Raw genomic sequence first — 135,557 nt, 5'->3', positions numbered from 1 at the left:
TTCTGCTGAAATTTGTTTCAGATGAAACAATATCCCAGATGCGTTAGGTTTATTGAAGATTTTTTTTTTTAAAGATTTATTTATTTTAGAGAGAGTGTGAGTGAGGGGAGGGACAGAGGGAGAGGGAAAGAGAGAATCCTCAAGCAGACTCCTTGCTAAGCACAGAGCCCAATGCAGGGTTTAATCCCAGGACCCTGAGAACATGACCTGAGCCAAAATCAGGAGCTGGCCGTTTAACCAACTGAGCCACCCAGGCGCCCCTGGTCTTATTGCGTATCTTGATGAATGGCTTCACATAATCCACTGGACTAAAAGTCTCCAGAAACCGATACCAAGGAAATGGAAATCTATTAATTAGATGACAAAGAATTGAAATTCTCTTAAGGAAGCACAGAGATCTACGAGAGAGCACAGACAACTAAATGAAATCAGGACAACCGTGAATAAGCAAAATGAGAGACTATCAATGAAGAGAAAGAAAACCATATAGAATTCTGAAAATTTTACTAGAAGCGTCCAACAGCAGATTCGATCGAGCAGAAGAAAGAACCAGCAATTCCGATCATTGAAATTAGCAAGTCAAAGGAATAAAAAGAAAAAATAATGAAGATGGCGCAAGCCTAAGGGACCTATAAAATGGCATAAAGTTGACCAATGTATGCATTATGAGAGTCCCAGAAGGAGAAAAGAGTGAGAAAGAGACAAAAACTTTTTTGAAGAAGTAATGGCTGAAAATTTCCCTAATCTGAGGAGGGAAATGGACATCCAAATTTTGAGAAGCTCAAAGGACTCCAAATAAAATGAACCCAAACAGGCCCACACCCAAGACGATAGTTAAAAAAACAAAAAAACCTCAAAACTGGAAGACAAAGAATCTTGAAAAGTCATCAGGAGAAAAACGACTCATCACATTCAAGTGAACCCCCACAAGATAATGAACGAGTGGATGCCTCAGCAGAAACCTTAGAGCCCAGAAGGGAGTGGGATATTATATTCAAAATGCTGAAACAAAAAACTGGCCAATCAAGAATACTATCCAGCAAAAGTATTCTTCACAAATGAAGAAGAGATAGACTTCCAGATGAACTAAAGCTGAGGGAGTTCATCACCACTGGATGTGCCTTATAAGAAACATTAGAGGGAGTCCCACCCGTTGAAAAAAGATGTTAGCAACATGAAAGCCTACAAAAATCGAAAACTCTGTGGTGAAAGTAAACAGGCAAATGCAGAGTCCTTTATCACTGTAATGGCGGTGTGTAAAGTACTTTTAGTTCTGGTATAGACAATAGAAGACAAAAGCATTAAAAATTACTATGAAACTATTTTAATATAAATGTTTATTTTATATTTTAATAATATAAAGACATAACTTGTGAATCAAAAAGTGGGGAGGGGGACAGGTGGAGAGATGTAAAAGAATAGGGTTTTTGTGGGGCACCTGGGTTGCTCAGTCAGTTAAGTGCCCGACCCTTGATTTTGGTTCAAGTCATGATGTCACGGTCATGAGATCAAGCCCAAGTCAGGCTCCATGCTTAACACAGAGTCTGCTTGAGATTCTTGCCCCTCCTTCCCCTTTGCCTCTCCCCCCATTCATGCTCTCTCTCAAATACATAAAATCTTTCAAAAAAATAGTTTTTGTATATGATTGAGATGAGGTTGTTATCAGCATTAAAATAGATTGTTACAACAATAAGATGTCTTATGTAACTCCTGCGGTAACCACAAAGAAAATGTTATTGAACCCAAGTTCAGCTATCTGTTGCCTGAAAGATCATAACTCATGAGACAAGTTTTGGGGGGAAAGGAATTTGAGCTTTATTCAGGAGGCCAGCAACATGGGAAAAAGGTGGTCTCTTGTCCAAAAGCCAACTCTGAGATTTCTGCCTGGCCTGGGGGTTTTAAAGGGTGTAGAGTAGTTGATCAGTAAAGAGAGTGCAGCAGCCTGCAACATTTCTTAATGATGTGCAGACTTGATGTTGCCAGCTATAAACATCTCAGTGTGGGGGTTGTGCGAGGGGGTGCTGTTCTTTGTTTTGTGTAGAATGCTCTGTTCTTTCTGCAAAGGAGGGCAAGGTCTACAGATACATAAAGGGAGGTCAGTAAAATCATTTGTGTAACCTAAAAGAAAAAATCATTTTGCTAAAAAAAACTTGCTGGGCTAATCAGAAAGCTGAAGTGGCTTCAAACAGACTTACTGGCCTCTGTGGCCTGGGAAAGTTCTGGTTCTTCACTCCTCAAGGCCGGTGATCTGCAAATCTCAAAGTAAATTACTTCTGTTACAGCAAGGGCCTTAGGTCAGCAAGTAAGGAGTTTGTTAACTTGAAGCAAGTTAACCCTTAAGACTGATTGGAGTGCTGTTACAAAAACAGCCATAGAATTTACACAAAAGAAAATGGTGGGGCCGGGGGGGGGGGGGGCTTAAAGCATGTCAACACAAAAACATCAATGAAATACAAAGTCAACAAAAGGAAAAGAGGGACAAGAAAAAACAAAATGGCAATAGTAAGTGCTATGGATGTTCTGAATGTTTATGTCCCCCAAAATTTGTATCTTGAAATTCTAACCCCCAAAGCCCTTAGCTAGACAAAAAGAGAAGACTCAACTAAAATCAGAGATGAAAGAGAAATTAAGACTGATGCCATAGAAATACAGTAGATTTTAAAAGACTAGTAAGAAAAATTATATGCCATCAAATTGGATAACCTAAAAGAAATGGATAAGTTCCTAGAAACACACAATCTAGTAAGACTCAATCATGAAGAAATAGAAAATCCAAACAGACCTATAACTAGTAAGGAGGTTGAATTAGTGATCAATTACTAATCAGTAATCAATTACCAATTAAAAAACTTCCCAACAAAGAAAAACCCAGTACCAGGTGGCTTCATTGGAGTATTTTACCAAATATTTTAAGAATTAACACCAATCCTTCTCAAATTCTTCCCAAGAATTGGGGTGCCTGGGTGGCTCATTTGGTCAGGTGGCTGACTCTTGACTTCAGTGATCTCAGGGTCATGGGATCAGGCCTGAATTGGGCTCCACACTTGGTGTGGATTCTGCTTGTCCCTCTCTCTGCTCCTCCTCTCTCTCAAATAAATAAAATCTTAAAAAAAACCCACCTCTCTTCCCAAAAATTGAAGAGGAGGGAATACATCCTAACATATTTTATGAGTCCCCATTACTCTGATACCAAAATGCAAAATGCAGATCAATATACCTGATTAATGGCAATGCAAAACTCTTCAACAAAATACTAGTAAGCCAAATCAACAGCACTTTAAAAGGACTATACACCACGAACAAGTAAGATTGATCCCTGGAATTCAAGAACGATTCAATAAAAGAAAATAACTGTAGCATTAACAGAAAAGACAAAAATCACAAGATAATTGATGAAGAAAAAGCACTTGACAAAATTTAACATTCTTTCATGATAAAAACATTCAAGAAACTAGAAACTAACATCATACTCAATGGTGGAAAACTGAAAGCTTTTCCTCTAAGATCAGGAACAAGCCAAGGATACCCACTCTTGACACTTCTGTTCAACATAGTCCTGGAAGTCTTAGCCAGAGCAATTGGGAGAGGAAGGAAGGAAGAGAGGGAGGGAGGAAAAGACATCCAAATTGAAAAGAGGAAAGTAAAGGTATTTGTTAGCAGATGACATGATCTTACATGTAGGAAACCCAAAAGATTCCACACAAAAACTGTTAGAACTGTTAAATACATTCAGCAAAGCTGCAGGTTACAAAGCCAACACTCAAAAATCAGCTGCATTTCTATACACTAACAATGAACAATTCAAAAGGAAATTAAGAAAACAATCCCATTTACAATAATAACAAAAAGAATAAAATACTAATAAATGTAACCAAAGAGGCAAAAGACTGAAGTGAAAACTATAAAACATTGCTGACAGAAATTTAAAAAGACATATATAAATGGAAAGGCATCCTATGTTCATGGGTTGAAAGATTTAATATTATCAAAATGTCCATATTACCCAAACCAATCTTCAGATTCAAAGCAATCCCTATCAAAATCCCAATGGATTTTTGGGGGCAAAAATCCCAAAATTCATACTGAACCTCAGAGGACCTCAAATAGCCAAGACAATCCTGAGAAAGAACAAAGTGGCAATCTCACACTTCATGACTTCAAAGCATATTACAAAGCTACAATAATCAAAAAAGAATGGTACTGTCATAAAGGCAGACATATAGAGCAATAGAACATAACAGAGAGCCCAGAAATAAGCACATACATTTATGACCCAGCGATCTTCAGTGACGGTGCAAGGACTACACAGGGGGGGAAGAACAGTCTTCAACACATGGTATTGGGAAACTGGATATCCACATGTGAAAGAATAAGGATGGACCCTTACCTAGTACCATATACAAGAATTAACTCAAAATGGATTAAAGAACTAAACCTAAGACCTGAAACTAAAATTCTTAGAAAAATAATGTTGGGGAAAACGTTATGACATTGTAATGGGAAAGAATTTCTTGGATATGACACAAAAGTCACAGGCAACAAAAGCAAAAATAGACAAATGTGACTATGTGAAGCATTAAACTACCGTGCAACAAAAGGAATAAAAAGGCAATCTATAGGACAGGAGGAAAATATTTGCAAACTCTATCAAATAAGAGGTTAATATCCAGAATGTATAAAGAACTACAAATCAATATTAAAAAACCCAAATAATTCAAAAATGAGCAAAGAACTTGAATAGACATGTCTCCAAAGAAGATATACAAATACCTTGCAAGCTTATGAAAAGATACTCAATATCTCTAAAAATCAGGACAATACATATCAGAACTACAATGAGATATCATCTCACATTATTAGAACGGCCACATTAAACACACACACACACACATCAGAAAATAACAAGTTTGGTGAGGATGTAAAGAAATCGGAATCCTTTTGCATTGTCGGAATTCTAAAATGGTGCAGCCACTATGGAAAACAATATGGAAGTTTCTAAAAATATAAAAAATAGAACCACCATATGATTCAGCAATTTCACTTCTGGGTACATATCTAAAAAAATTGAAAACAGAATCTCGAAGTGTTATTTCACACCCAAGTTCACAGCAGCATTATTCACAACAGCCAAGATGTGGAAGCAACCTAAATGTCCATGGATAGAGGAATGGATAAAGAAAATGTGGACTAAATATACAATGGAATATTATTCAAACCTAAAAAAGAAGGGACTCCTATCATATGCGACAACATGGATGAACCTTGAGCACATTATGCTAAGTGAAATAGGCCAGTCACAAAAAGACAAATACTGCACAATTCCTCTTATATGAAGGTATCTAAAGTAATTAAACTCATACAAACAGAAAGTAGAATGGTGATTGCCAGCGGTTGGGGAAAGGGACAATCAAGGAGTTGTTGTTCATTAGGGATAGAGTTTCAGTCCCACCAGATGAAAAAGTTCTAGAAATCTGTTGTGTAACCATATGCATATAGTTAACAAGACTGTACTATCTTCTTAGATATTAACAAGGTAAAGTTGTATTATGTGTCTTTTGCCACAATAAAATAAGTTTATAGGAGGAATAAAGTTTTTAGGGAAAATTAAAAGTAATGATTACAAAAAAAGTATAGAGTATAACATGTATATACACACCCAACTTTTTAAAATAAAATATTAAGAATACCAAAAAAAAAAAAAAAAAAGAAGGTGGAAAACCACAGAAGTTTTGCAACTGATTAAAATGTTTCATTTGGGGGCTCCCGGTGTTAGGTGGTTCAGTTAGTTAAGCATCTGCCTTTGGCTCAGGTCATAATCCTGGGGTCCTGGGATTGAGCCCCTCCTCGGGCTCCCTGCTTGGCGGGGAGTCTGCTTCTCCCTCTCCTTCTGCCCCTCCCCCCACTTGTGCGCTCTCTCTCTCTCTCTCTCTCTCGATCATGTGCTCTCTCTCTCTCAAATAAAATCTTTTTTAAAAAAAATGCTTATTTTGGGGATGCGTGGGTAGCTCAGTCGGTTAAGCTCCTGACTCTTGCTATTGGCTCAGATCATGATCTCAAGGTCATGAGATTGAGCCCCAAGTCAGGCTCTGCACTGGGCGTGGAGCCTGCTTAAGATTCTCTCTCTCCTGTCCCTCTGCCCCTCCCCCCCATACTCACCCACTCTCTTTCTTTCTCTCTCCCAAAAAAAACCCTGCTTTTTTACCTAAGGATTTCCCTTTGTAGTGTATTGATTTTCTTATCTGTCTTCTGACCTGTGTCAGAGAGATATTTAGATGACATTTCTGGTGATGAGTTTTGATGAGATCCCCTAAAGAGGTCGAGAGGCATAGGAAAGTTCAGAAGATGTGCTATCGGGCTTCACGAGGACTGCAAGCTGACATCTGCATGTTCTCCTCAGTCCCAGTGACAACCTGAAGCTCCCTCTGCTGTTCACCACATGTAAACTTTAGCCTGCCGGCCGGAGCTCACCCTACTTGCTTCTGCTCCTGCAGCTGCCTGCCTGCCTTGCTGTGGGCTCTGTTTCTGCTTCACCTTCCTCTCCACTTCTGGTGACCCACATGCCGACTCCCCAAAAGAAGCAGCTCTGGCCAGGTCCCTTCTGTCTAGTCTGGCACAGGCCTGGAAGCCTCTCCCAGGCCTTTGGCCCCCGTACCACCCCACAGGCCATCAGCTGTGCAATGATGACTATACAAATAGTGACCGGGGAAGGCAGGTTAACTGGCAGGCTGTGGGGCCTTCATAGCCTGTCCAGGTCACATCAAAAGGGCAACGCTCTGTGCTTATCCCAAAATTCATCTGTATTCCTTTTTAGAAGTTAAATTAGAAAAATCAAATCCTTGAAGCTCAAAGCTATACCAAATATAATGTCTACTCTGAGCCCTCCCCCCCCCCCCGCACCGCCCGCCCCCTTTTTGGGAGTTATTTTCAGTTCCCTGTGGCAGATGTAAAGATAAAAATATGCATGTATTATAGGAACAGGGAGGAGATGACCCGAAAACGGTCTGGTTGGGCTAGTCTCAGGAAGTGATGTCCGCTCGAGTTGAGTGGAAATTAATCACACAGCTAGAGGGAAGGGGAGGGGCCCGCCGGGCAGCCAGAAGAGCGTGCACAAAGGCGGTGAGCCAGGAAACAGACATGGGGTGGTGTCAGTGGCCTGAGTCTCTCACCACCAACTCTCCACCCTGCACTTTATCTTTGCATGCCAACACCTGACACCTAGTGTCTGCTCAGTAAATGTTTGTGGAGTGAATAAACAATTATATATGCAGATTTTTTTTTTTTTATCTGGGAGAGCCCAGTGAAAATTCACAATGAGTAGAATATACTGGGTGTACTGGGGACTCATTATCATCACATGTGTGTGCTCTTTTAATACTGTGGTGATAGGATTAGAAATCAAAGCAGCTAAATTGCTCTGTGTGTTAGAGGAGAAACAAGAAGCTGGTGGCTAAGGAGGAGGGGAGGGAACTGGGAGCGACAGATGGGAAGCTTTGTGGCTGGTACTGCAGGGGAGAACAGGCTGAGACAGAGGGTAGGACAGAAATATCTAAATTAGACCTTTTTTTCCCCAGGCTTGTACCTTGTAAACATGTACCTCCGTTAATTCCTTTCTCCCCTGGCTGCCTGTGGGGCTCTGCTAACGAACCTTGGTAGTCTTTTGTCTTCCAGTTCCAAACTGTAGCTGCACGTGACACATGCAGACCTTTCACTCTCAAAAATCCCAATATTTCTGAAAAGTCTAGATTTGGTACTGATTTACCAAATTTCCCAGACCTGGGTAAATTTTCATAGGATTTTGGAAGTAAAGAATGAATGTGCGGAGATGATGCTATTAGAAATGAATTGGGGCCCCAGCAGGGCTCCCCACCCCACTAATACTCTGGGGGCACAGCTGGTCATGTAGCGACAGCCACAGGGCAGGCACCCAGCTGCTGGAGCAATTTGCCCCGCTTGCCTGGAAATCACAGCAGGTGATGCTTTCTGGCCCTGATGGACTGCACCTGTGCCAGGGCCCCTCGGGCGTGCGGCGCAGCTCCGCGCAGGCGCACACACGGGATACACAGTGGGGGAAACATGCATTCGGAGCCTCTCCACCTCGGAGGGAAGTCATGTGCACACACCAAAACAGACCGGACAGAAGTAACGTAAGGAGAACTAAGTCTAAGCCATCCTCCGTGGTCCAGGCTTGTTAAAAATACATTCATTTCCATTGCCCTGCGTGTATATCTTACAGAAGAAAACTCCTGGCTGTCCAATGGGTAGACTTGAGGAGGAGCTTAAAGAGGACACGAGCTGTTTCTTAGAGGTCACTGTCACATAAAAACCTCAGTTTTCTAAACCTCTTGGATTCGAATAACCAGAATAGAGTATCTACGCTTCACGTTTAGGAGAAAGACAAAACAAACAGCTACCGGAGATTTAGCTAACCAAAAACCCCCAGGATCTGTCCCAGAGTTTGTCCAGGAATGGCTCAGGGACTAGACCTTCCCACATTTGCCTCGTTTCCCGTGAAGAGAACCGAAGACTGGACAGATGGCCCTCTCGTGGGAGAGCACTGCATTTTAAAAACAGAATCTCATTACATTCGGTATGTTCTACTCGACTACACAGGAATGCTTTTTCAAAAATTCTTAAAAACCAGAGCAATCTCAGGAATAAGCCTTAGGAATACAAACAGTAACCAAAATAGCTTATCATCGAATAGATCATCTGCTTGGCTTTTTATTATAAGGTACCCAACACCATTAATTTCCTCCTACTCCCCCCAAAAGAGAAAAGGGGTGATCAGGGGTTTTCAACTATCCAGTCCATCTGTCTCTTTAATTTTGTAACTTATGTGTCATAAAATTTGCCATTTAAAATATGTAGTTCAGTTGTCCAGTATATTCATAACGTTGTGTAGCCATCAATTTCACAACCTTTTTTATCCCCGAAAGAAGCCCCTTACTCATGCTTAACTCAAGCAGTTAAAAAACATCTCTCCCCATCCCCAACCCCTGGCAACAACTAATCTACTTTCTGTTTCTATGGATTTGCCTATTCTTTTTTTTTTTTTAAAGATTTTATTTATTTATTTGTCATGGAGACAGCCAGTGACAGAGGGAACGCAAGCAGGGGGAGTGGGAGAGGAAGAAGCAGGCTCCCAGTGGAGGAGCCCGATGCGGGGCTCGATCCCAGAACGCTGGGATCACGCCCTGAGCCGAAGGCAGACGCTTAACGACTGCACCACCCAGGCGACCCATGGGTTTGCCTATTCTGAACACTTTATATAATTGGATTCATAGAATATGTGCCCTTTCATGTCTGGTTTCTTTCACTTCGTGTAATGTTTTCAAGGTTCATCTATGTTTTACCAGGTATTAGTACTTCATTCTTTTTTATTGACAAATAATATTCCATTTATGGATTATACCATGATTTCTTTATTCTTTGGCTATTATGAATAATGCTGTTATGAACATCTGTGTACCAAATCTTATATGAACATACACTTTTATGTGTTTTACATACTGTATTATTAGTCTGAGTTCTCTAGAAAAACAGAATTTATAGGAGATATATATTACACGCACACATATATCTTTATAGTAAATCAATTAGATATATAGATATATATATATCTGTATATAGAGAGAGATTGGAATTGGCTCATATAATTATGGAGGCTCTGAGAAGCCCAAAATCTGCAGTCTGCAGCTGGAGTTTCAGGACAGCCAAGGGTGTAAGTTCCAGTTCAAGTTGGGTCTGAAGGCAGGAGAAGACTGATGTCCCAGTTCAAAGACAGGCAGAGACAGCGAATTCTCCCTTACTGAGTCTTTCTGTTCCGTTCAGGCCTTCAACTGATTGGATGAGGCCCATGCCCATCGGGGAGGGCAATTTGTTTTACTCAGACTATCAATTCGTATGTTAATCTCATCCAGATATACCTTCACAGACACACCCAGAATGAAATTAAACCTAATATCTGGGCATCTCAGGGCCCAGTCAAATTGACACATGAAATTAATCATTGCAGACATACACCTAGGCGTTGGACCTTTGCATCATATGGTAACTCTTTTAACTTTTTTAAAAAACTGCCAAATTGTTTTCCACAGGGGCTGCACCATGTTCGGAGATCTCCAGTGAGGGGTGAGGGTTCCAGTTTGTCCATATCCTTGCTGTAGCCATCCTAGTGGGCGGAAATTGGTACCTCACTGTGGTCTTGATTTGCATTTCCCTAGTGATTGATAATGTTGAGTATTTTTGCATATGCTGATTAGCCAATTGTATATCTTTGGAGAAATGTCTATTCAGATCCTGTGCCCATTTTTAATTTGGTTGTTTATCTTTTTATTAGTAAATTTTAAAATTCTGTGTAATAGACCCTTATCAGATGCTTGATTTGCAAGTATTTTCTCCCATTCTATGGGTTATCTCTTACTTTCTCAATAGAGTCCTTTGATGCACTTAAGTTTTTCATCTAAAATGAATCTTTAGGGATGCCTAGTTGGCTCAGTTGGCTAAGCGTTTGCCTTCGGCTGAGGTCCTGTTCTCAGGGTCCTGGGATCAAGCCCATCGTTGGGGTCCCTGCTCAGCCAGGAGTCTGCTTCTCCCATTCCCTCTGCCTCTCCCGTGCTCGTGCTCTCTCTCTCAAATAAATAAATTAATTAAAGCTTTAAAAAGAAATAAAATTAATCTTTAAATTGAGTGATATAAGCTCCCCCCTCTCCCCTACAGAATATTTTTTGAAGACTTTATTTATTTTAGAGAGAAAGAGAACAAGCATATGAATGGGTGGAGGGTAGAGGGAGAGGGAGAGAGAATCCTCAAGCAGACTCCCTGCTTAGAGTGGAGCTTGACCTGGGGCTCGATCCCAGGACCCTGAGATCATGACCTGAGCAGAAATCAAGAGTACGCCACTTAACCAACTGAGCCATTCAGGTGCCTCCCCACCAACAGAATCTTGAGTCATACCACATTGCAATAATATGAGTATGTTGTTTTGATCTTTACACCATAAGAAAATAAGTCCCTGTGAATTCACAGAAATCCAGAGGCTTGTGTTTCCCCACACCTCAGTACTGGGGTTTGAGGAACTTTAAATCAGCTTACAGGCCAAGGGTCCCAGCCCTCATTTGGGTTATAGCACTATTACGGAATCTTATTTATTATTCTTCGTTGCAAGGGTTGTTTACTACTTGTATTATAATTAACACACTAGGTTAGCAATACTTGGAGTAAAATAGACTTGTGTGGCCCAGCTGGAGAAGTACATTCAGAGCACCATTCCTATGGCGAGGTGTTTTGAGTTCTAAACAAGCACGTGGTAGAATCACGCCATCCACAAACAAGTTGGAAACTACCTGTGTATGATTCCATGACTTATTTCAGTCATACAACGTGGTAGATTTTGAGCATTAAATTTCCATATCTTGTGGGGCGCCTGCGTGGCTCAGTCGGTTGAGTGTCTGCCTTCGGCTCAGATCGTAATCTGAGGGTCCCAGGGTCGAGCCCCACGTCGGGCTCCCTACTCCATGGGGAGCCTGCTTCTCCCTCTCCCACTGCCTACTCTCCCCTGCTTGTGCGCTCGCTCTCTGTCTCTGACAAATAAATAAATAAAATCTTTAAAAACTTTTTTCCATATCTTGCAATGTGTATTTATTCTTAAGGGATAAACTCTTACCTAAATAACGGACAAAAGCAGAGATTGAATAAATTGACAATAAGAGTTAAAACAAGATCTTTTTCATTCAAAGAAAACATTTTTATGTACCTATAATTTAGTAGGCTTTTAAAACTTGTTATTGATAAGTAGACTATTTTCCTAATTATAAAATTAATGCCTGCTTATTATAAAACCTTTAGAAAATACAAAAGAGCATAAAGAAGAAAATAGGTATTATCCATAATCCTTACAGTCAAAATTAAAAACCACTGACCTTCTGGTGTAATTCTACCCAAATATATACATACATATATATACATATATGCATATATATATATACATATATATACATATACATATATACATATACATATATGCATATATATGTATATATATACAGATTTTATATATATACAGATTTTAAAAACAAAATTGACCTTATATTGTATATAGAATTTTGTCTATATATTTTTAAAAATTCTCTAATTATATAAGTGATGAATACACTTTCACCAGAACAACTTTAAAGGATACTGAGGTAAAATGCTTCCTCAGCTCGTCCTCCCCCCCACTCCTCCTTCTCCCCAGAGACCACCATGCAAGTTTTTCTTCTATCCTCTCACTTTCCTGTGCGTTCCCATTATGCAGGAATTCACTGTCTAGCTTTCTATTAAAACATCCAGCAGAGGGAACTGTTAGACTGTTTTCTCCTTTGATATGTAAATCACACCTCTTTTTGATTTACAAAAATCTAAGCGTCCTGGATATCATTTACACAATGCAGAATGATACATCAGTTTATAAATATATTATTCCTACTGACTAATTTCTAACCTAAATAAAAATCTTAAATCTTATTTTCTCCCTTCAACTTTCTTGTTGGTTGGTTTTTGTTTCCGTTGACCTTGAAATTATGTGATTTTAAAGGATACTGCTACTGGGTATATTTATGGGGGAAAAATCCTTTCTGTTGGCAGAAATATGTGTTTTTTTTCCTTTGAGAAGATAAATCAGATACAATAAAAAAGAGGTGTAGATGCAACTGTTATTTAATGTGGCAGTAATTCCATTTAAAATCCTAAATAGATTAGAATAATTGAATAGAAACTATTTACATTTAGGTACTCTGACAATGTTTTTTTTCCAAGATGATAAATTCTGTGTATGTATTCTAGTAATACTTTATGTAAATAATATTTGTATTTTTAATTTCACAGCAGTTCTCAAGAGAACCCAACAGAACTTGCAAGCATATTCCGTCTCTTGTGCTGATGCTGTGGGGTTTGTTTTCCCAGCTGTTGTTGATTTGCATATTAACTAAAATACCCTGAAAATGGTGGTTAGGCGATGAGGTGTCCTAGTTATGAGAAATTTCCAAATCACTGACTCTCCTTCAAATGCCACCACTTTTCGTTTTTAAGCATAGGAAGGGAACATTTCCAACGAGTATTTTATGGTTCACTCAGCTTTCTAAATAAAGGATTTTGAACCTAAGTTTTTTTATGGTTGACTACATTGTATTTTTAAACCCTATGTAGTCATCTCTGTGAACCTTTTTTTTTTTTTTAAGATTTTATTTATTTACTTGACAGAGAGAGAGACAGCCAGTGAGAGAGCAAACACAAGCAGGGGGAATGGGAGAGGAAGAAGCAGGCTCCCAATGGAGCAGGGAGCCCGATACGGGGCTCGACCCCACGACCCTGGGATCACACCCTGAGCAGAAGGCAGACGCTTAACGACTGAGCCACCCAGTCACCCCATCTCTGTGAGCCTTGATTCGTTTTTCTCTGCTAGCCAGCTAGGCGTATCTTCAGACTGCTAGTACATATCATATGCTTCATTAATATTTGATGAAAAAAAAAGAATGATCTGAGTGTCCTTCTCCTGTCATCTTGCATGTAACTAACAACCCCTGTCTCAGGTCTCAGCCGTTCATCCTGTGTCCTCCCCACCCCTCGCCCCCGCCACCACTCCCATGATTCTCTCACCCCTACCTGCCCCTTCAGCTTGCACCTCTAATCTGCTTGTATAAAAACAAAATAGGCAAGTCTAATTCTTAAAATTGTGGTAAGTAACAGAGAATTAACAGCCAGTGGAGCTCAGAATGAAAGCCTAAGGAACTTGACTTTGGAGCTTTCTGTCAGCCACTGCCCTCTTTATTTATTTATTTTTTTAAAGATTTTGTTTATTTATTCGACAGAGATAGAGACAGCCAGCGAGAGAGGGAACACAAGCAGGGGGAGTGGGAGAGGAAGAAGCAGGCTCATAGCTGAGGAGCCTGATGTGGGGCTCGATCCCACAACGCCGGGATCACGCCCTGAGCCGAAGGCAGATGCTTAACCGCTGTGCCACCCAGGCACCCCGAGCCACTGCCCTCTTTAAAACACAGATTCATCCTTCTGAAGTAATCGGCCTAAGACTGGAGCATTTTGTGAAATCCATGTGTAACTTAGCCTACAAAAGTACAAGACTTATTTATAACAATGAAAACTTGAAAACAAATGAAATTGGAGATTGGTTAAAGGTAAAGTTGGGGACATCTATAAGATAAATATCAGCTACCACTTAAAAATGGTCTTAGACAGTAGTTCACAGTGATCTGATATGAAGAACAAAGGCAAAAGAAATTTAGAAAAAAAATTAAATCTCCTTAAAACTTACAGCCCATCGACAAGTCCTTGAGAAGGGCAGAGTGACTTTCCCCCTAGGAACTCAACTGCCTCGATGTTAATACTTTAGCAACATTAGCCCGACCTCCAGGATCCTGTGAGTCTCCTTTAACATTTAGAAATTCCTTTGGAGGGGCGCCTGGGTGGCATAGTCGTTAAGTGTCTGCCTTCATACTCATGATCCTGGGTGGCGTAGTCGTTAAGTGTCTGCCTTCATACTCGTGATCCCGGCGTTCTGGGATCGAGCCCCGCATCAGGCTCCTCTGCTAGGAGCCTGCTTCTTCCTCTCCCGCTCCCCCTGCCTGTGTTCCCTCTCTTGCTGGCTGTCTCTCTCTCTCTCTGTGTCAAATAAATAAATAAATAAATAAATAAATAAATAAAATCTTATAGTTAAAAAAAAAAAGAAAAGAAAAAAAAGAAATTCCTTTGGAAACTTCCCTTATCTCTACCCCACCAAGATATATGTGCGATCATCCACCAAGCATGTGGCCCACTGATATAAAACTGAAGGGACTCGTGACTAAGGTTTTACTAAAACAGTAGTAAATGACCTTTTCCTAACAACAGCTAGCCCCTCAAGGTCCTGGACACCTTGCTTCCAAATTCCTTACAGACTTTCACTATCCCTAACCCACTTCCAACTTAAAAGTCACAAGCCCAGTGCAACTTTGTCTACCTACAGGTCCCGTCCCTGTGCTTTAATAAAACCACCCTGTTTGCATCAGAGACACCGCAAGAATTCTTTCCCCACCATTCGCTCCAAACCCCAACATTGTCACATCTATCTACATGGAGAAACCCATGGGAATCTGTTGGAAATGATGTATCTATGAAATGAGTGTTTATTTTTATCATTTATCTCGAATTTTGATGAACCTCTATAAATTTCTTTAACCACAAAAAAAAGTAATGGAAAAATATTTAATGATTTGAAACCATGTTCACTTAACCATATGGTTAAATAAATGCAATGGGTTACAAAACACTCTTTATCCTATAATCTCAGTTTAGGGGGAGGAAAGACGTGTCCATGCATAGCAAAAAGATGGGACTGCTCTTTACCAAAATGCTAGCAGCAGTTACTTATGGGTGATTTTTAAATTTTCTTCTGTTTGTTTACCCACAAAGCCTAAATGTTCTGGGGTTAACATATTGTTCTTTTGAAATAACGGGGAGAAATATTATCTCAGACTACTTTGAGTCAGAGCACTTTAGTGCCTGAGCCAATAGGGGGCGTCCTCAACATCAGGCCCACGAGTTCAGCCACCACTCACAAAGGAACCAGGTTCCTATAGGTAGCTGGTTGCTGAAATCAACTTGATGTTGTCATTGTTTCAATATTGTTCACTAAATAGCAGCAGGTACGTGTCCTTTCCATATTTCTTTTTTGAGTCGGGCTATGGTATCCTCTTCATAATCAAAAGAAGGCAAAATTTTCCAAATTTATTCTAGGAGAATTGGCATTTCAAGGGAATAAAGCAGGACAATTTCAATGAAAGGGATAATAATTTAGGGGAAAAATTTGAAGTGAGTGAGATTGCCCAGGAAGCAGGTTGTAATGTAATCATACATTTACTCAACCTGTGGTAAAATGTCTCCAAGACGAGAGGATGAGGCCAGAAGTACAGCAAATAGAACATGCTTTGTGTGTTTCGACTTATGAATAAATCATTTCAGATCATTTGCATTGCAAATAGGGTTTAGAACAGTTGATGTTTATCAATATATATTTGAAATGATAGAGATTTTTAAAAATTCAATATTTAGTATCTTCAGTCTCAAGGCTTAAAATTCTATCTACATGCTGCTGGTACTCAAATTTATATTTCCAGCTCAGTTTCTCCCCAGAACTCTAAATGTAAACATCTAAGTGCCTACTCAGTGTGCCAAACTCATGGCGTGTAGGAGATCCCTTGGCTTCACTGCATCTAAAACCAAATTGCCACCATCCTGGTCAAACCTGTACCTTACCATTCTTCTCTACCTCCACTAACATCACTGGCTTCCTCCAGTTGCTTAGGCAAAACACCTGGGCACCTTTCCTGTCTCTTGCCTTTCACAAATGCACGTCCTATCAGTAATCCCTGTAGGCTTCCCTTTCACCATATCTAGGACTGACCACGGCTCACCATCTTCACCATCCCCTGCTGTAAGTCACCATCATCTTTTATCAGAAGAATTGTCTCTTTGTCCCAACTTACCCATCTGTCCTCTGTTCTCCTGCCAGGGATCCCCAAAGGCTAAACTCCAGTCTGAGTGGCCCCCTGGGAGCAAGACAGGGCAGAGAATGGTGGACAGTGGGCCTGCAGGCACTAATAGACACGGTGGGGCTGGTCGCTTCATACATAAAGAGGGTAACTTAGCCCACTGAGTGATTTTCAACTTAAAAAGTATTGTAGGAGAGGAGAACCCATTTTCCCTCTACCCTTCTAGGTTCCTGGCTGAGGAACACTCCTCCCAATAATAAAAGATTAACAAGACAAAAATAAACAATTTAAATTACATATGAACATATGTGCATACAAGAGCACCACCTCATATACCTTTTAAACAAAGAAACAATAGATCAGTGAAGAATGGACCAGACAAAGGGGTTTGGGCAAGGGTTATTAATATGGTGAAGATGTCACAAGTTTTGTTTGTACAGTCTTCTTCTCCCTAAACTCCCTGTCTCTGGTGATAAGGATGCCTTCTACCCTCTTGGTACAGGAAGATTATCTTTCACGTGAAAGATTTATCTTCTGCTTTCAATGAGACAAGGAAGGATCAGAGTGTCTTTTTTGCACCACCTGTTTCTCAAGCATGTTTAATTCAAAATAATCCATATGCCAAAGTGACATATGCCATATGCCAAAATTTCTAAATGACATATTCTGGACTCCAACAGTATCGTTGTTGGTCAGACTCTTATTACTTTAGTTATTTATAAAACTTGAATAGTGCTATTCATTTGAGGGATACGACATCATTTCCCACTTAAAATGATGCTGGGTATATAGTAACATTACCGGACACACTTGAGGTATTTAAATGTACTGTGGCACCAGGGAAAGGGGAGAAGTTGGTGGAGAGAAGTGGGCTCGGTACCCAGTGATGACAAGGCAATTAGTGGAGTCAGCTCTCTTACAAGTTCATACTGGGGTGGCAAAAGGACCTGCCAAGAAAGGAATCATGGCTGGCATTCATGACATCCATTGCCCAGGGCTAGGAAAACAACCGCATGTCCCATGGGTGGCAATGAGCAGGCAGCATCTATATGTGGGCAGACTGTTCTTATTTAAAAGGAGTGAGGGGTGCCTGGGTGGCTCAATCATGATTTCAGGGTCCTGGGACCGAGCTGCACATCAGGATCTCTGCTCAGCAGGGGACCTGCTTCTCCCTCTGCTTCTGCCGCCTGCTCCCCCTACCTGTGCTCTCTCTCTCTCTAATAAATAAATTTTAAAAAAAGAAGGGATGTGTGCTTTCATGTGAGCATGTGTGTGTACACACTTTCTTAGAGTTCAAATGTAAGATGATACACTTAACTATTTGTATTTAGGCATTTTTTTTCTCTTTTTAAATTAAGTTTTTAATTTTAACTCCAGTTAGTTAAAATACAGTGTTGTATTAGTTTCAGATGTACAATTTAGTGATTAAACACTTCCATACAACACCCTATTGTTGGGTGTTTGGTGTTGGACAAGTGTACTCTTTAGTTCCCATCACCTATTTTCACCCATCCCCCCCCACCCAACTCCCCTCTAGTAACCATCCATTTGTTCTCTACATTTAAGAGTATGTTTCTTTGTTTGCCTCTCTCTTTTTCTTTCCCTTTGCTCATTTGCTTTCTTAAATTCTACATATGAGTGAAATCATCTGATATTTGTCTTTCTCTGACTTATTTTGCTTAGCATTATACTTTCTAGCTCTATCCATATCATTGCAAATAACAAGATTTCATTCTTTGCTATGGCTGAGTAACATTCCATAGTGTATCTATACCACATCTTCTTTATCCATTCATCTACTGATGGACTGGACACTTGGGCTCAATTTATTTTTTATTAATTTATTTTATTGAATTAATTTTTCTGTATGGTGAAAAAAAATGGTCCAGTTTCATTCTTTTGTATATAGCTGACCAATTTTCCCACTCCATTTGTTGAAGAGACTGTCCTTTTCCATTGTATATTCTTTCCTCCTTTGTCAAATATTAGTTGACCATATAACCGTGGCTTTATTTCCAGGTTTTCTATTCTGTTCCATTGATTTCTGTGTCTATTTTTATGCCAGTACCATACTATTTTGATTACTACAGCTTTCTAGTATAACTTGAAGTCTGAAATTGTGATACTTGCAGTTTTGTTTTTCTTTCTCAAGATTACCTTGGCTTTTTTTTGTGGTTCCATACAAATTTTAGGGCTTTTGTTCCAGTTCTGTGAAAAATGCTGCTGGTATTTTGATAGGGCTGCATTAAATCTGTAGATTGCTTTGGGTGGTATAGACGTTTTAACAATATTTGTTCTTCCAGCCCATGAGCATGGAATATTTTTCCATTTCTTTGTGTCTTCAATTTCTTTCATTAGTGTTTTACCCTTTCCAGAATACAGGTCTTTTACTACTTTGGTTAGGTTTATTTTTAGGTATTTTATTATTTTTGGTGTATTTGAAAATGAAGTTGTTTTCTTAATTTCTTTCTGATGCTTCATTATTAATGTATAGAAACGCAACAGATTTCTGTATTTTGATTTTGTATCCTGCCACCTCACTGAATTCTTTTATCAGTTCTAGCAGGTTTTTTTTGTGGAATCCCTAGGGTTTTCTCTATATAGTATCTTGTCGTTTGCAAATAGTGGAAGTTTTACTTCTTTAGCAGTTTGGATGCCTTTTGTTTCTTTTTGTTGTCTCATTGCTGTGGCTAGGACTCCTAGTACTATGTTGAATAAAAGTGGTGAGAGTGGACATCCTTGTCTTGTTCCTGACCTTAGGGGAAAAGCTCTCTGTTTTTCCCCATTGAGTGTGATGTTTGCTGTGGATTTTTCATATAAGGCCTTTATTATGTTAAGGTATGTTCCCCTCTAAACTTACTTTTTTGAGGATTTTTATCATGACCGGGTGTTGTACTTTGTCAAATGCTTTTTCTGCATCTATTAAAATGATCATATGGTTTTTATCCTTTTTCTTGTTGTTGTGATACATCATGTTGATTGATTTGTGAATATAGAACAACACTTGCATTCCAGGAATAAATCCCACTTAATAGTGGTGAATGATTTTTTAATGTATTGTTGGATTCAGTTTGCTAGTATTTTGTTGAGGATTTTTGCATCTATCTTCTTCAGAGATGTTGGCCTGTAGTTCTCTTTTTTGGTGGTGTCTTCATCTGGTTTTGTTATTAGAGTAAGGCTAGCCTCATAGAATGAATTTGGAAGTTTTCCTTCCTCTTCTGTATTTTGGAATAGTTTGAGAAGAACAGGTATTAACGGGTCTTTAAATGTTTGATAGAATTTTCCTGTGAAGGCTTCTCGTCCTGGACTTTTGTTTCCTGGGAGCTTTTTGATTACTGATTCACTTTTATTGCTGGCGATCAGTCTGCTCAAATTTTCTATTTCTCCCTGCTTCTGTTTTGGTAGGTTACATGCTTCTAGGAATTTAACATTTAGGCATTTTTTTAAAAGATTTTATTTATTTATTAGACAGAGAGAGACAGCCAGCAAGCGAGGGAACACAAGCAGGGGGAGTGGGAGAGGAAGAAGCAGGCTCCCAGAGGAGGAGCCTGATGTGGGGCTCGATCCCATAACACCGGGATCACGCCCTGAGCCAAAGGCAGGTGCTTAACCACTGTGCCACCCAGGCGCCCCCATTTAGGCATGTTTTAAGGCTATTTTATATAGTGCTGAATGACCAGTGTTCCCAACTAAATTCAATATGCTGAGTGACAATTCTTCATTGAATATTTATTTGGGGGAAGATAATTAGTGGCCCTTACATTGAAGCCAACACAGTGATCTCTTCCAACTCCTACTCCCTTCCACCCACAGCATGGTTTCCCACTTCCCTTCCAGTGTAAAATGATTCCTCCCAACATTGCTGTGACCAGCATTTTCCCAACCAAACCACTGTTTTCTCTGTCATGGCTTTTTAAAAAAAAGTCAGGCAGATGAGTTTCATAGAGAGAAATTCCCTCTTACTTTTCAATATCTCACTTTTCAGTATTTGACATTTTGAACATTTTTGTTCTTGAGACAAATTTGAAAATAGTAATTACTCAGTAAATATTTATGGAGGACCTACTATGTGCCAGGCACTGTTCTAGACACAGCAGACCCTTGCCCTCTTGGGAAACTAACATTCTAGATCAGCAATAAGTAAGAAGCATAGTAAAAATGTACTCTGCACAACATGTTGAAAGGTAATAAGTACTATGAAAAAAGTAAATTAGTCTGTCACCAATGCCAGATCATTTTTTTATGTCACTGTCTTGCTCAGAAATATCTAATGCTGCCCTCGGTGTGTTACCCAAGCCTTTCTGTCTGCTCCCAGCCCACCTTCCCACCTCATTTGGTACTGGGCCATCTACAAAAACTCAGGCTTGGGCCCTCACTGTCTCCCACCACCCTCCCAGCTCCAAGTCATTGTTCGGATTGTCTCCTGACTCTTGGAATGTGTGTGGATGTGGCCTATGAAAAATGGTGGTCCGCTCCCCAAAGTCTTTGGGACCTCTGCAGCACACACCCTGAACACATTGACCTCTGAACTTCCTGGTGTTTGTTCTCTGTCCCTGACATTCAGACCCTTAATCAAATGCTTCCTTGAATTGCTACTTAATGATTACTGAACCATGCGTAGGGATTATCTCCTTGTGGAGATTATTGACTCCTGGGGTGGGGGGTGGGGGCAGGCATCATCCTCAGGATTTAACTCAACTGCTTTCTATGTACATGATAGGTACTCAGAAAAATTCCTATTGTTGAATAAATGATGGATAAACTACTAAATAGAGACATTTGTATACAACTTCTGAGTTGATGGACCAGACCTCTTTCCCTGCTCTTGAAGGACAAGAAAAGATGAGTGCTGATTTTGCCATTCTATCTCCCAAACACCAGTTTTCAATCTTTACACAGTTGTTTATAAAACTGATTTGACATAAAACGTAGTATTTTCAAGCCACTTATATTTTCTGATTACTCTCTGGAAGCATTCTGTAAAGGATTTTTTGGTTGCTTGCTTCTAAAGTTCTAACTAACGTATGACCTGCTTGGTTGTTAAGCAATTAGAATCTCATTCAGTTAAGTCCCTGTCGTGGCTGTCCAACAAGTCTCACTGAATTCAGTTTACCTTGCACAGCCATACCCAGGGCTGTAACAAGAAACTCTGAATGCCGTTACAATTCAGATCTGGAGAAGCTCTTTTTCAAGAGGCAGTAAACGTCAACATCTTTGAGGACATTTCTTCCAGGAATTGCTTTTCAGTGACCGTGCACACAAAAGATGGAGAGGAGAAACCACAAAAGACAGCAGACGTCTTGGCAAAGTCAGCAGGCTGCTCTGGGGGACTTAGGGGTTTGCACGAAGAAAACCTAGCCACAGCCATAGGTTTTATTGACAGCACCCTCTTGAAACTGCTCTGATCTTGAACACACAAGCCAAAAATAATTAAAGCACCAATTGACGAGCTTTTTAAAAAAGGTTAAAAACGCTCATTTGAAAGCCCCTGGGACAAAGAGTATACTACAGAGAAGTACAGTGGTCAGCTCAATACTCTAAGTACAGGCAAACTCGGGGCTGTCGCAAATGATGTATGGAACCTTTGAGACTTTGGAAAACCTACAAACAAGGCCATGCACATAAAGAGACAGAGCTGTCCTCGGTGGCTTCAGTTTCCATGTCTGATTTATCAGCCTCTTTTTTTTCTTGAAAACTCCTATCTTCTTCTCCTTCTAGATTTCAGGAAAATCCAGGATATCAGCCATGCTTTTACATAGAGTTGTTGCTTATTGCAGGAGAATTTGGAGACTGGACTTTGGGGCAAAACGTGAAGCCTTAAACATGGAGTTCAGGGAAAGTCCTCATGTTAATGGCATGAGTGCTTCCCTGGTCAGCCTTTGGGTCTTTCTTCCCCTTTGCTCTGGGAGCACTGGATTTGGACCTCCAGCCATAAGAGATGCTGCTCACTTCCTGAACTCTTCCAAATGCTTCCTCCCCGTGGGGAGTTCCCAGTTACAATGGAGTCTAATGGAATAGAGAATCTGAATCCATACTCATGTATAGGTGTTTGGGAGAACAAAAGAATCTAATGGAATCGATCATCAATTGGCAATTAAGACAAACATTCAAAAATGGTTAGCCAACCATGTAACAGCTTACACTTTAAAAAAGTGAAGCCCCATAATTCTGCCCTTACACTCACTAAAAAAATGTGTTGGGCCCACTGCTAGGGACATGTGGTATTCCCAGGCTAAAACAAGCCCAAGATGGAACTCTGTAAGAGGAACTGCTTGCCCAGTTTTGCCCACCCACCTTGCGCTCCAGAACCACAGGAAAATAGAGACCACGCGCCAAACCCACATGGAGGGATTCTTTAACTTGGGAATGAATACATACAACAAGGAGATTTGTTAAGAACGACTGACTCCAAATTCAAGAATGACGTTGTGTGTAGTTTCCTGTATTTTAACTTTGGAATGTGTGTGTGTGTGTGTGTGTGTGTGTGTGTGTGTAGTATAACAGAGTATAGTATAGGGTAGTAGAAATATGACTCTTTGGTTGTGACAGAACCTCAAAATGGCTTAAACAGAAAAAAAGCAACATTTTTTGGACTCAATAATAGTGGAGAGAAGCAGTTTGCTTCAGGCACACTGATGCTGTCACCTGGGCTTGGTCCCTGTCCATTTCTTAGCCCTGTTTTCTGCTATGTTGGACTTGCTCTTGGTCAGGTCCTCTCTGGGGGGCATCCTAGCAACGTCAGGCTTATACCCCCCAGGACTCACGTCCAGTGAACATACTTCCCTTCTCCAAGGGTCCTACTCAACCTGGGAACACAGGCCAGGACCTGCACCAATGACCATAGCTGGCATTGGCCAGGTAGTGCACTTGAGTGATGGGAAGTGGTGGCAGTCAACCCACCAAAATGCAAATACTGAGCATGCAGGAGGAAGATAAAGAGCGATATCAGGGGAACCTGACTGGCTCAGTAGGTAGAGTATGCAACTCTTGATCTTGGGGTTGTGAGTTTGAGCCCCATGTTGGGTATAGAGATTACTTAAAAATTATAAAATCTTTTAAAAAAAAAAAAGTCATACCAGTCAGAAAGAAGTGGTAAGCTGCTGAACTGGCAGAGATAGTGGGATCACCATCTAGTATAGCTCTAAGTGCCACTAAGATGGGTTCAAGATCTCTTCCTGGGATTTTGCCCTCTCTGGATGAGGACACATGCAGCACTGGCCACCTGATAACCTCAGAGGGTGTTGGCCTCAGGATGAGTCAAGGCTGTGGACAGGATCACAGAACCAATCTAGAGCCCCATGTATTAAGACAGAGTTATAATTAACTTGGATCCTGCCCTACTTCTGGACCATTCTATAAGATAATATAGTTCTCTTATTATTTAAGGAAGTTTGTGTTGAGTGTGTTGCTCACAGTCAAGAATGTCCTAACTCATGGATCTATAATCAAAAAGGTAAAAGACGAAAGCACATTAATTTTTTAACAGTGATATTTTTGTTATATCACGAGTTTTCTGAACCTGAATATTGGGCTGTGTCTCCTACATGGCAGTCAATTTGGGGACACATTGAAAATTCTCCTACTTTACCTCAGCTCATCAATGGAAAACATTTAGAGCAATCTTGGACTCTGAAAACAACTTATGGATATCTGAAATAATTCAATCAAAAGTTAAAATCCATGTAAGTATTTTTGCAATGGGGAGATCAGCTCACACCACCTTGAAGGAGTGATTTAGCCTCAACTGCGGAGAAACCAGGTATGGTATGCAGTAACTGGAATGCAATAGGAAGCATACAGCATCACTCATGAGGACTTGTCAAAAGTATTTAGCCTGAATTTAACCCTTTAGATCTAAATTCTGATATGTGGGAAACATAGGAGCTAGAGAAGTAAGTTAAACACCACCATGCGGAAACAGTTGAATCTAAAAGGCAGACAATTTATAGGACGGTAGTTGTATTAGTTAGCTCAGGTGCCATAACAAGATACTACAGACCGGAGGGCTTAAACAATGACATTTATTTTCTCCCAGCTTTGGAGGCTGGAAGTCCAAGGTCAAAGTGCCAGCAAGGTAAGTTTCGGGTGAGGCCTCTCCTCCTAATTCAAAGACAGTCACCTTCTTGCTGCGTCCTCACATGGCCTTTCCTCTGTGTGTGTGAGGGGAGAGAGAGGGAGGCTTCATGTCTCTTCCTCTTCTTATAAGAACACCAGTCCTACCAAATCAGGGCCCCAACCTCATGAGCTCATTTAACCTTGATCACCCCCCTAAAGGCTCTGCCTCCAGATATAAGTAGGTGTTAGGGCATCAACATATGAGTTTTAGGGAGACACAATTCATTGTTCAGTCTCTCCAACAATCAACAACATTAACAAAAAAGGTGAGGAGACCAATGAAAAGACACCTAGAGACATGACAGCCAAATACAATGTGTGGTCCTTGATTGGATCCTAGTTTAAACAAACCAGTTATAAAAGATGTTTTGGGGACAAAATTGAAGAAATTTGAATATAGATGGGATTAAGGAATTTTTAATCTTGTTAGATATTATAATGGTGTTGTGACTATGTGGGACATTTTCTGCATTTTTCCAGAGTTGTATCATGAAGCATTTAGGAGTACATGTATGATATATGTAATTTATTTTACAATGCTTTACAAACAACAGACATAGCAAATATGGGAAAAATGATTCTCTTTCCATCTTTTTTTTTTTTTTTTAGTACTTTCTTCACCCAACATGGGGCTTGAACTCATGACTCCGAAATCAAGTCATATGCTCTTCTGACTGAGCCAGCCAGGTGGCCCAGAGGAAAAGTAATTCTTAAATCTAGCTGATGGGTACTTTTCTCTATACTTGACATTTCTATAACTTAAAAAAATACACACAATTCTTTCAAAAATAATTTTCTTATAAAATGCTACCATATCATTTCCGTATGAAGTTCTGCTAAAATTATAAGGTATCTTATATAGATTTATTAATACTTTTACAATTAAAAAACAGACATTATACATTTGTTTTCTAGAGTGCTGAATCAAATTGCCACAACTGATTGGCTTAAAACAACACAAATGTGTCCCCTTACAGCTCTAGGGGTGAAAGTCCAAAAAGTGTGAGTGGGGTCACGTCTCTCTGAAGGCTCTAGAGGACGACATTCCCCTGCTCTTCCAGCCTGTGGCGGTGGCTTTCAGTCCTTGGTGTTCCTCAGTGTATAGCGTCATCACATGGCCCTCACCCTGCGTGTCTGGGTATCTGTGTCTTTTCTTTTTATAAGGACACCAGTCATACTGGATTAAGGGCCCACCAACCGGTATGACTTCACCTTCACTTAACCAATAACATCGGCAGTGACCTTACTTCTAATTAAGATTCTGGCAAGAATGTGATTTTTTTTTTTTTAAGAACATGATTTTTGGTGGACACTATTCAACCCAGTACATATTACCTCAGGGATTCTTGCACATCTTCCTGGACCTATTTGGCCAGGTTGTCCCACCAGGTCATTCCCGGTTATATTTAAAATTCCTGAAGGGCAAATTTGTCCCCAGAAGTATTGAAATAAGATGTAAATGGATGGCTTAATACAGGACCAGAGATGCGGATTCCGGGTTTGTGTCAGGGGTACCATGAGGATAATCTCTGAATACACTTCTTTACCTCTTCATATCATACTGTGCTTTATTTTTATTTATTTATTTATTTTCCAATTTAAAAGTCAGAATCTATTTTGCTGAAAACATGTGTACGCGTGTGCCAGGCCAGCACAGCTATAACTCATCCATCATGGCGAGCAGATCGTCCCCCTTGCTGGTGCTCTGCCTCGACTGGTCCGTGACCTCAAACTCCCCCATGATGCGAGCCAGCTCCTCGTTCTTTTGCTGGTCCTGAGTAGCTTGCATGTTGATAACCTCATAGGATAACTCTTCTGGCCTGGTTAGCGCTGCTTTTTCCTTCTCTTCATTGGTGGTGAAGAGATTCAACCAGAATCCTGGCTCAGGGCCACTGGGTTTCTTAATCTCCATTCCTCCCATTTGCCTGGCCAAGAAATTCAGCTCTTCTTTAGCAAGCGGGTTTGGAGCAATGCTTTCCTGTGTCCGGGAAGCTAAGCTTTTGGATGCTCCAGACATGTGGGTTTCCACGGGCCGGTTCATACTGTACCTATTGGTTCCCAGTTTCAGGACTCGGTCTCCATAAAGTTCAAAAGAACCTTTTTTTGGTGCAGTGACATAGTGCCCACCGCGCTTGAATTCTACCTTCTTCACTTCTTTGCCTTTGTTGTTGAACATTCTGATGAGTCCAGGAACTTCAGTTCCCCAGGGAACGGGCCGGACACCGGCAACACAAAGCGACCATTAGAATTCTGGACTTTGTCCTTTAGAAATATGGACTTTGTCCTTTAGAAATATGGATGTGCGGGTCCTGGAAGAAGATGAGGAGGGTCTGGCAAATCAGCTGGAACTCCCCCGCAGGGAGTCCTCCATATACCTCAGTCAGCTGCCGGAAAGTCTCCTCCACCTGATGCTGGATGGCTGGGGAGTCTTGGATGAAACCCTTGATGGTGTCTAAATGATTGGAAGTGACCAACAACACATCCTTGGGGCGGGGACACAGCAGTACTTGGTATTTGAAAGCCATAGTCATCAGGTCATAGAGCTTATCCATGCTGGCCTGGTTCAGCCTCATAATGGAGGCATGAGCCAGGCGGTCATAGACAGTCCTCAGGGCCTTCTTGGAGTAGAGCTCTTGGGGTTTGAACAATTCCTCCATAAACTTTCAATTGAACATGGTTGAAAGGATGTCATTCAGAACTTTGTGGGCCTTGTCTCTCAGGATGTTTTGGGCCCGCAGCCACTGGTCCAGGATGTAAAGCATCTCCCCACCCAAGTTCAAGAAGAGCAGCGGTAGTGTCCACACTAACATGGTGTCAGATGCTGGCGGGGCAGGCGAAGGGCCACGGGGCTGGGTAGCCCCATACTGTGCTTTAAAACAAGAAAGTTTAGAGATTTCTGGGTTTTTTTTAAGATTTTATTTATTTATTTATTTATTTATTTGACAGAGAGACAGCCAGCAAGAGAGGGAACGCAAGCAGGGGGAGTGGGAGAGGAAGAAGCAGGCTCCCAGTGGAGGAGCCTGATGTGGGGCTTGATCCCAGAACGCTGGGATCACGCCTTGAGCTGAAGCAGATGCTTAGTTTAGAGATTTCTATAACTTTTAAATATGAAGCATTTTGGTTTTAGAATTTATTTGCTTAGGGGCGCCTGGGTGGCACAGCGGTTAAGCGCCTGCCTTCGGCTCAGGGCATGATCCCGGCGTTATGGGATCGAGCCCCACATCAGGCTCCTCCACTGGGAGCCTGCTTCTTCCTCTCCCACTCCCCCTGCTTGTGTTCCCTCTCTCGCTGGCTGTCTCTATCTCTGTCAAATAAATAAATAAAATCTTTAAAAAAAAATTTTATTTGCTTAGCTGCTTGGAAAGGAATTAACATCATGTTATCCCTGGAACCAGGTAAGAGAGAGCAGATTACACATTACACAAATATTTGGTTTTAGGATCAGGAAAAATGTGTCCAATTGTGAAACTGAATATGAAATGATTTGTACTCAAATACACAAATGTCCTCTGTGAAATAAGACTGTATGAGGCTATGCTTAGGCCATGATAATTAGAAAATTCTTTCCCTGGATTTGGTATTTGTCACTGACTTTTTCAGTTACGTATTTTATACCAGATTTATAAGGTCCTGGAATTTTACTTAATGCAAAGGATTATCTCTGGTTTCATTTAAGTCAAACAAAGCTGAATGATAACACGAATACACTATCAGAAATGTACATAGCAATTAGCAAAAGTTCCCACCTCTTCTCACCTCACCCTCCCCAATGAGTTCCTCTCAATAGAGGAAACCACTGCTAACATTTTGAGTTCTCTCCTTTAAGACCTTTAACAGGAATATAAAAAATTACTTATACGTTTCCGTGTATGAATGAATGTGTGTAGTTTATTTATTTACATAAAAGTTGAATTATATCATATATATTTTGGAACAACTTGTTAATCTTCTTAACCAAGCAATATGTCACAAACACTGTTTCATGTCAGTATGTAGTATTCCATCGTGCATATAACAGTTTATTTAATCCAAGCCTCTCTTGATGAATGTTTAAGTAGTCTCCAATTTTGGAAAGCCTCATTTTAGCAGAGAATTCTCAGCTGACAATACCTTCTCATTAGTAGTAGCTTTAATTCAAGCTTCTTAAAGGAATCTGGAAAAATAAGATTGGAATGTAGCAATCAAGGACTTAGCTAAAGGAACATTTAAAACTTTTAGTAGTTTTTCATTCTTCAGTTCTATTATTGACACTAAAAAAAATATTAAGGAGGAAAAAGCGAAGGGGACTTATGATCTCAGGTCCAGCATGTAAGGAGCTTGAAGGTTGTCACTGTGTCCCAACAAATAGAAAGCTGAACAAACTGAAAAATCAACTCTTTCTACATCCATCAGAGAATTGGGGGTCATGGGGCAAACTGCTGCCCTCAAAATTAGGAGATAATAAGAATCACAAGTTACCAGAGCAGAATCCCATGTATAGAAATCCTTGGGGAAACCTATTGCCAGGATAGGAAAACATGAATTATAACTGAAAAACTGCTGGAGGCTCATTGTGGGCAAGTCTGAGAGTTAAACACTTCAGGAGACTCCACACATGGGGAGCGGTAGACACACTTTTGTGAGTTTTACCTCCAAGAGTTCTACCAGTTGTTCACAGTGAATACTGGAGAGAAATATTCTCCTGTTTCTGACAGAGGAAGGGGAAAAGTAATCATTTTAAAATTCCCCAGAGCATTCCATTCTTTTTAACAAGGTCTGTTCTCAGAAGAAACTATTTGCCAGAGCCAAATCTGCTAGGATTTTATCAGAACCTAAACCACCCGGGAGAAGGGAAATATCCAATTCCAGCCCATTCTAGCCATCCTGTTCTAGGAAAGGTGGTGGAGGTGGGGGTGGGGAATGAGAAGCACTTGGAAAGTTCACTGAAAGACTGAGGTACAATTGTTAGGTCTATAGAATGCTTTCCCTCCCCCCACACCTTACCATCACGTTATTAAAGAACTACTGGTAGCAGTTCCTTTTACTCAGTATACCATATACGGTTATAAAGAAAAAACTAGAAGACATTCTAAAGGCAAAAAACACAATTGAAGAGACAAAGCAAACATTAGAAGTAGACATGGCAGGTATGTTTGAGTTATGAGATGAGAAATTTAAAACAACTATAATTAATATAATAATGTCTCTAAGGAAAAAGTAGACTGCATCAAAGAACAGATGGGTGATGTAAGTAGAGAGTTGAAAATTCTAAGAAAGGAACAAAAAGAAACTCTAAAGATCAACAACACTGTAAGGGAAATGAAGAATGCTTTTGCCGGGCTCATTGGTAGACTAGAAACAGCAAAGGAAGAATCTCTGAAGTTGAGGATATGTCAATAGAAACTTCCCAAACTGAAAAGCAAAGAGAAAAAAAATGACTGAAACCGCCCCCCCAAAACAGAACAGAGTATCCAATAACTGTGGGACAACCAGAAAAGGTACAACATAGGCATAATGGGAATACCAGAAAGGAAAAAAAAAAGTACAGAAAGGAACAGAAAAAAGATTTAAGCAATAATAAATGAGAATTTCCTCCCAAATTAATGTTAGATACCAAACTATAGATCCAGGAATCTCAGAAAACACCAAGTATGGTAAATGCCAAAACAAACAAACAAAATAAACCCCCCTACTACACCTAGGCATATCATTTTCAAACCACAGAAAATCAAAGATAAAGAGAAAATCCTTAAAGAACTCAGAGGAGGAAACACCTTCTTTATAAAGAAGCAAATACAAAATTTACATGTGATGTCTCCTTAGGAAGCACACAAGGAAGAAGAGGGTGGAATGAAATATGTAAAGTACTGAGAGAAAAAAAAAATAACTACTGATTAGAATTCTGTAACCTGTTGAATTATCCTTCAAAAGTGAAGGGGAAAAGGATTCTGGGAAGATGGTGGAGTAGGAAGCACCAGGAATCTGTCTCACTATGTAGACAGCAATTACACTGGTAAAATCTGTCTGATGTAATGATTTTGGAACTCTAGACTGTATTTTTTTCTTAAGATTTTATTTATTGATTTGAGAGAGAGAGACCACAAGCAGGGCGAGGGGCAGAGGGGAAAGCAGACTCCCACCTGAGCAGAGAACCTGATGCAGGGCTTAATCCCAGGACCCTGGGATCATGACCTGACCTGAAGGCAGACATTTAACTGACTGAGCCACCCAGGTGCCCCTGGAACTCTAGACTGTACTGAAGGCTTGAAACTTCCACTGGATGACTTGAATGGTAAGTTGTGTTTAATTTCTGCTCTTAGCACAACAGCTAACCCAGGGGTGCCTGGGTGGCTCAGTCAGTTAAATGTCTCCCTTTGGTTTAGGTCATGATCCCAGGGGCCTGGGATAGTCCCACATCTGTCACCCTGCTCAGTGGGGTGTCTGCTTCTCCCTCTCCCTCTGTCCCTCTTCTCTGCTTGTGCACTCTCTCTCTCTCAAATAAATAAATAAAATCTTAAAAACAACAATGACAACAACAATAATAGCTACTCATGCCCCAGCATGTAGCAGACAGCTATGCACTTGTTTCTAGGAGCAGCTTGCACATGGTCTGTGGGAGCCAGGGTAGTAAAAAAACACAACAAAACAAAAAACAAAAAATATCTCCTCCAATTATCAGTGATCTGTGCTCTGATTTATGATTGCTTTTTCTGATCACAGAGGTACACTCAAAGAAGTGGGTAAAATTTTGTTGCAAATGAAACTCAGGGGATTTAATAGGCCATTGGATTTCTCCCCTTTTAATTTTATTCTTTCCTCCCTTTTGGGAGCCAGACATTAAAGACTAGAACAATCAGGAGCAACTGCATATATGGGAAATCACTGTGAATGCCAAGAGAAAGGTGCAGGCTCAGAAAAGACCTGAAAATACTCATTTACACTTCAGGCTCCTCCTTGGTACAGGAACAACTGACAATAATAGAAAAGGAAGAAGAAGGAGATGGAGATGGAGGAGGAGGAGAGAGGAGAAGGAGGGAGCAAAGGAAGGAGAAAGAGAGAGAGAGAAAGAGGAGGAAGAGCAGGAAGAGGGAGAATTGGAGGAGGAAGAGAAAAGGGAATAAAGGGAAAAAAAAGAAAATGAAAATCCTGGAGAAAGGGGAAGAATCTAATATCCAGAATTATTATTATTAGATTCAGATGTCTAGTGTTCAACAACAACAAAAAAAGACATATAGAAAAACATAAATTATGGCCCATTCAAATAAACAAGGAAACCAATAGAAACTGTCCTTAAGAAAGACATGATGGCAGATCTACTACATAAAGACTTTAAAACAATTATCTTAAGAAGCCAAGGAACTAAAGGAAGTTGTGGATAGAGTCAAGAAAATGACATATGGACAAAATGGAAATAATCAATGAAGAAATAGAAAGCCTAAAATAGAAACAAATAAAGAAAATAAATTCTGGAGTTGAAAAGTACGATAACCAAAATAAGAATGCACCAGATGATTCAAAGGGATAATTGAAAAGACAGAAGAAAGAGTCAGTGAACTTGAAGATAGGACAATTAAAATTATTGGGTCTGAATAACAGAAAGAAAAAAAGATTGAAGAAAAGTGAATAGAGCTTAAAGGACTTGTGGGATGCCATCAAGTGGACCAACATACACGTTATGGGAGTCTCAGAAGAAGAAGAGAAAAAAAGGCAGAGACTATTTGAAGAAATAATTGTCAAAATTTCCCCAAATTTGATGAAAGACATGAATATAAACATCCATGAAGCTCAACAAACTCTGAGATGAACTTAAAGAGACACACAAGATATATTATAATTAAATTGTTGAGAAACAAAAAATAAATTTAAGTGTGACAAGAGAAGAGAATTGTCACATACAAGGGGTCCTTAACAAGATTTTCGCATATTTTTTTTTAAAGATTATTTATTTATTTATTTGACAGAGAGCCAGCAAGAGAGGGAACACAAGCAGGGGGAGTGGGAGAGGAAAAAGCAGGCTCCCAGTAGAGGAGCCTGATGTGGGGCTCGATCCCAGAATGCTGGGATCGCGCCCTGAGCCGAAGGCAGACGCTTAACGACAGAGCCACTCAGGCGCCCCAGATTTTTTTTTTTAATCAGAAACTTTGGTGGCCAGGAGGCAGTGGACTGTAATATATAAGGTACTAAAGGAAGGGCAGTAGCTGAGAGCAAAGAATCCTGTACCTGGCAAAACTATCCTTCAAAAGTGAGGGAGAAATGAGGACATTCCCAGATAAGCCAAAGCTGAAGAAGTTCATTACTAGTAGATCTTCCTTGCAAGAAATGCTAACCACAAAGAAAAAGGTTACAGAATAAAGACACCCACGAGAGAGAGAGAAGGAAATTAAAACATTCTACTACCAAAAATCAATAAACACGAAAATAGACAGTAATGCAGAAAATTAAGGACAAAAACCTATATGGCATATAGAAAACAAATGACACAATGACAGAAGTAAGTACCTTCTTAATAAAAATTATTTTAAATATAAATGGGTTAAATATTCAATCAAAAGACACAGATTGGCAGAAAGGATAAACAAACATGATCCAAGCATATGCTATCTACAAGAGGCACTTTAGATCCAAAAATACAGGGGCGCCTGGGTGGCTCAGTCGTTAGGCCTCTGCCTTCAGCTCAGGGTGTGATCCTAGGGTCCTGGGATTGTGCCCCGCATTGGGTTCCTCTGCTATGAGCCTGCTTCTTCCTTTCCCACTCCCCCTGCTTGTGTTCCCTCTCTCGCTGGCTGTCTCTATCTCTGTCAAATACATAAATAAATAAAATCTTAAAAAAAAATACACATAGGTTGAAAGTGAAAGAATGGAAAAGGATATTCCAAACAAATAATAATCAAAAGACAGTGGGGGTGACTGTACTAATATCAAACAACATAGGCTTTAAATTTTAGAAGCTTATAAGAAACAAAGAAGAACATCATATATTGATAAAAGTTTCAATGCAGCAAGAAGATAGAACAGTTATAGATAATTACACACCTAATGACAGACCATCAAAATATGTGAAACAAAATTAACATTTGAAGGGAAAAACACACAATTCTAAAATAATTGTTGTAAACTCCAATATTCCGTTCTCAGTGGATAGAACAACCAGACATGAAATAAGTAAGTAAGAAAATAGAGAACTTAACAAAATAAACCAACTAGGTCTAACAGACATATGCAGAACACCCCACCCAACAAGAACACATTCTTCTCAAGGGCACATGGGACATTTTCCAGGATACACCATTTGTTCTGTCACAAACTAAGTCACAATGCATTTAAAAAGACACATAATAGCTTGTCTGATCACAGTGGGAGAAAGTTAGTAATCAATTACAGAAAGAAACTGGAAATTTCACAATTGTGGAAATTAAATAACATATTTTCAACAACTAATAGATCAAAGAATAAATCACAAGAGAATTTAGAAAATAAACAAAAATAAATGAAAGTAAAAGATAATATACCACAACCAATGTGACACAGTGAAAGAAGTGCTAAGGTGGAAATTTACAGCTCCGAATGCTTATATTAAAAAACAAGAAAGATCTCAAATGAGCAAATGTATCCAGGTAACAGAAAAAGAAGAACAAAACCCAAAGCTACCAGGAGAAAGAGGAAATAATAAGATTAGAGCAGAGATAAACAAAGTTGAGAATAACAAAACAACAGAGAAAATCAATGAAATTCGAAGTTGGTTCTTTCAAAAAGATGAAGAAAATCGACAAACGTTTAGTGGACTAAGAAAAGAAGACTCAAATCACTAAAATTAGAAATGAAAGTGGGGACATTAATACCAATTCTAAAGAAATAAAAGATTATATGAGAGTCCTATGAATGATTGTATGCCATCAAATTGTATAACCCTAGAAATTCCTAGAAACACAAAACCTATCAGACTAAATCTGAAGAGATAGAAAATCTGAATAAAATAACCTGTAACTAGTAAGGAGACAGAATCAGTAATCAAGACTCTCTCAATGAAGAAAAATCCCTGGACACAATGGCTTCACTAGTGAATTCTACCAAACATTAAAGAAGAACTAACTTCAGTTTTTCTCTAGCTTTTCCAGAAAATTAATGAAGGAGGGAACAACTTCCTAATTCATTCTATGAAGGCAGCCTTATTCTGTACCAAAGCCAGAAAACACTACAAAAAAGCTGCAGACCAATATCCCTTATGAACACTGATGCAAAAATCCTCAACAAAGTACAAATGAGCAAATAGATATCAGCAGCATATTTAAAGGATCATACACCATGATCAAATGGGATTTTTTTTTTCTGGAATGCAAGAATGGTTCACCATAAGAAAATCAATCAATGTAATATACCACATTACAGAACAAAGAACAATAGCCACACGATCATCTCAATTGATGCAGTAAAAGCATTTGACAAAATTCAACACCCTTTAATGATAAAAATATTCAACAAACTAGGAATAGGAGGAAACTACCTCAATATAATAAAAGCCATATATGAAAAACCCACAGCAAACATCATACTCAGTAGTTAAAGACTGAAAGCTTTTTCTCTAAGATCAGGAACAAGGCAAGAACACCAGCTTTCACGACTTCTATTCAACACATTAATGGAAGTTCTAGCCAGAGTGATTAGGCAAGAAAAAGAAATGAAAGGCACCCAAATTAAAAAGGAAGAAATGGAATTATCTCTGTCTGCAGATGATATGATCGTCTATGTACAAAACCCTAAAGACTGCACAAAAATTGTTAGAACTAATAAAAAAAAACTCAGCAAAGTAGCAGGGTTCAAAGTCAACACACAAAAATCAAATGTATTTCTATGCACCAATAAAGAACAATTCTAAAAGGAAATTAAGAAGACAATTCCGTTACGTTAGGATCAAATAGAATAAAGTACTTAGGTATAAACTGAATCAAGGAAGTGAAAGACTTGCACACTGAAAACTATAAAACATTGCTGAAAAATTAAAGAAGAGATAAATAAATGGAAAGACATCCATGTTCATGGATTGGAAGACTTAATATTATTTAAAATGTCAATACTATCCAAAGCAATCTACAGAGTCAGTTCAATCCCTACCAAAATCCCAAGGATGATTTTTGCAAAAATACAAAAACTCATCTTAAAATTCATGTGGAATCACAAGGGACCTTAAATAGCCCCCCCCCCCCCAAATCCTGAAAAAGAACAAAGCTGGAGGTCTTACACTTCCTGGTTTCCAAACTTACTACAAAGCTACAGTAATTAAAACAGTGTGACACTGGCATAGGAGAGACGTGTAAACCAATGGAATAGAACAGAGATCACTGAAGTAAAAGTTTGCATGCATGGACAAATGACTTTTGCCAAGGAGGCCAAGACCAAGCAATGGGGAAAGGACAGTCCTTTCAACAAAAAGTGAAGACTGACTATCCACATGTGAAGAAATGAACTTGAACTCTTACCTAACACCATAAATAAAAAGTAATTCAAAGTGGATCAAAGACCTAAACTTAGACCTAAAACTATAAAGCTCTTACACAAAAACATCAGACAAATCTTCATGACATTGGATTTGGCATGATTTCTTGGATATGACACCAAAGTCAGAGGCGACGAAATTAAAAATAGACAAATTGGACCTCATGAATATTAAAAAGAATTATGCATCGAAAGACAGCATCAGCAGAGTAAAAAGATAACACATGGAATGAGAAAAAATATTTACGAGTCATATCTCTGATAACAGAGTAACATTCAGAATATAGAGAGAACCCCTAAAACTCAGCAACAAAAAAACCAAACAACCCAATTTAAAATGTGGGCAAAGAACTTGAATAGACATTTTCCAAAGAAGATATACAAACGGCCAATAAGCACATGAAAAGACGCTCCATATCATTAATCATTAGGGAAATGCAAATAAAAAGTACACTCATTAGGATGGCTACCTTAAAAAAAATTAAGCAGAACATAACAAGTGTTGGCAAGGTTGTTGAAATTGGAGCCCTTGAGCACTGTTGATGGGAATATAAAATGGTACAGTTCATCTGGAAAACAGTATGGTGGCTCCTCAAAAAATGAAAAATAGTATTACCACATGATCCAACCATTCTACTTCTGGGTATAGATGCAAAAGAATTGAAAACCGTGTCTTGAGATATTGGTACACCCGTGTTTACAGGAGCATTCTTCACAACTGCTAACATGTGGATGCAACCCAAGTGTCCACGGATGGACAGCTGGATGAGCAAAATGTGTATGTATATACAATGGAATATTACTCAGGGTTAAACCGGAAGGATATTCTGACATATGTTACAACATAGATGAAACTTGAGGACATTCTGCCAAGTGAAATAAGCCAGTCATGAAAAGACAAATACTGCATGATTCTACTCATATGAAGTACTAAAAGCAGTCCCAATTACGCAGGCAGAAAGTGAGATGTTGATTGCAGGGGCTAGCACAGGGGGGCTGGGGGATTATTGTTTAATGGGGACAGAGTTTCAGTTTTGTAAGATGAAGGTGGAATTGGTGATGGTTGCACAGCAGTGTGAATGCACTTGGTACCACCGAAATGTACACTGAGAAATGGTTAACACTGGGAAATTTTATGTATTGTGTATTTTACCGCAATAAAAATTTTGGAAAAAATGGAGATATAAAGACTTTTTCAGACAGACATAAATTGAGGGGACTTGTTGCCAGGAGACCTGCCTTGCAAGAAATGTCAAGAGAAGCTCCTCAGAGAGAAGGAAAACGATGTATGTCAGAAGCTCAGACCTACCTACAGAAAGGAAAAACCTTAGAGAAGGAATAAGCGAAAGCAAACCAAAAAAAACCTCAAACAGAATAACGTTCTCTTTCTTTCCCTCTCCCCCTTTCCTACAAATACAGCTAAAGAGGAGTCGTAATTGTTTCTGATGATTTGAATGCATTCTTATAAAAATGAAATTACTTTATATACATTATAGGCATATATATTCCTAGAGTATTGTTTAAACGATAATTTTTATTTAATTCTGGTGAAATAAAGAGGTTAATTTTAATCTAGAAAACGAAAATTATTTTTGCTCCTTTTCCACATAGTCTTTATTGTTAGAAATAATTATATGCTCTTAATTCAACAACGATATTTGAAGTCGGGAGAACCTTCATAGAAGGTTTTGGATTGTCCTCTTTGCATCAAGAAAAACCTTTTCTTTGTGTTTGAAGTTCTGCAAAACCGTCTCTCAACTTCATCTAAGCTGAAAGATAGTTTAATACTCTCCTTTCTTTTTTGGTATGCCGATTTCCTCCTCAAATATAAATGGGGCTAGAGATGCTAGTACTGGCCTTTTTAACAAGCTACAGAAATTGTATTACATTACAAAAGAGCAGAATACACCAGGTCAGCTGCTCATTCTTCTCTCTGCTAGCACCGCACTCAGGAATGTGTGCTGGTAAAACGGATCGCGCACATGTCCTTTTGTCTCCCAGTGCCATCCCTGCGCAGACAGCTGGTTAGAGCACGTGGCTGTCTCTGAAGATGGGAAGAAATGTCACCTTGGTTGCAGCCTGTAAACCTCTAGCCCAATGTCACATCACCAAAACAATAAAAGATGACAGAAAACTATTAGTGCGGTATAAGATGTGGCCTCCAAATGCACAATGGATTGATAGCAATGAGAAAGAATAATGAAAGAATATAACACCATGAAATGTTAAGAAATAGCCTCAGTGTCAATAATTCTGAGCCAAGGCATCAAAATAGATAATATTTTTTCTTTTAAAAATCTGCTTTATAAAAAAAATAAAAATCCACTTTATATCTTATAAAGATTTCAATAGTTTTCCTTTAAAATGTGTGTGTCCCCACAGCCTAAATCTGGTATAAAAAAATTTCTCTGGGGGCGCCTGGGTGGCACAGTGGTTAAGCGTCTGCCTTCGGCTCAGGGCGTGATCCCGGCGTTATGGGATCAAGCCCCACATCAGGCTCCTCCGCTATGAGCCTGCTTCTTCCTCTCCCACTCCCCCTGCTTGTGTTCCCTCTCTCACTGGCTGTCTCTATCTCTGTCGAATAAATAAATAAAATCTTTAAAAAATAAAATAAAAAATAAAAAAATAAAAAAATAAAACTGAGTAATAACATACAAAGAGTGAGGCACACAAATCTTAAGTTTAGAGCTTGATTAATTTTAAAATTAACTCCCATGTAACCCCCTCCATAGTTAAGATGAGAAACATCCCCAGCCTCCCAGAAAGGAGTTGGGCTTTTGAGGAAGAAATAGAGGTTTTGAGTACCAAAAAGGCTAAGAACCCGAAGAGATTAAAGCATAGAGTTGATACACTAAAATGTCCTCAAAAATGAAATCAGGGAGATGAACCATAAGAGACTCTTAATCGTAGGAAACGAACCAAGGGTTGCTGGAGGGGGGTGGGGTGGGGGATGGGGTAACTGGGTGATGGACGTTAAGGCAGGCACGTGATGTAATGAGCACTGGGTGTTATGTAAGACTGATGAATGACCGAATTGTACCTCTGAAACTAATAATACTGTATATGTTAATTAACTGAACTTAAATTTTTTTTTTTAAAGGAGAAAAATGTCTTCAAAAAGAGATGACATGTTCTAGGAGAAAAATATGTGTCTCTCAGAAGACAACCTGCACTCTGCTTCCCATTAAAGCCAAGAATGGGGTGTTATGGATTGAATTATGTCCCCCCCAAATTTACATGTCAAAGCCCTAACCTCCAATGTGACTGTTTTTGGAGACGGCCTTGAAGGAGGTAACTGAGTTTAGATGAGGTCATTAGAATGGGGCCCTAATCCAACAGGGCTGGTGCCTTTACAAGAAGAGGGAGAGACTCCAGAAGGTTTGCTGTGTCTGCAGTCCCCCAGGAAAGGCCGCGTGAGGACACAGGGAGAAGGCGGAAGCCTGCAGGCCAGGCAGAGAGCTCCGGCCAGAAAGTGAATTCGCAGGCACCTTCATCATGGTGCCTCCAGAATTGCGAGAAAATGCTGTCTAAGCCACCGTCTGGTGTTTTGTAATACTGTGGGCAAGGAATAACAGAAACCCCAGAGAGATGCTGTGGAGTTTGAGAGCAAAAGAGGCCGGGGCCCTCGTTTCAGGGTGCAGCCTGTGGAGACTGCCAGCCTCCCAGATGTTCGGTACCATCGGCCACCGCAGCAGCGCAGACGTACCAGGAGATGGTACGAGACAGCCCTCTGAGCCTCCCAGCCCCTGCTCAAGCTTCCTGAGAGGAAGGGCTGCAGGGGCCTCTGGGCTGGGGCTCCAGCCAATGCACCCCAGTCTGCACAAACCGGAGGCTGTGCAGGACCACTGAGTCCCGCAGAAGATGCACCTGGACCGCGATCCCACCCTTCTCCACCCTCTGGGGGAGATGCAAGTGAGGACTCAGATGCCGCTGTAGACGGAAGGGGGGGCAGCACCTCGGTCTCACATCTTCACCTGCCTCGACTGACCACGTTTACCTGGAAAAGATTACCTTGATTTTCTCATTAAGCAGACTGATTACTCAAGGCAAAAATTACGTGCGATTACAGGAAAATATGAACAGCTTTCTATACCCAAGCTGTGATCTGTGAAATGTGTACTAACAACAAAGCCATTTATGTGGATGTGGTTTATACACGTACGTGCTCCCGTGTGTGTGTGTGTGTGCGTGTGTGTGTGTGTGTACACCTATATATATATCCCCACCTACCTATCTTCAGTTTTCCTAGTTTACAAGTCATTTAGATTGAGTTCTGGGAAACCCAGGACAGGGGGTTAGTTAACCGATCGGTGTTGGTTAGTAGACCATTAAAAGTCAAAGCACTTCTTTCCCTGCAGACTGGAGGACCGTCAGGGCAAGGACTATTTAACAGGAGAGGCACCAAGACAAACTGCACTGCACACCAGAATCCTATTCCTTCCCCCTGGAATAAGATTCGTTTTAATTGAAGGTGGCATGACTTGCAGATTCATACCACCAGGGTTAGCAGTTTGGGGAAGAGCTTGACCAGTTACAGACAGAAATTGCTTACAGTAAATACCATTGCAAGGAAGGATTCAGAATAAGTTATTTCCAGTCTCTCTAGAGAGTGGTCTCTTTCAGCAGTTCCGTTGATCTGGCTCTGGAAATCCTTTGTGATATCTATCCTAGTATACAAATATTAGCCATGTGGTGCCTTTGGAACATGTCCAATTCTGCTAGGCTGAACTACATTTCCCAGAACTCACCTCCTTGTACATTTCCCGTTAAGGCGGCCGTAAGAGACCTACCTACGGGAGATTTGGAGGGTTGGCACGAAGCAGTAGGCGTTATATGACTTGTACACACGGTGGATGTAGAAAAACAGTGGGCTGCGCTGTTCCACCTTCCCTGAGCCGAGCCCTGGGTCACATATGGATGTCAGCTTTGTGACGGGTGGTGCCAGCTTCTCCTGCAGGACACCTGTACCTTTCGAGGCTGTCAGAGCTGTCATAGCTTTCAGTCCACCCTCATGGGTCCAGCTCATGCTCGTGGGTCCCAACTTGTCCTTGCTTTCCCATTTTACAGCCCTTTATAACCACTGCCCGCCCCACTCATTTTGGGTTCTAGCTGCAGATGCTAAGACAACAGCCTTAAAGAGTCCCCTTAACTGGCTCCGACAGTTGCATGAGACCAAATCAATTCCTTCACAAATAGTTTCACTGATACCTACATATACCCTTACCTCTGACTGATCCCTGACAGCAGAATTTGGTACTGGATGTGGAGCGGTTCCAGGGAATGGAATCTTAAAGCCGAATTCTTTCAATTGATTCTGGGCTTTCTGAAATTGGTTGTCTGTTCTGATTAAAGATATTAATGACTCTATTTCCAGTATTCACAGGAACACGGACAGTTGGTGGCATGCTCCGGCAAAACAGGTTACTCAGATTATCATCTGTAGATACGTGTAATCAGATACCTAGAGAAGGCAAGGCTCTAGCTGACCAAGTACTTGTGGCCACAGATGCCTTGAGTAAAAATAAAGACTAAAATGGAGGTAGTGCCTTGTTTCTAAGTGTGCTGGAGAACTTGGAAAAAAGAGAATGATAACCTCAAGGCTTTAAATTCCCAGCTCAAAGTCCACATAAGGAATTTGAACATTCTATGGCTTCCCAAAACAAAACCCCGATCTCCTGTATACACAGGGAGGGCTAAGATTTCTGAAAAGCACACCCCAAGTCTCACTTGAGTGTGGCTGAATTGCAGTGCAGATTGAATTGCCTCCCAGGGTCTCTTGTGGGCACTGACGAGAGAGGAATGGGATGCAGACGACTGGGATGGTACCATATGGGCTGGTTCTAAGGAAGCACGTCAAGAACGACACTTCCTAGAATCTTCCTCCCAGCGTAGCTCCAGTTTGGAGACGGCCAACGAGAGCCATATCCACAGTTTTGCGTGTGGATGTGACTATCCCAAACAAGCAAATTAAGAATTATTTGGATACTTTAGTGACTTAAAAAAAATTCAGTGGGAATAACTCCTTTGGATTCATATAACTTACAAACCATGAAGTCTGCATCCTACAAGAATCAATTCGTGAGCGATCCCGGCACATCTTGATAAGGATACGCATCAGTTGCGTTATCGCGTTTCCCATACGTCTGTTTACTACCCTCCACCAAAATCCCGCCTAGAGAATGATATTAAGTTTTTATTAGAGAAAGTACAGGTCCTAGAAAACTCAATGCCGAAATATGAATTCTTACGTGAGGAAATGGGGCTACGTTCATTCTTCCAATTTTCCAGTCTGTATTGCTTGAGCGCCACAGACATGACCTATAAAGACACTTTCCATGTGGACCCAGAAACGTACCGAGTGATGTTCCCCAAAACCAAACACCTTTACCAGGCATTCAGCTTCCTGCTTGGAGGTCAGCCCCTTTCTAGGGCAACGGATTTATTTAGGAAAGATTTATCTATTTATCTCAGAAAGAGTGTGCACAGGCTGGAGAGGCAGGGAGAGGGAGAGAGAATCTCAAGCTGAGTGACGAGCCAGGCGCCGGGCTCCATCTCACCACCCTGAGATCACAACCCGAGCTGAAAGAAACCGAGACGCGGACGCTTGGCTGTTGGGCCAGCGAGGCGCTCCAGCGATGGATTTATTTGTAATGCCTACGCTAGGTTGTGCGTGGGTGGCTGAACTCTATTTACACAGAGCAGCAATACGCCCAGATGAAATACTTAGACGCCCTGCAACTAAGTGCATGCATGTGGCCAAATTCTGGCAACTGAGATGAGAGTGGACACGGCCTACCAGCTTCAGGGAAACCCGCTTAATGCGAGCTGACTGAGCCAGCAGGGCTACTGCTCTTCTGGAATGCGAATGTGATAACTGGAACTCAAGCAGCTATCTTAGACCTTCAGATAGTATTGAGAATAAGACCCATATATGGTAGAGTAGAAAAATAGCACATGAATCCCTAAGTTGCTCACCAGTCCCGAACTACGTGTATCTGCTTTTTGTTTTTTTTTTTAAAGATTTCATTTATTTATTTGACAGAGACAGCCAGCGAGAGAGGGAACACAAGCAGGGGGAGTGGGAGAGGAAGAAGCAGGCTCCCAGTGGAGGAGCCTGATGTGGGGCTCGATCCCAGATCGCCGGGATCACACCCTGAGCCGAAGGCAGACACCCAACGACTGCGCTACCCAGGCGCCCCTGTATCTGAATTTCTATCCTGTGTAGGCCGTTCTTCTTTCCAATCTGTTAGTAGCCACAACATCTCTTAACTGATATACTGTGACCCGGAGGTATTTCCATATTCCAGGTGAACTAACTGCATTGGACCTGTTATATTTAATGGGACAGTCCAAACCCATTCTACTGTCACCTTCGCAAATGGCCACTGATTTCCTGGGGTGAGAAGGTTATGAGAACTTGGTCTCCTCTCAGGGAGTAACTGCCACCTCCATCTGGAGGCTCATTATTCTGAGCAACAGCACATCTAAACCTGATTCCCTTTCTCTTCACTTGGCAGTGGGGGAGTGCGGTTCCCCCCACATCTTAGTTTACTTCCTGCCGTCATGACTCTTTCAGCCCACTGAGTCGTGCCTAGGCAGGCACTGTAAGCTGCTTCCAAGGACAAAAAGGGCAGCATGGCTTGGCCGGGAGCTCCAGGATGACGGTCTTCCAAGGCTCAGGGAGCCTCCCGGGTCACGAGGCCGCTCCGTACACCTGCTCCTTTCTCCTGAGCTCTAAGAGGTGGTGTGGCCCCTCTATTTCCACTTCTCCCAGTGCTTTGGTTTGGTCTCTTCAAAAGGTACTCATTTTTCCTGATTACACTAACTTTACACATTCTTACTAATGAACACCTGTAATTTTTTCTTCTCCAGGACAATTGATTTCCTTTGTTTGACAATGTCCATAACATTCTTCCACATCTGTAATAGTTCTAGTGTGTATGTCCACACTTAATGTATCTTTTAAAATTTCTATCTCCCTGTAGAAGGAAGTCCATCTCTGCACTTTAAAGCTAGGTGACAGCTTAACTGTAGAATTCACTTAATTTGAATAGATCAATATCGATTTTTGGTAGAAAGAAGAACTTCCTGACCACATTACAACAATCTTTTCTTAAGAGTGGGGTAGCCTCTCTTCCTCGATTAAAAGCCCTGGACCCCAGCAAAGTTGCCATAAAAATGCAATATATGCATCTCCCCTCCCAACCCCCAACACTTCTAGTGTGTTACCATCCTTCTGTATCTCAGTTGTCTATGTTATGGATAAGCAATCCCAAAATATCAGTGGCTTGACACTACCGTTCATTTCTCACTCTCATTACATGTCCCCTGAAGGCTAGCAAGACACTCCATTTGGCCTTACCACTTGTAGGGACTTAGGCCAGCAGACTCCACCATCTTTTAACTAAACCATCGGAACCCCTGGCCTCAGTTGCCTGGGCAGGGGAAGTGCCAGGAGAATTGTGCGTGAGCTCTCCCCACCTCACTGCTTTTCACATTTCACTGTCAGAACTAGTCACATGCCCCATGCAGCTGCTGGGGTGGGGCCGGGAAATGGGAAACACAGATGAGTAAACAGAATATTTGGTAAGGAGTAAAGGTTCCTGCCATAAATTCTACACAGAACTGGACTGAAATCAGATTTAACACTTAAATTGAATCATCTTACAGTCATCTGAATTTTTAGTTTTCTACTTAAACACTATTATTTTCCAAGCATATTAGTTTTCATTCCTTGCTTTAATGTCAATTTCTTCTATTGTTTTTTGCCTCACTCATTTACTGTGCACAATTTACAGAGCTCTAGCACAGATTTTTCCAGTCTCACCCATAAGAACACAACAGGCCAACGTAATTACTACTTAGAGGAATTCTGATTTCTTTCCCCCTTCTTGCAATTTGCTTCTGTAACCCATGGCACATTTTACCCTCAAAGACATGTAAAGTTACAGCATTTCTCAGTTCCATTCTCCCCTCCACACCTAAAATGGTAGTTTGTTGCTGTTTTTGTTAAGATCATTTGACAGAGTGAGCGAGTGCATGAGTGAGCACAAGCAGGGGAGAGGGGGACAGGGAGAAGCAGGCTCCCGGGTGAGCAGCGAGCCCAATTCAGGACTTGATCCCAGGACTCTGGGATCATGACCTGAGCTGAAGGCAGCCGCTTAACCAACGGAGCCACCCAAGTGCCCCCTAAAATGGTAGTTATCCAACTTCTGCTTGGAATGCCACTGCATGGCAGCGAGAGAGTGTCCCTGGGACCTCTCTTACCCACTGGTCAACTTCTGGGGGCAGCCTTGAGTATTTCTACAGCCCAGTTGTACATTGGGCTACCTTGCTGTTATCTCGACTTCCTTAAACTGTTCACTGGGCCGGGCAATCTGACGTACTGGAACAGCAGGCGAATTTTGCTGTTTGGTTTGGTCTTAGAATCCCTCAACCGCCCAGATGTCTCATGCCATAAGCCATCCAGTCTCCACCTGGGAAGAGTCAGCTCACTGCTCACCCCTTGGGGTTCCCAATACTCCGTCCAAAGTACAATCGCGGCGGTGGGGCTTTCACATCAATTTCATTTTGAAAGTAGCTGCAGCATTTCAGGTGGGGTAAGAACTGCTGGGAAAAGATCCACCGAAAGACCCAGCAGGTTACATTAAATCCCTAATTCAATTAAGATAAACTTTTATCAAAAGTAAGGTGATCACACAGGGCAGTGGGAGATATAGCTTCTGTTAATTTCCCTTAGACCCCAGAAACCTCAGGAGTCATGTGTCCACGAGTCTCAAAGACAAGAGGGTAGGGTCTCACCAGGTCTGAAAACGGATTCTTGCCTTGCCACTGCCCTTTTCAAACTGGAGGCTTCCAAAAGAACAGACAGTAGCAATCCATGCACTTTCCTTTAACCTAATGCCTTTAAACACTGGCCTCTCCTTTTCCTGAGCCAGACTTCTTGTAAAGCCCTATCCTTATCCAAGGAAAGCAGCGGAGTGTCCCAGTATCCCTGAATAATAACTCTGCTTCTGATTTCCCAAGTCTGGAAAGCCCATTTCTCCACATCTAAGTAGGTACCTTTGTTCATCACAGCACTTTATGGCTAGTTTTAGTCACGTATTTGCTTATTTACATGGTGACTGTTTAGCTCTCCCACAAGACTGTAGCAGACCACAAACGTGTTCTCCCCCCAGTCACTGAATATGCAAGGCCTAGTATTGTGCTTAGCACAAAGGGTTCAATAAATATTCATTCAACAAATTAATGAGCAAGGAATATTGCACTAATTCCAAATGGTTTAACATAGCTGCCCCTTAGGGTGCCCATTACGGACAGCAGTCACACTTAAAGCATAAGCAACAAAAGCAAAAATAAACTACATCAAACTAAAAAGCTTCTGCACAGCAAAAGAAACCATCGACAAAGTGAAAAGACAATCTACGAAGTGGGAAAAAAAATATTTGCAAACCGTGTATCTGACAAAGGGTTAATGTCCAAAATATATCAAGAACTCACACAACTCAACAGCAAAATAATCCAAATAATTCAATTAAAAAATGGGCAAGGTACCTGAACATTTTTCCAAAGAAGATATACAAATGACCAACAGGAACATGAAAAGACATTCAACATCACAAATCATTAAGGAAATACAAACTAAAACCCCCATGATATCACCTTATGCTTGTTAGAACGGCCATCACCAAAAAGACAAGAGGACAGATGTGGAGAAAGGGAACCCTTGTGCACTGTTTGTGGGAATGTAAGTTGGTACAGTGACTAAGGAAAACAGTATGGAGGCACCTCAGAAAATTAAGAATAGGGGGCGCCTGGGTGGCACAGTCGTTAAGTGTCTGCCTTCAGCTCAGGGCGAGATCCCGGCATTCTGGGATCGAGCCCCACATCAGGCTCCTCCGCTATGAGCCTGCTTCTCCCTCTCCCACTCCCCCTGCTTGTGTTCCCTCTCTCGCTGGCTGTCTCTCTCTCTGTCAAATAAATAAATAAAATCTTAAAAAAAAAAAATTAAGAATAGAACTACTTGTCATCCAGCAATTCCATTTCTGGGAATATACTGAAAAATAAAAAATACTAACTCAAAAAGGTATCTGCACTCCCATGTTCATAGCAACATTATTTACAACAGGCAAAACATGGAAACAACCTAGGTGCTCATGAATGGATGACTGGATGAGGAGTGGAACATCATTCAATCATAAAAAAAAATAACAGGAAATCCTACCATTTGTGGCATGGATGGACCTATGCTAAGTGAAAGAAGAGAAACACAACTACTGTATGATCTCACTTAATATGTGTAATCCACTCATGTGTAAACAAAACAGTAAACTCACAGAAAAAGAGATCAAATTTGTGGTTAGTAGAGGTGGATGGTTGGGGGTGATGAGGGAGAACCGGAAAAAGGTACAAGTTTCCAGTTATAAGTACTAGGGATGTAACGCACAGCATGATGACTCTAGTTAGCACTGCCGTGTGATACACACATGAAAGTTAAGAGAATAGATCCTTAGAGTTCCCATCACAAGAATTCTTTTCTGTTTACCTATATAAGAAGGTAGATGGGTATTAACTAAACCTACTGTGGGGATCATTTCACAATATATGGATATCACACCACCATGCTGTACACCTTAAACTTATACAGTAACAATGTCAATTATTTTGCGGTAAAAGGATAAAACAAAAAAAGCAAAAAAAAAAAAAAGGAGGACGTCAGGTAACAGCCCAAAGATGAAATGGTGCACACAGCATGCGAGGCTTCGGGATTTAAAACAAAGGCAAGTTTTTCTAAGGTGCCATTAGCTAATTTTAAGGAGGGTAACACTCAGATCTTTATTTTCAATCACTTGGGAGGCTGTGCAGAGCGGATTGGTGCAAACAGGTGTGTCACAGGAGGCAGGAGAGTCTACTGCTGTGGTCCCCATCTGTAATGAAAATGTGAGTAGGATTAACAGAACTTTGTGACCGACTGGACGTGGAGCCTAAGTAGAGGAATTCAGAATAAATCTCAGGTTTCTGATGGGTGCCCCAAATTAATTAGAAAAGAGCAGGAAGGGGAGTTCGGGATGAGGGAAATTAACATTCCATTTTGGGGTTTAAGAAATTTATGCCGTTACCATTTGTGGAATTGGATATATGGGTTTTAACTCAGAGCTAACACCGGGGCAGCACTGGAGGAAGTTGCGTATCATCAGCACAGAGGAATCAGAGAAAGACTTGGGCCAAGATAGATCCATCAAAGTAAGTATGTTGAAGGCCCAAAGAGAGAGTCCTTGGGAGCTCCAATGTTCAAGAGTCAGAAAAGAAACCATCAGAGTGGAAAGACAACCTACTAAATGGGAGAAAATATTTACAAACCATGTACCCGACAAAAGGTTAGTCTCCAAAACATATATAAGGAACTCCTACAACTCAATGGTAGAAAAGCTAATAAACCAGTTAAAAGGCAAAGAATAGACAGTTATGCAAAGACATATAAATGACCAACAGGTATATAAAAAAATGCTCTAATCAGGGAAAAGCGTGCGTGTGCGCGCGCGCACACACACACACACACACACACACACACACACACACACAGATATCACCTTATACCTGTCATGGTTGTATTATCAAAAACAAGTGTTGAAGATGTGGAGAAATTGGAACCCTTGTGCTCTGCTGGTGAAAATGAGAAATGGTGCAGCCACTATGGTGAATGGAGGTTCCTTCAAAAATTAAAAATACAACTACCACATGATCCAGCAACCCCACTCCTGGGTATTTATCCTCAAGAATTAAAAGTCAGGATTTTGAGGGGCACCTGGGTGGCTCAGATGGTTGGGCGTCTGCCTTCGGCTCAGGTGATGATCCCAGGGTCCTGGGATCGAGCCCCGCATTGGGTTCCCCGCTCGGCGGGGAGCCTGCTTCTCCCTCTGCCACTACTGTTCCCCCTGTTCCCCCTGCTCGTGCTCTCTCACTCTGTCAAAAAAATAAATAAAAAATCTTAAAAAAAAAAAGTCAGGACTTTGAAGAGATATTAGCACTCCCATGTTCACTGCAGCACCATTCATGAGAGTCAAGACGTGGAAACAACCTAACGCACTGACAGATGAATGGATAAAGAAAATGTGACATATACAGGTGATCCTTGAGCAACACAGGTTTGAACTGTATGGGTCCACTTATTTGCAGATTTTTTTTCAAAAATACATAGGACATTTTTTTTGGAGATTTGCAACAATTTGAAAAAACTCACAGATGAACCATGTTGCCTAGATGTATCACGTTAATGTTTCCAATACTGTATTATGATGGACTGTATTACTGTATGCCATAAAAATTTTATAACGATTCATTCATTAACGTAATGCTAGGCTACCTGGAAGCCATCATATTGATTACACTAAGCCACTGTGAAGCAACTGTGTTGATTACACTAGGTTACCATAAAGCAATCATATTGCTTTTTTGTTATCAACTCATGAATCATTATTCCTATAAAGAAATCTGAATTTTTCAGATTACCTTTTCATTTCTGATGTCTAGTGTCAGTAATATGTATCACATCTACAGTATTTTGTATCATATAAGACAATACTAATACAGGTAGATGATTAATCTTATAAACGGAGAACATAAACTTATGGTATAACATAGTACAGTACTTTAAATGTATTTTCTTTTCCTTACGTTTTTCTGAATAACATCTTTTCTTTAGCCAACTTTACTGTAAGAATACAGTATAGAATACACAGGACATACAAAACAGGTGCCAGCTGTTTATGTTATTGGTAAGCCTTCCAGTCAACAGCAGGCTTTTACTAGTTAGGTTTTGGAGGAGTCAAAAGTTACACACAAACTTTTGACTGTGTGGGGGTCAGTGTTCCGAACCCATGTTGGTCAAGAGTCAAATGTATGCATATAATGGGATACTATTCAGCCTTAAAAAAGGAAATTCTGTGATTTGCAGAAACATGGATAAACCTTGAGAGCATTATGCTAGGTAAAACAAACGCGTCACAATAAGCCAAATACGGGGGGATTCCACTTACATCAAGTGTCTAAAATAGTCTAATTCATAGAATCAGAGTGGAATGGTGGTCGCCAATGGCTGGGGATGGGGCAGGAGGAAATGGGAATTATATTCAACAAGCATAAAATTTCAGTTAAGCAAGATGAAAAAACTCTACAGAGATCTGCTATATAACACTTGTAACTACTGTCGATAATAATGTATTATACACTTAAACATTTGTTAAGACAGATCTCATGTTAAGTGTTCTTACCACAAAAAATCAAGAGTCAGGCAGAAAAACGGAGGCAATGAAAGCAAAGAAAGGTCTTACTGAGTTTAAGGAGAAAGCTTACAAGAAGGAGTTCTTAACGTTGTTGTCAAGAAGTCATATAAGGTTGGGGCGCCTGGGTGGCACAGCGGTTAAGCGTCTGCCTTCGGCTCAGGGCGTGATCCCGGCGTTCTGGGATCGAGCCCCACATCAGGCTCCTCCGCTATGAGCCTGCTTCTTCCTCTCCCACTCCCCCTGCTTGTGTTCCCTCTCTCGCTGGCTGTCTCTATCTCTGTCGAATAAATAAATAAAATCTTTAAAAAAAAAAAAAAGAAGTCATATAAGGTAAAAACTGCAGAGTAAACTCTCTCTGGCTACAGTACGGGCTAAGACGACTGTCCTGGGTCACTTCTGGAGTGATACAAGAGAGTCAGACACTAGTTGGGTAAAGGGTAGATGGGAAATGGGAAACAGAAGTAGTTAGTTGAGTGTAGATGACCTTGGAGAACTTTGTTGACCTAAAAAGAGGATTACCTTGCTGTACTATTTTGTGGTATAATGACCTTTTCATGCATTCTTTATGAAAGATTTACTAGGGGTTAAGAGTTTGCTTACTCCTAAAATAAACCAAAAATGCCGGAAAACGAGGCAAAAGAAACATAGGTGAGTCACTGCATTTTTAAAAGATGAAAGAGACGTATTCAGTGAACGGTATTATCAAACTTTCACAGTTGGCAAAACAAAAACAATTACGAGTTTGTCGGACTGTTAAACTGATGCTCACATGACACAGAGGCTTGAGTGTCTCGTCTAGACAACAAGAATATCACCGGCAACCTGACGACTGACTGGGTATGTAGCCCAAACTCAAAACTTAGTTGGGAAATTAGATGGTAAAGAAGCCAAAAGCCTCACTCAGGAAGGAACTCTTGATCTCTTATAACAGGAAATGTCTGAGAAAAGCATGATGTCCAACACAAGAACAACAGTGATTTTAAAAATTGCACTGAATTACTGTACGTATTTGAAAATAATTTAATACCGTTATCCACATTCATAACTTTTCTAAGTAACAAAAGGAATATTATAACTTTTCTTTTGTGCTTCCACCTAACCTGTTTTGATAGGAAGACTATTTGAGAGGTAACTAAAAAAGATCTTAAAAAGTGACCAGCGTTTTGAACCAATTTCGATTTAAATGTCAACTGCAGGTTATAAAAAAGTGGAGTTAAACCCTTTAAGGAAACATTCATTATCTGAAGCAGAACTGTCCTAAGATAACGCACACAAACCAACATAGTCTATTTAATAAAAATATTTAATGCTGCCAAAAAGTATAAAAATACAGTAGGAATGGCAGAACAATACAAAGTAGTCTCTCCTAATTTATTTCTTTTACATCTTTCTACATTTCATACACGTATTAAAAAACTTAACAATCCATCAAATTAGGGGTTCTGCAAAGTCTTCTGCTGGTGGTTCTCTTCGTTCCCTGGATGTAAAGTTTACTTTGTAAACAGACATATGTGAGGCAATCTACAGGTTTATCAAGCCTCACTTTAGTTTCCGGAGTGGGCTTCAGGTCTTGCTTTGCACATCAATGGTTCAAAATTTATAGCTGCAGAATATTCTCAAGTCATGAATATTTAGGTGTCTGTCAATCTTGGCCTAAAACATAAAATAAGAAGTCATCTATTCAATTCATATTGACCAAACACGCAGACGTACATAGATAGAGACAAACATAAAAGGACTAACAATGAACTAAAAAGGCAACTAAAAAACATTCCAACATGTCACATTCAACCACACTAAGTGCTTCACTGTTATCTTGGTAAATCTGTTTATGTGCTCGATTTTCAAACAGAACTGGTGGTGTGAGGTAGACTCATGTTAAAGCACCATAACTCATATGGCTTTTTCAAGGATTACCAATGAATTTCTCAGGTCATCCTGTATTACTTAAGAAATGACCTCCATGTGAGATACTGACAGACAGACAGGTTTAAAAAACTGTACCCACAACAGTTTCGCAAGATTATATGGTATGCGCTAGACTTACCAATACTTTGGGATTCAATGCAAAAGTCTAATCCAATTTGGACCTCCACTGTATCATACTGCTAAAAATATTAGGAATGTAATGTTTCAACATAAAGTTGACTTAAATCTTTAAATCACAGACTATTAGCAGCATGCTTTTTTTTTTTGTCCCGAAGGATAATACTAATGATTATAGCAATACAGAACCAAAGTGACATGATTTAAATTATTATCAATATAAAAAAAAAAGACATAAAATAACTGACAGATTTATTGTATTTTAATGTCAAAAAGTGAAGATTAATGAGAACTTAAGTAACAGATGAAATAGCTATTTTAAGGGCAGTTTTTGATGGTATTTCATAATATTTGCAAATAACTGAACTTTTGAGACGGTATTTTTCTTCCCGACTTCCTTATCACAAAAAAACCCCAAATCTAAATACTTGTCATTGTTGTGTCTCCACATAAAATAGGAATATAAACCATGTCCACACATTCTCCCAAAACATTTAGTCAAAAACCCTCAAGATACTGTGAGCTGAGCTTCCTCCTGACTACTGACTCTACTGAAGAGTAACAATCCCGAGCACCTTGTGTTCTGAACAGCTCTATCTCCTTGTTGTCCAGCACGGACACAGAAATGTCAAGTCATTAAGAAAACATTCTCAACAGATGTCTGTGAGTCACAAAACCTACCACAGGTGCTTACTGCAGGGCCCTGCCGAACCCTACACCATGCTGGATGGAAGTAAGGAAAGGTACTTCCTACTGACTCTGATCGCTGCAAAATATGGATTTATTTCCTACACGTGCAGAAAATCTGCTCATCAAAACAAAGTAACTCAATCCAATCAATCAAGGTGAATGAAATAATGGTTTGGTTTAGAGAATATTCTGATGTTCCAGTATTTCTCTGGTTCAGTGTTAATTCAGACTGTTTTCACAAATTCTTTTGGAGATAAAAACTTTGTTTCACTTAAAAAATAAAGAGCGTTACTTTGGATTTTAACAGGTAAAAGGAGTTGTCTAATTTTTTTCATTTAGAAACAGAGTCCATGTGTCATAATGGAAGCAGCATGAGGTTTGGAGTTACTGGAATTCTACAGACAGGAGTCTGAATTTCAACTGTCATGTACTAGCTGTGCAATCATGGGCAAGTTACTTATTCTCTGACTCGGTTTCCTTATTTTAAAATAGGGGAATGTAGCTAGAAGAGGTGTTAAGCAGATTAAATCTAGATGGTGTATTTAAGCTGACTGGCAGAACAGCATGTGTCCAACAAACACTGTTGTTTTCCCCAGCACGGTGTTAGAGATTCACTTATCAAGGAGAAGCTATCGTGTGTAACAACAACTAAAAGAACCTGACAACGTTTTAAAAAATTCACTCTTTTTTCTTTGTAGATATTATTCTGGGGGACAAGAAAATAAGATAAAATCATTGGGAGCGTTAACTGTTTTTAAAGAACGTATTTATTTGCAAGACTGAAGACAAATGGGCTGTATTTTAGGAAAAAATATGTTCACTTGAATCATGTGTTCAACAAGTCAAAATAAAATGGGTTCAAAGAAATTAAGTGGAATAATTAGCCATGCTTCACATACTGCCCACTGCCCTTACTCTGGCACACGGCCAGGTTTACAGACAGAGAACGATCTTCCCAAGCTGGTTCCACACCTGAAGTAATGGAAAGTCAAAACTGCTTCCGAAGTATTTTTTGCCACCAGATATTTGCACTATTTTTTATTTTTTTTATTGAAAAGAATCATAAAACCTTCTGTAAGGTGAGCAAAGCATTGCCTTCTAGACAAAACAAACTTATCTAGTTTCCTTCTCTTGAATTCACCAAACCCCCCAAAACTTGGTTTTTTTAATAGTAATTTGAAATACCAACCTCATTGTGTCTACAAAATCTATGTCAAATTAGAGCAACAATAAAGAATTGGTGCTTTTCTTTAAAAAAATGGTCTCCATAAAGAAAAAAAGATACCCATGCAATTCTCCTTATAGCTCCCCAAAATACGCTATGTAACGAAAAGCCAGAGAGTACTGGACTCCATAAGTAAGGTTGCCACTATATCCTATAATTTCCATATTCCACTGTACATTGTAACACCAAAAGAGAGAGTTCAAGGGACTGAGCTTTTCATTCTCCCAGTGGACTTCACAGAGATGGTCAGAGCTCTTTAAAACTTTTTGTCAGGTTGTCACTGATAAAGACAAAGCCTTTCAACCCAAGTAAAAGCTTCTCTTCTGATGCACTGCTTCCACTTAGCAACGCTCTGCGATGGAATAACTGACAGTGAGGAAAAATTCTCCCCAAATAAATTTAGTAGCCAAAGGAGACAACCATTTCTCTGAAGAGTGTTGAGGAAAAGCACTGTGCAGAATTGGCTGTTCTTGGAGCAATCTGAATGTGGTAAATATTGAGAAACTTCCTGTTGGTAAGGGAAAAATGACATGGCCCAACTCATACCATTTCCTAGAAGTCTATTCTTTCAGACACTACCCAAGAAAGTGAGTAGCTTAAAATTCCTCAATTAAAAGCTTAAGTTGTCAAATCTGGATGAACAGCGAAATGGCTATATTATGGTGAGTACATGGAATTTAGCCTAAAGGGCGCAGTATCTGACGGGGGATCCCGGGCACCTGCTTACACAACCCATTTCTTCCCATGAAAGCACGTCATCACTTACACGTAACATATCGGATGGAATGAGAGAGCGGAAGTTCTAAAATATTCATTCACTCTTGGAGGGGCTGTTGGTGATATTGTCCTATAAACACTGCTTTGAAAAGAAGTGTAAGAAAAAAATGGAATCAAATCCAAACAAATGAACTAGGGAAAAAGATGAAGGAAACAGGTCCACTCCAGAATAAATCATCCAGGGAATGACCAAGACCTGCATATTAAGTCAGGAGAACTTAGTTTTGTCATGTGGAAGAGTATTACCTTCAAATTTTTTATTTGTAAGATTTTGTGCCCTAAACAAGTCAAGGCCAAATTAAAGGTTTCTTAAAGTAAGAGAGACTTAAATTAGCCACCGACGTAGAAATAAGAACACAGAACAGACGCACTTAGTTTCAGACCAGGATCACTGCACCAAGACTGACCTCGGCTTCCCCCACCCTGGGGTGCAGCAGATTCGGAGATCCGCACCCTTGCTCCTTACTCCCCGCCCCCCTAACAAACCCACGTGGACCGCTGTACGAAAAAATACATCGATGTTTACAGAAGGCGTGATTCTTAGACTTCTGCCTGAGCACGGGAAGAAGTGGATGATACATAATGGAGTTAGGCTTATAACAGACTACATTAAAATACAACCTCTGTAAGTTCTGTGTCTGAAAGTAAAAAGTACGGCAGGCTAGGTTTTAAAATCTGTACAATAGCCAGGCAGGCACTCTGGAGATGTAGGTACGTGCTGAAATGGAGTACGAAAAGGTTAATGACGGTATTTCTAATATAATCAGGTTCTGGCCTGTGTCTATTTACATAGAATCTAGTCGGATGTGTTTTTCTAAGAGGGAGATGACTCGCAGAGGGTAAGTCTTTCGTTGAGAATAATCTAATTCTAAACTACACTACATATAGGGGACTGTTCAAAGACAGCAGCATAAAACAATGTAGAAATGTCCAGTCTCAGGCTGATCATGGCTTCATAACACCACCACCTACCCCAGAAGCTTGTTGTAAGGATTAAATAGGCTAAACTACGACAGTGCTCATTAGCACAGTGCCTGGCACCTAGTAAACAATCGATACACGGCAGCAACCACCACTGTGAACCGACACTGAAAGCAAAGGACCTGATTTGAAGAGTAGAGCTCTGCTCTGTATCATAAACTACTTTTCAAACCAATACCTATTTTTTTATTCATACCATCAATTCTAGTTTATTTAAAATGAAGGGGATAAGCACAAGTATACATAAAATTAAGAGTTACAGTCCCTTCTTATGACATGCCTGTTAAGCAGAGCTATTTAAAAAAGCAACAACACACTTTATCTCCTTTCTCTTGTTCATTTCATGGTTGAAATATTAATACACAGTCAGTATTAATTTGAAGATAGAATAGGAAAAGGACAGAGCACATATATAAAATACCCCTAAACATGAGGAATGGTCTTTACATTGTTCTAAAGTTCTCTATACACTTTTACACATTACTTTTTTTTTTAACTGTGTAAGAATTCAAGAAAAGGTATTATTTTTATATGTGGACAAACTGAAGAATGGAGAATTATATTTGTACACGTTATATATATGCAAGCATAGATAAAAGCTGCTCATAGGCCAGCATAAAATACTTAGTTAAACCTGCAGACCAATACATAACCAGCTGGTATAGCCAGAGAAGATGGCGTTAAATCAAAGACGGCTATCAGTTTATCGGTAGAGACAGGTAGGAACACAAATGCTTTTTGTGTCCATATCCTCTGGCTTTTTAAAATATCTCTTCTTCCTTAACCTATTCAAAAAATACTACCTGATTAAAATGAACTACACACCTGACTTTCAAAATCTGTTATATTTAGAAAATATTAGGAAGACCTAAGGATACACATATTTTGTAAAATGTAGACTCTATTGTGGATGGCTAACTTTGTCCCCTGGCTGTTCCCTGAGAAGGCAGGAGCCCTTGTCTGTGTCCTTCCCTCGGACTAGCACGCCTCCTTTCATAAAGGGTCAGTCTGATGACCCTGGGCACCACAGCACATGGCCATGTATTTTTAATAATCAGTATATGGAACCCACCAAAAATATTATTACTGGCAAAAACTTAACACACTATCAGCATCTGTTTGAAAGGAGGAAAGATGGGTAACCCTTGCAGAAGTTTCTCAACCAATGTTTCCTTCACTGATTATGACTGTTAAGATATATTACAACAAACACCGCGTGAAGGACAGAATGCAGACAAAAAGCAAACTAAAATCCTGAACCCAGCGAAGCGTATTTACCCTGCAAAGCAGCAATGTGCATCATGACCAGAATTCGCTTCCTTTTTGTTTAAGGCAAGGCTATCTTCAACTGGAAATTTCGTATCATCTATCCATATTTGACTTGCAGAGTAACATACTGTATTTTAGCAAATATAAACCAAGGCAAATTAAAAACGCTGGAAACCAACAATGACGGGTCCTGGTACCTGAACACAGGCTTAATACAGACAGACATTAAAAAATATATATATCCCTCTTACCTCCTCTCCATTTAAAGGTTACAGGACACAGTAATACTGAATTAGGACACAGGCACAAGTTACACAAATCTGATTTAATATGTAGTACCACCTACATCCTGCTTTCAGACTTTCAGCATAATTTAATACATTCGAGAAGGCTACTCAAATCAATACAAAATACTTATCTATACAAATGGTTTTCAAACTGTTTTTAAAATCGTAACTGTCCCCTTAAAATAAATACACCTCAGACAGAGATCATACATAGCATATAAAACAGATAAAGCAGAGATGGTCTGGCTGAAAGTAAAGGCGGGTAGCTTGGAGTCCTTCCAACCACCTCTCGGAGACCCCTCAGAAATCCAATGAGCATAGCTTGAAAACCACCGAAATAATGTGATTTTGCTATATCAGCAATTAAATTTATAATAACTATTTAAAGTTTAAGTTAAACAAGTCAAACACTGAATGGAATGTTGGGATCTGAAGAAGGCTAGCACTCAAATGAGCAGTGAAGTTCATCAAACAATATGTTTTAAAAATACCCATTAAGAAGTTAAAGGGACAAGGTCAGGTTTGTACATCATCACGCTATTTATTGAAGTAGAAAGAACTTGAAAAAATTTTACTTCAAAACTTCAGTCTAGTAAACTGAAAATATGGATAATAAAATGCTGCTCCTTATTTTTATTTCCTAAGTCATGATTTACCCCAATTATAAATAAGGGTAATTACACTGAAATTTTCATGAAAATTAAACAGTATTCACCATGGGCTTTACAGAAACCAATTTCTTTACAAAGTCTTGACCAAATGTTACCTGACTATGCCAGTAAGGAGAATTTTCCTTCAAAGATATTTTTAGGGAAAATTTTTGTTTCTTTGTTTGCTTTTCTTTTTAAAATTGGGAAAACTGTAAAACATAAAAGAAATGCAAATATATAGTAAAAATTGCTTATTCAGAGTTAGTTCTAACTGCTTGTATCAAACTTCTCTTTAGGAAAAGGTATTCAGTACAATTGAATCAACACACAATTTATTTTTTCATGGTAACAGATTTTTCAAATTGAGCTTTTAAAAAGTACATTTAACTACAAAAGTAAGATTAAATAGATACTTATAAAATATATTTACCCTGAAATGGTTAAGAATATAAAATGTTGATGCCCATGTCAACAGTACATTATACATTACACGCATTATTTAAAGGTCATTTTCTTTCCAGTAATAATGTAGATAAAACCACAATATTTATTGCTTGTATCTAGTGCAGGTTAAAATCCAGAAAGCCTCCAAAAACAAACCCTTGTGGTAAAGGATTTCTCAATCTGGTCAGGTGAAATATTACGCTTAACATGTATGAATACAGTTGCAAAATGTACCAGTTTTCAACAAGCATTCAAGTCTTTATTTCAGATAGCCGTTTACAGTTTGGGGACAGCGCCCTGAGATGTTGGGCTGGGGACTGAATATGTCACTTATCTGGTTGGTGTCTATCCTACCGCACTGTTTCTGGGGTGCGAGGAGTTTGCTAACAAACCCTTGTGACTAACGTAACACTGTCAGCTACGAGTGCAGCAGCTTGCTGGGCAGAACTGTTTATTTATAGGACATTCTGCTGAAACAACAGCGTCCAGCCAACGAAAGCACCCACCAGTATGAATGACACAAACCCCATCTTAGTGAGAATAGGTTGCCAATATAACCACCTTTTCCTTTTTCGTTCAGTCTCATTTAGCCTCTGTTTCATCTCCTGCACCTTCTGAGCCGTGTTAGCTTTTCTGTCCTCTCGAATTCGTTTCCGTAGAACGCTGGAAAAAACAAAAACAGATAAAAGGAAGTGCATGGCAGGACTTATCACTCTTAATACAGAGGACTGAAGCCCAAATACCCACCCCCCGAGCCCCATGTTTTTAAACTCATTAAAACACTGGAATAAAAAAAAGAGGGGGATTTTCAATATTCTAAGTGGTCCACAGATGTACTCTTGATAATTCAGCAACAATTTCTGGTACAATATTCTATTAATAAATACTTTCAGCAGGACCTGAAAATAATAAGCATGGTGCTTTCTTTGTTGAATTGGGAGCTGGTGGCTATCAGCTTTCTTTCTTGGTAAACCGCTGGAAGAGGTGCGGGACAAGAGACCCTGGCATCCGAGCCCCTTTCGTGTTTACACGTGATTTGTCACAAAGGCCACTGGTAAAAGCTATCTACTTAATACTTCTGTAAAGACTCTATCATGGGATGCCTATTGCTGTCTGTCCACACATTGTTTCTAGCTTCCATTTTCCTATTCAATACAGAATATTTGTTCCAATGGAAGCTCTCCAACTCCCAAGACACATGGTCCTATAATACTGTAAAGAAGAATGGCCAATGACAACATGTACATTACTATTTCTTCCCTTTAAAACTTTTTTTACAAAATCCATCTACTCTTTTTTCACTTATTGCCTAGAATATAGCAAAAATCTAACTTTTGCCTCTGAATTAAATATTACCACCACAGCAATTTTTCTGAAGTATAGCTCTCGGGTTGTGTAGCTTGATTAAAATCTTGAGTGCCTTTCAGTCTACTACATTGAGAGCCAACTTTTCTCCCAGCCAAAACGTTTAACCTGAATCAAGTAATGAGAAACAATCAGAGGAATCCAGATTGTGGAGTGTTCTAAAAGGCAACTGGTACAGGAGCTGCAAAAATGTCAAAGTCAGGGCAAGGAAAAAAAAGAAAGTGGTGAACAATTTCAGATTAATGGAGACCAAAGAATCGTATCAACCAAACACAATCAATGATCCTTGATTAGGTCTTGGATTATTTCTTTAAATAGCTAAAGAGATTGGGATCACAAAAATATTCTGAAATTAGATTAGGGTGATGGTTTCACGACTCTATAAATATACTAAATCCACTGAATTGTATGCTTAAATGAGTGAACTTTATAGTATCTAAATTATATCTCAAATAAAGTTACTTTTTAAAAAAAAACTATACGGTAGTTTTTTAGACAACCAAAGAAATTTGAATGTAGACTACATATTAGGATTTTTTATCAATGCTCAACTTGTTTGGACTCCTGGAACCTTCAGACAGTGCTGGTGGGAATGTACAATGATGCAGACACTATATAAAACTGGCAGGTCCTCAAAATGTGAAAAGTAGGGTTCCCTTATGTCCCAGCAACTGCATTCCTAGGTATGTATTCGAGGCAACTGAAAACACATGTCCACACAGAAACTATCCAGTGTTCGCCTGCTGTACACAACTTCATTCTTGCCCAAATGGTTTTTGGCTATTCTCCAAACCTGCTCCCTTCTAAACTAGGTATCTTCTCTCTGGTCCTCTCCTTTCAATTCTGTTCAATTTCTCCCTCCACTCAACCCCTACAGCCCCTCTATTCTTATCTTACAGCATTTAATTTACAGTAAATAATGGATGTTGCTAATTTGAGTTCTTATTTTACCCCCTAAATATATTTGCAACTCAGGGTCTCTATTTTGCCTACCTCTGTGTGCCCTATGATTTCCAATGTCTTCTTCACTTTACCTATCATATAATACCCGGGTATCTTTGGCTGTCTGAACTCTCTGAATATTTGCTATAATGACTTGCAAAAATTATTACTCAAAATTCGCTCTTTGAATTTAAATTCACTATTAACAAATACGTGTGTACCCGTCAGTGAAAAAAATTTAAGTTGTATTCAAGTGCAGGCAAAGCATATATGAAACAGGCAAAAGAATACAGAGCTCCCATCCGAGGGGCCAGCCTTCCACAGATCCCTGGATTTGCTTCTGTCGGGAGCCTGCGGCCACCAAACAACCTGGTTCCAACCTAGATGGAATCTTTAACAGATCGTTCCATTTAAAACTTTCATCGCAATACAGAAGATGATTACAATTTTTATTCAGTGTTGATATTTACCATGTAAACCCAATATGAATTCACTGAGTGTTATGTGATTCTGTAATTAGTGCTTTAAATATTACATAGCAGTTTAAGAGGATTTTTTAAAGAGGATATTTATATTTAGAGAAACTGGTTATGGTTTTGGTTGGGCTGAGAACACAATTTTTCCCATTTAAAATCAGTAACGGAAGAGAGGCTCTTGCTTTCCAAAACTGTACTACCCACATGTTTTCAGGAATGGGAAGAAAACAAGTACCAAGAGACGCCATCACTTAGTTTAAGAACGCCAATTCCAAAGAAGTAAAAACTATTCTCAAGTTGTGATACAATAAAATCTTTATTTACCTAGTTGGGCCTAAGGAAATTACATCCATGTAATAACCTGCCCAGGTTTTCCTACACAGTTATCTAATTCAGAAGCCACAAACTGGCACGGAAGGACTCCTGTGGACCTCTGCCTATGGAGGATCATGTGGAATTCCTCACCATGGCACACCCAGCAGGCTATAGCCGATACGTGTTTCAAGAGGCATACTTCACACCATGAAAACGCACAGGATCCAAATAACCTGACTTCTCATTTATCCAAACTGTTCTCCACTCAGTGATCTGGGTTTATGGATTGCACCGTAATTGCAAACATTGGCTTTTAAACTTTGATGGTAAACCTTAACAGCAAGAAGTATCTTACCATCACAACAATGTAACTGCACACACAGACATATTTATACAGGCACACAATATATATATCAATATACAGAATTTATATATTATATATACATATATAAAAATGTTAAAATAGTTATTATCTGTGATACTCTCATCTATTTTATTCTCTAAACTCCAATTTCTATTTTATCGTATTCTATTATTTTAAAAATGCTTTTTTTTATAACTCACTAAATTGATTTCGTGACTATGGGAATGCGACCTTCAATATGAAAAAACTGACTTGAAGGATATTTAATAATGAAAGAAAACAAAGTATTGTATCCTACTCCCTTCAAACGGAAATTCTTTCAATAAGATTTTGATTTATTTTATCAGCCTCCCTAATGCAAAGCTATAGATCAGTATGAAAATTTATTAGGACTGAACAATACAATTTTTCACAGCAATCTTTATTTTATGCTCTTTTACTTTTCTACAACCTGCTCCCTCAAATAGTTCTCTCTGCTTACAATCCTTACTTTCCTACTGGGGCTTTGCTTCTGCTTTCAAGCATGGTCTGGTCTCCTCTCTCCTGGGGGAAGGCTGCGGGGAGACAGCAAACAATATATACACCCACCACCTCCCCGCCCCCAATAAAACCACCTCTGCAATCACTCTGTAACTCCTGAGTGGTTTTCCGGATCTCCTCGGAACTGTGAAATTTGGACAACTCGTGGTTTACCTTGTTGGGTCTGTGTCCTTAAAGATTAAAACCCAACACCTCTGAAATACTAAGGACACCAATTCAATCATCGAGCCTATTTTCCATTTAATTCTGCACATGGTACTAGCCAAAACACCATTAGGAACCTGAGAATCTTATCACTGAGAAAGATAACGTAATTGAAAACCTGATTTCTTCATTTCAAAATATTATACTTAAGGTGAAAGAAGGAATAAGCAAATTAATGCTTTAACTTGCAGTTTAAAACCAGTAGAGCCATAAATAAGGGAGTAACACTGCTAAGTCGTAACAAACTCTTCAGTATAATACGTAACACATATTTCAGGTAATTTTTATATTGGGAAATACAGAAGTGAAGCTACTATAATATACAGGGGACCTCAACGACTTCCACGGTGCCACAACATCCCAATGTAACAAACAGGACTAAAACATAAAATGTGCCACTTAAATAAAAACTATATTCGACAAAAAGAAAACATCACTGAGAGACGCTGAAGAGGTGAAGTGAACACGCTCATTCCCTCACACCTCAGGATACCAGCTTCCTAATGGGTGGGAGAGAACTAGAGCCTTAGAAATGTAAATGTTTTAATTTAAAAACTTAGAACGTTTACACATTCATACGGATTCAAAACTCGAAAAATATAAAAAGGCATTTTGGGTTTTTTTTTTTTTTTTTTTTAAAGACTTCTCCCCTTCCAATAATGTAATTAAGTTTAAATACTCACTAAATTATTTTATAACTCCATTAAAGGCACATTGTCCATTAGATTACAACTACAGCACGAACGCTGATACTTGTACAAATGGCAGGTATTCATACCACTTATCTTCTGTATCATACTATATGTTCTAGCATCTAATTATATTAACTTTAGCACTCGAATTAGTATTGAGTTAAACCATTTTCCAACTGGTTGCAGTCTGTAAGTACTGGCTTCTTAATAGGGCTGAAAGCCCTTTGAGATCAATGATGTCACCACATACTACTTAAATACCCTTAGGTAACAAATAAATGAATAGCTCCATAAATTCAATTTAAACAAAGGGCCTACACGAGTTCATATCCACTGAACTGATTAAAATAAAAAAGTCTCATCTTTTCAAGCACGTTATTGCCGTAAGCTTACCTCTCGCTGCTCTCCTCCGAAGTATCTTGCATTTTAGAGGACAGTCCTGTGTATCTGTCCCCTGTCAGTTTTTCTTCTTCTAGGCCTATCCTATTACCATTGTATTTTTCAGTCATTATTTTGGTTGGTGAGTGATCAAAAGCAGGACATAAGTCTTCCTTAGAAAGTTCTTTCCACCGTTTCTAGGTAGGGAAGAGAAGTGACAAACAGATGCAAACACTGAAATTTTACTTTTCTTTAAATAAAAAGGATATGCAAATTGAAATTATATAGTCAACTTTATGAGAACCCTGTGATGCTAACAGAAGAATGAAAAAGGTATTTTACCAAAACCTCTTCCAGGTGTGCCTATTTTAAGCTTAAAACTTAAACATAATAAAGCATTTAATATTTATGTACATCACTATACAGCTGAATATAATAATCTTAATGAAATCAAGTGGACTTCAACCTACTTGAGACAAACCATATTAGGACCTCACCAAAACATTAGGCACAGTAAGTGAGATTTTAGCCAGAGCCAGACTCTGCTAACACCGGAAACAGTGACCAACATGGCACTTGGATATATGATCTAGCACCTCCTCGTTCCTTGCCAGGCTGGTCTCACCGAGGAACAGCAGTGAGATCTCCAGGCAGGTCTCTCTGGCCAGAGGACCATGATTCGTTTTTTTTCCAGCTCCAGGTAAGCTAGCCCACCACCAGGTCGGACAAAACTGCTCGCATGCCTAGACTTCAGGAGGCAGGATTTAGACCAAGATGAAGGGAATTCCATTTCCTTCCTCTACGCAACAGGCTGTCATCACCCACCCTGAGAGCCTATTGTGATTAATGACATAACATGCCCAGCATCGTCTGGCAAATGTTAGATTCCTTTGCCCTCACTGCCACCATCCCTAGCGAAAGGAGAGGTGCGAAGTATATCTGGGCCCCTGGAAGATGAAGGCAGTGACAGAGTGCTAGCCAGAGAGGGAGAAGGCAAGTATAACCTGGGCACGAGGGACCTCTAGCTCCTCAAGTCCTTCAGGGGCTGCGAACACAACCATCCATCTCCCAGCTAATAACAAGAGTAGGAAACGTGGCAGTGAGAGCCAGTGGTTTTGATTATGCATGACTCTGACACTGGTGCAGAATGACTTGCTATGGACAGGGATGGCCCTCTTTGAAGATCTTACCACAGAAGCAAGGAGTCTAGAACCTAATGAATAAGAGACTCTGTAACTTATTGCCTGAGGATTTTAATGATTTCGAACACAGATGTAACACTGCAATTTACACGTGTCTGGAACTTAATGAAACACGCTTTCCCTGGAGTTGCTCTGGTTACAAAATGGCGCTGTTAAAAACAACGCGCGTATATTAAGATTGTAAAAAAAAAAAAAAAATCTTTGGAAAATTCATTGATACCCTGATAAATTCGTTTCTAAGTTATTTCACTATCCTACAACACAGGGATTAAAAAAGAAAAAGGCATTTTACCACACTCTACCCTTCCCATATAGAGCTATTTTACTAAGATGCATAATTAATGTATCTTTTTTATAACAGTTGATTTACAAAAAATTTAGAGAATATAACATTCTGTAATTTGCTACATTTGGAGGACAGTTTGATCTATCTGACTAGAAGATGAAGAACATGCAGAGCCTGACTCTGAGAGATGAGGCCAGAAAGGAAGCAGACCTCAAGGAAAGAAATCTCTCAACTTATTTAAGAAACAATGGATTGGAACCCACCTTTGCTGAGCAAGGACCTAAGAGGATGCAAACCATACCCAGAAAGTGTTTTGCCCATACCTGAGAAAGTGCCATGATGGAACATAAGAGCAAGATGTTCTCACTTTAGAGGACCACGTCAGTTTTCTTTCTTCCCGTTTAACCTTTTTGTTACTCAGTCCAGACAGCATTTTGTATATTGAAGATGCATGTGGGGAAACTCCTCAAGCGCTTACTATACCCACACTGCCCTAACTCTTCAGATGCACCAGCTCTCAATCCTCAGAAGAACCTCAGGACGTAGGAGCTACTACTGTTATATTATCATCCCCCTTCTACAGAGGAGACGGGTTGAGAGAACAGAGGTAACCTGCCCAGGCTATTCAGCTAATTAACAGAAGGGCCAAAATTTTCATGCTACAATCCCTCATGATTATTTGTATCTCTGAAAAGCTCATCGATTTCAGATACCAGATCATTTAAGAAAGTACCCAATAAAAATTGCTAAATTGTCTCCAGAATTTAGGCTGATTTTTTTTTTTTTTTAATTTTGATTCTTTCCTGGGGACCCAGTTATAACAACTTGGCCTTATACTTGGACAAAACTCAACAACATCAATAAACAAAAGACAATAACAAAAATCAAATCTTACTGGACCACTTCCCAGAATATGCAACAAATCTGGAATCTGTCAACAAGAAAAGGACTCAGCAAAAGGGGCGGGGGGGGGGTTGGAGAAAAGGAGGTATTTAATGCTAGTGAATTAAAAAAAAAAAAAAAAGGCAGTGTCATTTTGCCCTGTCTCTGGGCAGCAAACTCACTCAGCTTTGCCTTCCCTGTAACCCACAAGCAAGCAGGCACTCCAAAGTCACCTGCCTGCTTGTCACTGCTGCCTGGGGAAGCCAAGGAATCCATCAGCTACAACTTCATTCAAGCTCTCTCATCTTGAGGCCTGGAGTACAGAGTTTCTGGACTGAGAGTTTCTTATCTTTCTATATCTATGCTCATGCTGAACCACACTCCCGCATGTCACATGCTGCTATGAGCAACACCCTGCACACCACCTGCAACCCCACCCATTTCTCACTGAAGAAAGTCCCTTGAAGGAGCACTTAAAGTGACGTCATTAAACTCAAAACCCGCTATAATTACTTTATTAGTAGTGCCAAATTACCAGTTAGAGATCTTACAACATCAGTTCTGAATTGCCAATCTAGACGTCATCATGGATACTGGGAGTGATGTCTTTTTATGCCCAGCCTTGTGATATATTTTCAGAGCCAACTAGAAATTATCTGTATTTATCTGGGTAGGTCAAGATCATTGGCAACTTCCAAAAATAAATGCATGTTGTAGGATTATAAGCACATACATGTTATTTACTGATTTCAGAAACAACTGCTTTAGTTGTGAATATTAACCACTCTCCTTTATCCCAACAGGTTCTAAATCACTTTATTTCTACATAAGTCAGAAATCTTCACAGAAAAATTAACATAAAACTGTATCCAATAATGAAAATACCACTCATATAATATAAAATCCAAATGAAGACTGAAGGTTGTGAAGACAGAGGTCCCCTTTAGGAAAAAGTATCAGAAACACAGAAATATGGCTCAGGTACTGCTGAACAGACAGTTCCCTGAGATACACAGGTTCAAGAAGCATCAGCCTCCCACACCCCTGGCCACAAGGTTCACACCAGAAAGAAGCTCCCTTCTTTCTTCTTACAAATAGTAACTTCTTCCAAAATTCAGAGTAAAGAGGAGGAGGTAGCCATATGGAGAGAAAGAAGAGTCTTTTTATAAATTGGTTACCTTATCCTTCTATGTCAAAAAAGATACTTTTATGGATCAGTTATATTCATGCAGTTTGAGGTTTCTACATTAACTTTAGATCTTATGGTTTAGGATTTCAGAGAGCTTTACTTCTCTTAAATTTTTATTTTAAGCAAAGGTTCCACAACAGTACTGTCCAGTGAAATATAATGGGAGTCACACACACAATTTGCAAATGTCTAGTAGTTGTGTTTAAAAAAAAGATGAATTTTAACAATATGTTTTATTTAACTCAATATAAGAAATATTGTCATTTGAACATATAATATTTTAAAAATTATTGAGGTATTTTATACTTTATTTCCCTGTACTTAATCTTCAAAATCTGGTGTGTATTTTATACTTTAAACAGATCTCGATTCAGACTAGCCATATTTCAAGTAGTCAATAACACATACGGTTAATGGCTACAGTACTGGATAGCAAAGTTCCAGAGAAAAATATCTACGTAAAAGAAACAAATCCATATACATTTACTCATTAATTATCCTTATAATAAAAAAAATTATAGCATCGCACAGGAACCCTTAGACCATTTCTGTGGAAACTGACCCCTCCAAATGGGTAACAGGCTTTTCTGATCCTGAGTACCTGAAAAATACAGAGACATTTCCAACATCCTACCTGAAGAAGGGGCAGAGAATGCTTTGGGTTTGCATGAAGTGCTGGCTGAAACTATATGGAAACTCTGATGGCTATAACATACCAGATAAACTGAGACAGAAAAAACTCTCCCAAGCCAAAAACTACACTGTTGTAATAATAATAAAGACCACAAAAAAGTATGTTCATGAAGTTCATCTCTGGAGTGAAAAAGATCCTCGAAGTGAGTGAGTATATATTCTGAAACTAAGGAAATTTCAAAAAATTCTAAAGTGGAGGGAGGGATACTATCCAAAGGACAGCACACTTTCCCTACAATTAGTCTGTAAGAACGTCCAGGAAATAAGCAATGAACAACTAGGGAAGCTACAAGTGTGTGAAAAAAGTTTGGTTTAACTATTTAACTTTTCTCCAACTCCAGATTGGAGTTTTTCAACTTCAAACTGGAGAGAAGTTCACAGAGATTAAAAATAAAAAAGACATTTTCCTAATCTTAAACATTTGAGGTATCTTTTACTTCTTCTGAATCACTGTTCACTGCCAAGCAAACCCAGTGTTCCCAAAGTCTCACTTCTGAAGAAGGGTCTCAGTGTTTTGTGGGCCTAATCTACATACTGAGTACTTTATGGACAGATGGCCATGTTTCTCTTCATTAAAGATTTACTCTTGTTTCTTGGTTTGCCTCTCTCTCTCTTTTTTTCCCTTTGGTTATTTGTTTCTTAAATTCCACATATGAATGAAGTCATATGGTAACTGTCTTTCTCTGACTTATTTTGCTTAGCATAATACTTTAGCTCCATCCATCTTGTTGCAAGTGGCAAGATTATAAGACCTTAAAATTGTACTGATAATAGTTTCTCTTGAATAGTTACAATAATACTAATGATCAGAACAAAAGTTAGCTGAGAAACAGAATTGCTTAAGAATATTTTGTCTTTGAAATTTACATATATAATTCCATTATCACAGGTGGTCTGATCTGAGTTATAAAGGAGGCTTAGTCAGAATATTTCTGTCTTGCCCAGTAATCACAGAAATTAAAGGGCCAGTGTATGTGTTCATAAGAGAAATATAAAGAGATTTAATCTATTTATATCCAATACTATGTGACCAGATCAGACAAGAAATGCGGGTCTGTTGTTACTTCTGTTTCTATTTTATATTTTATGTTAGTACATAACAATTTCTGATAATCAGTCTTCCAACTTAGTTTTTGCAAACGTGGAATAAAAACGTCTTCATGAAAGCATAGCCAACAATCAGAGAAATATAACTTTCTACTGGAATTTCGTTATGTCTGCCATAAGTACTCGAGCTGCTCACTGTTAACAAAATTAAGTATCTATTACATAAATTAAGTATTCTATAACTGCAGGTCAAGCTTTTATGTACTAAAATTACCAAAATTCTCTGGTTTATTTTAATGCTTGAATGCTCAAACTAACCTCCTTACATGAAAATTCCATTTTCTTTAATAAAATCTTGTTCCCACTAGGGCTTTTGAGTAACAGGCAAAATTTAAAATGAGGCTGAGGTATGTATGAGGAAGTGAGCTTAGGCTTTACAATTTTAAGATGGCCAGCTGGGTTTTCCGCATGAATGTAAACATGCTTTTTGGAAGGAAGGGAGAAAACAAGTGCTTCAATGGAGTGCAGTTAAATATATTTGATGCTAATCATATATAATACACAGGTATTATTTATTTCCCTAAAAAAGTTTACCTGTATATTTGAATCTCCCTTTATAAATTTTGCTCCTTCTATTATAGTCATATATGAAAATCTGAGTTGATCTGGCGTCTGAATAAGTCCCATTCGATATTTCCTCATATTCAGTAACAGTTGTTTAATGTTAATATCATCTCCTTTTTCCATCTGCAAGAAAGGTAAAAATTATTCAAGCCTTTTGTTGTTAGAGCCCAGGAAAGAGAAGCAATACAGGATAGCTAGCTGCTAAGCATTTTGCAATGTGCAGTGTGTCTCCCCCAAGAACAAGTTACCACTGCAGCTATAACTCTTTCTGTATAAAACAGCTACCCCATTCCAACACCTTCCCCACACTTCAACTGTTCAAGCAGTAGATGGAAGCTGTTAGCAGATATACAACTGATTCCAAACCAATCATACTAATCTTATTTACTTTGGCCAGTGTTTGTCTAAGTTAGAACTTATGACCAGTTCTGGCTTAATGTAAAGATAAATCCACTGAGATTAGTGTTCTTTTTTTTAAAGGTCTTGACAGAAGTAAATCTTTTTTGCCCAGCGCCCTTCCGCCTTCATGTCTGTGTCCAGCAGCCATCTAAAGATGGTGGAGAAGAAAGACAGTAAGAGCCTAGATCCACAATGACACTGTTAAGTCACTGCACCAGCTCCGGACTATCGATCTCGTATTATAACCAGCATAACCCTCACCCCAACTGAAAAAGAAAAAAGGTGGAAGTTACGTCTGGCAGGGAATAGGCACAAACACACAATCTGGTTTTTAATAATCATTCACCATTAAGTGAATAGACAGTAGAATTTTTTTAAAACGTGTCAAAGTTCACTTTAATAGAACAATCAGTTTTAAGAATTTATTTATTTGAGAGAGAGTGAGTGAGTGTGGGGCAGGAGGGGGAGAGGGAGAGGGAGAGAATCTCAAGCAGACTCTGCACTGACTGCACGACCAAGATCACGACCTGAGCCCAAACCAAGAGTCAGGCGCCTAACTGAGCCACCCCGGTGTCCCAACCCGGTTTTCTTTTAAACTTTTTTGTTTTTTAATTTTAATTTTAAATTAAGTATGCTCTATGCCTGACATGGGGCTTCAACTCATGACTCCAAGATCAAGAGTTGCATGCTCTACCGATTACGCCACCCAGGCACCCTGTAACAATCCAGTTTTTGATTGAAGTATATTACTTACAGGCAGAGTAGTTAAGTAATACAGTGAGTGTGTTAAGACTCAATCACTCCTATACTCTAGAGATGCCTTATGCCCCATGTAAGGAAAAATGGACGTTCTAAGAAGAAAAGGCACAGGCCTGTATCCAGGCTGGGAATGGGTTGGTGGAGAAAGGATACAGCCCTTGGGGGGCAGAGATCGGAATCTCAGGGGAATAATAATACTAACATTTATTGAGTGCTTAGAAAATACCAGGGACTGTTCTAAGTGTTCTAAATCTATTAATTCATGTAATTCTTGAAACAGCCCTGTGAGGAAAATCGTATCATTATCCTTAGTTTGTAAATAAGGAAACTCAGGGCAAGAGAAATGTCGTGCTTGTTTGAGTTGGAAGGAATTCAGTATTATACATATCATTTATATTCGAAAAACAAGGAAAGGGGAAGACGTACTATTTTTGTAATATAAAGCTACCAGGGGAAAAAAAGTCTTCTTGGAGATCTCTAGAATCATCTTGGACAGAGCCTCACCACTCACAAATAAGAGGCAGTTAAAAGGGTATAAGTGAAATTTTTTAGATTTTTCTGAAGAAGGCAGAAGTTTGAGTTTGAATATCACAGTTCTGGGATACCGACATTAGAGTTTACTTCTGCCAGGGAAAACAATAAAAAATTAAACAAGACTAAAGTTAGAGCATAAGAAGCACTTACCAGAACAAGACAGGTATCTACTAGAGAAAAGGTGCCTGACCGCCCAATGCCTGCACTACAGTGGATCACTGCAGGCCCATGTTCAGGATTCAAGGAACCAGACTCTCTCACTTTAAATAAGAAATTGAGAAATGAAGCTGGTGATTCAGGGACTCCGAAATCTGGCCAGGTAGTATAATGAAAGTGAGATATTGTTCTGGTTTCACCACTCTAAAAAGTGAAAATCAAGGGAAAAGTTAGTTCTAATTTCTTTTCTTTGAAAAAACTACTTCAGAAAGAATATGTGTTTTGTGTAATGCTTTTAGTCCTTATGGACTTTTGTACCACGATTTTTTTTTTTTGTTTGGCTTTTGATTATCACTCACACCAGTTTGGAGTTCTTCAGGAGAATTTGGAATTTATTAATAATAGCTAACATTTCTAAAATATTATTTTGCAGTCATGTCCTAAGCTTTTTATGTATTAACTCAACCCATACAACAATCCTAATAAAACTCCTTTTCCAGATGAGATAACAGAGGCCAAAGGTTAAGCAATTTACCCACGGCGACACACTGAGAAAATGGCGGAGCCTGACTGGGAAGCTCTTAACCACCGACCTATACCATCCATGTGGCCAACATTTTAATTCATACATCATGATAAGTGTTCCTTTTTCTTCCTATTAAAAAAAAAAAATCCTACCAGTGTAATTTTACGTGTATTAATGGTTTCCTTTTTAAGAAGGCCCAACACTTTTACATACAATTTTTCTCATTATATGAGTTATCTTGTAGACTCTGCTACACAGGCTCAGAGGAGCAACTCAAGAATTAATTTAAAGAAACAATCTTTACGTTTTTAATTGAAATTGCTCTCTAATTGCCGCTTTTCCCCACGGTAATAATTTCCAATCTTAAAACTGTTTATATGACTTTGCTGATGTGCTAAAATGGTTTACCAATATGCTAAATGCTTCCTGTCTCTTAAAGCCTGCCTGGCATTCACTATCACTTCCTGGATATTCCTGATGAGCTTTATTTCTGACTAACTCATTATGAAAATGTTCCTAAGCTTTTGCCAGCTGCCTTTTGCCCCAAGAAGCATTCTGATGCCTTCTAGTCTTCATTTTTGCAAACCGAAACAATAACCCTCTAACATATCTCCGTGCAATTTCAGTTTCATTGCAGGATGTTTTTGGAGGGAGAAGCCATACAAGCAACATTAGGGGGGAAAAAAGAAACCCCACATAATAATTTTAATGGTTAACAGCTAAAGATTATTATTACAACATCCTGCTTTTGGTACAAGTTTTCAAAATTCACTTTCATTTTTTTAAAAATAAACTTTCCCCTTTTTTTAGTAGAAAGAAACTCCTAAGTCCCAGACTTGGTTATATGAGGTATAACAGTGATAAAATACAGTGCAGAAATTCTTTTAAAAATTTCACATTATATACTTTCAGTGACTAATTTTCTTAAAATTCAGCTTTCACAATTCCAAATACACTGATCCACAGGTTCTCAACATACTAAAGGTACTAGCAGATAGAATTAAAATGATCACTGGGATTGCTAAATTTCAAAACATTTCCTTCTAAAATTATAGCTACTGTATGTAAAAAAAAGGGGGGGGGAGTAAATCTAAAATTAAATTTACTGTATTAAAAATAGGTACTGAAAACATTGCAAAATAAGACAGGTAAATTTTAGTTTCTTCTTACAAAGCCATAAATGGACAGGTAACAACATCATACCAGCACGGGAATGGGCTAAAGTGGCTACTCTTGCTGTAGCCCAGGGGCATGGAGAACTCCAAGTCACATCTTCCTTTAAACAGGGTCTAAGATTCCAGGGGGAGTGTTTACCCCCTTCCACCCCACCCCCAACAACTGCTGTGTTGTGGTCCCACCCCATCCCCAACGACTGCCCTGTTGTGGTCATCTGCCACCATGCAGTGCTGACCTTGCACAGCAGGGCCAGAGTTTGCTTTGTGAGCCTAAATCAGGTCCCCTGGGTGCTCCCAGGTCTGGGAGGGGTGGTGCTAGAACCCTGCTCACCTGTGAGCTGTGCTCTGCAAGGGATGGCTCAGTCTTCCCATACAGTTTTTTACTCCCTTATGCTCACTTACGGCATCACCTCCTGGCTTAAAATCTAGAATTAACCCACAGTCCTGAACAACTGCTTGCTTTTTTTGCGCCTGTATGATTTTGGCTCAAGACTAGCAGTCTCTTGATATTTTTCGAATTCAGGTCACGCTGTCTGGGATACTCAAAGCCAGTTCCCAGAAACGTTCACGACTGTTTGTATAATGCAGTCTTCCCCACTAATAGATTTTTGAGAATCAGTCTTTTTCTTCCCCTAACAGGACCAGACTAAAGAACTTCTTAAGAAGTTAATTTTTATTAATGTGTCCCTACTGAAACAAGATTCAAAATCACAGCTCACAAAAATCATACAATTTCCAAAGGAACACTTCATGAAGCAGTAAGATCCATATGTTTACTACTGAGAACTGTTTATATGCTTGACTGGGCCTCTTCTCTCTCTTTTCTGTGCTGGAAAAAAAATGAGAGGGGAAAAAAGGATTGCCAAAGGCTAGAGAGCTAAATCAAAATTCATCTTTATTCCAAACAAGGTCTACATGCAGACTTTACACTTTTTGACAAACTCCTTACTTCAAAACTGGCTGAAGGCCCCTTTCCTTCTCCCAGATCATTAAATCACATCAGTCCTCCTGTGATGCCCAGTTGTCCTCTTCCATCCCCTCCCACTGCTGACCTCACACCCCGTGCACACCTGGTTGCACCCATGCACACCTGGTTGCATTCGCAATTACATGGCTGTCCCCATCTGCACATGCCTGCCAAATCTTCTTTGTAAAACACTGCATTATATATACCACACTCTGCACAAAGTGTCAGTGGTTCACTGTTCTTTTTAAGGTGAATCTTATTTATATATTTTGAAGGAGAATTCTATCCTTGAATAAGGATATCTAATTCAATATATATGGAGGCCAGGAAGATAAGCTAGGAACTGAGTAGGTATAAGACCATGGGCAACAGCAGGCTTATAGCAATTTCAGTGTATGCCACCTAAAGCCATTCAAATTCAAAGTTAACTCTTATTTTATACAGATAGATAAGATTATAAATTTTCTAATTCTTACAAAGAAATCTATGCAGCTCTTTGGTCCTAGGCCCAATTATTTTCACACTTCGGGCATTTACAGAAGTAGTAAGATTATATTTCCAAGACTTTCATCATAAGGCCAATTTTGTCACCTGTAAATGGTTAAAAACAGTACTTACCTTATAAGGCTATTGTGAGGAATAAATGAAACAGTGAATGTAAAGTGCCTAACCTATGCCTGCATATGGTAAATACTTAACAAATACCTTTTCTGAAACAATTATACTAATCGTCTCTATCGTAGCCTCTAATAAGCTCCAATCAATTGTAAACCTCTCCACATTTTCAGCTGCTTCACTTAGTATTTCCTCTACACCAAGGAGCAGCAAAGTTTGTGAACCCTATTTCCTAAATACAAATTTATACGAGATCTGTAGGTCACCGTCAGTGCCTCAGTTCGGTCCCTCAACAATTTTTTGCCAGGATCATTATATGGTCTGTATTAAATAATTAGTTATTGTAATTCATTTTGAAAGATGAACAAAACTCACCAGATCAGGAGGAGAGGAGAGTGACAGAAACAGGTAGGCATGGGGCTTGCCGTCTAAGCAGAGAGAAAAGCAATACACAGAGGTGTCGGGCCCCCAAGGATCAGCCTATTTGAGAAGTGTAGGACTGTCAGCAAGAACAAACCCCGAGTGCCTGTGGTGGCAGACAAGGAGGAAGGACCAGTCTGGGCTGGGTCTTGGACTTCTGCATCGGCCACAGAGAAAGATATTTTAGGGCAGGGTGGAAGGATCACGCCTGTGTTTTAGAATAACCACTCACTCGGTGCAATGGCAGAGGGAAGCACAAACGTAACAGGTAAGGACTACCCATGGGGAGCTGAGAACCTTGTTATGGAGTCAAAGTACATACATGCGCAAGTACTAAATAAGCCAGTAAAATGGTAAAATTTAAACTATGGCGAGAAGTGTAAGATCACAGCGATTAGGAATGAATGCGTCAGGGACACCTGGGTGACTCAGTCGTTAAGCGTCTGCCTTCGGCTCAGGTCATGATCCCAGGGTCCTGGGATCCAGTCCCATGTCTGGCTCCCTGCTCAGCGGGAAGCCTGCTTCTCCCTCTCCCCCTCCCCCTGCTTATGTTCTTCTCTCTCTCACTGTCTGTCAAATAAATAAATTCTTAAAAAAAAAAAAAAAAAGGAATGAATGCATCATAGATGAATTAAGAAAGACCTGAGTAAGAAATGGGCCAAGAGGTGGTCCTGAAGGCTGCACAGGATATAAAGAGGTAGAGAAGAGAGGATGACACTCCAGGTAGGATAAACTGTTTAAACTATTTTGAATCAAATCCCAGCTGAGCATGATAATAATTAGGCACTCATCCTGTTTTGGGCAAATCTACAGGGACAGAGAAATAGAAGGCAGCCAGCATTACAACAGTATTCCTGGAACTAGAGAAACACAAAGCTGGCCAACAATATTATGGAAAATAGTGAAGAGCAACTAAAAAGAAAATCCTGAAAGACAAATAAGCACTCTAGATGACCTTACACTTTAAAAGCCCTGCAAAACCTTCCCCGTAGCTTAAGTCACCGGGCCACTTTAAAAGCGGAGATGGAACCTCTTCATTCAGGGGCAAGAGTTCAAACTCTTAGCTCTAATGAAGACACTGCAAAGGGCTGCTGGTGTGCAGCTTTCCTGCTCCCTTAGACCAGAGGTCTGTAAAAGAGCAGGGCCCACACAGCTCACAGCTTTGGCCCCAGACCTGTTAATACATACAAGTTAGACTCCTTTAGCAGCAAACCAGTTCTCTGCAGCTCCCCGTGAGGCTGGTGACTACCCCCCACCTGCAGCATCACCTCTCTCCCTCATTTGGTATTTCTTTCTCCCTCAACTTGTTCAACTGCCTTTGTTCCTGCAGTCCTTCCCAATTCATTGATATGACAAAGGTAACAGATGCGCACAACTAAAGCTAATAATTGTGAATCCCGCAAGGAGTCTCAGGCCTGTTTCAGCATCAATTCACTTGATCCTTATAGCAACTCTTTGAGGTACGGGTGTCCTTATCCTCATTCTGTAGATGAGAAACTAGGCACAGAGGGTAAATAGTGGGACAGTCACACAGCCAGAAGGCGTACAGTTGGGATTTAAACTCAGGAAATCTGGATCCAGAATGGAAATACTTAACCAAATGCAATTCTGCTTCTTATGCTGAAATGCTATTTTGTTCTTCTAACATTCCTAGTTCTTACTAAAGATTCTAAGGTAGAACGTAAACAGACCGTTGCTATTAATTATGGTGGACTCTGAACCCAGGCCAATAAGAAATCACAGTTGCTAACAACTAAAACAGTGGTTGGCCAGTTCACATGCTTCAATTCAGAAAGATGCTTTAGAACCAAGAATCTTCCTTTACTAGGACAATTAGCACTTTTTTCAAAAGACTTAGCCCCATGTCATTCCAAGTCAGGAGATCTGGATTTGAGTTCTGGCCTGTCACTTATTAGCTGAGTAATCTATTTACAGGAAAAATCTTATAACCTAATGGATTTTAGGTTTTTAAAAAATACAGGAAATATGGAAATATTAAGACTATTTACTCTATCACATTATAGGAAGGCTGTGGGTCAAATAATATATATGTAAAAGTGCTTTGCAAAATGAGAAACAAAATAACAAAATTCATTTGATTTTATTATTAAGGTATGGATCAACTCTGAATTAGGATAGGTTTCAGAAACAGGGAAAAACATCTATGCCCTTCTCCATTCAAATCAGTTTTAATGCCAGAAGCAGATGAGGTACCTGGGATAAATACCAAGAGAAGATGATTCGAAGAACCATGAGAAGTTTATAGAAAAGCAGTTCTGTTTCTGGGAATAAGGAACGCACGATCTAGTATCAAACAGTTGTTGAGGTATCCCGGGGCGGCTTAAGACATATGTAAATGGAATAGTTGGTGCAAAAAACTACAATAAGGGAAATTCATAAATAAATCTAAGTCCTGTAATTCCCAACCTTGAGGCTTCTTAGATAACCTAAGAGATCACATAAAAAGCTTACTTATGGACGTCATGGGAAGCTGGGCCTGGGCCTCAACAGTATGCACCTGTGCTTGCAGTCGGCCGCAAAAAACAGAGGTGTTCGAAGAGATCCACCATAAAATGTATTTCTACATTTCTGAGAGAGAGAGAGTGTGTGTGTGTGTGTGTGTGAGAGAGAGATGCACTTTCTATATCCCTTCTCTAGAAAACTTCTTTTGGTCAATGATCCCATGTTAATCATTTCATTCAGTTAATGGTTAACTAAAACAGTATCTCACTATATAGACTAGATACATTCCTGAAATCATTTTTTCGCAAATATTTTTCCTATTTTCTAGTTTTCTTATCTCATTTCATATTTCCCAGTTACCCTGATTCCAACACAAAGAAGACAAAACAGGTAGGTGGTAAAAGGGGGAGCAATGCTTTGATCCCCAACCTGACAACAGCAGGTTCACAACCCACCATGTCCATGTATCTCAACCAAGAAATAAAGAACAATTCTTGTATTTCTGGCAAAGGCCCAGTAAACGTTCTTGGGACCATGTGCTAAATTATTTCACCATTTTCCTCAATTCAGTAAGGACAAATGTCTCTGTGGTGAATCATCTGAATTAACAACATTCCAGTAAGTTATTTTCTTGACTCGCCTGCCACCCTCAGAAGCACCAATTATGTGCAACTGTTCTACACCCCGTGTTCCGCATACACATCTTCATCTGATCTCCATGACAGCCCTGAGGGGGCGCTATTACAATCTCTGCTTTACAGATGAGCAAAGGACGAGGGACGTTGAGGAACAGGTCCCAAGGGCATTTCTACTAAACAACAGAGCTGGGATTTTAATCCACGTTAGCCTGATTATAAAGCTCTCTCTCCTCATCCCCAAGTAATCTTAATAAATTATCTTCAATCCTCATCTATCAACCTGAACTTCAAAATCCTTAGTTTCTAGGTCTTCTCAAGAGTCCTCAGAGAGCTACTGCATATAGGAAACGCAATGTAAACACCATGGTCATGGCTATGTACTACTGTAGATACTATCGAAATGTACGTGCAGCCTCAAACTTCAAATCTAATGACAAAAAGTAATTCTGGAAATCAGCAATATAAAGTCCAATCTTTTGGGCATGAAAAGTCTTACACTGATATTTTCTAACTGTAGTAGATGTACTGTATAATATGACTTCACATCTTCTGACAAGAACTTGACAGTGAATCCTGTTTCTTTAAACAGCATCTCTTGATCGTCTTTTGTTGGCCAGTACTGTGCACATTTAACCTAAATTTAAGAATATGTAGATATTAGTTCATAGACATTATGAAACCCTAAAAAGCGGGGAAAGGAAGACAAACCATACACATATATGCTATATTTTTTCAAGTACCCAAATCTATGAACAATTGCACTGTAATTTGAGGCTCAATGTATTTTAATAAGATTGACATTTTATAAAAGGTTTGTAAAATGTTCCTATAACTTATACTAAAAAAGCCATAAACAGATATGTTCATAAAAGTGAATCTGTCATTTCCAAAGCATGATAACCTATATTTTAACATCATACTGGCATTCACTTTACATTTCTAAAATTATCAACCTCTTGTAAGAATCTTTTCTTCAAATAGTATGGAAAGGGCTTTATTTTACAAGTATTTTCTACAAATACCTATGAATCTGCTACCAAATACTATTTATCTAGAAATAACATTGTATATTCACTTACTAAAATTAAGTCAGGGGAACGAATCAGAAGATAAGCCCCCTTTGGGGCGCCTGGGTGGCTCAGTCAGTTAAGCATCTGACTTCGTTCAGCTTGGTGTCATAATCTCAGGGTCCTGGGATGGAGCCCCATGTCAGGCTCCCCACTCAGCAGGGAGCCTGCTTATCTCTCTCCCTCTACCCCTCTCCCTGCTTACGCTTTCTCTCCCTCTCTCTCCCTCTAATAAATAACATCTTTAAATGAAGAAGAAGATAAGCCCCCTTTATCTAGGTACATTCTGGCAGAACTACTAATATGGAATTCCTATTTGTGACAATAAAAGCATCTTCCCAAAAGCCAAATTATGAGGCCAACAGACCGTGGCAAGGTGAGATGAAGAGCCACTTCTTTAGGAAAAAAAACACCACAAAAATGTCGTATAAAATATGGTCATTTCTTCTTTTCCAAATCACGAACAGCTATAAATCACCAACAGTAACACCACCACCAAACAAATAATTACTACGAGCGGATACTTCCAAAGGTGCTAAAAGACATTTTAAATATGATACAAGAAGTGAAAGAGCATAAATGAGAATGAGAACAACTCAGAAATGAGGTGATAGGAGACAGAAAAAAATTACAAATCAATATCTGAAATATCATTTCAGAAATGAAGACTAAACTAAAAGGAACAGAGAGGCATGAATAAACACAACAGAAGATGTCCTAGGAAAAAAAGAAGAGGAAAAGGAAGACATTTCTTAAATAAAAAACGAATGGAGATACAGGACTTAAGAGAAAGTGACAAATACAAAAATAAGCAAAGACAATCTAACGTGTATAATAGGCGGACCCAAAGAAGAACACTAAAGCAAGCCAACAGTAAACACTAACAAGAATAATCAATACATTTTTCTTTAAAAAAAAAAAAAAAATCACGTATTGAAAGAGCATACTACGCGTCCGGAAAAACTGACCCAGAATGACCAACGCTAAGACATATTTTGGTAAAATTAATGGGATTTGGGAGGGAAAAAAAGCCTTTGGGTAACCTAGATAAAAAGAACACATGACTTACAAGGGAAATAAAATGAGATGTCCAACTGACTTTGTCAGTAATCTGTTATGCCAAAAGGAAATGGAGTAATGTATTTAAGTTGCTCAAAGAAAAGCAAATGTCAGCCAAGATTTTATATCCTGCCCAAGTGACTTTTAAGAATGAAGACAGCAGATTAAACTCTCACCGACAGGTAAGACATCAGGAACTATAATGCCTATGAGGCCCTTTTTAAGGATGTGCTACAGAATGAGCTGTCTACAGAACAACGGGAGAGACATCAGTAAGACCAACAGTGTAAATTAAATATATATTTACATGTAGAACTAAGATTTCGCAAGGGACATAAAAGAGAGACTATAGTATGTTATATACTCGAACAAGGCAGGTAAAGTACAACTTAAAAACAGAGACAGGAAAAACAAAAAATTTGAAACTTTTTCAGTAATTATTTTGGTGATGGAGTCGATACTCTTATTATGAGTATTTTTGGTGTGTAATATGGGACAAAGTAAATGAGTCATCATAAGATATTCTTTATCCGTAGTGTCTTTGAGAAGCAGGATTCATGGTATGGAAAAAGGAGGCAACAGATATAAGATAGAAAGGGTTAAGCCAACCACCTACAGTTCTAAATTTGAACTGGAAGTATCATTATGAACACTTGAAGTATGTTATCTAACGCACAAACATATTTTTTCCTTAGCTCTATTCACCAAAAACCTCTAAAAACAATGATCAACCCAGCATCAGTAAACATCCTTATTTTTATTGACATCTTGAAATACCATTGCCCAATAAAAGAAACCAAGGTTCCTTACAGAAATGGCTAATTCTATGGATTCTATGGAGTAGAGATTAAGTAGTCATTCCAGATAGTAAGAAAATTATTAGAGACTAAAGACTAAAGAAAATTATTAAAGACTCTTTGGTTTTATGTCTTAGGTTTCTGATTCAGAGCCCAACTTGAAGAGATTCCTTCTAGCCAACAGAGGAATAATTCAATTACTAAGATGGATAATAACTGCGATGGAATGAAGTACATCAAATATGTTTAAATCTATGAGTTCATAACAATTGATCCCCTCCTGCCGCTGCCCCCACACCAAAAAATCCTAACTGGTCACCTGCTGAGGACGCTAGGCAATCAACTATTTTGAAAACTGCTTTTCCTATATAAAAGTGGTCAGCTAATTAGAAGGGAAGTTTCTTTTCTTTTTAAGATTTATTAAAGAGAGAAAGAGAGGGGGAGGCAGAGGGAGAGGGAGAGAGAAACTCAAGCAGAAACTTAAGCAGACTCCATGCTGTGTGTGGAGCCCAACGTGGGCTTGATATCAAAACCCTGAGATCATGACATAAGCCTAAACCAAGAGTCAGGCAGGCGCTTAACTGACTCTGCCCCCAGGCGCTACGAAAGTTTCTTTCTATAGAAGTATTCCAACAAAAATGTAAGAAGGAATGATAAAATTGGAATATCACTATTCTGTAACCCCTAATTAGTTAAGGAACTAAGCACTGACCAGCAATGGCTGCTAACACCATAAAAAGAAAGATAATCAGACCTTATGGGCCTCTTCATAAACAAAGCAGTATCACCCATGAAGTCATCTTCCCCAAAATAATTAAACCTGAATCTTATTAAGCATCTAGATCCAGCCACCATAAATATGACTTCTAATTTCTAGTGGCGGTCTTATCTTACTCATATAGTAATTATACAACAAAAGGAGCGATGAAACTTATAAACCATCTACTTTGTAAAGCTGCTCAAAGTGTTCAAACAATGTCACCATCACTTAATTTTTAAGTAATGAAAAAGCCACTGTAAATAACTATGCTAACATTGCTGGACATTCTGGTATGTGAATGCCACTGAGGATTTGAAAGAGAGTAGAATAATTCGCAAAACCATCGAAAGCCACCAAATATGAATTTAGAAAAAAGTAAGAATCAGGAATCTGAAGATCTTGGGCTGAAGAGACCTTACTGACAATACCTTCCAATTTGCTTCTTTGACAGAAAAAGAATCTAAAGGTACAAAAGTTAAAAGACTCAACTAATTAGCACTGTGTTTAGACTTTACCTCAAGTTTCGATAAATTTATACATTTCCAAACTCACGGTCTCATGACCGAAGAGTCCATAAAAACTCATATACGCTAACAAAAACCTTTCACTTTAATCTTTTACAAACTTTTCAAGATTTTGATAATAATAAATTGTAAAAATTCTAATGAAGCCTAGGGATTCCAAAGATCTGTGTCACCACTGGTCAATATTTGTTTCATTATATTTACATCTTGGAGGGTAGTGATGTACAACTATTATTTAAATACTTAAGGCAAGAGAGGAAAAGGATATACTACTTCTGGTCAGAAACAGCCTGACCGCTAGCCTTTAGCAATTCAAGGCCAAAACCAGTGACTGAATGAATATCCCAAAAGAAATATGAGAACATTTATAAGCTAATGATATAGGCAGTACACTAAGTTGCAAATATTAAGTGTTACTCACCGATTCCTTCTCCACAACTCGATTTAGCATGACAACTGCTTTGGTGTTTTGCTGCCAAACCATGAGCCAGAAATGGCAACCTGTATTAGGAAGTGGACCCTGTGAGAACAGAGAAGAAAAAGTAGGTAAGAGAAAGGAGATGGAACAAGGTTCAAGGAAAATTCCTTCAAGTATGCTTCTGGTTTAAGAACAATGTATATACGGGGCGCCTGGGTAGCGCAGTCGTTAAGCGTCTGCCTTTAGCTCAGGGCGTGATCCTGGTGTTCCGGGATCGATTCCCACATCGGGCTCCTCGGCTGGGAGCCTGCTTCTTCCTCTCCCACTCCCCTGCTGTGTTCCCTCTCTCACTGGCTGTCTCTCTGTCACATAAATAAATAAAATCTTAAAAAAAAAAAAGAACAATGTATATATAATAAGTAAATCATGACTTTAAATCCACTTGAGTTAAAAAATAGGTCTGTACTAGTTGCTTATAAATGATCAAAACTGACTTTTATTGACTTAGGCAGAAAAGGAATTTTTCAGGCTATCAGATGACTCAGAGTTGAGGGCTGGAAAGCCAGGCTTCAGTGGGAACCAATGTCAAGGCAAGATTCTGCTCAAAGGAGTCAGCTGGGACAGCGCTCCTGACGCTGGCACTACTATCACCTCACTTTGCTGGCACTGCCACACGAAGGGGGCTATAGCAATCACACATAACCTATAAACAAACCAGAGTCAAAATCATGGGCAGAAATGTCTGACTGGTCGTGTTCTAGCCGCAAAGGAAATTTCTGTCCCTTTCGGCTTCCGCAGCAGGAAGAGAGGCCCTGCCTGCCATGGATCACGGCAGTCCTACAAAAGAGGAAATCTGTGCCATCACTGGCCAACCGACCACCCCAAGTGAACCAGAAAAAGATTTCCAGAAAAAGCGGAAATTTCAAAGTGCCTGAACCACTACAAAGCTGTTAATTTGCAAAAACCACAACAAGTGCGACCTCAATAGAAGACTTATAAGGGGCAATGGTTCATATTACAATACTGCCACAGGGGAAAAAAAAATCAAATCCAATTATCTTCACGTGTTGCTTAGCTGTAGCACAAGGCTTAGGGCAAGTAAGACATGAAAAGGCCATGATCAAATTATAACTAATTTTAAAGGTGGAAATGAACGAGGCTGTACTGCAGCTAACACAAGTCAGCAGCATTCTCCTCCCAGGACAGAGGGAGGGGAAGCTTCGGGGGCTGCAGGCCAGGTCTCCGGAACTTCAGCTTCCCATGTCGAACAGGATGATTCATGTGGTTTGAGGGTGAAAGCATCTTTTGGGCAGCTGTATTCCCTGGTTCGTAGCAGATGCTCTATTAATATTATTTAAATTAATAAACTCTAAGCTTCTAAATTATAAAAAGGCCAGAAATCTACTTAGAATCCTGAGTAATGACAACCAAATGTTTGAAGATACTGTTTTCCTCACTCAGTGTATGTTATCTATTACTTGATCTACTTCTAAGACAAAACAAAGTATGAAAATCCCCAGTAAAATGAATGCCTTTTCTTTCATCTAAAAAAATGGATCTCCTGATTCACCAGAGAAGTCACTCCTTAGTGTGTATACATGCAGAAACACAAAACACATTCTGTCAGTGGTTCTAAGGTGGTTGGGGGGGGGGGGTTCTCTCAGCTCTTCCAACCTACAAGCAATACTAACAATTTTTTTCTTAGAAATGGAGATTGAGGGGCGCCTGGGTGGCACAGCGGTTAATCGTCTGCCTTCAGCTCAGGGCGTGATCCCGGCATTACGGGATCGAGCCCCACATCAGGCTCTTTTGCTGGGAGCCTGCTTCTTCCTCTCCCACTCCCCCTGCTTGTGTTCCCTCTCTCGCTGGCTGTCTTTCTCTGTCGAATAAATAAATAAAATCTTTAAAAAAAAAAAAAAAAAGAAATGGAGATTGATAGCAAGGACTGATATATATGTTTTTTTTTAATTCAGAGGGAAAAGGTGACAAAAAGAAGAACAAAGGACAATTAGAACAGCTAAGGTTTTAATAAACATTCAGCATCTCTAGTTTTCTCTGTCCTGTAAAATATTCTCAGACTTCAAAGAGCTTACTAAGAGGCAAGGAGAAGTCCTTGTCCTACTAACTGAAACATATCAAGTGCCACAAGAGTAAGGGGAAAACCATCAGATCTTTGGGAGTAGGAAGGATGCTACAGCAAGCCTTACAAATGAGGAGGGTCACTGATAACAGGGAGACATTGTGGAAGGACAGGGAGCAGGTAAGGGTCCATTCGAAGCATAGGGCAAGGCAGGTACAAGTATAAGGTACATTTGAGAGACAAAGAAATCAATGAGTGCAAAGTAGAGGTATGCATGCAGTAGGAAACCACAATACAGGAAACAGTCACAAAACTCTTTAAGAAGTAAAGTGATATGACGAGATTTGTATGTTACAAAAATAATATGTATGTTACACAAATAATTTAGGCATTGCTAAAGATGGATTAGGAAGGAAGGGACTGATAGCAAAGAAACAATTAAAAAGCAACTGCATTAGGACTCTGGATGATGAGCATAGGTTTAACCCAGGTGAGAAAAACAGGAAGGGGGCTGGCTGGGTTAAAAAAAAAAAAACAGTTAGATGTAGAAAATGCAGAATTTGCAATGTAAATGGGTCATCTGGGTAATAATATCCAGTGAAGACCTGGAAGATATAGGGGGAAAATTCAGGAAAGAATAAAAAGCTAAAGACAGCCTTCTGAGTCCTCCAACTGTAAATGCATGGAGCTCTGACAGGACACATAGAGCAGTCTAATAGGGACAGTGCACTGAAACACAATTAGTAAAAATCTTCATTATCATGATGGGTTTACAATACTTTATAAGAGGATTATTATTACTACTATTACTACTACTAATAAAAAGCAGTAACAAATGCCACAACAAATAATCCATGGAGGGCTTACCACAGTACCAGGAACTATAAGAGCTTCGCTCAGCATGGTTTCACAGATAAGTATGTATCTATAATATAGATATATATACATATATATATATATAGGCTTGGGGAGTTAGGTAGCTTGTCCAAGGTCACACAGCAATCTTATGGTAGTAGAACCGAATGATTAAGAGCATGACCCATGGAGTCAATGGGGCTTCAAATTCTGGCTTCAACTCACTTGTTGTATGGGCTTGATAAAGTTGTTTAATGTTCCTGGTCTCTTTAGATAATTCCTCCTGCATAAAACCAGGGTGATGACAGTTTTTACCAGAGAGAGTTATCCTGAGCCTTAAATTATACAAAACACATAAAGTACAGAATAAGGTTACAAAACTGCTGTTAATTTTATTTCCTACTATGATGTAAAGTTCATAATAACAGGGTTTTACTTAATGTCTATTTAATTTTTTCAAAAAATTTTTAAGGGGGGGAGGGGCACTTGGAGAGGGAAAGAGAGAGAATTCAAGCAGATTCCACACCCTGCATGGAGCCCAGTACGGAGCTGGATCTTACAACCCTGAGATCATGACCTGAGCTGAAACCAAGAGTCAGATGCTTAACTTCCTTGAGCTACTCAGGTGCCCCACTGTCTGTTTTATTTAAACAATGCCTACCATACAGTAGGTACTCAATAAATCTTTGTCAGACAAATGAGTATCCAATGAAGTAGTTAGACCAGGATTTGGGCACAGATGCTGTGACTCCAGTGTCTATACCCTCTTAAGACATAAAGGTTGAACATATGGTTCCAGAGAGCTGAAGTCTCGAGGGTAGACTGAAAAAGGGGGAAAGCTCCTAAATCAGAATCCTGAGAAGCACCTACAAAATTTAGGATTATGATGAGAAAAAAGAACCAATAAACGAGACTGGGGAAAAAGGGACAGAGAGAGGATGAAAGGAGCGTGTAAGGGATTTAGGGTAATCAGTCTTTTCTATTTTTGAACATTAGAGTTATTTCAAATAGAAAGTAAACTGAAATTCTAAAAGTCAATTTATTAAAAATGTCATGAACGCTAGTACGAAAAACTCCAAATATTACAAAAAGGCAGAGAAGAGCAATTCAAGTCTGATTATTGCTAATTCTTAGAAATAACCAATATTAATGGTATATGTGTAATTTATTTAGCCAGTCCCTCACAGATTACTTCTGTCCTATTATTTCTGGTCCTGTGCTATTAAAATTAAGTTGCAATCAACACCCTCACATATATGTTTATGTCTGTACATATTTAACCACTGAGTATTATAAACTTTTAAGTCTCTGCTATTTTCACTGGTGAAAAGTGATACCAGATCACTGGTTTAAAATTATATTCCCTAATGACTAGAAAAACTGAGTATCTTTTCATAGGTGTATTGTTTACCTTTATATTTTTCTTTGAACTGTGAATTTATGTTCCTTGCCAGTTTTTTTTTACAGTTTCTCTTTTTCTTTTTTTTTTAACATATAACAGCTACTTTAAGTAAAATGAAGTAATTATTTTTCATTTCCTGCCAATTAGAAATAATCTAATAGAATATCTTTTTACTATATGAGACTTGTCTCTTTTATGAGACTATATGTTGTCTCTTTCAATAACAGGTTATTCTGATACAAATTTTTAAAAAGCTCAAATATTAACATACAGCTTATCTTTTGAATTTAAAAATCATTTACTGGGGGATATAACAGCACTGTTCATTAAGTCTCTGTCATTTGATAAAGGGTAGCTGGTGTGGATAAACCAAAATAATTTCTATTATCAAAGAACGAAAGAATAGTAGTGCTGGAATACGGGTGTGGCCAATGTGCCAAGAAGCAATCGGGCAGAATACCACAAAGAATCCTCACACTTGGGGCGCCTGGGTGGCACAGCGGTGGAGCGTCTGCCTTCAGCTCAGGGCGTGATCCCGGCGTTGTGGGATCGAGCCCCACATCAGGCTCTTCCGCTATGAACCTGCTTCTTCCTCTCCCACTCCCCCTGCTTGTGTTCCCTCTCTCGCTGGCTGTCTCTCTCTCTGCCGAATAAGTAAATAAAATCTTTAAAAAAAAAAAAAAGAATCCTCACACTTTGTGGCCTCCCAGCCAGTATTCTGGGCACCTGGTCTTACCACCCTCACTCTGAACAAAGGCCAGATATCATCAAAGGCATGTTCATATTCTCTGAAAATACTAGCCAGAGAAGGGGGTTGAGAAGGGCTTTCAAAGGGCCTCTCGTTATGATACAGATTATGTGAAGAGAACTTAACAAAGCATTAACAAACATTTTGTATCAATATAAAGCAAGGAAGATAATTTGCCTTAGAAGAACTGGCCTAAGCCACTCCTTAAAAATTTCCCTTTTTCAACTTTAATTTCTGTTCACATACAAAAACGTCCACATTTTACTACATAGCAACAGAAAAAACTGAAATGGCATTTCATTTCCAAAAGAAGACATCCTTTTAGCTGTTTCAAAGCAGACCAACCACGACAGCTGCCGTGCAAGGCATTTGCCTGCATCACATCACTTGCCTGTGTTAAGATGTAACTCCTTTGCGCTTCTTCTATATCCACTAAACTGGCATTTATATAATCGTTGTCAGCATTTTGCAGCTTAACACGACTGTGATCATCTGAAACAGAGAATGATAAACCAGAATTGTCACTTCGAACCTCTCATTTCTTTTTTACTTTAATATTAAAGTTCTATGTATTCATAAAATGATAGAAGAAACAAAACAAACAAAATTAAATTAGCACCACAAGAGAGTTGAGTCAAGTTCTAAATTATTCCCTTTTTCTTGAAGGAAGTATAAAAAATGAAATCTTGGGGGCGCCTGGGTGGCACAGCGGTTAAGCGTCTGCCTTCGGCTCAGGGCGTGATCCCGGCGTTCTGGGATCGAGCCCCACATCAGGCTCCTCCGCTATGAGCCTGCTTCTTCCTCTCCCACTCCCCCTGCTTGTGTTCCCTCTCTCGCTGGCTGTGTCTTTATCTCTGTCAAATAAATAAAAAGTCTTAAAAAAAAAAATAGAGTAACAGGTGTAAATCATTTAAAATCCAAGGCTCCCATTTCTGTGAATGAAACCAATGCATATAGACAGAGACAGGCACAGGGATTAACAGTAACACACAAAAGGGGAAATAACACAAATTTCCAAAATGTCCAACAACAGTTAAAATACAGCATATATGAAAGATATACTACTTGAATGGAGCCATTAAAAATCATCCTTCGGGGTTAGAAAAAAGTAAAAATCTCACAGATTTAGAATTTATGCTGATCTAAATATGTAGACTACAAAACGTTACCTTGTATCATTTTGATGGAAAAGGAGTTTTCTCAAGGAGAGAAGGCATGTGCATAATAACAAAGTTAACACTGGCTTAGTATCCGAAATATGCAACTGTCAGAAGAGTGTAACTGATTTATAAACCAAATACATGTTTGATATTTAATTCTGGACACCACATTAGATTTAAACTGCTCCCCTGAAGGAACTTTATACTAACTATTCTTTTTCTCCCCACTTTTAAACCAAAAAAACAAAAACAAAAACCTGTGCACATTATCTCCGAAAGAAAGAAAATGTTAAATGGCTACAGTTTCACACATCAATTTATCTGAGATGTTTCTGCTGGACTGAACCCAAGACCTCTGTAAACATTACATGTCATTTGCCAACAGGAAAAACTAAGACCTTGTTATAGTAAATCACTTATACTAGTGTTCTCGGAAAGATGATGTCAGCAAGCACTTTTTTTTTTTTAAACAGTAACTTTTTTTTTTTTTTTTAAACAGCTTAATCATCCTTTAACTGTTAAACTACGTGCGCCGGTAAAAGGTCAGCTACCTAATCAGCAAAACAAAGACCATATATCTCCTAGATAACACTGACGTATCAGGAGAATGTCCGCTTTTAGAATGGTACACCATCCCTAAAATTCGCGTTCCACGAGAATATAATGCCAAAGGAATGTATTTCCTCCTGTTGTAATTACAGAAAGAACACAAACCCCAAAGGTTAATCATATCTATTGCACAAGTGAAAAAAAAAGCAATTTGGCCAACAGAAGCAAGAATCCATAAAAACTGGGAAGGTTTCTCTCCAGGGCACTGGGAACTGAGTTACCTTGCAGGTTGCCATCCAAAGTTCTGGAGGAAATAAGCCCAGAGAAAGACCTTCAGCAGTTTGTTTTTAAGAGTATTTGACACCCTGCCCTCAGGACCTTGAAGAAGAATTCAGTTATTTTCCCTCTAGCTTTAAAATCTACACCAGCTGTCACTCCAATACATTGAAAACTCCGAATCACACAATGGTAAAAGCACAAATATATTTTCTAGAATCCCAGGGTCTGACCGAAGGGGAGCAGGGTGCTACTTAAAGGACACCCAGGTCCTCCAGAGTCTGGCCCCAAATGGTGACCCTGCTTCCCTCTAACATTTATTTATAGAGTCAACAAAAGCAAAGGAACACTGAATTTTCTCGGGAAAAAAAATTTTTTTTTTAAATTTTGCTAGCAGGTTAAGACTAAAAAAGGAAGGTAATCCTTGGGAAAACTCTCTAGCTATTTGGAACTGGCTACAAATGTTGGTTGAACCCATATTTTCTCCTCAGGACTAATTAAAAACAAAACTCTAGGGGCGCCTGGGTGACTCAGTTAAGTGTCTGCCTTTGGCTCAGGTCAGGATCCCAGGGTCCTGCTCAGCAGGCAGTCCGCTTCTCCTTCTGCCTACCCCCCCCCAAATAAATAAATAAAATCTTAAAAAAAAAAAAAAAAACACCTCTGAATTTCACCTACATTATTAGAAATTTATATTAATTCTGCTTTATCAAGAAGATTAATAAAAACTTTAAAGTGTATTTAACATTGATTACGTAAGGAAAAAAAGAGTTTCTAGTGATAAGTAAAATATATCATGTTAAAACTATCTACAAAGATAGTAACTATACAGTACATTTCAGGAAGTGAAACTATCAATGCCTTTTTATGAGCAAATATGACTTTATGATTTATATTCTCTAGCAAAAATAACAGACAATGCCTCTTCTCCAATTAAGAACCACTTCATGTATGGTTTAAAATATCTGTGAGAGTGGACACAGGTCCCCTCACAATCTGGGAGTCAAAGGTCCCTTTCTCTGCCCCGTTGCTATCAGTCAGCCCCAAATCTGTGAAGTGTTCGTTCCAAACCAAACTTCTGACTTCTGAATTAGTACAAAAAAACAAAAACACCAGAAAGTTAAATGCTTTCTCCTCTCCCAGAGTTTATTCTGCCCAGAAACCTCTGAAATGAGATTATCGAATAGACAGAGTCCTATAACCCCTGGGCTCTAAATATTAAGCCCCAAAGCCCCCAGTACTTTATCATCTTTCTAAATAAGTATATGGTTATCTCCCTCTTTCTTATGTTTAAAAAAACCCAGCAAAGGGAGAAAAATGAAGACAGTTCAAACTACACTGCATGAGAAACCAAAAAGCAATCACAGGAAATCTTACTTCTCAACATCTAGTAACAGCAAAAGCTAAACTATCAAGAATATGTGTGTGTGTGTATGTGTATGTGTATATTATATATTAAAAATATATATATATTTAAAAATATATATATATACATAAATATATACATACATATATTTAATGGGGGCACCATCTGTTCTTAATTCTTGTCCCAAAGTGAATGAAGAAATGCAATATCCAATAGAATTGCAGCTTGTAAACTGGATAAAAATTGAGCAAACTTCTGATGAATATTCCCTTCACCTCCCACCCTCAAACAGTATGTTTTCTGAGAAATGGTTTCATCTGTCAAGAAATGACGCTCTAGCTGTGGCCTGAGCTGACAATACAGATTAGCTTCCTCTTTCAATAATGTCACAATAAGCCTTTTTTTTTTTAACACCCCCTACCCCCCTTCACTGGTTCACCTTTTATCATTATTGTAAAAAGATCTCCTTTTCGAAAGTCTTCCAGGTCAAACAGGAAAAAGGATTCACACTCATCATAACCATCCTCCAAGGCAGAGATAAACAATCATTATCATCAACTGGGCAAGGAGAAGACTGGCTCCATTACTACAGCACTGAAAGGCTTTCCCCTTTAATTCTCCTATTCTCAACCAGAGGGAAACCGTAAGTTTTCAAATACTGATGTCTATATTTGTAGGTTACCTCCCTGCAAGAATGCAAACCATTTCATAGATATGTTGACCCTCTTTTTTTTTTTTTTTAAAGATTTTATTTATTTATTTGACAGAGATAGAGACAGCCAGCGAGAGAGGGAACACAAGCAGGGGGAGTGGGACAGGAAGAAACAGGCTCATAGCGGAAGAGCCTGACGTGGGGCTCGATCCCATAACGCCGGGATCACGCCCTGAGCCGAAGGCAGACGCTTAACCGCTGTGCCACCCAGGCGCCCCTGTTGACCCTCTTTGACTCTACAAGCTAAATACCTGAGGCATAAATACTATTAATTTCTCTCTTGAATCAAGCAATGAGCCAAAAGCAAAGTTAGAACTAAAATCCAAGTCACCATAAAAGCACTACCGTATTAATGAAGAAACACACACCTTAGTAAACACAGATTATTAACATTTCAATAGTTTCTTCTGAAAATAAAACTAGATTTGACGACTGGTTCCTTTATTAACGACATAACCAACTACACCCACTGTACAGAATTTTGTGCCTAGGATGTCAGGTACTGTATGACACACCTTACTATATTTCTGCTCTCAATCCTTACAACCCTATGAAGTTGACATTATCATGCTCATTGTACTGACACTCGGGGAATCAAGTCATTACCATACACACACTAGAGATGCACAAGAGGAGATTCAAACTAGGTTCGTAGGACTTAAGAGACTATGTATTTCCCACACTACGTTGTCTCTGATATGTCCAAATTGGTTCCTGTACCATTCCTTCCGCACACCCTAAATTCTTACTGGCATCACCTTTCACACTGTTCTTTGCATCAAGGATGACTTCCGTCTTCACTTCTGTCACACAAACCTCACTTCAATGAAGATCCAGACTATGACTTACCTGCTCAAACAGCCTCTCTGAAGGAACCCTCACCTTCACTTCTGTCACACAAACCTCACTTCAATGAAGATCCAGACTATGACTTATCTGCTCAAACAGCCTCTCTGAAGGAACCCTCACCGCGAAGGTCCATTCTTTACATTTAAATCCTTCAACAACTTTATATACAATTTTCATTCAACAAATAAATTTTAGGAGCCAGGCAACAATGATATAAAAATAACACATAATTTATTTATAAAGCTTTTTAAAAAAGAAAAAATTTTAGAAGAAAAAATTCTAGAGGTGGCTCAGTTGGTTGGGTGATCAACTCTTCATCTTGGCTCAGGTCTTGATCTCAGGGTCATGAGTTCAAGCCCTTCATTGGGCTTAAATTTTTTTTAATTAAAAATTACTTTAAAAATTAATTTTAAAAAGAAGAAAAAGAGAAAAAATTCTATTAAGTAGTAATTTCTAGTACCATCTTTATTGGGCTATGTGTTGTGGGAAGAAAGCTGACCAACTGATGCCTGAGGAGTCCGAGTGAGATGAGAAGGCTTCATTATGAAGATGAAGGAGCACACACACAAAAAGAAGTAAAAGGGAATGGTATATCATGAAGGACCAGCAAATTCAAAAAGCCTGAAGAGGTCCCAAAACATGTTAAGGCCAGACTCTGAAGAGCCTTGTGTGCTGTACTCCAGGCACAGGCTACCTCAATGAAACTCTTTGAAGGACTGATACAAGCACGTCTGATTTCAAGACAGTAACTACCAGCACTATGGAGGACAGATTGGAACAAAAGGAAGACAACTTAACACATTGATACACTAACAGTTTAATCAAGAGATGAGTACAGAACCAAATAGTGGCAGGAATGGAGACAGTTACAATGAAGCATGTCCCAGGGGCACACCATCACCAACTTGCTAACCAAGCAGGTGCTGTTCTAGAAACAGCCAGAAGGCTCAATCTTTTTCAAACAATAGGTTGACTTATCTGTGACTTCAATCTATTTCAATCCATCAAGATTCTAATTTCCTAAACTTGATAGGACAATGTTAAGTGATTAAATCTCACTTCCACACATCTCCCAATTGAAAATCGATATTTATTTTTTTTTTTAAAGATTTTATTTATTCATTCAACAGAGCCAGAGACAGCCAGCGAGAGAGGGAACACAAGCAGGGGGAGTGGGAGAGGAAGAAGCAGGCTCCCAGTGGAGAAGCCTGATGTGGGGCTCGATCCCACAACACCGGGATCACGCCCTGAGCCGAAGGCAGACGCTTAACCGCTGTGCCACCCAGGCGCCTCTGAAAATCGATATTTAATCTATCCCTAAGAGTCTCTGCAATGGAAAGAACACCTGGGAAGTATCCTTTAAAAATGCATAAAAATCAATTTATCCATTAATGTACATTGGAACATGGATATCTTTCCTCTTTAATAGTTTGTATAAAATAAGATATACTAAATTTCAATTTATCAATAAGCACCTCACCATTTTCCCTGAAACTCAGAATCCCTCCTTTAAGAAAAGACAGAGCCTAAAACATGGAGGGTAGAGGGAGTTGGGGGGAAAGTACTTTCCTTACATCCAAAAGTCCATGGGACACCACAGAAACAAAGTAGACCAAATATTTATTAAATTCTTTCTACATTCAAGGACTGTTTTAGGCACTAAGGACCCATCCATACCCTTGTGGAGCTTACCTTCTCAGAAAGGAAGATAGCAATAAGCGAAACAACTAAGTAAATTATATTTTATACAGTAACAAATGCTATGGGGGGGAGCAGGGTGAAGGGGAACAGTCGTGCTAGGGAGTGGGGCAGACTGCAATTCTAAATAGGGTGGGCAGGGTGGGCCTCACTGAGACAGTGACATTTAAGCAAAGACGTGGAGGAGAGCAATCATATGACTATTTTGGTTAGGAGTGTTCCAAGCATGGAGTAAATACCTTAAGGTGGGTGGCTATGTGCCTAAAATGTCCGAGGGACACAAGTAATGGAGCTCGAGCCCAGCGAACAAAGGGAAGAGAAGCAGCCTGCAATTCAGGTTCAGAGATCAAGAAAATCTGTACTGATTCATTCGTCTCACCTTGTAAATTCATCTTAGAGAAAAAGAGTTTGTACTTCCATCTTCTTAGAGTTTACCTGGAAGAGTGTCCTAAACAATTTAGCTTGGCAAGTGTTCAACACTGTTTATACAATAAAGTCCAGAAATTTTTCATATTCAAATTATTAAACTATGGTAGAATTTTGTTAGAACGACAAATCACTATTAAACCGTTCTGAAACCAACACAGGAGATGAGATTACGTTAACTGACTTGAAGAGTGACCTAATTCACAAAAAAGAAAGAGCTCAGACACCTCCAAAACTTTTCAGTATAGATATCTGGAACTCCAGCACAGATGAAAGAAAACGGGTGAGGGAATGCTAAGGGGCCTAAAGACGTAGATTCCGATGACTGTCCTGGCTCTACCGATTTTTTTTTTTTTTAAGATTTTATTTATTCATTTGACAGAGAGACAGCCAGTGAGAGAGGGAACACAAGCAGGGGGAGTGGGAGAGGAAGAAGCAGGCTTCCAGAAGAGGAGCCTGATGTGGGGCTCCATCCCAGAACGCCGGGATCACGCCCTGAGCCGAAGGCAGACGCTTAAGGACTGCGCCACCCAGGCGCCCCACCTGGCTCTACCCATCTATGTGACCACAGACACAGCTGTGATTTATATAGAAAGGAGTAACGTGCTACTTGAGAAACATTATTAGCATCCAAGTTAGTGAGCCACTACACCCGGTGATACCAAGAGGTCGCGAAGTCTCAGTTCTCTTGTAAGATGAAATGGCTAGACTAGACCAACCCTTCTCAATTATTTTTAATGAATGACCCTCACTTAATATCCTAAAAGTACCTAACACAAAACTCTTTGAAAAGTCTTATTTCATCTGAAAAATTTATAGGAACTTAAAAATTTTACTTCATTGTCCATCTGTATTTTAACGTAAGCAACCACACCTTCCTTCCCTTCCCATGTTCCGAGCATAATCAGTGGTCCTGGAAGATGTGCCACGTTTCCCCAGGACACTAAGTTCCCTCCCTACACACTTCTGCTCCTCCCTCCAATCCCCAGCGTAAGTACCCTACAGCAGAGCTGCCCAAGTGATGAGCTGTGGCCACAGCGGGGCCCTCTGTTAGAAGGCTACATTATGGCAAGATTTTGGTCTACTCAGCGCACAGGGCAGCAGCAGCAGCGCCAACACCTTCAGCCATCTGCAGCCTTCTGTTAGAGTTAAGCTCTCTGTAGCCGGGGACCCTGTCATGTTCACCATGTATTCCCACTGCCTAGCACAGTACCCTTACAAGTACCCAATTCAAGAAGGCATCAAATGCAGAAACCTGGAAAGATGCTGGTATAACCCAGACTGTACTCCAATTTCCTGTTTTACAGGCACCCATTTGTGTGGGTGTGCACAGTTCTATGCCATTTTATCACATGTGGAGATTGTGTAACCACCACCACAATCAAGATACAGCCCTGTTCCATTACCACAAAGATCCTCTGTGCAACCCCTACAGAGTCGCACTCTCCCCCAGCCCTGTCCCTAACCCATTAATCTTCTCTCCATCTCTACAATTTTATCATTTCAAGAATGCTGTAAAAATGGAATCATACAATATGTAACCTTTGAGATTGGATTTTTTGACTCAGCATGAGTCCTCTGATGAGATCCACCCAACTTGTTGCATGTTATCAATAGCTCATTTCTTTTTATTGCTGAGTAGTATGCCATGGTATGAATACACCAGTTTGCAAACGACTCACCAGCTGATGGACATTTGAGCTGTTTCCAATTTGGAACTATTACAAATAAAGTTGCTATACACATTCATGAATGCATTTCTGTATGGACAGAAGGTTGCAATTCTCCGGGATAAATGCCCAGAAGTGCAATGGCTGGGTTATACAAGGTATGTTTAGCCTTTTAAGAAACTGCCAAACAATTTTCCAAAGTGGCCATACATTTTATGTTCTCACTAGCCTTATATGAGATCCAGTTTCTATATTCTTGGAATATTGTAGCCTCATTATTTTAGCTGTTAAAGTGGGTATGCAGTGATTCCTCACCAATATGGTTTTAATTTTCATTTCCCTAATGGTTAATGATATTTCCCTAACAGTTAATGATGCTTTTCATATGCTTATGTGCTTATCTGCCATCTGTGCTCATAATCTTTTGCCCATTTGCTAACTGGACTTCTTTTGGTTTTATGGTTTAGTCTTTTACTGTTGAATTTTGAGAGTTCTGTATATTTCTAGGTATGAATTCTTTGTGGTTTATAATTTCTCCCAGTCTGTCCTCATCTTTTCATCCTCAACACCCTAAAAGGGTCTTCAGCAGAGCAAAAGCTTTTAGTTCTGGTTTACTCCAACTTACTGATTTTTTTCTTTCATGGACTGTGCTTTTCGTGTCACATTAAGAACTCTTCACCTAGCCTTAGGTCCTGAATGTTCTGTTTCTTCCAAAAGTTTTACACTTTATATTGAAGTCTATGATCCACTTTAATTTTTGTATAAGGAAGTTTAGGTTGAGCGTTTTTTTCCCCCTGTGGATGTCCAATTGCTCCAGTAATGACTGTTGAAAAAAATCATCCTTCTGCCATTGAATTGCTTTGCACCTCTATCAAAAATCAGTTCACCACACCTGTGTGAGTCTACTTCTAGGCCTCCTGTTCTGGTTTACCAATCTCTGGTTCTATTCCTCTGCCGATACCACATCATCTTGATACCATAGTTATACAATAAGTCTTAAAATTGAGCAGACTGTTCGGTTTAGATGTCATATTTCTTTAGTCTCCAACATAGAAGCATTTCTCAGTTTTCCCTTGGGAGGGTTTTTATAACCTTTTGAAGACTACAGAGTGTCAATCCATTTGAGTTGTCTGATATTCCCCACGAATGAGTTCAGGTTGCGCACTTGGCAAGTTCAGCAGAGTGATACTCTGTACTCACTGCATTCGACAGGGCAGTTCAGGATTTCAATGTGATGTGTCCCATTATTGGTCATGATTACTTGTTTAAGGTTGGTGTCTGCCAAACTCCTCCTCTGCACATTTACTATTCCCCTCTTGTATTTAGTAAGTATTATTATATAAGGGCACTTTAAGATTATGTAAATCTTTTGTTCTTCATCAAAGTTTCACCCACCAAGTTTACCATCTATTTCAACATTTATTACTTGCCATCCTACACTAAGGTAGATCTTTCCTTTCTCCCCATTTATTAATTCACATTTCTTTACATCAGTGCAAACTCATTGATTCCTATTTTATTCAGCAGGTTATATTATCTATTTAAAATGCTCAAATCACCCCCAGATTTGGCCCATGGGCTTCAAGATGGTTTCTGTGTCCTTCTGACATAGCCTCATCATTTCTTGACCATCCTTACCTTCTGGGGCTACAAGACATTCCAGGCTACTCTTATACTTTCCCTGCCCCAGCCCTAGGGTCAGACGTTTCTTCAAGGAGCCCCTTTCCTCTTAGTGGAGAATGAAATTTGGATATCAAAAGCCAGGTATGTCCAACACTAAGAGGGTGTCATTGTTCCCAAGACTTCTCAGTGGTCAGGGCTAGGAAATATAAGCATGCTCACACACACACATCTACATTTCTACATATCCGTATATCCATATTCACTGAAAACCACGAGTTCATACACTAATTCTAATCTAACATCACAGGGTTCATTCTACCTTTCCTCCACTCTTCAAACATGCCCCCCCCCACCTTTAAGCATGCCTTCCCCCTTATTTACAAGCCTTCCACATGCTGATCCCCAACCCCAAGGGCTTTTAGATTGAATTATTCAGAGGAGAGAGGGGAGCTTAATGATGTCTTTAACGGCTCCTTTACTAGCCTACTATTAGAGATAACAGAAACTATATATAATTTTTTAAATATCAATAATGCCCTAACTGAAATATAGAAGAAAATAAATGGAAAGTAGTTTATAATAAGATAATATCTATTTTAATATATATAAAGAGTTGAACAGAAATACACCAGAGGAAAAAAACCCCTATAAATTTCTAAAATGTCTTCTAGGGGATGGTAAACACCCTTATTGAGTGTCACTCCTCTACAGGGTAAACTTAATAAATAAAATTATAAGGCAGTAAGATTGTGCCAGAATACAGAAATAAAATGCTATAGAAGCAAACTAGTAACTTCCAGTGGGTACCTCTCAGAGGAATGATAGCTTTGTCTTGAAAGATGAACAAAACTTTACTGGGAAACAGGTGGTCCAGTTTAAAAAAAAAAAAAAAGGCTGCACCTGTTAAGGAATCAACAGTGTAAGAGGAGAGAAAGGTGAATGGGGGAAGTGAGGAACAGACGAGGAATGAGGCAACAAGTGAAGCATATCAGACATATTTCAAAATTATCTAACCAACCCTCTATGATTCAAAAAGCTGGTGACCTGAATTCATCAACTGTGTCATTCATTCGTGACCTGTAGTTCTATTGTTCAAGCTTAACAGAGGACAATGAATTCCTTTTGCCATGTGCAGCTCAAGTACCTGAAGTCAGGTACCAGGTTGTTCAGTTACAGTTCTCGTTCCCCACCTCATCAATTCTAGCTTCTTCACTAAGAATTCTTACTCCTTGGATCCACTCCAGTGCATCAGTGACCTGCAGAAATCAATTATTAAAAGTCCAGAACAGGGGCACCCGGGTTGTTCAGTCTGTTAAGAGTCGGCCTTCGGCTCAGGTCACGATTTCAGGGTCCTGGGATGGAGCCCTGCATCGGGCTCTCCTCTCAGCCATGAGTCTGCTTCTCCCTTGCCCTCTGTGATCTCTCTCACTTCCACTCTCTCTCAAATAAACACAACCTTTAAAAAAAAAGGTCCCAAATAGCTTTGATTTAGACTTAATTAAAACTGAAGATTAAAAACAACAACAACAAAAAAATCAAAATTAAAGACAGAACCAAAGGTCAAAGTCCTAACAAAACTGAAAAAACCTTTAGGTAAAAAAGTTGACAATAGAATGGATTTGAGAATGTGAAGTGCACTTGGTCTTTATTTCTAAACTTTAGATGGAATAAGGAAGAATGTTAGCAAATATTCACATAAGAGTTACCATAAAATTTAAGTTCTATCTGTACTTGTTCGGATTACTATTATACAACAACTTTTATCCAAATCTGCTTACTAAGAAAGATGACAAGCAGATTCCTGTCATGTATAAAGGTCTGTTTTAATAATTCAGAGATCTGTTGTCTTATAATTCTGAGACTACCAAAATGTTTCTTCACAATTCTTTGACTTGTCTGCATATTTTCTGGATTATAAAGAAAACAGTATCATCTGTAACTGTGATGGTTTTAAAACATGTCCACAATTCTTTGAGAATTCTTCCATCTGATGGTAGAGCATCAGTCCTCTCCCCTAGAACCTGGATGGCCACTAATGGAAAGAATGTGATGGAAATGATGGGACTTCTAAGTCTAGGCAGTACAAGGCAATGCAGTTTCCAGCCAGCTCTCTCAGAATGCTCACTCCTGAAACCCAGCTACTATTTGCAAGGAAGCTCAGGTCATACGGTCTTGCTCCATGTAGGTGTTCCTGCTGACAGCCCACAACTAAGTAAGGAAGGCCTCAAGGTGACTCTAGCCCCACCTACCATCTGAACTACAACCTCATGAAAGACCCTGAGCAAGAATCTCCTGAGTCCAATTAGCCCCCAGATTTGCATAGATGATAAATGACTGCTGTTGTTTTAAGCCACTGTTTTGGGGTGGTTTGTTATATAGCACCAGATAAAATAGCAGCTTTGTTTCTTTTTTTTTTTTTTTAAACTAATCTGTATGCCTTTTATTTCTTATTTTTTTTTCTGTAGAGGCTAGGCCCTAAAGCATGAGGTTAAGTAGAAGCGGTAATAGTGGGCATCCTTGTCTTGTTCTTTCATTTTTGTTTAGAAAAAAAAAAAGGGGTTCTCACATGTTATCATTCAGACTTATGTTATTGTAGGCGTCTCTTAGATAGCTTATATTAGGTTACAGAAGTTCCCCTCTCTTTCCAGTTTGCAATGTGTTTTGTTTTTAATCATGAGCAAGACCGACTTTTTTTTTTAAGTATTTATTTATATATTTGACAGAGACAGCCAGCGAGAGAGGGAACACAAGCAGGGGGAGTGGGAGAGGAAGAAGCAGGCTCCCAATGGAGGAGCCTGATGTGGGGCTCGATCCCAGAACGCCGGGATCACGCTCTGAGCCGAAGGCAGATGCTTAATGACTGCGCCACCCAGGCGCCCCACAAGCACTGACTTTAAATAATCTTTCTGCATCTACTGAAATATTCATATGACTTTTTCTCCTTTACCTCGTTGTTGTGGTGAACCAACATTTTTAAGATTTTTTTAATGTTAAAAAAAAAAAGATTTTATGTTAAGCCACCCTTATATTCCTAAAATAAACTTACAGACTGCTGTATTCAGTCTGCTAATCTTTACATCTATATTCATGAGGGAGATATGCCTCTAACTTTTATTCTTATTAAACTTTTCAGGTTTGGTTGTCAAAGTTCTATAACAAGCTCACAGAAAGAACTGGGGCCTATTCTTAGCACATTAATTCTTATTCTGTTTTAAAACAGTTAAGACAACATATTTTTTTCCTTTTTTTTTTTAAGATTTACTTATTTATTTTACAAAGAAAGTGTGCGAGCGAGTGAGTCGGGGGGAGAGGTAGAGGGAGAGAGAATCCTGAAGCAGAGTCCCCACTGAGTGCAGAGCCTGACCTGGGGCTCAATCCCAGGACCTTGAGATCTTGACTTCAGCAGAAATCAAGAGCCAGACATTAACCAACTGATCCACCCAGGCACCCCAAGTCAACGTATTTTCTTCGCACTGTTTTTGCTGCTTTATGAAAGTTTTGGTAAGTAGTATTTTACATAGTCACTTTTAAGCATTTTAAAATGTCTTTTATGATTTCTTCTTGACCCATTAATTACTTAGAAATCTTTAAATCTCCAAATTTATGTGACTTTTTATCTTTTTATTAATAATCTATAATTGAATTGCATTCTGGTCAAAGAACACGGTCTGTAAGACAGCAATTCTTAAATTGTTAAGATTTACTTTGCAGCCAAGTCGATGGCCCATTTTTATAAATATTCCGAAGTCCTAGAAGAAAATGTATTCTACAATTTTTGGACATAAGGTTCTATATATTTTTCTTATTAAATTAAGCTTAATTGTGTGGTTAAATCTTCTATTTTTTTACTAATATTCTGCCTTGTTAAAAGGCCAAGAACATGGACTTGTCTATTTCTTCCTATAATTCTGTTTGGTTTTGCTTAATATATCTTGAGGCTATTTTATTCTTACACAAATTAATTTATTATACAAATCTCAGAGCTAATACTGGCATTTGCATTCAGAGTAGCTATGCCATTTGGGCAGGCAAAGGAGGTCTGGACGTTTTCTTTACTTTCTCCCCACCTACTAACTTTTTATTTTATTTTTTTTAAAGATTTAGTTTATTTATTTATTTCAGAGAGAAAACCTCAAACAGACTCCCCACTGAGCAGGGAACCAGCCCAACATGGGGCTCAATCTCACCGGCCCTGAGATCAGGATCCTGAGATCAGGATCTGAGCCGAAATCGGGAGTCGGACGCTTAACCGACTGAACCACCCAGGAGCCCCACACCGGCAAACTTTTTATAAAGTATGTTTATTGAAAATCTCATTTTGTAGCACCAATCTTATTTTGTATCTAACCTGCCATACTACCAGAATCAAAAGTCTCTGTGTTACTTTCCTTTAAAAACTGACAGTTTCACATGGATGAACCTCGAGGATATTGTTACGTGAAATAAGCCAGTCATAAAAAGACAAATATGGGATGATTCTACTTATACGACGTATCTAAAGAAATCAAACTGATAAACGGAAAGTAGAATGGTGGTTGCCAGGGGCTGGAGCGAGGGGAAACGGATGTTGTCGTTCAATGGGTACAGAGTTTTAGTCACACAAGATGAAAAGATCAGTCGTACATTAACATGCATATAGTTAACAATACTACAGTGTACGCCTAAAAATTGTTAAGAGGGTAAATTTATGTTATGTGCTTTTTTACCACAATTAAAAAAAACTGTTTCAGAGTCAGTGAAAACAAATAACAGTTTATTAAAGACTTGCTGGCACTTCCTTATAGACCAAACATAGGATTTATAGAATTTCTACCTGTAAAGCACAAAGTAAGGAAAATTTCACAATTTAGCACTAGTCTCTAGTAGTATAAGCATAATTCTCAGAGATTATTAAACTCTTTTACTCTCTTCTCAACCAACCAAGTTCTTGCCTGTCTCTTTCACAACTGTCTCACAGTTAACTGAGACAACTGAGGCATCTTTCGGTCATAGCAATTGTAAGAAGATTGTGGACTTCTTCAAATTCTTTCTATTTCAAAATATCCCTGCTTATGTTTCTCATATTCATACCTCCAAATGTAGTTTCGATATGTCAATCTTAGGACCGGGGCCAGACTGGATATGTAAGAATCATGTAAGGAGATTGTTTAAAAACACAGATTCCCAGACCTACTGATGCAAAATCTAGAAAAAACCTGGGACTCATAAAAAAGTAATTTATGTTCAGTTCCCCTTTACCTAGCTGGTTACCACGTATTCTCTTAAAAGCTATCCCTAACTCCTTAGGCACAGCTCCACCAATACACACGGTCCTATCTCATGATACATAAAACAGCACGACAGGTTTGTCGCTCCCTCATTATAATGTGAATTATCAGAGGGCAGGGTACATATATTCGTGGTATTCTCAGTGCATAGCATAGTGTGAGTCAGCTGTGCAGCTGGTTTTCAATACATGTTTTCTGAACCAAACCAACAACTGTGAAGTATTATGTATGGAAATACATTTTTAAATTTTATAATGACTATCCATAAGTAAAGGTATATCCGCATAATCCAGGGAGCTTTTTAAAAAATACACATTCCTGGGTCCATCAATATTTAATGAGAGTGGTCACCTCCATGACCTCCTCCAGTGTGTGAGAACAATACCCAAGGGGAAGTCGTGGTGAAGATATTTGGAAGAAGAGGATTTTGACTAATGTGGGTCAGAAAGAGGAAGATGTTTCAAAAAGGGAATGATATAGTCAAAGACACTGAGTTACTAGTAACTGGTCACACTGGGGGGTGTCTTGCTGCCTCAGTTGGTGGGGGATCTGATGCTTGCTTTCCAGGTTGTGAGTTCAATTAAGCCCCATACTGGGTGTAGAGATTACTTAAAAATAAAATGAAAAATAAGCAAATAAATAAATAAATAAATAAATAAATAAAAATAAAAATCTTAGAAACTGGTCACACTGGGAGAACTCTAAGTGATTCACGTTTACCAAAATCAATAATTTGTAAGCAGGGCACCTGGGTGGCTCAGTCAGTTAAGCATCTGCCTTCAGCTCAGGTCATGATTCCAGGATCCTGGGATCGAGTCCGATATCAGGCTCTTTGCTCAAGTGGGGAGCCTGCTTCTCCCTCTGCCTGCCGCTTCCTCTGTTTGTGCTCGCTCTCTCTCTCTCCGATAGATAAATAAATAAAATATTTAATAGTAATAATAATAATAATTTGTGAGAAAATGGCCAGAAAAAATCAGAAGGTAGGTGAAAGGTCAGTCTCTAAAAGGTCTTGTATGATAATGCTACAAAACTAATTTCTCATAAAACTTGTGGAATGTTACTGGAGGGGAGAGTGGAAAACATGCCCATTTTACAAAGATTACCCTGGATACCGCATGGAGAATGGACTAAATGGGAACAGAATAGAGACAAGGAGACAAATTAAGAGGCCACTGTAATAATCCAGAAGAGCAAGAGTGAGGGCCTGAACCAAGCCAGTACAAACAGTGAAGAAGAAATTTAAAACGCATTGTGGGGGCACCTGGGTGGCTCAGTTGGTTGAGAATTTGACTCTTGATTTTGGCTCAGGTCATGATCTCAGGGTTGTGAGATCGAGCCCTGCACGCGAAGCCTGCTTGGGCTTCTCTCTCTCTCTCTCCCTCTGCTCCCCCTCCCACCAGTGCACATGCATGCTCTTTCTCAAACAACTTTAATTTAAAAATAAAACACATTGTGGAAATGGAATTATAATTACTTAGTTATCAAGCAGATATGGGAGCTGCATGAGAGAGGAGTCTGAGTTTCTAGCCGCAGCAAATGTGTCAATTGCAGTACCATTTATGAATATGGGGAATAAAGCAGAAACAGCAGGTCTCAGGGTTGGGACCGACGGACTGCGTGGGGAGGAATGCTAGATCTGCATCTAGACGTACCGAGTCTGAGGCAGCTACAGGACATCCACAAAGAGACAAGTGCCTTGCATAAATGGGTCTATAGCTAAGAGAGACCTAAGCTACAGATGAGATTTAGGATGACAAGCACATGGTAACCAAACACACCAAACCCACAGAAGATGAGACCATTCACAGAAGTGTTAAGAGTGAGGAGGGGGAGACAGAACCCTTAAGAAGATAGTCGACTGAGGAAGAGAAGCTCTGAAAATGCCTGACTAACCAGAGAAATAATAGCAAAATAGGAAAAAAATGGCTTTAGGGAAGGAAGGCAGAGTCAACAATGTCAAAAGTCAGAGGGATAAGAAAAGAAACCAATGGAAAGTCCCTCATTGCATTTGAAAACTAGAAAGCTTGAAAACAGTACTTCAGAATAAAAGTTTCAGTGGGGAGTTTGGGGCAGAACCATGGACTGAAAAATGCAGAGGTGATGAGGATGGAGAGACAAATAATATGGTGTCTTTTTTTTAAGACTCCGTGCAAACACGTGCACGTGCTCACGTCCGCACGGGTCACAGAGTAAGTGGAGCTGAAGTGGGATAAGGTGGTTGCGATGAGAAGAGGCTGAAGCGCATTTGCATAGTAAGGGAAAGGAGCTATTAGAAAGAGGCTGAAGACAGGAGTCAGAATGGTGATGACAGAGAATGAGGCCCTTGAGGAGGAATGAGGCATCAGGATACAAACCTAGGACAGGAGGGGGAAGGCTTTTTTTCCTGGGACTTCAGGAAAACATGAGTGCAGAGAGAAAGAAGTTTCCGGGTGGCAGACCATGAAGTTGAAGAGTATTTCCAGATTTTTAAAATGTTTCTCTGCAGAACTGAAGGCAGATCACATTCTGCAAGTGGTGGGCGTGGGGGTGGGTTGAGAGCCGTTTTCCTTTGGGACAAGCCAGAGCAGAGGACCAGTGGGAGTGACAAGGGCACAGAAGAGGATATCAGGGCACCCAGGCCCAGCCAGTAACTGAGCCCACCCAAGGCACACACATGAGCCCAAAGGTTACAGAAGCTGAACGACTATCTGACGCTAGGTTTCTCAGGGTAGATAGAATTAAAGAGCCACAGAGATTATCTTTGTCACATATTAGAACAGCAAGAAAGTCATTAAGTAATAAGTAGGGTGGGGGAGGAAGTAATGCACGGTAATAAATGAAAAAGTCAATAAACTAAAGATCCTGATGCAGTCAAAGGGCTGGGAAGACAGAAAGTAGCCAAGGAGCCCTCAGGGTAGCACATTTAAGATTTCGGGTTGAGAGCTGACGAGGTCCAGAACTGTAAGGCTACGGCATCACGTGGTTCCTTCTCAGAGACACAATCCCATCCAGGCACAAAGAAAGAGGTACTGAGAGAAGAGGGCAAAGAGGAAGATAGTGAATGGGTTGTGAGCATTCAAACCTGTGAGAGGAGGCTGCAGCCAGGGGCTGTGAAGTCAGGTGAGGACAGACGCAAGAGCGGTAATGTGATGTGTCTGGGTGGCACAAGCCTCAGAGCGGATCGTTTTAATTTGCAAGCTGGAGACTCAGGGCTTAGTTAGGAAACTCTGGTTACGGGGGAAGCAAGAACAAGCAGCCTCTACCTGAGAGAGACAGAAAGGTACTTTACTCAGGGGAGCGCCAGACTTCAACGAGGAGAAGATAGAGGGAGAGGGTTCGCTGAGTGACAGGCTCCCAGAAGAGCGCAGCTCCAGGGCACACCACAGATACAGCGTCCAGAAAGACAGCAGGGGGCACTGGGCCGCATCTCCTCTGAGGCATACTAGCTACCTACGCCAGGCCAACGGCCCTCTTCCTCAGAAGACATACAGAAAAAAAGAGCCCAAGCTAGTGAGGATGGAGGTGGGGTTAGTAAGGACACTGTAAACGGAGCTCTCCTTGCAGCCTTCAACCTGATATGTCCAACAGGCAGTGGGGTACATGAGTCTAACATTTAAGAGACAAATCACAAGAGTTTCACTGACTTGTACACTTGAGAAGAATTTAGGTTGCAAATGTCTTACTTTTTTTTTTTTTAAGATTTTATTTATTTATTCGACAGAGATAGACAGCCAGCGAGAGAGGGAACACAAGCAGGGGGAGTGGGAGAGGAAGAAGCAGGCTCCCAGAGGAGGAGCCTGATGTGGGGCTTGATCCCATAACGCCGGGATCACGCCCTGAGCCGAAGGCAGACGCTCAACCGCTGTGCCACCCAGGCGCCCCGCAAATGTCTTACTTTTAAGTCTCAGTTCCAATTTTTAACAATTCCTCATTTAGGTCAATTTGATCAAACTAATGAGGGGATTCAAACATAATTTATCACATCCAAAGATTGCAATTACAACAGATTTATGTAAAAATCAAAGACAACTCAGGGCATGGCACAGGAGGAAGGGAGCGGGTTGGCTGGGGCCACAGAAGGGAGGGATCTTGAGGCGGAGCTGTTCCACTGGTCTGTACCCAGACTGTGGTGGAGACCCCACATCCTACCATGTAACCGAGCTGAGCAGAACTGAACACAGCCACAAATGAGTGCAGGTAAGACTGTGGAGATGTGGATGGATCTCATCCATGTCAATTTCCTGGTTGCAATTATGCAAAGATGCTACCACTGGGGAAAACCAGGGGAAGGGTACGCGGGATCTCTGAGTGCTATTTCTCACAACTGCATACAGATCTACGATTATCAAAATATGAAGCTTGGTGTTTTGTGTTTTTTTTTAAATTAGAGGCAACAAAGCAAGTGTACAACTGGGACACAATGTCTTCAAAACTCATGGCAAACACTAGAGATTAGCGTTCTAGCTCAATGATACTCAACAGAAATGTGGAGAGGGTGAAGGGGCACCTAAGTATCAGAACCACTGCCCACACCCCATCCCCTGCACACACACCGACACCAGAACTGTTGCCATGGTGAGCTAGACTTCAGAGGAAGTTTGTCCTATCTTCAAGCGTGCTGCAAGTGAAGAAGAACAGAAAACCCCTCCCTGCTGGTGACTGACCCTTACAAACACTACTGACTGGTAAGGAAAACATGCTTAATAAGTAATTTATAATAAACATGAAATATTTTAAGAGATTACTTCTCATTTGATTTGTCCAAAACCAGCCAATACCCTTTTCATGAAGTGTACTTGGTCAACAGAAAGAAGAATGTTCTGTTCCTTTAAGAAAAGAAAGTATGGATCTTTCCCCCGGTAATCAGATTTTCAGTGGCATATCCATACCCTCCTAGCAAGGAATACAACATATATAAGGGTATACAATCTGTGGCCTTGAGGGAGATTATTCAGCCGACACAGGAGGCCTCAGCACACGAGCACCATACCCTCGTTGACTAGAGGAAAGAACCACAAACAAGCAGGAACCGAAATGGGACAGATTCAATATTTTTTTTAATATCCCTACTAACAGTCAGCCCTAAAGAAAATACCTATGCCCACTAAAATCAAACATGGGCTAACATGCAGAATAGCAAGGCAGCCTAATTTAGTATTTGAACAAATGGTATCAATCAGAACAAAAAATCACCTCAGGATAAACACATTTTTAAAACCGTGGTATGACACCTGTTCACAGAATTGTGCATAGACATCAGAATCCAAATGTTCAACCACAAGGGAACTGTTACAGAAAAGAATGGCATGTCCAAAGCCACTACCAAAGCCACTGAAAGACTTATGAGAGGAAAATGCTTACAAGATATTGTGAGGTAGGGAAAAGAACTACAATTAATATGTGAAGGATTCTAATTTTAAATTTAAAAGAATGTGTATAGGGGCGTCTGGGTGGCTCAGTCGGTTAAGCATCCGACTCTTAGTTGAGTCTTGGTTTCGGCACAGGTCATGCTCTTAGGATCAAGAGATCAAGCCCCACGTCAGGCTTGGAGCTCAATATGGAGCCTGCTTGAGATTCCCTCTCCCTACACTCCCCCTGCTCACATGCGCACTCACGCTCTCTCTCAAATAAATATTTAAAAAATAAAAATAAATAAAAGAATGTGTATATATGTTTATTCAGAAAAAATACAAAAATGATATAAATCCAAAAGTTTTTAATTTGTTTTTAAATAATGGGGTTTCTTCCTTTACATACTTCTGTATTAAAAGTTTCTTACTGTGAGTACATACTACTTTTATAATTTGGGGAAAAAAGCAAACTACACTGATAAATATTTTAAGAATTTTTAAAAGGTTATGGAATAATATTAACATATACATATACGAACACACATAAAAAACATGTATGATTACAATTAATGTTAAAGAAAGAAAATTATGCTTAAGGAAAAAAAGTCAGTAGGAAATACACCAAAATAACAATAGCTGTGTTTGAAGGATGCAATAAATATGAGCAATTTTCCTTCCTTCTACTATTCTGTGCCTTGGAGTTTTTCTTTAAAGAATGTGTATTATATTAATATGAAGAAAACCACTGTACTTATCAACCCTGATCCCAAACCTTTTTCATTGTATTCTGCCTCCTGGAACAAACCAACACACACGCACGTGCACACAAACCCACAAGTACTTACATGGGCTTACATCTCTGTATCTGTTTCGATTTCTGTTTTCTGGAAACTTGGCCACTCTATGAGGATAGTCATGGGACTCATTGCGAATTTCCTTAAAATAACAAAAATACATTTTAATATTCCTCTTAAATTGTATATAGCAAAACAGATACTTTACCAGCCAGTATAAAGTAACATTTATCAAGCCAAGTGTAACACAAAGCTCATTGTCTACGTTCTCTCATTCAATTCTTGAAACACCAATAGGAAAAACTGTCATCCTGTTTTATACGTGAGGGATGACAGGTTTGAGAGGTTCAACAATCTGCCAAAGATCATAAAGCCAGTAAGTGGCAGACCCCAGAACTGAACAAGGTCCTTCAGGCACAAGCACTCTGGATGTATTTACATATTGCCATGCAATATTCAACACCTACAAGCAACATTAAACACTTTATGTAACACAGAACTAACGCAATGGGGGTATCTCAGGCTAACCACATCATACTCAGATTTCTCACTAAACTCTCGATAATATCTACCTCTATTTTGGAGTTTCCATCTTAAAACTTTCGTCTATTTCTTCATGTTCACACCATATTACTGTGCCTTTGAGTCCAGAAATATCCTCAAATTTTATTTCTAGAGCCATAAATGCTTAGCAACCACCACTAGGCCAGAAGCTCATTTTAGGACCCTTACAGTTCTCTGTGTTCCACGGTGGAAGAAATCCCGTGAGGACATGGCTGCACTAAGCACTCAGCTATTTGGTGTATCTAGCATGAAGAGCTTTTTTTTACCCAAACAGAACACATTATTCTGAGAATGCAGGTAAAAACAGAAACACTACAAAAAAAAGGGTGCATCAACAGCAAAAATTAATTTGGTTTTTGCTCACCCTATCACATGTAAGAATAAGCATTTTAAAAGTGAAGTACCACATAATTGTATAAATTAAGCATAAATAAATTATTCAAGTTACTTCTTGACAAATGCTCCTCCTATGGGTTCCCCGCCCTCTTGTATACCACCAGCCCTAGAAGAGGTAAGTTTCTAATTTTCACCCACTGGGCCTTCTAAGATGAAAAGAGTAGGGAACACAGACCATCTCTCACTCGGGAGGAATGTCAGTCACACTGTGTGTGCAAAGAGCATGTGGAACACAACCTGTGTTGGCAGAGCTACTTTGGAAAATGCAATCTGCCACAAACATGCAATAGAAACACATTCATATACACACTGCAATTGTTGCTACTGACTTTTTAATGCTTCTCTCTCATCCAGCAATCTCGCTGTGCTAATATTTTGTAGTGGCTCTGAATTTCTCGATATTACCAAACAGTGGTAATTCTCTTTCCTATATTTTGTATTTCTTATTTATTCATACTTATTTCTTTTTCTTATCTAATTCCATTGGCTAGAATTGCCTATTCAATATCAAATAGATATATTTTTTTCTCGATTTTGAAAAAACTGCTTGTAAGGTTTAACCACTAAGCATAATATTTGCTTTGGGTTTCTGATCGATAGACACCCTTCTCAAATTAAAATGGTTCTCCTCAATTTCTAGTTGGCTAAACATTTTTTATCATGAGGGGGTGTTGAATTTTATTCATTGTTTTCCCTGCATTTATGGAAGTGATCTTATAGCTGTTCTCCTTTACTCAGGTATGTGTTGAATTACAATTTACACATTTTCCTTTTAAGTTCCTCCACGTCCTTTCATGGCTTGATAGCTCATTTCTTTTTAGTGCTGATTAAAAAAGTGCTGGGCACTTTTTAGTGCCCATTGTCTAGATGTACCACCATTATTTTATGTAAGATGTATGCATCTATGTTTTTAAGTTAAATTGACCTCTAATTTTCTATTTTCATATGATTTATTCAGTTTTAGTATCAAAGTTATACAGCATCATATATTAATTTGGACAGAAATATTACCTTTCAGGTTCAAATACTTTTCAATGAAAGCATACATAACAAATGTAATTAGCTGAAAAAATGAAAAAGTGTCAACTATTTCCACATATTACTTCTATTAAGTTTTTAAATGTTAAGTAATAAATTTCATATGTAAAATTAAACACATTCAGGTCTAGGCTTATATTTATTTGCATAACTTCACACTTTATAGAGCTGAAACACTACAAAGTACAAGGAATTTTATATTGCAAGTTAGTAACTGATATAAAAGAAAAATATTTATTTAAAATAATACTAAAACAGGGACACCTGGGTGGCTCAGATGGTTAAGCATCTGCCTTCAGCTCAGGTCATGATTCTGGAGTCCTGAGATCCAGCCCCACACTGGGTTCTTTGCTCAGCGGGGAGCCTGCTTCTCCTTCTACCCCTCCCCCCACTCATGCTCTCTCTCTAAAATAAAATCTTTTTAAAAAAATTTAAAAATTACAAAGAATACTAAAACAGTTTTCTGTTAATAGCTTTTCTGTATTAAGTGTAGAGAAAACAGATTGACAAGAATAAAAAATTCTGATAACACTACGCAGATAGTAGTATTCTCATATATTACTGCAAAATGTAAACAATGTTTGAGAACGACTTAATAAGATCATAAATTTGACATGCCAATTTTATCCTCTAGGAATTTATATCATGTAGCCACACACCTGTGTGCAAAGATTTATGCACAAGGATGTCCACTGTACATGAGAGTGAAAAATTAGCAAGAATGTAAATGATCTTAGGAGTGAACTGGTGAGATAAATTATAAAGCACCAATGCAGGAGAATACATGGGAACAAGGAAAAAGGACAAGTGCTACATACAGTGATATGAAAAAATTTCAGAGAAACAACGAATGAACAATTACGCTGCACAGTGGAAAAAAATACAAAAGAATATGCACTCATGTTGGGGAGGGAACAATCCACTCAAACATAAACACGCCTAGAATACAGTGAATAATTCTAGAAGGACATGAGAAATTAGTAACTTTGGGGGGGGGGGGAGACTGAACATCTAGGGATAAATAAATCTAGTACAGATTTATGTAACTAAAAATTTGTTTTCATTATGAAATACTTCACACAGAAAAACATAGATAATATCACACTCGTGTTACCATAAGTGAGATTAAACACTTACTGCCACTTTTGAATATCTCCTTCAAATTTTTAATTTTTTTTTTTAATTTTAAAGATTTTTATTTATTTATTTGACAGAGATAGAGACAGCCAGCGAGAGAGGGAACACAAGCAGGGGGAGTGGGAGAGGAAGAAGCAGGCTCATAGGGGAGGAGCCTGATGTGGGGCTCGATCCCAGAACGCCAGGATCACGCCCTGAGCCGAAGGCAGACGCTTAACCGCTGTGCCACCCAGGCACCCCTCAAATTTTTAATTTTTTAAAATCTATTTACTTTAGAGAGACAGTGTGCATGCACAAGCGAGGCAAGGGGGAGAGGGAGAGAATCCTCAAACAGATTACACATTAACCATGGAGCCTTCATGGGGCTCAATCCCACGACCCTGAGATCATGACCTGAGCAGAAATCAAGAGTCAGATGCTCAACCAAGTGAGCCACCCAGGTGCCCCCAAATCTCTTTTTTTTTAGGAAAGAAAGAAAACACATCATTGCAGCATTATTTATAACAGCCAAAATGTGGGAACAACTTAAGTGTCCATTTATAGATGAAAGGATAAAGATGTAATTCACACACACACACACACACACACACACACACACAAAACAATGGACTACTACTCAGCCACGAACAAGAATGAAACCTTGCCATCTGTTACAGCATGGGTGGACCTTGAGGTATGCCAAATGAAATAAATCACAGCAGAACGACAAATACTGCATGATTCACTCATATGTGAAATCCAAAACAACAAACAAAATAAAAACAAACTCACAGATATAGAAAACAAACTAGTGGTTACCTATGGGGAAGGGGGTTTGGAGGGTGGATGAAATGGGTGAAGAATGCCAACTGCATGGCGATGGACGGTAACTAGTCTTGTGGTGGTGATCACTTTGTCGTGTATACAGATATCAAATTATAAAGCTGTACACCTGAAACTTATATAACTAAAAAAACAAAAACAAAAACAAACCTCCACGTATCAGATATAGCTAAAGGCTTTCCCCTACCTTGCCCTCCCCCCAACTGCTTTCCAAAGTAACCGGCCCTTTTAACTCCTTTTAATTGGACACTTTTTGTGCTCTTGGGATTTCAAACCATATATTCATATATTACTTTAAAATAAACTAGCTAAAATACTAATAAATACTAGTATAATATCAATCTTAATGCTACATAGTTTTAAAAATCACACTGAAAAGTTGTTGCAACCCACAGAATGGGAGATATTTAAATAGTTGCAAATCATATAGCTGACAAGGGATTGCTATCCAGATTATATAAAAAATTCCAATTAAAAACAATTTTTTAATGGGCAAAGAGGGTTCTTATATTACACTAGCCCTTCTTTAATGCTTGTGTTACACATATACACCTATTTTCCACACTTAAGTCCATCTCTCAGCTGCTGATTCCCATTTTTAGCTTACAGAAACAGTCATTTGTGTACACTATAACAAGTCATTACTGATGTTGTAAAAAAAAAAAGGGGGCGGTTGAGCATCAAGTATGGGGTAGTGAAGAGATTTTAATTTCCAAAACACCATAAAACAGCCAAGTTCTCAGGATTAAGAAATACATTCATAAGAAATACGTTCTATTTTCTCAGTTAATTCAAAAACAACCCACATAGCTCTGTAAGAGTCCATGCTCTCAAATTTCTAATGTTTGCTCCTCTTTATGTTTCTTTAATTTCAGGGCATTTAGGAAGACCAGAAGCCCCGACACCTTTTTTCCTTCACCGTGCCATACTAGAGTCAACACAGAACCCCCCGATACTTTAAAAAGCAGCTCCAGAGGTACATACTAGTTGCCCATCCCAATATCCATTCTTTCTTACTCAAAGTTTCTAATTTTTACTTTCTAATTTACAGTTAATCCAACTAAAATCCTGTATTTCCCAGCCTCCCATACAGGTAATGACAGTCATGAGACATAGTTCCAGCTAATGAGAACAAGCAGAAATCACTGGATTGGACTGCAGGAAAGCTTGTATCCAAAGGGCTGGCTTTGCTGATTGTCCTCACTTCTGCCTGCCCTGGGAACAAGTTTTGATGTTGGGGGTAAGGGGTGGGAATGGGGAGGAGACACCCTGTGCCAACAAGGTTAAAAAAGCACATTCTAAGGAAGGCTAAGCAGAAATAGAGGAAACCAGGTCACTGAGGACATCAGGGAGCCATAGTAACAACTCTGGACTCCTTTCTCCAGAACTGTCACTGCAGCAGAAAAATAAGCCTCTGTTAAGTCAGCTACTGCCTGATTTTCTTCCTCACGCAGCTAAATGCAGATCTCTAGTACACACAGTATGGCCAAATCTCAACAGTAACTAGGTCCGACACCAAAAGAGTCATTTTCAAGAATACCTAGTACACAAAAATAAATAATTTTATTACGTACTTTGTATAAACAATAAAACACATGGTGTTTCTCAAAACAGGAATGGGAAGATAGGTGTTGAATTTACTAGGTCTGCATTGTATTTGGCAAAATCAGCCTCTACTGGTGTTTGATGCTAAAACATTCCCCTCCTAGAGCAAAGAAAACCCATAAACAGTAGCCCGAAAGACTACAAGAATGTCTCCTGTCAGCAGCAAAACCTGCAAACCCAAGGTTTCTCAAACTCGGCACTACTGAGATTTGGGGCTGGATGATTCTCTGTTATGGGGACTGTCTTGTGCACTGTACGATGTGTCGCAACAGTGAACACTGGCCTCTACTCATTAGACGTCACGTCGTAGCACCCCTTCTTCCAGCTGTGACAAACCTCTTCAGACACTGCCAAATTTCCATGGACAAAAAACCCCACCACAAATATAAGCCACCGATATCCAGTTGAAAACCACTGTTCTGGGCTCCTGGGTGGCTCAGCTGGTTAAGCGTCTGAGATCGGCTCAGGTCATCATCCCAGAGTCCTGGGATCGACTCCTGCACCTGGCTCCCTGCTGGGGCGGGGGGAGCCTACTTCTCCCTCTGCCTCTCTCTCTGTCTCTCATGAATATAAATAAATAAAATCTTAAAAAAAAAGAAACGAAAACCACTGTTCTAATCTGATACCAACTCTTACCTAATTAAAGCTAATTTAAATGAGATCTTGTTTTAAAGAGTAATTTAATCAAAAATTTTAAAAAATCCAATTTATTTTGTGATTTTTGCTCAAAAAAGGCTAGGACTAATTGGCTCCCTAGTTATTTCTCTTTTAGTGGCAATAATCCAGAATGTGGGTAACTCATGTAACAAAGATCGCTTTCATGGAGTTATTTATAATGTTGAAAAGCTAGAAATAACCTGAATGTCCAATGACAGGGGAAAGATTGGTTGAAAAAACAGTGGTCCATCCAACTGAGTATAATGTAGCCGTTTAAAAGTCGGGCCCTCGTACCATCTCAGCAGTAGCATAAACTCAGAGAGTCTCCTGGAATGATAATACAGGACAGAAACAAAGAAATAACAAAATCAATAAGTGGAACGGAGCCACTATTTGCTATTTGGGAGAAAAATTCATTTAGCTCCTCAGCATATTTGTAATTTACATGTGTGTGTGTGTGTGTGTGTGTGTGTGTGTGTGTGTGGTTGACTGTATTAAGATTACCCATCATCTCCTTTTCCAAAGAAGCCTAATTTCGGGAACATAAAATAATCCACTTCAACCAATGGCCTTATAACTTATATCCAGGCAGAAGATTCTAAACTTTAAATTCTGAAGATATTTACTTTCAACACACCGACTTTCTCTTATTATTTCACCTAATATTTTTATACGCATAACATTTAATCTCTTGATATTTACTTTGACATTTGGTTTGAGTGAGGAGTTAAACTGACTCTGCTAACAGACTCTAATTTGCCAATGCTCAAGTAAGGCTAGCCTGATATGGAGTAAGGCACTTGCTCGTTAATCATCTAAGTACTCTTCACTTCATAAACAGCCACGCCTATCCCGGACATACACCCTTAAATGCCATTCACGGCAATGAAGAGCAAACTATGGCTCTTATTTTTTTTAGCACAGTCGACACACAATGTTACATTAGTTTCAGATGTATAGCTTAGTGACTGGACAAGTATACATCACGCTATGTTCGCCATAAGCATAGCTACCATCGGTCCCTTTACATTGCTATTACGATATCACTGACTGTATTACTCTGGCTCTTATTTTGACAGAAATTGAATGTCAAGCTTTTACAAACCATTCAGCTCAATAAAAAGTTTGTTTTCTTGGATATAAGACAGTAACAAGTCTTGAACAAAAAGGGAAAAAATGGTTTTAAAAACTATTCATTTTGACCCTGCAACCACCCCCCCTGGGTGGGACATGTGTGACATTCTTCCCAGAATCTTCCAACTATCTTAATGCCCTGCTAGAGGAGAAAACCACCTTAACTTAAAGGTCCTCTTTAGGATATGAAAGTTCTTTTGAAATCTCCCTTTTTCCTTACCTCCCTCAACCCCAAAGTATATAATCAGGCACCCCTCACAACCCCGGTGCAGCAGCTCTTTCTGCCCGCGGGTCCTGTCTCCGTGCTTTAATAAACCATCATTGTGCACCAAACACATATACGCACACGTTTTGTAAGATTAATAAGAAATTCTGGACCAAGCAGGGTTTGATATTTTATCTCTTCATTTCTTCTAAGAGAAACTATAAACCTATTAATCTAAGTAAAGTCTAAATTACAAACTCTTCGGGGAAAAAAATTCATTATAGTGCCTATAGTTACTAGAACTGAAATAGGAAGAAATTTTCTGCTACATGTCTTTATGAATGATTTAAGTTACATATTTTAAAATATTTAGTTTCAAGTGGATGCGCCCATAAAAATGTTAGTCTCCTAAATGGACTGAAAATTTCCTTTATAATTTTGTTAACTCTAACAGGCTAAGATTTCATTCATCTTGCTTTATCTGGCATACTTTTAAAAGTAAAATTTCAAAATAACTGGTAACTTATTTTTAAAAATGCAAAATATTTATTTATTGTTTTCAAAGACTATTTATTTGAGAAAGAGACAGTGAACACAGAGCGGAGGTAGGGGCAGAGGGATGAGGGAGGGAGATAATCTTAAGCAGGCTCTATGCTTAGCATGGAGCCTGATGCAGGGCTTGATCTCACTCACAACCCTGAGATTATGACCTGAGATGAAATCAAGAGTCAGACGCTTAACTGACTGAGCCACCCAGATGCCCAAACCCAACACATTTCTTAAGTTTATTCTTAAGTATTTTTAAAAATTTTGTTATTTCAACTGATCTCAATATGACCACTTTTTTCCTCCTTTAATCAACGAGGATGAATTACACAGTATTACACTCCCTTGTGCTGACCATCTTTATAGTTCCAGAATAAATTTGGGAATGGTGTTCTGTATCTCTAGATAATATCTGTCGATGACACATTAGAATTTTAGGGCTATAATCATAGGTAAAATTAAATTGCCTACTTGGAAGGGGAAGAGAAGATGCTAACTCATTTATTTTTACCTTTCCTTTGTATCTGTCCTTTTAAAACTTTATTTCATTTTATTGTTTTTCTAGCTTGGATGAAATGCTTAGCCCATTAATACCCTTTTCTTTCCTCCTTGCTTTAAAGACCGGTCAAATCCTGTTAAGTTTAGAAGAGTGTCATGCCATTATTTTCTAGGTTTCTAATGGCATACTGATTTCTTCTTTTACCCAAAAATGATTCGTAACGGCTGCTGTTTTCTATATGTTATGCTTCCTTATTTCCTTTTCCCCCCGTTTTTTCTGTATTAATCAAGTTTTATTTGTTCCTCTTTCCCTCTAGTAATTTAGAAGTAAAAGTACCATTCCTATTCTACGGGGGATTAGTCTTAAATTTTGTAAAAGCATGTCTGAACTTGTATTTTTCTGCTAATGTGAAAGCATCTATCAATAAATCTCTACTGGGAGGAGAGCATGGGTGGCTCAGCTGGTTAACTGTCTGCCTTCAGCTCAGATCATGATCTCAGGGTCCTGGGTCCCTCTGTGCTCTCTCCCCCTCTGTCTCTCAAATAAATAAATAAATAAAATCTTTTAAAAAAAAAATCCCTACTGCAAAATCTATGGCACAATTATCATAGGTTTCACTACCCTCTTCCTACAGCCCAATCCCCCATATTTTCTTGAAATAATCTAGAACTCCGGATCCCTATTTTTTACATTCTCAATTATTTCAAAATTAATTTCTTATCATTTGCAGTAAGGTTTACAACAATAATTATTTAGCGTTAACTCTAGATTTTACTTGGCTTCACTGCCCAAACCTTGATTCTATAACTACTTCATTTCTCTCAGCTCTTGAGTGACATTTCTCCATTCTCTTCCGGCATCCGATGTCAGAGTGCGTAAGTCTGATGCAAATCTGACTGGTTCTTCTCTAAACGTAACTTGTTTTTCTACCTTACAGGGTTTTTTCTTTTATCCTGAATACTTAGAAAATTCATCAAGACACACCTAGGTTTTTATGTTTTTTAATATACTCTTGGTGAAGACTTTGTGGTCCCCTTTAATATTGAAACTCAAGGCTTTCTTCAGCTCAGAGACACTCTTCCATTATTTCTTTGGTCACTGCTTCATCTCAGGGTCCTCTGTTCTCTCTCTCAGAACCATGTAACACAGAGATTTGAGACATTTACGTGTTTTAAATATAATCTCATAAATTTCACCTTAAGTATCTTTTCCCTGAATTCAGAGATTTTTCTCACACTAACTTGGTATTCTGCATTATTTTGCGAGTGAGTCTTAAATTTTTTTAACAATTATGTTTTATAAGTTTAAGAACTCTTTCCTGTTCTCGGTTTATTTTCATAACCTGATCTTGTTTTGGGAATCTGAATTCCAGTTTTCCCTATTTCTTACACTATTTCACGTGCTCTAAATGACCCAACTAGTCTCACTTTCTTGAAGTGCTGAATTTTCCATATGCCTAACATTTGTTTGTTCATTCTCACAGGAAGTGCAGGCATCAACTCTTACCCAAGCTTTTGTGGATGCTCACACTATTTAATATCAAAATCCCCTAAGTTTTGGAATTGGAGGATGCTGGTCAAAAGACAAAATTTTCAGTTATAAGATAAATAAGTATACGGAGGTAATGTACAACATGATGGCTATAGCTTAACACTACTGTGTGATACAGAGAAAAGTTACTCAGATTCAATCCTAAAAGTTCTCATCACAAGGAGAAAATCGTTTTCCTTCCTGTCTTCTTCCTATTCTATTTGTATGAGAAGATGGATGTTAGCAGGACCTATGTGGTAATCATTTTATAATACATATAAATCAAACCATCATGCTGTATGCCTTAAATGTATACAGTGACATGTATCAATCATTTCTCAATAAAACTGCAAAAAAAAGTCCTCTAAGTCTCAAATATATGGGTAAGACCCTTCTCTAGTGCCAAATAATAATGTAGATTTTTTTTTATCACTGCATTTTGGTCATTTCGGTGATAAATAAGAACAACAAAAAAGCCTCTATTGCATGGGACTAAGGACCTGAAAAGTTATATCCATTTCTCATGATCTATCATTACTCTTGTTGTCAATGTTTACTGCTATTTATACAACTGTATCTAACGACCTTCTCTTTTTTGGTAATCAGACCTCAGAATTTTCCTTGAGACTATCATAAGTGCCATAAGAAAAGTACGCTCACATTTAAAATAAACACAGAGGGGCGCATGCATGGCTCAGATGGTTAAGCATCTACCTTTGGCTCAAGTCATGATCTCAGGGACCTGGTATGGAACCCCACATTCCTGCTCAGCATAGAGCCTGCTTCTCCCTCTCCTGCTCCCCCTGCTTGTGCACTCTATCAAATAAATAAATAAAATCTCAAATAAATAAATACACACACACACACAAATATAAAATAGACACGGAAGTGGATTTACTTTCACCTGGGAAAGTTAAGAGCATTGTGCACGAATAGACTTAAAAAGTGACCAGGAGGGGTGCCCAGCTGGCTCAGTTGGTGGAGCTTGCGACTCTTGATCTCAGGATTTAAAGTTTCAGCCCCACACTGGGTATAGAGGTTACTTAAAAGAAAATCTTAGGGGCGCCTGGGTGGCACAGCGGTTAAGCATCTGCCTTCGGCTCAGGGTGTGATCCGGCGTTATGGGATCGAGCCCCACATCAGGCTCCTCCGCTATGAGCCTGCTTCTTCCTCTCCCACTCCCCCTGCTTGTGTTCCCTCTCTCGCTAGCTGTCTCTATCTCTGTCGAATAAATAAATAAAATCTTTAAAAAAAAAAATCTTAAAAAAAAAAAAAAAAAAGAACGACCAGGAGTATGCCCCCCAAAACAAATAGAGAATGACAGGTCTAAGCAGACAAAACAGCTTGTGCAAAGTCATTAAGATGTGAAAGTACATGAAAATAAACAAATAAAAAAAAATAAATAAATGAAAGAATGAATAACTGATGTCTTGCAAGAAGTATAAGCAGCACAAAACCCGTGGTGCACAAGAGAGGAAAATGCAAGAAATGAGGATGAAGAAGCATAGAGATGAAATTATACAGGCATTTATTCATGTTTCATTCGCCCAATACATGTATCGGAACTCTGCAAATTATATAGATGGTACTCTAAATGGCGGGAAGAGGGAGGAAAGACGGATGGGATACTCAGCAAACAGTATAATAAAAGCAGACAGTTATTTAGGGGAAAAAAACTGGTCAGGAACACGACAAGGATTCCTAATTTCACCACTTCTTTTTTTTCCCCCCAAGATTTTATTTATTTATTTTAAAGAGTTTATTTTTAAGTAATCTCCACACCCAACCTGGGGCTCAAACTCACAACCGCAAGAACAAAAATCTCCCGCTCTACCAAATGAGCCAGCCAGGCACCCCACACTTTTACTTCTACTCAACACAGTACTGAAATTCTAGCCAGAGCAACTGGGCTATAATAAATAAACAGGCATTCAAACTGGAAAGGAAGTTGTTAACCTATCTTTATTCACAAATGACATGACCTTATAGGTAGAAAATCCTAAAGAATCCACCCCCACAAAAAAAACCTGTTAGAGCTAATAAACAAATTCAGCAAAGCTGCAAACACAAAAATCAGTATTTCTATACACTCGCAATGAACCCAAAGAAGGAAATTAAGAAAACAACCCCATTTACAAGAGAATCATAAAGAATACTTCAGAATAAACTTAACCAAAAAGGTGAAAGATCTGTACACTGAAAACTACAAAACACAGATGAAATTAAAGACAACCTAAATAAATACAAAGAAATCCTGTATTCATGAATTGGAGATTTAAATACTAAGAATACAAAACTACCTAAAGTGATACACTGATTCAATGTAACCTCTACCAAAATTCCAGTGACAATTTTTGCGGAAATGGAAAACCTCATCGCAATATTTATATGGAATTTCACAGGACCCTGAATAGCCGAAACAATCTTGAAAAAGAATAAAAAAGTTGGAGGACTCACACTTACAATTACAAAACTTACTGTAAAGCTATAGTAATTGTATCAGTGTGGTATGGCATAGAAACAGTCACAGAGATCAATGGAATAGGATACAATGTTCAGAAATAAACTCAGATCTATGGTCATTTGATTTTCAACAAAAAAGCAACTTCATTCAACGTGCAAAGTCTTTCAACAAATGGTGCTGGGAAAACTGGATACCCACATTCAAAAAAATAAAGATGACTTTTACCAGACAAAAATTAACTAAAATTGATCAAAGACCAAATTTAAGAGCTAAAGCTATAAAATTTTTAGAAGAAAGCACAGGGACTGAAAATCATCATGATCTTGGATTTGGTAATGGATTCTTAAATTATGACACCAAAAACACAGGTGACAAAAAATACACTGGACTTCATCAAAATTAAAAACTTTTGTTCATCAAATGACACTATACAGTGAAAAGGAAACACAGAGATTGGGAAATAATATTTGCATATCATATACCTGACAAGGGATTAATAACCACAATATACAAAGAATTCCTACAGTTCAACAACAAAAGGACAAACAATGTAAAAATATGCAGACACACATTAGAATGGCCAAAATCTGGAACACTGCTAACACCAAATGCTGACAAGGATATAAAGCACAGTAACTCTCATTCATTGTTGCTGAGAATACAAAATGGTACAGCCACTTTGGAAAACAGTTTAGTGGCTCCTTACAAAACTACATATACTCTTACCATATGATCCAGTTATTGCACTCCTTGCAATTTACCCAAAGAAGTTGAAAACTTATGTCCACACAAAAACCGGATACATAGCAGCTTTACACACAACCGCCAAAACTAGGAAGCAACCAAGATGTCCTTCAGTAGATGAATGGATAAACAATGTTACATCCAGACAATGGAATATTATTCAGTGTTCAAAAGAAATGAACTATCAAGCCATGAAGACATGCAGGAACCTTAAATGCATATTACTAAGTGAAAGAAGCCAATCTGAAAAGGCTACTTACTATATGATTCCAACTATATGACATTTTGGAAAAGGTGAAACTATGTAGACAGTAAAAAGAACAATATGGTTGCTGGGGTTAGGGAAGGGGGCAGGGATGAATAGGGAGAACACTGAATTTTTATATATGATGCCATAATGATGGTTACGTGTACATCTGTCCAAACCCTCAGAATGTACACCACCAAAAAGGAACCCCAAGGTAAATTATGGACTTTGGGTATTTACAATATACCAACGTAGGTTCATCAATTATAACAAACATACCACCCTAGTGGGGGATTTTGATAATGTGGAAAGCTATACATGTGTGAGGGCAGGAGGTATATGAGAAATTTCTGCATCTCCTCCTCAATTTTGCCGTGAACCTAAAACTACTTTTAAAAAATGAAGTCCTGGGCACCTGGGTGGCTCAGTCGGTTAAGCGTCTGCCTTTGGCTCAGGTCATGATCTCAGGGTCCTAGGATCAAGTGCCACACTGGGCTCTCTGCTCAGCAGGGAGTCTGCTTCTCCCTCTCCCTCTGTGCTCGCCCTCTTTCTCAAATAAATAAAATCTTAAAAAAAAAAAAATTAAAAAAAAGTCGTTTTAGGAAAAATAGGGGAAGGATTTGAATAGACATTCCTCCTAAGATACCCAATTAGTCAATAAATGCAGGAAAAAGATACTCGACATCCTTATTCATTACAGAAATGCAAATCTAAACCACTTCATACCTACTAGCATGACTATAACTATAGAAATGGAAAACAACAAGTGCTTGTGAGGATATGAAGAAATTAGAATCCTCAAACACTGCTAGTGGGACATAAAATGTTGCAGCCACCACAGAAAAGTTTAGCAGTTACTCAAAAACTTAAACACAGAATTACTATATTATCCAGCAACTCCACTGCTAGGTCCAAATCCAAAAGAATTAAAAAACAAGGACTCCGGTGGCTATCTGCACAGCAATATTCACAGCAGCATTATTCACAGTAGTGAAAAGGTGGAAATAACCTCAGTATCCATTAACAGATGAATGGAGAAACAAAATGTGGTATATACATACAAAAAAATATTAGCCATAAAAAGGAATGAACTTGATAACAGGCTACAACACATAGCTCAGCCTTGACAACATGATGCTAAGTGAAATAAGCCAGACACAGAGGGACAAACATCGTACGGTTCCACTTGTATGAGGTATCTAGAATAGGCAAACTCACAGACAGAAAGTAGAGCAGAAGTTACCAGGGAGAGGGGGAAATAGAGTTATTGCTTAATGGGTACAGAGTTTCTATTTGGGGTGCTGAAAGGGTTTTGGAAACAGTGGTGATGGTTGCACAACATTATAAATGGAATCAATGACATTGAATCGTACACTTAAAAATGGCTAAAATGGAACATTTTCTTATATAATATTATACCACAAAAAAAATTAATTGGATGTCTACCTCATTCCTTTCATCAGAATAAAGCCCTGGTTGAGCAATTATTTAAACATTAAAAAAAAGAAACCATAAAATTGTATAAGAAAACACTGAAGAAAATTTTTTGTAATCATAGACTAGACAAGGTCTTCTAATTCATGGCACAAAAAACTAGAGAAGCCTGATAAATCTGATTTCTTAAAAATTAAATTTTCTATATGAAAAATACCATAAACAAGGTCAAAAGGTAACTTCCTTAATATGTAAAGAACTTTTTTTTTTTTTTAAAGATTTTATTTATTTATTTGACAGAGATAGAGACAGCCAGGTAGAGAGGGAACACAAGCAGGGGGAGTGGGAGAGGAAGAAGCAGGCTCATAGCGGAAGAGCCTGATGTGGGGCTCGATCCCATAACGCCGGGATCACGCCCTGAGCCGAAGGCAGACGCCCAACCGCTGTGCCACCCAGGCGCCCCTGTAAAGAACTCTTATACATCAAAAAGAGAAAGGAAATACAAATGGCTTTTTTTTTAAAAAGAGAAGCTGTTCAACTTCACTCATTACAACAAAATTGCAAATTGTAACTACAGTAAGACTATTTTTCACCTCTCAGATAAAGATCAGAAAGTTGTTACTATAACTGGGTATAGAAGTCAAAGGAAACAATCACTTTCCCATACCACTGACGGAAGTGTACACTGATATAACTTCTTCGGAAGGTTATTCATGGCAACATTGTTTTTAATAGCTAAAGACTAGAAATAACCTATAGGTCCACAGGTGAATGGTTAACAAATACTATTAAACTGTTAAAATGATCCAGATGGAAGGATTTCCCATAACAGATTAAGTGAAAAAATCAAGGTGTAGAACGGTGTGCTAATATTTGTTTCATAGGGGTGCAACAGACAGAGGGAGGGAAAAAAGGAAGCAGGCAATGATTAAAACATAGATGACTGCAGAAGCGGTTCTCACTGTCATGGAGTAACTGCAGTTTTCTAAGGTGACCCCAGCATACCAACCCCTGACTAGGAACAGAGTGATACGTACTCTGGGAGCCATACAACCTTAGCCCAACCCATCTAAAGAATTTCTGGAAGCACTATTAAGTACAGTTCACCCTTGAACAAAATGGGTATTTTCTCTTCCTTATGATTTTAATAACATTTTCTTTTCTCTAGCTTATATTATAAAAACACAGTATATAGGGGCGCCTGGGTGGCACAGCGGTTAAGCGTCTGCCTTCGGCTCAGGGCGTGATCCCAGCGTTCTGGGATCGAGCCCCACATCAGGCTCCTCCGCTATGAGCCTGCTTCTTCCTCTCCCACTCCCCCTGCTTGTGTTCCCTCTCTCGCTGGCTGTCTCTATCTCTGTCGAATAAATAAATAAAATCTTTAAAAAAAAAAACACAGTATATAATACACATAACATATAAAATATTTGGTGACTATGTCTTCTGTAAGGCTTCCAGTCAACAGTACGCTATTAATACCTGTTTTAGGGAGTCAAAAGTTACATGTGGATTTTTGACTATGTCCCTACCCCTGTATTGTTCAAGGGTCAACTAGATATTGCAAAGAGGAAATGACAGCTTTCAGAGTATAAAACTGTTCAAATACAGTGAAACAATAAAATAATTCAGTATGAGAATTTCTTCAAAGGAATGAAAGCAGTCTGAAACAAAGTTAGAAATGATCAGTGACATAAACCAAATTAAACTGACAGAACAAAGAGCACATTAAATCAGACATATTGGTTGCAAAAGGAGTAAGAAGAGTATTAAAACAAACATGAAAATACCACACTGAAAAAGTACCAGAAATCCACAGATAAAAGTGTCTAACCTAAAATCAGTTTCTTGACCAGGACTTCTTTCCCAGAGGTCATCAACCCCAACAGTTTGAAATCACATGCTAAATTTTAGAGGATTTTATGTATGCAGACATTCTTCTTGTTCACAGATTTCATTTTAAAGGTGTTTAAAGATGTTTAAGATCTTTATTTATTTATTTGACAAAGGCGGGGGGAGAGGCAGGGAGAAGGAGAAGCAGACTCCCTGCTGAGCAGAGACACGGACTGTGGCTCTATGCCAGGACTCTGGGATCATGACCTCAACTGGAGGCATACGCTTAACTGACTGAGCCACCCAGGTGCCCCGATGTTTAAAATCTTTAAAAGCAAGGATTTCACTGTTAAGCCAAAATAACTGAACATTACTACTATGATACCATAAACAGAACATTAAATTAGAACTACATTAAATACATTTAAAATAGCACTACATTCATTTTTAACAGCTATTTCAGACAACAGCCAGGCAAGCTACAACATCATTAATTAGTATTCTACCCAGAATAGCAGAGTCAGAATTTATATTTTTTAAAAGTATCCTGCTGAGCCATATTTCTTCCTCAGTTATCAGCCACTATGTTTTAATTTTACATGCTAAACTGAAACAGTGCATAGCTAAGCATGCCTCCCAAAATAATGGAGAGTATTATAAAAGTTCTAATATGCCAGTTGGTGCCAGTTGGTTTAAACAAGCCCCAACAAGAGCACCTGGGTGGCTCAGCTGATTGAGTGTCCAGCTCTTGATTTTGGCTCAGATCATGATCTCAGGGTCATGGGACCAAGCTCCGTATCTGGGTCTGTGCTCAGCACGGAGTCTGCTTCTTTCCCTCTCCCTCTGCTCCTCCCTGCTCATGCTATCTCATTCATTCATTCATACATACATACATAAAATCTTTTTTAAAAATGAAAAAAAATAAACAAGCCCTAACAGCTTACCAAGAAACAGCGACTTAACAGAGCACTAAGAGATCAAGCAGGGAAACAGAACGACAAGAGAACAGGAGACTGCAAGAGCTGTAACAGGTCTCTAACTGGGAACAGGTTATGAGCATAGTAGCAATCTGGGAGAAGTCAAAGAGTTCTTGGAGATTGCAGTTAAAATCAAGAAAGTGAGGGGCGCCTGGGTGGTTCAGCTGGTTGAGCGTCTGAATCTTGACCAGTTCATGATCTCAGAGTTGTGAGATGGAGATCCCCATCAAGCTCCATGCTGGGTATGCAGCCTGCGTAAGAGCCTCTCTCCTGCTCCCTCTGCCCTCCCTCAAAAATCAACCAATCAAGAAATTGAAAAAAGCAAGCTAGAAAGGCTAGAGGACAAACGTGACAGTCTGGATTTCCACAACTGCAGGCAGGTATCATAACTACAGAACATACATAAGAGGCAAAACTCAGTTATAATTTCTAGTTATATATTCTCTATTGGGCACCATTCCCAAGGCTGCTTTCCCTTAAAGTGGTAGTCCTTACCTATTGAAGAGTCACAGAGATCCACATAAGAACAAAAGCTATGGAATCACCTAGAAACAAAATACCCAAATACACTCACACATACACATAATTTAGCATACAGTTTCAATCCATGGATCCCAGATACTGTTTTAAACGCCTCCAATCCCAAAATGACCCCAACCTATCATAACACATTCCGTTCTCTCCTTGCTACGAAAAATTTAAATGATTCCCTCGGTGTCGTTAATCTCAAGTAGATCTTAAGGAGAAAGCAATATAAGCAGTCACACTGGCAAATTGGGATAACATAGAAATAAGAATCATAAAGACTAAATTTGGGTCCCATCTGTGTCACTGTCGGATATGGTGGTAACCTTATGCAAGTCCCAACTTCATGATGGACAGGCATCTCCTCAGCTGTGAATGAGGGGGCTGGAATAAACCAAGGTGCTGACATGTTATCTATTTAAAGATTTTTAAGTAATCTCTACACCCAACGTGGGGTTTGAACTCACAACCCTGAGATGGAGAGTCACATGCTCCACCAACTGAGCCAGCCAGGCACCCCAAGGTGCTGACATTTTAAAAGGGGAGCAGTGATTCATACTCTAATAAAAGAATATAGAGGGTTCAGGAATCACATAACTTTGCCTAAGGAGACCAGCGGCTAGTCTTGAAGAGGTTTCCTAGACAGATAAGGAAGGCTCAGAATATATCCAACATATATAAAGACTCCAAAGTGTGAGAAAGCAGGCTATTTTCAATGAAATTCAAGGAGTCTGTATAGCAAGAGCACATGCAACCATGTGAAACCCCAAACCGTAAGATTAAACAATTGTAGGACAATGTGCAGTAACCACTGCAAAGAAAGTGTTCTAGAATAAGAAAGCTTTGGTTTATCCTATGGCTATCCACTATAAATAGTAGAAAAATAGACTTCCCTTGATGCCCTACTCCTAAAATTTAGCTAACTCACAAGTGTCTCTTACTCCGACAGCATTTGAACTACAACTTTCTAATAAAGAAAAATGACCAGTTAAGAGTTTCATGGCTCCTAAACTGATTAGTCAACCAAATTCTTTCTGAGCCACCGTTTACTAGAAACATTATTCCATGGCTTAGTGGGGGTTTTTTGCCATTTCCCTACAGTTTTACTCCCTTCCCTGAAAGCTCACAAAACTTCATTCTTTTCTCTGCCCTTCTCATGCCCCAGCCTGATTCAGATAGCAATCAGCAGTGACTCAAGGCAAAAAAGCAGTCATGAACATTTCTCAAAAGGCAGTTAACCTGAGACCACATTAATGTCATTAGTTTGTCAGTCAAGCCAAATTAGACTTTTCCAGCAATCTCACTTCTGCCAGCTGTGCCCTTTCAAGGCCAGTTCTTCCATCTGTGTGCTTTTGCTCCCATCAAGTACCTGCTTTTCAAGGTTGCTGGCACCAACAGTAATCTCTTCTATTTCTTCAACTTCCAACCTCTCTTTAGGCTTATCCTCCCTGCCCCCCACCCAATGAAAACATATCAACTCAGCCTTCTCTGATAAGAAGTCATTATTCAACAAATATTTCTCATGTACCTAGTAAGTGCCTGATGCTGTCCAAGGCCTTGGCACTGCTACCATGAAGCTCTGATGATAGTGCAGAAGAGAAATTCATAGTCTGTTCTGCTCTAACCCCATAATTCATTCCCAAGAAACCTCCTATTACCAAACGCTCCGTTGTAAAAGCAACTGTTCAAAACTGGGTAAAACGGAATAAGGGGCCAAAGAGTTTCAGACTCAAAATAATCAATTCATTTTTCCTTTCCTGAAAGACTTTCAATAAGGTGTAAAGTGAAAGTTTTCACACCACTATGCAAGTCCAACGTTTAGTTGTATCCAGTGTTTGCCCAAGAGCGAAGCTTTTCTTTTCCTAATCCAATTAGCACTGCCAAAAAAAATTAACACAAATATCACCCAGTCTTGTGACAAAGCAGAGAGCCCACTTAAGCACTTTTTCCCTACTCAAGTAACAGTAATGCAAATTTGTGTTCCCTAAATAATCTGCTGTGCAGTACATTCAACACAATGCTATGAAAGGGGAAGTCGTGGAACACTACGGAGTATGTAACAGGGGATCATATCCTGCGGGGAGGGGCAGGAAGCCCCCCTCCCCCAAGGAAGTGAGACTTCAGGGATGAGTAGGAGGTAGTTAATGGGGAAAAAAGGGGGATAAGTTGTGGTAAGGCAAAGAGAGCTACAATTATGAAGACCCTCAGGGAAGAATGGACACATATTTCAAGGAATAGAACCCAGTGGCAAGAGGGAAGTCAGTCATATAGGGAGGCCGACCATGTGGTCTTGTGAGCCACAGAAGGATCTGAACTTTACATCATGAGAAGTGGGAAACCACTGAAGGTTTTCAGTAAGAAGGGACATAACTGTGCTTCATTTTAGCTACCTTCCCCACTCCATCAGTCAAGTTGGGCTTCCTAATAGAATGGTCTACACTTACCTGGTTATACTTCTTCCCACCTTCTCTTCTCAATGCCCAGCATCTGACTTCTGTACTCCACTGAAATTGTTCTCTTTAAAGGCGTCTAGGGGCACGTGGGTGGCTGAAGTGGGTCAGGCTTCGACTCTTGATTTTGGCTCAGGTCAAAATCTCAAGGGTTGTGAGATCAAGCCTCAGGTCACTCTTCACACTGGACACGGAACTTGCTTAAGGTTCTCTCTCTCCCTTCCTCCCTCTGCCCACCTCCTCCTTCCTTCCCTCTCTCTCCCTCTCTAAAAAAACAAGAACAAAACAAAAAAAAACAAATAAAAAATAAAGGTATCTGTTGATCACCCACTCCTTAAGTCAATGGGCCCTTTCAGTTTTGACTTTATTTGTCCCGTCTGCTGCATGTGGCCCTCCTGGCCATCAACTCCCTTCACACCCACAATCGATTATCTCCCTACTTCCATGGTTATTCCTCTCCAGTTTTTGCAAGCTCCTTTCTTTACCTATGCCCTTAATTGTTGGTGGTGGTAAAGATTTCTGCTGTTGGCATTTCCAAACCCTCCATATTTTCCCTAGATGATCTCATTCATATCTAGGACTTCAAACACCACCTATGTGCTCATGATTTCCAAAATCCTATTCACAGCTCAGACCTACCTTGAAGTCCATATTTATATATTAAACTATTTCTATTTTGACGTCTTACAGGCATCTCAAACTGAACAATTTCGAAACCAAACATATCTTATCCCCTTACCACTTCAAATCTGTATCTCCCCTTCATTCCTCCTGCCACTGCTTTAGTTCAGGAGGTCAACAGTCCTCTCCAGGTGTTTTCCAACAGACTACTTCCCTGTACTACCTGCCTAGGGATGGCCCCATCAATCACTAACTAGTAGAACGATCTTACTAAAAAGTAAATATAGTGAAGGTACGCCTGGGTGGCTCAGTCGGTTAAGCGTCTGCTCAGGTCATGATCCCAGAGTCCTGGGAGTGAGTCCCGCATCGGGCTCCTTGCTCAGCAGGGAGACTGCTCCTCCCTCTGCCTGATGCTCCCTCTGCTTGTGCACTTGCTCGCTCTGACAAAAAATAAGTAAAACCTTTAAAAAATAATAATAAAGTTAAATTAAAAATTTTTAAAAAAGTAAATATAGCATGAGCATGGTACTTCCAGGCTTACAATTCCTCAATGAGTCCTATCAACTAGCTCAAATTCCGTAGTCTGATCTACAGGTACCTAACAGGCTCTGTCTTACTCTCCAGCCTTATCCCTCCAGCACCTCAACTTCATTCCATACTCCTCACAAGGCTAACTTGTTGGTAGCCTCTACACACATTCCTTCCTTCTCTGGAACACTAATTCTTTCCCCCTCCCTTATTCTCCTCACCAAGCCAACTTGTCCTTCAATACTTAGGTAAGGCCATGCCTCCTGCAGGAAGCACCACCAGAACTCCCCGGTGCACCCCTTTGGGTGATCAGATAACACCCTGTGCTTAAAACTAGCTTTTGCATTTCTTACTTTTATGTTTCAATCTTCCTACCCATTTACTACTCCCATCAGGCTGGATCCTTGAGACCTGGGACTCAGTCTAACAATGGTACATAATAGATGTGTTAGGAGTGAATGAATGAAAATAGGGAATGGCGATGAGGCCATCAAAAGAACAAGTCCTAGAACTGTGAGCTCCTCAAGAGAAGAACTTTGCTGCATTCTCTGCCCAATCTCAAAGGCCCAGAGCAGGGACTGGCACAACACTGGTGCTCAGTACATATTTGTAGTATGGCTGAATGTATATTCTAGAGTCAAAGGAAAACCTTCTCCTAGACTTGCTTTCCATTTCTAACTTTCTTGGTTTGTGACCCACTTTTATTATAACACCAGTATGTTTTGCATGATTTCTACTGACCAAACTAATGCTCTCCTTCTTCCATTACGAAAAAATAATAAGAGCATTGACTAACCTACTAAAGGATTCCTTGGCATAAGTCCCTGGAAGGGTTTCCTGAATTCCTTGAAATTGAATGTGAAATTTTCAGTGGATATAAGAAAGTGCATTTTTCTGGTGAGAGGGATTACAGTTTTCATTAAATTTTCAAAGATATTAATGCTATCCTCACCCCCCCAATCAAACTGCTTACCCAAAATGTTAAGATGAAGTTGTAGCATTCACCTTTCTCTTCTCAAATCCGTATTTTGATATATCACTATCAACTTGGAGACCGTAGCTTCTGTTTAAACAAATGTAACTGGAGAAGACACAGCTAGCAGGCTCTCACATAAAGATTCCTACTAGAATGTGCATTTAAAATATTCTATAATCAGTAAAGCCATTACTAGCGTTCTTAAAAGTTAGTACTCTAACATACTCTGTACTCACGTGAATTATGTTATTATACTTCCTGCTAATGTGTTCAAGAAAAAAATGTTACATTCTGATCATAATGACAAAGAAACATTCTTTACTGTCCTTTAATTAAATGAATTTAAATGGGGAGAAGCCCAGGATCATCCAGATTTACGGGAAAACCTTTTTTTTCCTTTCTTTTTCTGTATAGTGACCCGAACAGCAGAAGCAACATTTAACTCACCAACCACTCAATTTAATCTTGGAAACAATATGCTAATAATTAAGCAGTACAGAGCAGGCAACTAAATCATTTTCAAAGAGATAAATTCCTTTATGAATTGAAAGGTTCTCCAGTTGATGTTAAGAAACTAGTCACAAAAGAACTCAACTACATGATTCCACTCATATGAGTTCGATAAAAGGCAGGATTATTGCATGGCGGTAAGAAATCAAAACAGTGGGTCTATGCAGGACGGCACCTTCGGGGTAATGAAAAGGTTCTTCATTTTGACCTGGCTGATGCTTACACAGGTGTATACATTCAGAAAACTCGCTTAACTCCATACAAAAAATCTGTGTTTTACTGTATGTTAAGTATTCCTCAGTAAAGAAGATTTAAAAGAGAACATCCTTATTCTTTCTCTTAACTAACACAACCAAAGCCAGATATTCTCGTTCCTGGAAGCTGTTTGTGGAGGCCGACCCACGCGCTGAGACACTGGGCTCTCTGAAAACATGAACACTGCCGATTCGCCGGGAGCTTCCGCCGTCACTATGGTTTAGGCACTGCCATTTCGAGAGGCCCCGGAGCCACCCGTAACAGCACGGCCAGAGCGGGCTGTGCCTTCGGAAATGGGTGCCGGCCGGCCTCAGCTCAGCCACAGAACACCTGGGCAGCGAAAAGGTGTCCGCGGGCAGAGTCCGCCACCAGGCCGTGCGAAAGACCGCAAGGGTGCAGCTGGATCTCCGCCACCCGCCCGCGCCCCCCTCGGCCTCACCGCCCTTCTCTCGGCCCCCCTCGGCCTCTCCGACAGCCCGCGGGTCTCACGGGTACCCCCCCGACCTCCCAGGTAGCCCCCCCGCCCGGGCGGCGGAATACGTCCTCGCCCGCCACCAGGCGCCGCTGTGGAGCCGCCTTCCAGAACTAACTCTGCGCTTGCGCGCACGAGGAGCACCCCCGCCCGCCCAAGGTCTTTTTTTCAGAAGGCCCCAGAGACTCGGTCGGCGCAGGCGCGGCCCTGACGCGGCCCGCGCGCCGCCACTTCCGCCCCGAGCAGGAGGCGGGGGAGGCGGGAGGGAGCCGGCGGGCGCGAGCCCGGGTCCTCGGTGAGGACTGTGGCTACTGCGCGAGCCCGCGACTCACCAAGTATAGCTGCTGCCAGCGATTCTGAGCATCCAACTCCTCAAACTCCCGCTCGACGGTGGCGGACATGGCGGCGGGAGCGAGCTGGCGCGAGCGGAGCCTGCGCCGGCGGAGAGGCTCAGGCCCCGCACGATCCGGGGAGAGCGCTGGCGCTGCGGCGCATGCGCGCTCCGCGCCCTGCCCCGCCCCCACGCCTCGCTCGGCCGGCCGCGGGGAAAGTACCTGGAGCGTCGGACGTCAGCGCGCCGATTCGCGCCGCCGAGAGTCGGACGGCGGCGGGGCGGGGCGCTCGGAGGAGGCGTGGTCCAGAGGGCGCTCAGGTGGAGAGAGGGCGGGGCCGAGGGACCACCCAGAGGCTGCTGTCTGGGGAAGTTCGGCGCTAGGTGACCGGCTTCCTGGGCGTGAGCGGACTGGCCCCGGGGAGGAGATAGAGTACCGCGAGTTTCCCGGGAATGGAGCGGACCGAGAAAGTCCTTTGGGAAGACCTCCTTAGTTCTTGCTATCCCATTTCTCTTTTTCTCTTTAGTCTTAATTTTTTTTAATGCAGTATTTTCGTTTGATTTAAAGGTCATCTAGGTCAGTTTACAGACCTGTGTCCAATTTTGAAACATATGTCTCAGCTCCCTCAGAGAGTATAAACCAGCCTAGATGCCAGCTCTTGTATGCCTGAGGGTTTTGTGCCAAATAAACCGGTATAGCACAAGAGGCAACCGCTCCTGGAGTTACGGCGAATACATGTTGTTAAGTAAACGTCATACAACTTAAAAATTAATGTTACCTATAAAAAGAACAATCTTTTACAGCACAAACACACTAGTTGCGGAAACCATCGCTCTTCAAATTGAGTTAATTCATTGCTGGTAAACCATTGCTTATAGTAGTATAGTATCTTGTTACATAATCTTCCTAAGAAATGTGAAGGGTTAGAAAAATTTTAGCGGTGCTACCCAATACTGACATTTAAATTTTATTTTTCTTTTTAAAGATATTTATTTTCAAAGATTTTATTTATTCATTTGAGAG

General features: G+C 39.5%; 1 protein-coding gene and 1 pseudogene across 5 annotated transcripts; both read right to left on the bottom strand.

Annotated features, from left to right (window-relative positions):
- Positions 1-26,295: 26,295 nt before the first annotated feature.
- On the bottom strand, positions 26,296-27,463 carry LOC113245898 (protein OSCP1-like; annotated as a pseudogene).
- A 24,211-nt stretch (positions 27,464-51,674) lies between these two features.
- PTPN2 (protein tyrosine phosphatase non-receptor type 2) lies at positions 51,675-134,721 on the bottom strand. Of its 5 annotated transcripts, XM_057305884.1 has the most exons (11): positions 134,535-134,721; positions 110,088-110,178; positions 88,711-88,811; positions 83,238-83,336; positions 79,106-79,243; positions 71,800-72,009; positions 69,928-70,080; positions 64,050-64,231; positions 59,320-59,421; positions 58,431-58,523; positions 51,675-52,042 (listed from the first exon to the last, which is right to left on the bottom strand). In XM_057305884.1, exons 1-10 carry the CDS (start codon positions 134,601-134,603, stop codon positions 58,472-58,474), a joined length of 1,197 nt encoding a protein of 398 aa, XP_057161867.1. In that variant the 5' UTR covers positions 134,604-134,721; the 3' UTR covers positions 51,675-52,042; positions 58,431-58,471. The 5 variants fall into 5 exon arrangements, with proteins under 5 accessions (XP_057161867.1, XP_026342041.1, XP_048077563.1 ...); XM_026486256.4 differs by lacking the exon at positions 58,431-58,523; XM_048221606.2 differs by lacking the exons at positions 58,431-58,523; positions 79,106-79,243.
- Between the last annotated feature and the right edge of the window lie 836 nt (positions 134,722-135,557).

This window comes from Ursus arctos, unplaced genomic scaffold (genome assembly GCF_023065955.2).
Source record: "Ursus arctos isolate Adak ecotype North America unplaced genomic scaffold, UrsArc2.0 scaffold_34, whole genome shotgun sequence".
Lineage (NCBI taxonomy): Eukaryota > Metazoa > Chordata > Mammalia > Carnivora > Ursidae > Ursus > Ursus arctos.
Note: the sequence above shows the minus strand (reverse complement) of the source record. Positions and strands in the feature narration are given on the sequence as shown.

Excerpts from the sequence above, each read along its gene's own strand:
- PTPN2 (XM_044379552.3), bottom strand. The coding sequence starts at position 134,603 with ATGTCCGCCACCGTCGAGCGGGAGTTTGAGGAGTTGGATGCTCAGAAT. Across the intron at positions 88,812-110,087 it reads ATACAGAGATGTAAGCCCAT|ATGATCACAGTCGTGTTAAG; the intron begins GTAAGTACTTGT and ends TCTCTGTTTCAG. Across the intron at positions 64,232-69,927 it reads AGGGAGATTCAAATATACAG|AAACGGTGGAAAGAACTTTC; the intron begins GTAAACTTTTTT and ends TTCCCTACCTAG.